General features: G+C 35.1%; 7 protein-coding genes and 1 long non-coding RNA gene across 9 annotated transcripts; 1 reads left to right on the forward strand and 7 right to left on the reverse strand.

Annotated features, from left to right (window-relative positions):
* Positions 1 to 15,354: 15,354 nt before the first annotated feature.
* Positions 15,355 to 20,670, reverse strand: LOC120337609 (fibrinogen-like protein 1). Of its 2 annotated transcripts, XM_078117048.1 has the most exons (5): positions 19,755 to 20,670; positions 19,455 to 19,540; positions 18,748 to 19,026; positions 18,548 to 18,644; positions 15,355 to 16,770 (listed from the first exon to the last, which is right to left on the reverse strand). In XM_078117048.1, exons 3-5 carry the CDS (start codon positions 19,007 to 19,009, stop codon positions 16,407 to 16,409), a joined length of 723 nt encoding a protein of 240 aa, XP_077973174.1. In that variant the 5' UTR covers positions 19,010 to 19,026; positions 19,455 to 19,540; positions 19,755 to 20,670; the 3' UTR covers positions 15,355 to 16,406. The 2 variants fall into 2 exon arrangements, with proteins under 2 accessions (XP_077973174.1, XP_039261391.2); XM_039405457.2 differs by lacking the exon at positions 19,455 to 19,540 and having other exon boundaries at positions 15,356 to 16,770; positions 19,755 to 20,669.
* Positions 20,671 to 26,971: 6,301 nt separating this feature from the next.
* On the forward strand, positions 26,972 to 30,496 carry LOC120337605 (fibrinogen-like protein 1). Its single transcript, XM_039405452.2, has 6 exons — positions 26,972 to 27,329; positions 27,514 to 27,686; positions 27,837 to 28,018; positions 28,141 to 28,237; positions 28,658 to 28,754; positions 29,634 to 30,496. The coding sequence occupies exons 1-6, from the start codon at positions 27,154 to 27,156 to the stop codon at positions 30,004 to 30,006; spliced, it is 1,098 nt and encodes a 365-aa protein (XP_039261386.2). The 5' UTR covers positions 26,972 to 27,153; the 3' UTR covers positions 30,007 to 30,496.
* Positions 30,497 to 51,075: 20,579 nt separating this feature from the next.
* On the reverse strand, positions 51,076 to 52,173 carry LOC144428038 (zinc finger BED domain-containing protein 4-like). Its single transcript, XM_078116683.1, has one exon. It carries the CDS (start codon positions 52,171 to 52,173, stop codon positions 51,076 to 51,078), a length of 1,098 nt encoding a protein of 365 aa, XP_077972809.1.
* An 87-nt stretch (positions 52,174 to 52,260) lies between these two features.
* On the reverse strand, positions 52,261 to 52,965 carry LOC144428039 (zinc finger BED domain-containing protein 4-like). Its single transcript, XM_078116684.1, has one exon. The coding sequence runs from the start codon at positions 52,963 to 52,965 to the stop codon at positions 52,261 to 52,263; it is 705 nt and encodes a 234-aa protein (XP_077972810.1).
* Positions 52,966 to 58,716: 5,751 nt separating this feature from the next.
* On the reverse strand, positions 58,717 to 76,158 carry LOC120337601 (fibronectin-like). The gene is made up of 19 exons (XM_039405448.2): positions 76,024 to 76,158; positions 75,069 to 75,131; positions 73,981 to 74,253; positions 73,369 to 73,644; positions 72,407 to 72,679; positions 71,790 to 72,065; positions 70,788 to 71,045; positions 69,725 to 69,997; positions 68,861 to 69,115; positions 68,137 to 68,412; positions 66,830 to 67,087; positions 65,908 to 66,198; positions 64,754 to 65,011; positions 63,787 to 64,071; positions 63,288 to 63,545; positions 62,749 to 62,988; positions 60,449 to 62,013; positions 59,995 to 60,100; positions 58,717 to 59,234 (listed from the first exon to the last, which is right to left on the reverse strand). Exons 2-19 carry the CDS (start codon positions 75,094 to 75,096, stop codon positions 59,146 to 59,148), a joined length of 5,538 nt encoding a protein of 1,845 aa, XP_039261382.2. The 5' UTR covers positions 75,097 to 75,131; positions 76,024 to 76,158; the 3' UTR covers positions 58,717 to 59,145.
* Positions 76,159 to 76,538: 380 nt separating this feature from the next.
* On the reverse strand, positions 76,539 to 80,930 carry LOC120337604 (tenascin-N-like). Its single transcript, XM_039405451.2, has 6 exons — positions 80,818 to 80,930; positions 80,425 to 80,518; positions 79,962 to 80,140; positions 79,024 to 79,305; positions 78,482 to 78,739; positions 76,539 to 78,001 (listed from the first exon to the last, which is right to left on the reverse strand). Exons 1-6 carry the CDS (start codon positions 80,879 to 80,881, stop codon positions 77,730 to 77,732), a joined length of 1,149 nt encoding a protein of 382 aa, XP_039261385.2. The 5' UTR covers positions 80,882 to 80,930; the 3' UTR covers positions 76,539 to 77,729.
* On the reverse strand, positions 80,925 to 99,029 carry LOC120337602 (uncharacterized). Its single transcript, XM_078116685.1, has 26 exons — positions 99,013 to 99,029; positions 98,033 to 98,115; positions 96,670 to 96,957; positions 96,168 to 96,470; positions 95,588 to 95,623; positions 95,058 to 95,360; positions 94,655 to 94,927; positions 94,005 to 94,313; positions 93,784 to 93,822; positions 93,388 to 93,708; positions 92,110 to 92,400; positions 91,454 to 91,735; positions 91,163 to 91,276; positions 90,724 to 91,044; positions 90,188 to 90,463; positions 89,781 to 90,080; positions 89,023 to 89,313; positions 88,674 to 88,955; positions 88,272 to 88,559; positions 87,645 to 87,932; positions 87,131 to 87,403; positions 86,788 to 87,054; positions 86,445 to 86,714; positions 84,156 to 84,428; positions 83,473 to 83,736; positions 80,925 to 83,236 (listed from the first exon to the last, which is right to left on the reverse strand). The coding sequence occupies exons 1-26, from the start codon at positions 99,027 to 99,029 to the stop codon at positions 82,971 to 82,973; spliced, it is 6,318 nt and encodes a 2,105-aa protein (XP_077972811.1). The 3' UTR covers positions 80,925 to 82,970.
* Positions 99,030 to 99,569: 540 nt separating this feature from the next.
* LOC144428132 (uncharacterized) lies at positions 99,570 to 111,049 on the reverse strand. Its single transcript, XR_013478120.1, has 3 exons — positions 110,952 to 111,049; positions 100,610 to 100,683; positions 99,570 to 99,637 (listed from the first exon to the last, which is right to left on the reverse strand). It is a non-coding gene; the product is annotated as an uncharacterized LOC144428132 (long non-coding RNA).
* Positions 111,050 to 122,215: the final 11,166 nt, after the last annotated feature.

The raw sequence follows: 122,215 nt of genomic DNA on the forward strand, positions 1-122,215 counted from the left end.
TATACACTCTCATTCTCAATTGAGAATAAAAACTGCCGGATATGAAGTCAGATATTATTTACACCCTGTGTTATTGATCATAAGTTTTATCTTCTAGTTTTAAGTATGGCTCGCACCGATGTTTTCTTCAGTGTAACACTCAAAGATATTTAGGTGCTTGATTTCAAAACATTCTTGATGTTAATTCAAACATTTTATTTGTGAATTCTAATATATTTTTTTATATTGAAGATGTTCGTTCTTTTTCTTTGGTGTGGAAATATGAATGCCACTTTTACGTACGCCTCTTACAAGTTATTTTTCTTAAAAATGCATGTCACGATATCAGCAGGTATCATTTGCTGGTGTGGACTGATACATGTCTATTAAACTATACGACGTGTGAGTTAATATGTCTTTTCAAATTCCCACTTGTTGTAAAACATTTACCGCAATGGTGGCAAATGAATGGTTTTTTTCCTGTGTAAATTCTGGTATGCTTCTTCAAATCTCCGGCCCTTGTAAAACATTTCTCACAAGAATTGCATGTATATGGTTTGATTTCTGTGTGTATTCGACAATGAATCTTTAATTGATCCGACGTTTTTGAACACTTTCCACAATGTTTACAGGGGTAAGGTTTTTCTCCAGTGTGAAACTCCAGTTGTTTTAAACTCCCACTCGATGTAAAACATTTCCCGCAATGTTCACAAGTGAATGGTTTTTTCCCGATGTAAATTCGGGTATGTATTTTCAAACATCGCAATTATGTAAAACACTTTCCATAATATTTGCAAGTATATGGTTTCGTACCTGTGTGGATTCAAACATGAACATTCAGTTGATTCGACGTTGTAAAACACTTTCCACAGTGTTTATAATCGTAAGGTTTCTCACCAGTGTGAATATAGTTGTATTGATTTAAACTACCATTTGTTGGGAAACATTTCCCGCAATGTTCACAAGTAAATGGTTTTCCCCGGTGTGAATTCGTGTATGTTTGTCATACCTCCAGCAGACACCATTTTCTACATTGTTTACAAGCGTAAGGTTTTATTTCAGTGTGGATTACAATATGATTTTTCAGAGCCTCTTTCCTTGTGAAATATTTTTTGCAATGTTCACAAGCAAATGGTGTCTCACCGGCGTGGATTCGGGTATGTCGATTTAAATTTCCAGTCGTCGTAAAAGTTTCCCCACAAAATGTACATGGTTTCGTTGGTGTATGGATTCACTCGTGTGCCTCTAAATTTCTTGTCTTTGCAAAACACTTTCCACAAATTCACAAACAAGAAGTACAGGCCAGTAGAAAATATTTGTCAGCGGTTTTCCCGTTCTGTCCATAATTAGCTGCTTAGCTTGGACAAAAAAAAAGGCAACAACATAATATTTTATACATCGCCATACATAGCCAAGGTCGGATTTAAACGACGCGAGGCCCTAGGACAGGGGTGGGCAACCCCCGGCACGCCTGCCAAACTTGGCACGGGAGTATATTTATTCAGCACGCGAGTGAATCATCAGAAACAAGATCATTCTTCTTCAGATAAAAAGTTTCGAGGCTCTGAATTATGTGATGAAACTAGGTGTTCATTTATTCATTTTTGTATGTTACCAATTCGTTATTTATTCTGACCCTTTCTTTCCTTTCATGACATATGGCTACGAAAAAATATATTAAGGCGTAACAAATGAGTGAGCTCTCGAAAAATGTGGTCGAAAATAGCGCATATTAATTTGGCTGCATTCTTACGTAATATAGTTCGTCTGTTCCACCCTTTTCTTCACTTCTGCTTGATTTATGAAGTTGTACAGCTCATGTTGGTTAGTGTTAATTGCTAACTTACTGGTATAAATTGATTTCGAAAAAAATATAAGCGATTAGAGAAGGGTATATGGTACAAGAGAAAATTGCAGAAAACGAACTATTGCTGTATTGCGTGATTGGGAAGCCATTCCCGATAATTTGTCTTGTCCTTACAACTTCGCAATAGCATTTCTCTCCATGTTTTCATCTAAATATGCTTGTGAATATCAGGTATGGACTCGAGTCTCGTAACAGGAGTAGATTGAAAGATGAAACCAGTACTGTAGTTTGTGCATTTTTTTGAAAAAAAATTACAAAATATAAATCCAATGTTAACTATCTATTAGCTGTAATGCAGCAGCAGAAGTCTCACTGATATTTTCCCTAATTATGAATCTGCCTGTACATGTTTAATAAGTTTATTAATGTGTATTTTCGCTTTAAAAGTAGCAAAGCATTGTTTTTAATTTTGGTCGGCACGCGAAAGAATTTTGTCGTTAAATTTAGCTGATTTTGGCACGCGAGCCGAAAAAGGTTGCCCATCCCCGCCCTAGGACCTAGGTTATGCCATTATGAGTTTTTTTTGACATCATGAAGAATCCATAATGACGTGATAATTCACCTCTCGTATAGAAGTATATTGGACTGCAAGTTGAATTTGAAACACTTGAAAAGAAACTGTAATAAAATGTCATGGCACTAGTTAACCAAACTTCATAATACCCGAATGGCGGGCGGGCATGGCCCATTTACTGATAAATAAAATTACTATTATCTTTTTTGAAAAACTTGTCTGCAATAACAAAAATGATTGGAAATACTAGAAAATATGATAATTTTTCGATTCGTTCTTGTTTAGATAAAGTACTATAGCTCTATATCGATATTTTCTTGTCATTTCTAAAAGAATAGACGCACTATTAAGTTAGACACTGTTCAATTTGTTCTAAAAAGGCTCATTTTGTTCTCGCAGTTGAAGGGGCGGCAAGAGCTTTCCAAGACTAAATTTTAATTCATTCACTCGACCTGATTCGATTTTTTCAACTGAAAATATTTCGGACAACAACTAGATTAAAAAACTAAACTAATATCAGCTTTAAGAAATTGTAAACCACTTAAACAAAGCCTTTATAATTTAAAATTATTTTTGAAAAATCATTAATAGTTCAAATTCCAATGTTTTGGAGCCGACCCTAAGCTACGGCCTACCTTGCCTGATATGTACATTGTCAGCCTATATCTCTACCGTTTTTGACCAGACGGCTAATGTTGCAAGGTAGCATTACTACAAGTAGGAACACTATAGTATTCATACCTTGAAGTCTGGTATTGGGGCATGTTGACTAAAGCCTCCCTATATTCCGACTGGAGTTAATTCCTTCTCATTTGAGTACCTATAGTATAAATCGTGTTATTCAATATACTATTATATAATATATGGATTCCAATGATATTTCCAACCGTTTTGTATGCGCTTGATTTCCCGAAAAGAAAAAAAATACAATGCAGAACAAAATAGTAATATTATCTAATAATAACAAGAGTTTGGTCCAGACATGATTTCCTGTACATGGCTGTAAACATGATCGCATCTATACATGATTTCGCACATCGTTTTGGATAAGAAACATGTTCGAACTAAGCTGCGATGTTTTTGTAAAAATAACCTTCAGCATTTTTCGGTTTGAACGAACTCAACAGCATATAATTTTTGCCGATCACGAAGCGAACAAAGCTTACGGCAGGCAGGATATAGCATTTTGAATACAAGCCAGAATTTCATTCACACAGTTATAGCCTTCCGAATTCCAAGTTGTTGCCATAAAGTTATACTTCCATGTAAATCAACTCAAAAACGTGGAAAATTTTCACCGAGCATATTCTGTAATGCAGACAAATTGAATATCAATGCAATGCTTATTTTGGGAATAATCTATTGTTTTGCATGGTTACAAAATTGTGTACAGCAGGGGTGGGGTAAAAGAAGGACTCCACAACTTTTTTGCGCGCGGCAATTGTTTTCAATGAAAAAAAACATTTTCGTGGTGATAAATCGCAATAACTTACTATATAATTCTAATGATAAATTAACATACAACGGTAATAATAGAAGTTGGCAAAATATAATTATTTTACGACAACCACATAGTTCTCGCTGATGGTAGATACTCCGTTTGGGAATCGATGAAGAAGGTCGACTGGTTTTGTTATATTGGCCTAATTTTCTGTAAGCGTGTTTGTTTTTCTGGCAGACACCTCAACATAATTACACAATAAATCTTGCCAATTCCTTTTTTTAGTATTACTTCATGAACCGCTTTGGCCCTTTAATTTTTTTGCATCCTTTTTCGCAGAACTGTGACTTCAGTCAGACGTTAAAAGTAATTGAAGGGATGAAATCAACCCAAATTAATTTGTTTCAATTTGTGTCTTTATTGTAGGCTTTGATTGTCCTTATAACCATCCATACTTATCTCTGCATTTCTGTAACGTTTGCAATATCTTAGCGTCAAGGAAAATCGCTACAGAGTCCCTCGTTGCATATACCAGTATGGGAATATTTTGACTGTACATCCTTAGTGTTGTATTCTCCAATAAAATATTGACAAAATCGGCAATAATATAACTGAACGTGGTCAAAATAATATTTCCCGCTAAAAATATAAGAAATTTTCATACAATATCTTATTACCTGTTCTCGTGTTTAAAAATTACAAAGCGTCTCACGTCATCCGAGTTTGCCGGAGTGTTTTTTTTTCTGATTTAATGATTTTGTTTTGCAAAATGTTGTCTTTTCTTGTTCGGCGCGAGAACCTAGAATGCTTTGTCCTGTAATATAAATTGAATGGGATGATGATTTAACGTTTAACCCATTTATTTTTATTCGTGCATATGTGATTTGACCATGCCACACCCACATTTTGCAGTTAGAAACGTGTGTTGTGACGTCAGGTTTTCTGGTGCCATGATGTTTTATCACAGACTTGAGTTTCTTCCAATTTTAGCGTACTATCCAATCTTCATGATAACGAACTATTTAAGATTGAAGATACAAGAGTGATTTTCATGCATATGGATGTTAAGGGTTTCGAAATAGGCGAAGAGACATCTTCAACGGAAAAAGTTGAGAAGCACTGCATTATAATATACATCAGATTCCAATAATTGTAAAACTGTTGTGATAGCGTTCGATATTTCAGATAAGAATTGAATAGAATGCAGGACTGCTGTTCGAACAAATACTAATATTATTTACCCTGGTCGTAGTAGTGAACAACAGTGCAGTACGAGGCTAATAATACAAACATTTTATTGAGCCAAAATATAATTTTATGTACAAGGTCGTAAGTGCGATTTTGCCTACACATCGTTACGGATAGGATGTCCGGCTGTTATAGCAGTTTTATATATATATTATAAGATTTTTGACTTTAGAAACGTATTTCTAGCAAAAAATATTTATAGTGCTTTCGTGAAAAAGTATGTGAGAGTGTGAGGTAAAACAAAAATGGACATGAATCAATCAGTACTGTGTTTCATCTTTAAAAAATTTGATTTGTCTAGCGCCGTGGTCCAGTTACTTTACAAAACAATTCTGTGGCTTGCTAACTTTACCCTGCATGGGGGATAACTACATGAAGAGCAAAAAAACATATCTGCAAAAATATAAGCTTTCCCCTTATTAATAATAGAATGAAAATTACCACTCAGTAGCAGAAAACACCATCATCATTCATTGTCACTAAAATCAAAATTAACTTATTTATCAATTGGTAATTGGTTTGTGGCCCACATCTTACTGTGGCCCACCGTTGGTCTAGCCCCATAATCAAATGACAGGCAAAAAAACGTATGACAAAAGCTAAAATTGCCGTTTTGAAATTTTGGTGTTTCAATGATATTAATGCATGAATTTTGTCGATGAGAGGCCGAATCAAAGTTGTCCATCAAAACCAAATTTATGGAACAACGAATAAAGGGTTTGGTTGTATCGAGAGCAAGTCTGCACAAACAACTCTCCGATATCACTTTTGCGAAACAAAATATCATGCCATAATATAACGAAACGAAATAAGTGTAGGAATGGACTGTAAGAAATTACGTTCTGTTATTGGCAGCTATTTAAAATCCTTCCTTCGACGTTGTGTCATTTTTTTTGCTGGATTCTTCACTTTACAGTTTGTTAAATAAGCTGTGAATTATCCCTCAACGCACTTTCAATGGGAGCAAGGAATATCCGTCGATAACCAACGAAACCAACAACGTAAATACACCGTTTTTCAAAAACATTCTTACAGTTTCAAGCTACTATTCTGCATGTTTTTATCACGTAATAATAAAATCGATAAACGTAAATTAGAAAAAAATCTAAACTATTATATGCCATATTTTGTGTGCCAAAATCGTAATTAAACAATATTTGAAGCTTTCGTGAAGATAGGAATATTTAGCAATATACATTTGGCTCATTGGCAAAATATGCTGAGATGCACAATGAGTGAAGCGGATTTATTTTCTAACAATACTGATGAGCATTTATATTAATACCACAATTAAGTTCCAAATTATTTTTTTTCCAAAACGTTTTCTATGCGCGGAAATATCAAGTAATTACGGATTTGACTTGATGTTTGTGAGCGTCAAATGTTTGTGTACGGCGTTCATAAAATCATTATCAAGTTAAAGTCATATACTTTTTTCTAATCGTCATCTGCTAATATTAAAAGTGAAAAAAATAGGACAACTATGATATGTTCGATTCAGTAACGTTATTGCTTGTTCTTTTTTCACAGGCGTCATCTAGCTTCTGTTTGTCACTAATCCCTATTATCGAGCATTTTCTGATACAGTTTGAATCAGGGCATAGTAATTCTAATCCCCATACCTGAGTCCAATGTATTGTATTTGACTTGACAATGCCGTAAAAGCTGGCTTGTGCGATGCAAAACCACAAATGTCACAAGATTCATAACCAAAATATTTGTATCTTAAACAATTAGAAAATATATGTTGAATAAAGGTGCGGCCCGCAGTTATACCAAGTTATTTCTAGCTTGTCCTCTTGTGCGAAGAGTTGCACACTCCTAAGGTAAGCCATGGAGCGTACGCGATATTAAAGTTTAGGCGCACGAAATGTCAAGTCTGATATAATTGGCATTGCACCTTCAACTTGTGCAGCCTATATGCGATAAAATGTCCGCATTACATTTTTATTTTAAAATAAATATTATATATTTCAAACGACACTTAATCCCCCCTTTTACTTCAGACCTGTATGGCAAAACATGTTTATGTAACAAGCAACATTTTTTATAGGAATCGGAAACTTTCAGATTTGGTGTTGCCATGGTTACCCCACTCACTCTCTCATAGATGACGCTGTTCGATAACCATCACTGGTTCATCGCGTCTCCCTTCACACTGATTTTATTACTTCACACACATATTTTATTGTGTACCACATGTATACCGAAAAGGATAGATAGTTTGAAGGCGACTGGCACAACATCATTGTTATAAGCGACCAATAGTTTTTAAACTTGCGTTATATTATCCGAATATCTGTCGTCGTTTTGTTAGAAGTGTTTATAATGCACACGAGGGATATTGTTACAGATCTAACTCTGGATTTCAACTAGTTAAGGGATGTAGTGGGATTTAAAGAGATAAAAGTACAGACATATGCGTAATTTAGTAAAAACAGAATAGATTATAGACTCGGTAAAAATGACGTGGACTCGAAATCGAATCCGAGTTCAAAAAATGCCTGGATTCTACTCGAATCCGAGTCCGGATCCGAATCCCGGCCCATCCCTACTAAATACTAGGTTTGTTCGGAGGATATGAGCCATATTGTGCCGAACCAGAAGGTCTGGCTTATACGCTATACCTCATTCAAACGTTATTTCATGTCCCATTGTAGAGGAAGTGCTCCATGAAAGGCGTACATTGCGGTCTCAAAGTAAAGGGATGGATGTGATTGAGTTGGTTATAAAAACCAGGGGTTCCAGGGTAACCCCCCTTCTTTTGAAATGTAAAAAGAGGGAATTTTCTGAATAATATATTGCATACATTCTTGTATCTTGAAATGCTTTTTAGACCCCCAAGACTATTAAAACTCCACATTTTTGACCAAACCTGCTATCTGTGACGGTTAAACTTGGCAATTACAAACTTCAGACCCCCCTTAAAAATGCCTCGCTACTAACCTAGTCAAAGAGGTGATACTAATTTAACCAAAGCGACCAGACTTTCTACAGGCGCCAATTTTTGACGAGGTTTCACATTTTCGGTCATTTAATTAATAATAAACATTCACAGTTAACTAGTAAATAACATTTCATTTCTGAATATTTCAACAGTAGAACGGGAATATTGCTCAAATCTAATTATTATTGACTGTAGATAATATAATGGCCACAAGTGGACAAGCGGAGGTTACACTTTTTAAGCAATTCCCCCTTGAACTCTGCAATTTAAAATTTTTTTAGGACTTTATGGACACCCTATATAGTATCTATCTATAACATAACAAAATCGGGTTCGCCGTATAGCTCGACATTCCAAGAACGAGTACTGAATCCCACCAATGAATATAATGATTAGTTATGCTCATTCAAAAATATTTTGACTGCTTGGCATTTAGATGAGGATGGATGAATATTAAATTGGAGTTTCTGAATTGTAAATTGATCTTAGTTGCTGAAATAGTTTGTCCACGCGCCATGGTTTGTCTCTTCCTACATTATTTAGCCTTTGTTTTATTTTGAGTCAGTGGAAATTGTGATGTAAGAAACAAAATGTTTTATTCATTGTGCGGTCACGAAGTAGAAAACTTGCGAGGTTTTGTGAATAAATGAGGTGTGTTTGTGGATATGCGTGATTGAATTTTGCTTCTCATACAAGTATTTTTTTTTCAAGAAACGTCCCTGCGCAGCAACCTGTAAAAAGGGAAATCGTACAGGGTGATAAAAAAAAACAGTCCATTAAGATCATATTCTTACAAAAACATAACTTTTGTGTAAAGCGTCTTAGAATATTGAAACTTTTGAGTGATTTATCTTCATTCCCGTAGTTCTGTGTTTTGAGTCACCTTGTACTATTAGAACAGCTGCAGGCGATCGGTGAACCAAAAACTATATATTAAATGATTATCCTTGCAATATAGGTCAGTATATAACGGGTGACTCGAAGAAAATCAAGTGACACTGTTTGGGAAACAGCTAAATGAGAAGAAATCTCGCAAACCATTCATCTTCAATGAGGACCCTTTTTTTTTGCGGACAAGAACATCAATACAGAGTCTATAGCAGAGTCCAGAAATATCTGGCAATCATCTCAAGCAGCTACTGCACCTTGCATCCACCACGATTTCGACCCGCTTTGACAAACTTATTAGAAATCAAAGCCAAATTAAATGACTGTTAGTCTAGGGTGGGCAAAATCGAATCTTTTTTCGAATCGAATAATTCGAATACTTTTAACGAATATCGAATAGTCGAATAATGAATATTTTTTATACATAACAGGGATCCAGAACGTCGGAGGTCGATACTCCATTTGAAAATTAATAGAAACATTGAAAAGTCAACAATAAAGCGTTTTATTACTGGTTAATGGTTAATTTCATCATACTCGCTGATTGTCTTTGTCACAGCAATCGTTTCGGCGGCGATGGTGATCGTACATTTGAACCCACGTACATTTGAACCCATGCGTATATCCACGGGTTCAATCTATATGCGGGTGCTAAAACCCATGGGTTAGGGTTAGTATGGGTTTAACTATCCGTGAAACAAAAAAAATTCCATAGGTGCAATAGCATACAGGTGCAATTGTCATGGGTTCAAATGTACGTGGGTTCAAATGTAATGGAACCGGCGGCGATATCCTAAAGTTGGTATTCTATATTCTCGCCCTTTCTCGTTTTTTGCAAGAACAAGGGGTCACCGGATATCGAAGTTTCATATTTCTAGTATACCCTGACGTTTATATCACCGACAGCTGTTATACATTAATTAGGCTTGCACGTAATTGACAAAAATCAATTCCGTAATTACGGCAAAATCAATTACGTAATGACCCCGTAATTGCGATATTTTTCCACGCATTTAAACCTATCGTAACATCCCATTGAATCCACTTTTTTCCGAATGGGACATTGAAGTTGGGTTTTCCTATTCTTGGCAGTAATACACGCCGGCGGCAGATGTTAAAGACAACTATCAAGGAGTGAATTCAAATTAATTTTATTCTGATTTTTATCTTTTGTGTTAGCTTTGGTTTTTCTTTATCACCTTCGCAAATTAACCGTCCCATTTTTATGCGATCAATTTTATTTTATTATTACCGACACTGGTATACGGATATTTATGGAAACGATAGTTTTTTAAAACCACCTTAGTACTGAATAAAAATCACGGGTTTCTAATTTATTAACCAACGACGAGCGTATTCTCTCATTTGATTACACTTGCGATTTCCTCGCGACGAAGACTTGTTTTTGCAGCGTTTTCTGCATTATCCGACATTACTGCCTTGTTAGCATTTTTATAATAATATTCATTGATGTCGACTTATTGACGATATTCCGATTACCATGCTTCATTTTACATTCAATCATTTCGCGGACTGAATGTTTATAACATTATTTGCGATAAATTTAGATCAAATATTATTTATTTGCGTTTAATTTAAATACCGAACTTATATGACATGCCCTCTCCGAAAATACAACGTTATATCGCAAAACAATGCATTTTGTGACATTTATTTTACACTCACAACATTTATTTGCTAACTCAAGTCGGCGATCCGGACTGATATATAACGATAAAACCGTTAACAGAACATCAAGATTTTGTAATAGAAAATGGATCTCGCACAGAATAAACACATAGGCTCATATTTGATTATATATGATAGCAGTTAAATTTTCAACGGTCCGCGAGGAATCCGTCGTTTTGGTTCATTACGCAATCTCTCTTTTGTCGTCATATTGCTATTTGATAAGCGTGACATTAATTATCACGGCGAGGTAATGGCGCGAGTGATCAATCGCTCTTTTCGCTTATTTGGTTCCAATTCGTCGCGAAAGCTCTTCGTTAAATTTCACAAGATCGTCGTGTTGAAAGGTTATGGATATCTGAAATGAAAGCCAAAAACAATATGATATTCCATGTTCATATATCAAATGTTGATATTAACAATAAAGAATGGTTAAGCATTGCTAATCCACACTTGGTGGGGAATTCCCACTATTCAAACGCGTGACTATAAAATAGAATAAAATAGAAACGGAACATATATACCATAAGTCAATGGTCGGCAACCACCGGGTCGCGGCCCATCACCGGTCCGCAGAAAGATTACTACCGGTCCGCAGAAAGGTGACCTAAAAACAGACAAGGCCCTGATAACATATATACAATCGAATATCTACAAACCCCACGACTGAAAGCTGGTGTTCCGTGTTGTTGTCTTCAAATTCTTTTTTATATTTTGGCATATTTTATGTCACAGTTTTCAAGGAGATTTTGTTTCTTGTGATAAATATCTGCACGAAGTTGAAACAATAACTAAACAGCTAAATGTAAACGGAAACGTAACAATTTAAATTTAATTATCGCTCAAACCCCATTTTTAATCATGTTCGGGAACATTGACTCGTTTTCGTAATGTAAATTATAAAAGTTGCTTAAAGCTGGGAAAATTTAAAACCCGACTCGTAGAATACCCTTAAAGAAGCAATAAATTCATTCCATAGTAGAAGTACAAGTAGGATTTTTGACGCCAGAAAGACGACCGACCATTGAAGGAGAACTACGTGTTTGCCTTTCCTAAATTCAGACCAAGATAAACGATGCGTGCTCATTTAAACAAGTTCATATACCATATTAAAATTGCATTGATATTAACGGCTTCGAACAGCCAGTTTTAAATATTTGGTTTAATCTCATTGGTACTTCAGTGTACTTTTGTTCTCTGGAGTAATGAATTTGTTACGTCTTTTTACAACTTGAGTCATTGGTCTAATTGTAATTTCATTCCTACGCAAAACCTGACAGTGATTATTGCTTAATTTGATAGTTTCCACGAAATTTAGAAATTTTCATTTGTTGTTCCGCGAAAAATTCATAATCTAAAAAGTGTTCCGCGGTTCGAAAAAGATAGTAAATATCGATGTTTCATACAATCTCCGGATTGGAAACAATAGCACAAATGCCGATCTCGCAATAAATATCATCACCTTCGTTTTTGTGTATATTGTCAGCATGAATTTTCTAACGCGTTTGAATTCACTACATAAGCATAGTTCGTTTATATAAAGGTGGTCCATCAAAATTTTGACCAGGCTAAACCGGACCGTCACTTAAAAAAGGTTGCCGACCACTGCCATAAGTAACGGAAAACTGGAACAAGTAAATAATAAATAAAAGTAAAATGGATACAAATGTTTAATAGACCATGTTTGATAGATTGATCTCCTGCGTTCATTAGTCATTTCACCCGAAGAAGTTGAAACCGGGCGTGTTAGCGTCCATCGGTCTTAACACAATTCTTCCCCCTATCTACGGTTATTATGTACATTGGCCATGGCCATGCTAGATAAGATGCGAGAGAAATTGAAACCAGGTGTGTTGGCGTCAATCGGTCTCAACGCAATTCTATCCCTTATCTATGGTTAAGTTGCGGGAGAAGTTAAAACCAGGTGTGTTGGCGTCAAACGGCCCTACTCAGTTCTTCCCCCATTAACTACGTTAATAATTTACATTGGCCACGCCAGATAAGTTGATAATAGGTTAGTAAATGGCAACGCGTCATGCGTTCACCTACGTAACAAGAGAGAGAAAAACGGCTGCGAATACCGGAACTCTAACTTCTTCTACTTGTTGAGCTTTCATTTTTCGCAATCGACGAAATTGACTGCTTTGAAGAAAGCTCGTTTCAATGCAATAATTACGACTTTACGTAATTCGTAACTTCCCTTCCGTAACTCCAAATAATTACGTAATTCCGTAAATCCGTAAATTACGTGCAAGCCTAACATTAATAATACTTTCAGTATTTAGACAACTATTGTCGAATCTCACACGTTGGCTGTTAAGTTTGTTATGAATAAGCCGTCACATAGATTTGAAGATGTATTCATGTATCGGTTCGATTGGCGCAAGCACAATAATCTTCATGAAATCCGTCCTTTTCAATCATTAATACTTGCGTTAACAGACATTAACTAGCACGAAATACACCACTATGAAAATACAGTATATAACGTGGTCGGCCTAACCCTAACCTGGTACACATACTACGTACCGGTGTCCGCCATCTTGGTTCACATACTTCGGGAGTACCCAGAAATTTCGATAAAATCTGACCTATTCACGCTTTGAGACTTCAACGACCATTTATTACAGCACAATACACCACTATGAAAATATATAGTTTTAATAGAGGTTTCACATTCTTGGTCGTCCGTAGCGTTGCTCAGTGAGAAGTCGCATTGACTTCTGAGTGGGTGCGCGTGGAATTTCTTTGAGCAAATTCTTCAAAAAAATTCATATTCATTGTTGTACTGTAATTCGTTATAAGTGAATATTTTTTTACAGAAATTCGCTAGCGAACAAATGATGAGAACAGCGAATTCTTCAACTTGATATTAATTTCTAGGACTAATTACTCCCAGTATTCATATTAAAACCTTTTGAATATTTAAGCATCCTTGTCAATGCTATATCTCATTGATTTCTGAGTGGGTGCGCGTGGCCTCACTTTAATGAAAAGAATTAAAGGATATGAGAAATGAAGACTGAAGTTTCCATCTGAGACATTGGAAGACGCTAAAACCTTATAGACTTGATAGTGTGGAAAGCCTTTTCACAATACAATAATAATGTAACATATATTTATAATATCTTTATACAGGGCTTTAAATGGAACTATATGTTTAATTAGAATATCTATCTTTGCTAATAAATGCTGAAAACCATTTATTTCAATCTGCTGAGTGATTAGGGCCAGAAATTTGCTGTAGGGACCATCACCAGGGCTGGATTTACCTAGACAGGCTGAAACCTAGGTCCTCAAAATTCTGTTTCGAAGTTTGCAATTCTTTTGAAAACTTGACAAGTTTATACCCTACGAAAAGTATATATATATATATCAAGCTTTTCAGAGTAGAAAATTTTGTACACAACTGGTTTGAACCACGTTGTAAACAGCATTTATTGCGTCGTTTGCATCATAATAAGGGAAATTATTATGCGCATTCTGCTGGAAGTTTCTATGTAAAAGTATGGCTGTAGCGGTTGTTTGATCAAAGAAATCGAAAGCAAAACTGCCTCAGTAAATTTTTATTCTTTTAATTAAAAATTCGCATCCATGAATAGGGAGAATGAAAAGTTTAATGCACTCGTATTTTCAAATTTCAAGCAATGACATGTGATGTTGTTTCGAGAGAAATTCTGAGCCCAAAAACATGAAGGGGCCTCTCATGATTTAAATCCAGCCCTGAACATCACCAATTTTGGGATATGTGCATGGTGTCAACATATGAACTGAGTTAGGCCGTTGGATTTTGAAAGGTGTACCACAATTGTACATAGTTACATGGAATTCATGAAATATATAACATCCAATAAAAACCAAAATGGGTCTTTCGTTGAATGCCATTTTCGGTACCGGTATTCCAGTATTCTGTTATCACAGCGCATATCATCCCACAGAGCACGGCACGTTGGAAGAATCTCAAGTACGTGAGAAGAAGCTTACGTATAAAATGAAGGATATCTAGAAAATTACAAAAAATGCAAATTTCTGCTCTGGTCACTGCTCTGATCACATTCCCCATAAGAGCTAATGCTAAAATTGTTTTGTTTATATCACTTTTTTTTTTGCGCGTAGGATGTGTTTTTAATGAATAAGGTCTATTAATCACGTTCACTCATATTCTCAAGGCTTCCCCAGTTTATGGATTAACGAAATGAAAGATCGCTCGTTGAAATTAGTATTTACTTCTCGGCACTCCCGTAGTGAACCAAGATGGCGGACACCGGAACGTAATATGTGTACCAGGTTAGGGTAAGGCCATAATATCAGGTACAAATACTACGGGAGTCACTTGGCTAGTCCCAGAACTCGTAATAGAACAAAAATATGGAAAATTGGAATAAAATTATGGCCTGACTCTAACCTGGTACACATAACAAGATCCGGCATCTTGGTTCATATACTACGGAAGTACCATTTTTTCTACTAGTTGTTGTTAACGGTTCCGGCAATTTTAGTGTTGTTAATCTCACTCTGGCCAAAACACTCTACAATCGCAAGAAGTGATATTCATTCTTCTTTGATAAATGGACGAATGCTAAGTAGCCTATGTATGTAGTGTATTTGCATCTTGAACTGATAGAGTAGTTATTGTCCTATTTTATATCGAATATGTTAATTATACCGTGCGCTTTCATTGTTTTGGTTGTCGGGCGCGTATATTTTTTTACGTTCTTAACTTCATTCCATAATATGGTCGACTTCTGAACAAATAACTATGTAGTTTATTTGTTATTGTTATATTGTTTTGTTTTAATGAAAAGAGACCAAAGTAAAATTGATTGATGTATGTGCATTCATTTATATGGATTCCAAAATAGCCAGTTCATTTCTAAATTGTTCTTTAGATCATCAAATATAATGCCGACTATATATATATTTGTCTAGAGACAAATTGCCCAAGGCCACGTATAAAATCTACTAGAACAGTGGTTCTTAAACTTTTCAAGTTGCGCCCCTTTTTAGAATTTGGCAAATCTCGCAAACACCTCAAATAACTAGCTAAAGAATGAGCTATAAATAACAGATAGTGAGGCAAAAGTATGTTTTAATTAGAAGCCACGCTGAAAATACGTGGATGGCGGACAAATGGCCGACAAGATTAAATCTAACGAATATTTAAATTAGCTTTACGCCCACACAAAAAATTATCTACGCCGCATGTGTGGGGCGCGCCCTGCCGTTAAAAACCACTGTACTATGAGCTATACTTTACAGTAGTCAATTACAAAAAATGATCATCTTTACCACGTTCGATTCAAAAAGTTGCATCTTGCTACAGCAAGGAAAGCGTAGACAAATAATTTTAGAATGTAGACCCATTGTGACATGAATTGACGCGACCTCAAGTATTCAAATTTTTAGGCTAAATTTAGACACAAGATGTCTCAATTCAAATTAGGCAAGTTAGTTTATTGTGGGTAAAATGATGTTGGGCGGCTAGGAAATGGCAATAATTATAAGAAAATACACATTTATAACGAAAACATACATGTTTAAATATACCAAAGATATCATAAAACTTATATTCAAATTTGAAACTTGAATTTTGTAAAATATAGATATCGAAGTATGGATTTTAATTATCGTTTCAAGTAATTTGTAAATGATTGGTAGTAGTAGTTTATTGGGATTAAAATGATGGGCGTTCAGGGAATGACAATGGTTGAAAAAATACACTTTTATAACGAAAGCATACATTTAAGTATACCATTTAACTTATTCTTGTTTGAAACCTAAATTTTGTAAAAATATAGATATAGAAATATGGATTTTGACTATTGTAGTAAAGTTAGTTGTAAAGGATTGGTGGATATCGTAGAGACGGCCTTATCGCCATTTTGGTCTGGATGATTTTTATTCCTTTGCAAGCATCCCATGTGATACGGTCTGGACCATCCTCGTCACCGACGTCCTTTATGAACATTGGTACTCCATAGAGTTTTCCATTCAAGTTGAAATCAGTGCAGCGATTAAACCACCAACCACCGTCGTACGATTTTGCGCGATTTTCATCCCTCCACCGGTCGTTGTCACTGTCACGCGCTGTGAACTCCATACCATCATGCATGGCAGCAAAATCAACACTTGTTTGATCAGTAGTTGGCGTAATCCTCAGTTTGAAATTTTCCTTTTCGTCACCGATGGAAAATTGGCTGTGTAATTGTTAATCGAAACATTGAATGACTGCGTCAAGATACCTTAACCGTGGAATACCTATGAACTGATTGTATAATTACATGCTCAACCAAATTGATATACAATATATTGTTTAGTGGCAATGAAACATGACCTCTTTTACAGCGGATGTTGCAATGTCCTTTAGGTCTGTGACAGACCAAAGATCCAAAATAATAGTTTTTTTTAATCAAGATCACTGGTTCTCAATCAGTGGGCAATGATCCACTGCTGGGCCACAGCAACACTTCCAGGTGGGCCACAAACTTATTAGAATTCCTAGAGTTATTGTTAATTTTAGTTTTATTTGTGTCACTACAGTTAAGTTTTATAGTAGTAGCAAGGTATGATGGTGCTGTTTTTTTACTACTGAGGGGGAATTTTTATTTTAACTAGTAAAATGAAAGTGTCTGTTTTGACGGACATAGTTTTTTTTCTTTTTCTGCAGTTCTTGCATAAAAAGCTAATGGTTCATGGAAATTTTGTGCAACGAAAAGGAGCCACGGAAGGAAAAAAAGGTTGATAATCTCTGATCTAGATTTAGTGAGAGCGAATGAGAAATAGGAGGAAATAATATTTTGACAACAATGAAAGTAAATTTGGTTCTACCTCAAGGATCTAGATCAGGCCTGCACAACTCAAATTACCACGAGGGCCGCAAGCATAAATTTGAAGGCTCGGCGGGCCGCAAACTTTGCCACATACATATTTCACAAAATGAACTACAAATCAAAATAATATTGTAAAACAGTTAAACTTAATGAAACACTTTCTTTACTGGGGGGCTTAAAATTATGAAGAATCTTATTTTCTTGAGTAAAAACAAGGTACAGTATTTTTGCATATGAGATGGCAAATATGTATTGAGTGGTTCAACTACCTTGAAAACCCACCCTTCATTTTCAATATTTCTTTTTTATTAGAATTAGGTATTGCGTGTTGCAGTATAAACTGACTGCAGGAAAATATTTTACTCAGGTTCAGTTTTGTAAAATCGTCCCAAATATATGTATGACAATTTATATACTCATATCTAACATTTTTGGATATTTCCATTGTAGGCTGGACAAACAATCCGTTTAGTATCAATAGATTTTCCTCTGTTGTATTTTTTCGACTGTTAAATTACATTTTTCTACAAAATATGCTCCAATTTTTTGAAATTTAACAGTAAATAGCAAAATCTTTTATGCGAGAATTTCTGCACCATTCATAAATGAAGGAATTGTTTTTAAGTTCTAAATTTGAAAAAAAAAACTACAGTTTCATAAACTGCTAGTAAAAAATAGTGAGATTATTAATAGGTAGCTAATATGCACTAATGGGTGTGAGATTGTACCGATATTGTTTTAAGCGTGATTCAGTTTGAACACTGAGATATCTAAATCAGGGTTTTCCAAACTAGGGGCGAGAGGTCGAGCGACGAATTTTAAGGTTCGCGAAGGGCACACCAATTTCACACAAAGTTCGATATTTATTGAAACTAGTGGTAAAAATAAATCTCCCGATTTCGAATATGATCGGCGTAGCGGCTCGCTTGCATAAATAACAATGCCGGCTTTGATTGTTAGACCCGAGAAGTGGCGTGTTTCCAAATCAACCGCGGGCCGCACAGAAGTATCTAGCGGGCCGTATGTTGTGCATGCCTGATCTAGATGGACAATTGAATTGAATAAAAAGATGTTTTTTGCACAAAAAGTCATAAATTACTTCAATGTTCAATTATTTTTGAAAAACTATTTAAGCGTAACTCACTCAAAATAAGTCGTGAATTGTCGCCCATCCACTAATTTTACAGTGATTCTCAGTTCATGTGGAGCAGTACTGGTGAAATGGCGAATTGCTTTCAAACCTAAAAACAAGATGATGATTTAATTACATCAAAGTTGATTTATTGTTCTATACAGAAGAATTATAAACTATTGAACAACATACTTGATAAAATGGATCCTTACCCATCCAATAGTCTGCAGTTTGCATCCCAAATCCATTGATGTAACTTCTCAAATCTCTGTCGAATGCTTGCATGTCCAGGTTATGTCGCTGAATAACCTGATAACCGTCTCCACTTTCTCCATCGCTGCAATTACAATAAAACCACGTTCCCTGTGAATATGATTCACTCGGCTTTTTGTAGTCAAAAAATGCCGTTCTACCGCGTGTTGCCATTCCAATTGGGTCGTTATTGCGATTAGTAGTCTTTGAACAAACGTCCATGCAGTCAAGAGGAGCGACTAAAATTACAAATTTATAATAACTTAGCATAAATGTGCACTATTTGCGACGACCACTGGCTTTCATATAGCAAATTGTGAAAATAAAATTGAAGTGTATCTAGAATCTAGGGGTTCTCAACCTTTTTTCTGTCAAGTGCCCCCCGAGTCACGAAACGATTAACGCGAACCCCCGGTAATCTGACACCGAACAAAGTTGTGTTATATCGACTAACAATTTGTTGAAACAACAATTTATTGATCAGATAAAACTAAATTTAATTTCCCTGCTACTATTCTTGCCCTAGTCCTCCGCCTAACTAATAAATTCTTGAAATCCCTCTCAAGTTTCAATGGGGATATCACTTTCTCCAATGCTCGCAGAATCTTTGCATTTTCCTCCTCGGTTGTTTGGAGGTGCTAGGAAAAAACTGCCGTCGGGATTTTACCTGGTTTGTGGTGTTACATATCCCATTCCATATTGAAGTCACCACCGCATGTTTCACCTTTTTATTTAGCACATCTATTACAACAGCTGAACAAAATCAGACAAAAAAAGCTTACTATTTAGGACAACACATACTTTGCTGAAGTCTAATGTAATGAAAATAAAATAAAAACTGTTTACAATAGCAAATCGGTTTTTGATCAAAATATATTTTCGCTTGTTCTTGTTTATATCGCAAGAAAAAGTTTATTATTCCTATAAGAGTAGAGGTGTAGTATAAATGCGTCAGGAATACACTTACTGACAAATGCCTGGTGCTCCGGTTCCGGGGCAGTTTAGTTTTGGACATTCTCTTTTAACTTTAACTTCTTTTCCCTCAGGATCGAGCACAAGTTGATAACAGGGAAGACAACGCAGCGTGTTTGCTGAGTGAAACAAAGTCAAACCAAGCAATATAGTCACCCCGATAAGGTTCATGATGTACGTATTTTTACACTGTTAAAATAATAATCATGGGTTGCTCAAAACATATGGCACGACAGGCTAAGCAATATTATTCTATAACTTTCTTCCTAAAGTTTCCAACAATCCTGGTGACGCTCGTAATTCATATCATATTAATCTTTGCGTGTGCAATTAATTGTAGCCATAAATCAACTTTTTGTTTTACCAACAACTTTATACAAGGACAGCATAAATTTAGTAACTTGTATATTATATATATAAATATTTTGGTTAGGAATCTTGTGACATTTGTGGTTTTGCATCGCACAAGCTAGCTTTTACGGCATTGTCAAGTCAAATACAATACATTGGACTCATGTATGGGGATTAGAATTACTATGCCCTGATTCAAACTGTATCAGCAAATGCTCGATAATAAGGAATAGTGACAAATAGAAGCTAGATGACGCCTATGAAAAAAGAACAAGCAATAACGTTACTGAATCGAACATATCATAGTTTTCCTATTTTTTTTTTTCACTTTTAATATTAGCAGATGACAATTAGAAAAAAGTATATGACTTTAATTTGATAATGATTCTATGAACGTCGTACACAACGTACACATTTGACGCTCACAAACATCAAGTCAAATCCGTAATTACTTGATATTTCCGCGCATAGAAAACGTTTTGGAAATAAAATAATTTGGAACTTAATTGTGGTATTAATATAAATGCTCATCAGTATTGTTAGAAAATAAATCCGCTTCACTCATTGTGCATCTCAGAGCGATGTTGCAACTGTGATTGAAGCAGTTTAATCCAGTTCATTTATACACAAGATGTGTCTTAATCTCTCTACTCAACATGCTCTTCGTACTCAATTATTACAAAAATAGTTATTACCCGCAAGACATGTTTGCTTCGTTGAACTAAGATGAAATTAGTCGATCGTTTAAAAATGAACTTGATTCAAATTTACATCTCCAGTTTGAAAATTTTGAGAAAACATGTTTCTAATAATAAGTGAATCATAAATAATCGTTTTTATCTTTGAAACTGGAAGCATTCATTGGCTTTTACTTTTAATTCTATTTTTAAATAGGTAAAACATCCGTCTCTTTTTAACATTAACATAACACAATTGAAGCACATTTCATATTCGTATACGACTATACGTGATCAAAATCATGTCAAGATGAATCCTCCATCTGTAACAAGATTGCTTCGAAGATGCATGCGGCTTTTAATTATTGTATGCTAGAATGCCTATGTCGCTTTCAATTATGACCTATTCATGATACAGCACTTAGTCTGCATTTGGTAATATTAAAAATCGTATTTAACATATTTCTCAGCTAATTAACAGTTTGTTGTTTCAGATTTTAATCAATTCTATGAAAATATGGAAGTTATGCTATAAAATATGATTCATTTTTCATGCAGCGAAGATAATGCTGATATTGTTTTGCAACTGTTTACGTGCAATGTTACGAATAATTTATTTCTCCCTAACTACGTCGTATAGTCATCAATATCAGTCCCTTAGGCGTCGTTCAAAATATTTCTTATTATTTGGAACCGGCGGTTATGACGAAGTAAAAAATCTTTAAATCATGATAAAAAGTTTGCATCACGATTTTTTAACGAAAAAATTAAATTATCGACTTAAAATACAATAACTCCATTCCTGAACTAAGTATGATTAACAATTAGGAGTCGTAAAACAGTTGTTTTCGTTTTATTCATAATAGTTTTTATTTGATATTCATAGAAACGAAATCGAAAGATCAATAACTAAGGGAACGATAGTATGACGTATACTGCTATGTCATACTAAAGTATGAAGGTGAATAAAATGAGTTAAAATGAAGTCAATAAGAACATTACGGCTCAACTCAATGGGAGCTAAATTTTCACTCATTTATTGTCTTTCGTTTCGTACTACAGGGATTTCGAAAAGTCCCTTCACAACTTTGTTATGAAGTCAGTTCTCAAAATGTTTTAATCAGGTTTTTGTTTTTAAGTCAGTAATTGTTCAAGTATTTTTACTTCATTTAATGCATCTGTGATGGCCAAAACAATATATGGTATCGATTTTGCAATTAAATTTTCAAGACTTCATCGACACCATAGGCACACTTATAGCTGATCTCATCCTCCTCTATGGCGGGCTCACGACACCAGAATGGAGTAAATGTGGCTTTTATTTCGATTTGTATACCAGGGCAATTATAAAAACACAATTTATCGCCTAACATTCGCGTTTTTGCTCTGCGATTTTCCAAAATACTAAAAACAAAACGCGTTGTGCCTTACAAGTATGTTACCCCTCTTCATAATAAATCAATTCGATTTATTTTTTATCATATCCTTACATTTAATAAGACTTTTCATAGCAATTCCTATTCAGCAATGGAATGCTACCCAAAGCAAGGTCAAACACTCACTTAGAATCAAAGCACCAAAGGAGACTGAACTCTGTTCGTCACATGAAGACACCACACTTTTGCATTTTAAAATCTTTCATGTATGCTCAAATATATACGGGCCGGTTTTAATGTACTTTTTTGCAAAATCATACGCGGATGCCATCGTTGGTTTAATCGCTGCACTGAATCCAACTTGAATGAAATACTATTCGGAATTCAAACTTTATCGACTATCGGAAGAGATCATGAGCGAAGAAGCTGGACCAGACCGTATCACATGGAATTCTTGTCAAAAGTGGGCAATCGTGCAGACCGAAATGGCAATCCGGCAGGTTGTACCAGATCTGCCAATCATCCACAATTACGCAACAGTTACGCAAAATTGAGGTGAACTTTTTCGTTATGGCAACGTTAAAAAAAGAAACTGTTAACAAGCGTCAGTCGTGAAATGTTTAAATGGCATTTCATCTTAACTTCTGTTAATTTTGCGCTCCTCTTTTAACACCATGTATAATATTTTTATTATACTTACCCGAATTGATTTGGTATAATTATTTGAAAACTCAACTCTGAATTGTTTAAGAATGAACCAGGATTTAGTTGAGTTAAATATTGACAAGACAGATGTAAAATGTTGGTAAAAGCTAGATAATTCAAATTTTGTTTAAACGTTCTATTTTAAATTAGTTAGGGACGACATGAAAAGTTCCAGGTTTCCAAAAAGGTGTAGAAAGTTTGCATTCATACGGTTATGCAAAACTTTCAAGGTAAATATGTTCTAACGTGGTTTTACACGTTTTGGAATATAATTCGTGGACAATGCTACTAATTTCTTTTAAACCTCCAGAAGTATGTGCACCGACATGGCGCACAACCCGAACATAGTATGTGTACCATGTTAGGGTTCAGGTTGTGCGCCATCTTGATGCATATACTTTGGGAGCGCCTTTCCTTTTTTACCGCATGCCGTACCGTGAACTTCGTTTGCAAGACTCGATTTTTTAAAAGTCCACCCTGCCATAACCGAAAGCAAATTAGTATATCCCGTTGATGCCGCAGTACTTAGACCTCTTCCGCATAATTTCGCATTAGTTCAAAGGCAATTATAGCGTTTTGTGTACTTATTTCGAACCATTATTATAATTAGCATATATGCGCTTTCACGCACTATAGTGGATGTGTAGTTCCAACTTTCACTACTAAGTTGTTCTGTTTTTTCCCTGAAACTAAAAGAAGACTTCTAATTTGAAGAATCGTTTCAGACTTAAAATTATGTTGAAGTCCATGCAAACTTCTGCCCAAAGCACGAAACAACGATACCTGGAGCAGTTTATCAAATCAAGTTTTTGTTTATTTTCAACATTCTCTGGTTTATGACATTTTAGCGAGCGATCACAAATTTTATCACATTTTATTCATTCATGTCAATAAATGTTTCCTCAAGAATCTCCATTAATTGATGCATCGTGTTATAAATATTGCGGCGCTCCAGAAGAGTGTGTAGCAATGTGGAGGTATCTTATTTTGTTCGTCTACTTTACATCAAGTTGTATAAAGGAACTGAAACCTATGGGCAGGGGGTGTATTCACTTGGCTAACACATCCAGTCCCCGAACTCGTAATAGAAATAAAATATGGAAGACCAGAATAAAATTATGGCCTAACTCTAACCAGGTGCACATACTACGGGAGTACCAATATTGCATTGACCTTAAAAGTTGTGCTTTGTCATTCTACCAGGCATTTTATTCCAAACAAGCCTCTGTATAAATAATGACGCCTAAGGGACTGTGGTAATGATGACTATATGACGTAATCTGAGAGAAATGAATTGTGTGTAACATTGCACGTAAACAGTTGCAAAACAATATCGGCATTATCTTCGTTGAAATATAAATTACATTTTATAGCACATCTCTCACACTTCAATATATTCATTGTATAATGTAAGGTAAAATAAACTGCTTATTATCGGTGAAATATGTTAAATGTGTTTTTTAGGAAAATTAAATGCAGACTAAAATCTGTATCATAATTAGAGCTCGACCGATATATCGGCCAACCGATATATCGGGCCGATATTGCGTGTTTGCCGATATATCATATCGGCCTAACCGGCCGATATATCTGGCCGATATATATCAGCGTTAGTCGCTTTTCCACGTTCTAAAAAATGAGTATTTTTCCCCGGGAAATATCTGCGGCCGAGCGTTTTCTTTTTTTCGCTTCTCTCATTTTGCCTTTCAATGAACAGAGAGTTCTCTTCTATATTTCCCTCTCTCTTTTATCTCTTCGTGCGGCGCAAAATCCTCGCCTTCGAATATCTTGCGTCCCCACTAGGCTTGCACGTAATCGACAAAAATCAATTCCGTATTACGAAAAAATTGATTACGTAATGACCCCGTAATTGCGATATTTTTCACACGATTAAACCTATCATAAAAACCATTTGAATCCACTTCTTTTCCGAATGGGACATCGAAGTTTGGTTTTCATATTACCGACAGTACTACACGCCGGCGACAGATGTTAAAGACAAATACCAAAGAGTGAATTCAAATTAAATTTATACTGATTTTTTTCCTGTTTTATTGTGTTGGCTTTGATTTTCCTTTATCACCTTCGCAAATTAACCGTCCTAATTTTATGCGATCAATTTTATCATTACTGTATTTACCGACACTGGTATACGGATATTTATGAAACGATAGTTGCCTTTTTTAAAATCGACTTTCGTATTGAATAAAAATTTCGGGTTTCTAAGATATTAATCAACGACAAGCGTATTCTCTCGTTTGATTATACCTGCGCTTGCCTCGCGACGAAGACTTGTTATTGCTCCGTTTTTTACATTATCCGACTTTGCTACCTAGTCAGCATTTTATAATAATTATTGATGCTGAATTATTGACGATATTCCGAGTACCAAGCTTTATTTTATATCAAATCGTTACGCGGCCTAAATGTTAATTATTTAGCCGGCGATAAATTCTTACCCGTAACTCGTTGTAAATTAATGCTAATAAATTCTATTTTGTTTTTTAATGCGCTGTGATTTGTATTAATAAAAGTGATTGAGTCGGGAAAAGAAAGTAGCCTAGCCTTCTCTCCTTTTGAGCGCTCATAGCGGCGGTAAAATTCGTCTCATGTCTGTTTCACGGAGAGAAAGAAAAATACGCCTTCCGGAATTACAATCAACTATCACACATTCTTATTTATCATTATCAGCGCCGAATAAAAAAGATAACAAATCGCGAAGACAAAAATGTCTGTCGGTGTTAATTGCGTTACGGTGATAACGCTTATAATAATATCGTTTTGACCGTGAAATCAAACGCTTAAACGGGATGGCAACGCGTCATGCCGGCTCAAAACGGCTGCGAATACCGGAACTCTAACTTCTTCTACTTGTTAAACTTTCATTCTCTACAATCGACGGAATTGACTGCTTGGAAGGAGCACGTTTCAAACGCGAAACAGTTCGACCAATAATTACGACTTTACGTAATTTGTAACTTCCCTTCCGTAACTCGAAATAATTCCGTAAATCCGTAAATTACGTGCAAGCCTACTCCCACCTACTACTGTATGGATCAAAATGGACTTCTATAAGCTTTTTACTGACTGCCTTTTTTCTTTTGTGCATTAATGTGTGTTCTTATTATTTGCTGTGAAACTTTTATTAACGATGCAAGCACTGTGTAGGACTGCTTTATTTTTCAACATAAACTTTTAATTGACTGAAACGGAATGTTTCTTTCTATTTGTATTTACTGTAGGGTTCAGGTTGTAGATATCGGTATGTCGATATCGGTTATCGGTCACTAGTTGGCCGATATATCGTTATTGGTATCGGTGCCAAAAAGTGATATCGGTCGAGCTCTAATCATAATTACACCTGAACGCTACATAAGCATTCCAGCATACGCATGAGTCTCTCATTAATTCTAAATTATTGGAAAGATTATCCGATTTTGGATCCATGTTGAAATTTTGTTTTTGATGCTTTAATTCGTTTATAATTTGATGCAAACGAGTGACAGGCGGAGGATTAATCTTGCCATGATTTTAATCACGTATACAAATATGAAAGCTTTACTTGTGGTATTTTTTAAGTTTAGATTTGACGGGTATCTTACTTACAGAGACAGCTAGCGCAGTTATTTCTATCACGAACACGATGCTTCTAGTTTCCATTCGCAATCGATTTCATTTTATTATTATATTTACTATTTCGTTCACATATTCTTTCAACCATCTTCATATTTTTCGTAGTTGTATTTGTATGACGTAGCTCGAAAGTGAAAAAAAATTCAGTTCACTTATTAATAGAAAAGATTTCTCAAAACTTTCAAACTGGAGATTTAAATTTGAATCAAGTTTATTTTTAAAACATAGGCTAAATGTCAGCTTAGCTCAACGAAACAGACATGACCTGCGGCTAACAAATATTTTGCAATAATTGAGTACGAAGAGCAAGTAGACGAGAGAAATTAATACACTTTTCGTATATAAATGAACGAGATTAAACTGCTTCAATCACAGTTACAACATCGCACTAACACTGTGTTACTAAATTGGTGCTGTCCTTTTATAAAGTTGTTCGTAAAACAAAAGAAACTTGCGCTAGGAAACAGTGACAATGAGTTATGGCTATAATCAATTGCACACGCAAAGGTAGATAGGAAATGAATTACGAGCGTCAACAGGATTGTTAAAAGCAATGACAAAAAAGTTATAGAATAATATTGCTAAGCCTGCCCCGCCACATGTTTTGAGTAACCCTTGATTATTATTTTAACAGTTTAAAAATACAAACATCATGAACATTATCGGAGTGACCATATTGCTTGGTTTGACTTTGTTTCACTCAGCAAACACCCTGACTTGTCTTCCCTGTGAAGAACATCTGCTCAATCCCGAAGGTATTGAAGTTAAAGTCAAAAAAGAATGTCCGAAATTAAATTGCCCCGGAAGCGAAGCACCAGGAATTTGTCCGTAAGTGTATTTCTGACGAATTTATTCTGCATCTCTAATAACAAGATTTTTCGAACTTGGATCCTGCGATATAAACTAGGACAAGCAAAAATACTTATTGTACAAAAACCAATTTGCTATTACATTTCAGCAAAGTACGTGTTCTCCAAAATCATAAACCTATTTTTTGTTTGATTTTGTTCAGCTGCTGCAATAGATGTGCTAAACAAAAAGGTGAAACATGCGGTGGTGACTTCAATATGGAGGGTGATTGTGACAAAAAATTGAGATGCGTGACACCACAATCCAGAGTCAATCCCGACAACAGTGTTTCACTGACATTTATACACAACCGGGGAGGAAAATGCGATGATTCAGGTTAGACGAGATGAAATAATGTTAAAATATTGATATGAACTGAGATACACTACAATTTTTTTTCACAATTTGCCGTATGAAATCCAGTGGTCGTCGTATATAGTGCATATTTATTATTGTTGCCAATTTATTATAAAATTGTAATTATAGTCGCTCCTCTTGATTGCATGGACGTTTGTTCAAAGACGACTAAAGCCAATAACGACCCAATTGGAATGGCAACACGTGGTAGAACGGATTTTTTTGACTACAAAAGGCCGTCTGAAATATCTTCACACGGAACGTGGTTTTATTGTGACTGCAGCGTTGGAGAAAGTGGAAGCGGATGGATGGTATGTCATACTTCTTACAGCTTTTCGCTTTCTCTCCCGTTTCCTTGTTTGTATTTTCTTTATTATTTGCTTTCTTCTTCACATTTTTCACAAGATTCAATTTTTTTATTATTATTTATCAGGTTATGCAGCGCCGATACCTGGACATGGAATCATTCGACAGAGATTTGAGACATTACATTCATGGATTTGGGATGCCAACGGGAGACTATTGGATGGGTAAGGATCCATTTTATATATTGTGCTGTTCATGATTTTACAATTTTTTTGAATAGAACACTGCTTCTCAACCAGTGGGCCATGGCCCACTGCTGGGACACAGCAACACTTCCAGGTGGGCCACAAACCTATTTAAAATTACTAAAGTTGTTGAATTTTTTTTATTTGTTTCACTATAGTTAAGTTCTGATTGTAGTGGCAATAATTAGGGGTTAGTTTTCATTCTAATTATTAAAGTGAGAGTGTCTTGTTTTGCGGAAACAGTTTTTACTTGTCTTGTAGTTTTTCACTTACATGAAAAAATAATTGTGCCACAGAATTTTCTTGCAAAAAAATTGAGCCACGGAAGAAAAAAGTTTGAGTGCCACTAGTATAAAACAATAAATTAACTTTATCGCAATTTCATCATCTTGCTTTTAGGTTTGCAAGCAATTCGCCATTTCACCAGTACTGTTCCACATGAACTGAGAATCACTGTAAAATTAGCAGATGGACGACAATTCACGACTTATTTTGAGTAGGTTTGAGTAATTTAACTTAATCCATGACTTTTTCGGTACTACCGAAGTATGTGAACCAAGTTGGCGGACACCGGAAAGTAGTATGTGTACCAGGTTGGGAATAGGTTTTATTTACAGGTACAAATACTACGGGAGTCACTTGACTAGTCCCCGAGCTCGTAATAGAAAATTGGAATAAAATTATTGCCTAACCCTAACCTGGTACACATACTACGTTGCATTGTCCGCCATCTTGGTTCACATACTTCGGGAGTACCGAAAAAACATCTGTTCATTCAATTCAATCTAGATCAGGGGTGGGCAAGTTATGGCCCGTGGGCCGGATCCGGCCCTCCGAAGTGTTTCATTCGGCTCTCTCATGTCTGCTGAAATAACAACTACAGTTGTTATGGATATAAATTTCGTTGAAAATATCGATGAAAATAAACGTCATAATGGCCCTGATTGTTAAACTATAGAATTAATATTTAATGATGGTTAGCCTAGATGTTGGACTATCTTTTGTAAATAAACTGTTGGTATTCATAGTTTTTATATTGAGTTTTGAGCCTACGCCCAGTAACGAAGTCTATTATCTATAGCTGGCCCACGCGGAACAGTCATTGCTCACCCCTTATTTTAAGGTATTGCATAAGCTACTCTCATGAGTCTCAAATTATTGATATTTTCTCTAACTAAATCCAGTTTATAAGAAGCAATCTGTTCTTTCGGTATTTACCTCTGTCACAGACTTAGAAAACATTGCAACGTTCACTGTATAAAGTGGGTCATGTTTCATTGTCGCTAATTAATATACGTACCGTAATTATACAATTCATTCCTAAGCATTCCATCTAGATGTAATCTTTTAACATTTTGATTACCTTTATTCACAGCCAATTTTCCATCGGTGACGAAAAGGAAAAGTTCAAACTGAGGATAACTCCAACTCCTGAGCAAGCAAGTGTTGATTTTGCTGCCATGCACAATGGCATGGAGTTCACGGCACGTGATAGTGACAACGACCAGTGGAGAGATGGAAATTGCGCAAAATCTTACGGCGGTGGCTGGTGGTTTAATCGCTGCACTGATTTCAACTTGAATGGAAAGTTATATGGCGTCACAATGTTCCCATTGCCGGAAGATGACGTCGTTGACGAAGATGGTCCAGACCGTGTCTCATGGGATGCTTGCAATGGATGGAAAATCGTCCAGACCGAAATGGCGATAAGGCCGTCTCTACAATATCCACCAATCATTTACAACTAACTTTACAACAATAGATAAAATTCATACTTCGATATCTACATTTTAAAAAATTTAAGTTTCAAATTTGAGTGTAAGTTAAAATGATATCTATGGTAGATGTAAAACATGTATGCTTTCGCTATAGAAAAGGTATTTTTCATTGTTATTATCATTCTCTGGGCGCCCATCATCATTTAACGCCAATAGACTAACTTGCCGACTTTAAAATTGAGACACTTTGTGTCTAAATTTAGCTCTAAAATGTGGTCAGTTGAAGTCGTTTGAAATCAGGTTACAATGGGTCCATATTATAAAATGATTTGCGTCCATTTTCTTTGTTGTAGCAATATGTAACTTTTGAATCAAATGTGGTACAAATTATCTTTGTGTGTAATAGGCTATGGTATAGCTTCTAGGTGATTTTAATACTTTAAACTTTCAAACGAATGGCCGTGGCAATTTTTGTTTGGGTGAACGTGTGTATCAATAAACTTGGTTGAAAAAAAAATTATTCACTTTTGTTCTTTTGTCAGTTTCGAGAGTTCTACGTTCAACAACTGACGCCTTTTGACATTATTAAAAAATTACGGCGAAATGCTATTTGAGCGTTCAACTACTGTTGCCTTTTTAACAGTATTGAAGTTACTGTAGAATGATATTTAAACGTACATCAACTGACTTTTTTAACAGTGCCCTATTTACGGTAGCAGTACCCCACTCAGTCACTTTAGCAGCAAAACAGTTTTAAGCTTCATATTAACTTACAACTCCACTTAGCTCTCTTCTATGTGGTTTTGCCTTTTTTGTCATCACTATCCATACTTGTATAGCGGACTCTACGGTGATGAGGTTTCTGGTATTCAAAAATTTTATTAAAATAATTTTGGTACTAGGCTATACTCACGAACTGGACGCAATATAATAGACTTTCTATAAGTGTGGTACTATTCTTTAATTATCGTGAGACGTAGGCTATACAATAAGTCCGACACCTGTGCTCGTCTCTATATTCAAACTAGCAGGCAGAAGTACCGCTACAATGCGTGGCCTAATGATTTTTTGGTTTGTCATTCCTGCTCAATATCTTACAAAGTCATTATGTCTATCCGTCGTCACATTCAGGTAATAGAGCTTGACAAAACTAATTCATATGTGTTCCCCGCCGAGTGACTAATACGCAGAGCTCAAATAAATGTAAAAATCAAGTGCGCGGGGCCTTGATCCTTGAAGGAACAATTTTTGGCGTTCCAGAAAAATGTGTATCAATATGGCGGTTACTAATTTTGTTTGTCTATTTTGCATCAAGTTGTGTAAAGGGACTGAAACCTATGGGCATGGGGTATATTCACTTGACTAACACAGACAGTCCCCGAACTCTCAGAAGAACTAAAATAAGGAAAATGTGTCTATCAACCATTGGAGTTTCAGTTATGCCTATGTGTTAATATTTTATTAAGGAAAAGCTCATACCAGTCTGTATTTATGCAATTTAGCTCCATCAATTGCTTCGATACTGCGGATGATCATCAATGACTTTCTGCAGATGAGAAAGCACCCTTGCTTGTATCATGTAGCCTATGGTAAATAAAAATCTTAAAATCCATCTCAACAACAATAAAACACACTACGTATACTGTTAAACCTGTATGTCATGCAGCTATTGGGTAATCACAATAAGTACAGTAGTTTTCTAAGAAATCGCTGAGCGGATTTGTTTATATTATCCTGCAATGGCTCATTATGGCCAAAATCACTTATTACTCAGTGCGATGAAACACAAAAAGGGACGAGAAACTGGAGAGTCTACGACCTCGCCGCTATACTAAATGCAAGGAAAGAGTTATTTAACTTTCGATTCTTCTTTGCCAGATTTATACTGACCAAAAAAATTTGCTCTTTCTAGTTATATTTGTGGATACTTGTTGATTTTATTTCATTTTGATTACATAAGTTCAGCTGAATAATATATGACTTTCCCACCTAATGCATCTGCATTATTCGTAAAGTGGTCACTAAAATTTATCCGCAATATTCTACAGAAAGAAACATGCAGAAGCTGAGTTTGTGGCAACATGTTTGGGACATGAAGTTTATATTTTCTTACGTAACAATGGCTTATCCAAACAATCTATTTTATGAGGACATAAGGCGTGACAAGCTGGTGCGACCCGCCAGCTTTGGCAGAGTTATTGATGGCCGGACCGAAGGCAAATGCTTTTTGCTTTGTTAGAGAAAGGAAAATCTCGTGTTGAGAACTTGCCCCGTCAGATTACTACTGCAAACCGTTCTAACGCCGGCAGATAGCGTAGAATTGTCATTTTCGACTGTTAACGTAGAATTTGCTATTTAATGAGACGAACATACATAAGTACAAAACTGACACTCGAAAAATCCAGCAACACTCAAGAAGACAGCGAGGCGCATTAAATAGAAGCCACCAAGTGTATTGAGGAATAGCTAATTCTATGCACAGTTTGTCCATGGCAAAGTGGAGTTTGGTTGTGGAAAAGGGAATAAATTAACCTAGTTGTTTCTCGTCGTCGCCTGCAGTCGAGCCAAATATTTAATCATGTTAACTAAAATTCCTAACTCTCCCCCTAGTTCATGGATAACCGAGATGAAATTGGCTGGATGGAAAGAGTATTCACACTTCTGCGTAGGTAGATATCTTGGGATTGAAATTTTCGAGATAATGGCGAAAAACAAGAAATTTCTCAACGATCTGCGCGTTTTTCACTGATGTCATGGAAACAAAATATTAATCCTGACTTCACGTGGAAGGCACACTACTAGGGTCGCCGTCGTTTTGGGTCCAATTTTGCGTGGATGATAACGTGTTGCTGGAGGTCGGGCCACATTTGATATAAGCGGGGATTCTGGGCGTCCACCGACTTGTCCTCGTTTTATCTAATAATTGTTCTTAGCGGTTCTGGCAATTTTAGTGTTGTTCATCTCACTTTGGCCTGAACACTGTACAATCGCGAGAAGTAATTTTTATTCTACTTTGATAAATGCATGGGTGCTAAGTAGCCCACGTATGTAGGGGAAGGTGGGACATGAGGCACAGTGAAAAATACATCTCTCACACTCATGCTATATCAGGTTCGCGTTTCGATATTTGAATCCGCCTTTCGGCAAGTTACAACATCCCTGCAAATTGCCAGCGGCAGTGCATAGCGACGCAAGCAATGAGATGAAACTAGTTTCGGAAGGTTCAAACTAAAATCTTGCCATATCAGTCTTTTTCTTTTTTCTACTCCAGGCTTTCCCAAAGAACAAACCACTGTCTAGTATTTTTTAGTTCTAGTCCATTGGGAAATATTCATAATGTTGGTGAGTACATGCGTTTTCCTGATCTTGACGTGGGATGGTATGAAATAATTTTTTCGCTATGGTGAACAATAAACCGGGGTTCAGTGGGACCTGCTCCACTACATTGCAAAATCTTCGCATACAAATATGGCCCAATATGTTTTCTATACATTGTGCTTTCATTGTTATTGGTTTGTATTATTTTTGTACGTTCTTAACTTCGTTCCCTGATATATGATCGACTTCTGAATAGGGATGTCCAAGCGAACCAAATATTCGAAATGAAATCGAATCGCAAATTATTCAATTTGTTTTTCGGCTAATTTTCGAATCGCTATAATTAATTATGTACATAAAGCGGAGAAGGCTTTAAACCACCTTTGCAGGACGTTTTTCGTCGGGAAAGCGGAGGCGCTTCGAGCTTAGACAACTCTCGCTCCTGGCTCAATTGGTGTCCCGATATTTTTCTCGCCTTTATTTTGCGATAAACATGTCATTCCTAAGGCTTGGTGACAAGTGATTAGACATTTCATGCATGTTCATCATACCTTAAAAGTTATAATCGTTAATGACGTTTTTGAGAGAGAACAAGGAGAAAAGAGCAATTTAGATCTTAGAAAACGATAGTTCTATAAATATAATCGATTTGAAGCTATTGAGTTAGTTATCATAGGAACATGGTACATGCAACTCAAAGCAAAAACAGGTATTGTGGGATCCTTATGATGGCAATACCTTCTTTCAATGGAATTTGTAATTTCTTAGGATGGCAATACTTATGATAATATTCGGTACGATTCGGCAAAAGTATTCGATTCAAATCAAAAAAAAAAAATTCGATTTTGGACAGCCCTACTTATGAATAATAGCTTTGTAGTTTTTTTGGTATTGTTATGTTTTATGTAAAAGCGACCGCAGTAAAATTGATTGATGTATGTGCAATCATTTTTTTTTATTCTAAAATAGCCAGTTAAACCAGTTTTATTTCTCTTTCAAATTGTTCTATTGATAATCAAATATAATGCCGACCATGGTATGTGCTATTATATTCTGAAATCCGTTCAAAAGAAAACTGACCAAAGAACAAAATATAGAATAATATTACCTTTCAACCACGTTTATTGATATACACGATATATAGAAAAAAATTGCCTCCGGGCGATTCGATTGAAAGACTATAAAATCTATTCTATAAAAGCTATACTATAGTCACTTATAAACAAAGATCATCTGTTCCACATTTGATTCAATTGTTGCTTATTGCTACAGCAATGCAAGGACAACGGACGCAAATCATTTCAGAATATATATCCTTAGAGTGGTCAGATTTTTAGGCTAAACTTAGACACATGATGTCTCAATTTGAAAGTAGGCAAGGTAATTTATCGGGGGTAAATAAATGATGATGGGCGGCCAGGAAATGGCGATTATAAAAAAAATGCACAATTACAACAAAAGCATACATGTTTTGAATATACCATTTAACAACATTTAACTTATACTCAAATTTGAATTTTGTAAAATGTAGATATCGAAGTATGGATTTTAATTATCGTTGTAAAGTTAGTTGTATATGATTGGTGGATATTGTTGAGACGGCCTTTATTGCCATTTCGGTCTGGATGATTTTCCTTCTTTTGCAAGCATCCCATGTGATACGGTCTGGACCAGTGGTTCCCAAACTTTTTTAACCATCGCCCCCCTACAGTACTTTATACAACTTCATCGCCCCCCGGCACTACAAAAAAATGTAAAGTTAAAAACGAATATATTAGGGACCGAATAAGAAGACAAATCATAGTTTATATTGTTTTTTAATGATATGGATGAGCTTGGTGTTCTTCAGCGAGTTTTTTATTATATATATCTGAATTACCCAGTTTACTGATGGAAAGGTGATTTCGTTGTTTTAATAACAATAGTAGCACGGCTCAAAACCCATTTTTCACCTAATATAGGTCGGAAATGAAAGAATCCAGGGTTCTACCTCCTCAAAAACCGTCGTGTACTCTTGCCTTATAGCATTTCACTCCCAAAATTTACCTCATTTCACATTAAATTAATGAAATCAAAGTTCATTTTCCCAAAGTTATAATAATGATTTCCGTACATCTCATTCATTCCTACAGCCTGATGACCTGCACCAAAATACTTCGCTAAAATTCATCCCCAATTCCTCATTCTACCACGACCTCAAGTCCAATCACCAGTCCATATAATTTTTCAGCTATTTGTTTTTGGATTCACGGACTCGGATGTGGAAGAAACTGTGACCGACTATCGACTACGGCGCAGGGGTCGGCAAACTTCATGTCGCTCGCGAGACAAAATTTAGGGTTGCTAGTCTTTTGCGGGTCGCATATATTTTTTAAAAGTTAAAAACGGAACAGCGCGCGAAAACTGCGACAATTCGTGAACTCAACTCAGTCGCCTTATTAAAAAATTATTACAATGACATTTAATGTGACACTGTCTTGTTGCTGCATCACGCTTGATAGCTTTACGACGCCAAGATTGGAAGATTTTCTAAATGGGCATCACTAATCCCAATTCTTTGCTTGTTCTTTGTAATGTCTCCATTTTCGAAAAACATTGTTTGCACAAATATGTACTTCCAAACATCTAAGTGAATATTCTCGCATGATTTGTGAAATTTTAATAAAGATTTTCTTCAAGAAGATATATTCTTACAAAAATTACGCACTGATGAATCATTCTCTCGAATAGAATATGAATTTTATTTCCTTATAGCATTGCAATATATTCGAATATTTACTGCATGCGCTATTGAACCCCTGTCCTCAGCATCAACTTTTTTTCTTCGTGTTTCCATTTGTCTAATTATAATTAAATTGTAGGCTCGTTAAAAGAGTAGCTAGCTGTTCAATAGAATTTTTTAGGATATAATAAAATTTAGTCTAAACGTGTCTCACGATAAATTCTGTTACGTAAAAAATGTAGTTTAGTCCTCGAGCGTAGATTATAAATAAAAAAAATAAATTCATCGTCAAAACCGCCGTTCGGATTTTTTCCCGGGTATATACTTCCTTGTTTACATCGTGACATTGGCCAATCAGCAAGATGCAAAAATAAACGTAACAATACCCCCTTTCGCATCCGCTCAGACACACTCAGACAGACTTTCAGGCGTGGTCGTGAACATTCCCCCATTTTCGCGTTTTTGAATTATATTCCTTAGTTTTTAGTTGTTTTTCGGAAATTTGGATATAAGTCAATGATTACTTTGTTTTCCTATGAGTTTCAGTTTAAATACAGTAATCAAAAATTGGTGTGGAAATAGCTGTGATAGACTATAGGCTAAAATTCTTCATCGTTACTTTTAAAAAACAGATTGTTGAATGGTATGAATTAGAATGATGGTTTGAAACAAATACCCTATTTTACAGCCAACAACTAGCGAAACCACTCTTAAAATAAGCACCGAAAATTTTAAAATGATAAAGTATAGGAAGAATTTTCGAGGATAGGTCTATTCAGTGAATCGTCCCGGTCCAGATTTTTTTACTTCGGCCGTATTTTGCCGACCACTGGGTTACGCAAACTACCGTACCTTACTGCAGAGACGAGTCCAGCAATCCTTTCGCGTGTGATAATAGACCACGTGATTCAAGCCTGCGAATGCACACAGAGTACAGAATTAAAGAGCACAATGCGCCGAGCAAAAACAGGTTTCGCGAAATCGCCCCCCTATCGCCCCCTTTGACTTTTTCGCCCCCCTCTGTATCGTTTTCGCCCACCGGGGGGCGATATCGCCCACTTTGGGAATCACTGGTCTGGACCATCCTCGTCACCGACGTTCTTTATGAACATTGTGACTCCATATAACTTTCCATTCAAGTTGACATCAGTGCAGCGATTGAACCACCAGCCACCGCCGTAGGATTTTGCGCAATTTCCATCTCTCCACCGGTCGTTGTCCCTATCACGCGCTGTTACCTCCATGCCATTGTGCATGGCAGCAAAATCAACACTTGTTTGATCAATAGTTGTAGTTATTCTCAGTTTAAAATTTCCCTTTTCGTCACCGATGGAAAATTGACTGTAAATAAAGGTAATGAGAATGTTGAATGACTGCGTCAAGATACCTCAACTATGGAATACATGAACTGATTGTATATTGTTTATCCAAATTGGTATACAATATATTGTTTAGTGGCAATGAAATCTTTTACAGCGGACGTTGCAATGTTTTTTTGCAATAGTTAATATTTTTTTGAAGCAAGATCACTGGTTCTCAACCAATGGGCACTGGTCAACTGCTGGGCCACAGTAACACTTCCAGGGGGGCCACAAACTTATTAGAACTTCTGGAGTTGTTGATACATTCAGTTGTATTTGTGCCACTACAGTTAAGTTTTGATTGTGGTAGCAATGCATGATGGTACGTTTTTTTACTACTGAGGGGTATTATATTTTTATTAGTAAAATAAAAGTGTCTATTTTTGCGAGCATAGTTTTTTGCTTTTTTTGTAGTGCTTGCATAAAAAGTCAATGAATCATGAAATTTTGTGCAACGAAAGGGAGCCACATAAGGAAAAAGGTTGATAATCTCTGATCTAGATTTAGCGGGAGCGAATGATTAGAAATAGAAGGAAATATTAATTTGACATCAATGAGAGTGAATTAGACTTTATATCTAGAATCTAGATGAACAATTCAATAAATCAATCAATCAAATTGTTTTTTTATCAGACATCTCTGCAAAGCATAAAAAATTGAAAACAAGTAAGATTACAAAAATATAAAAATATTTGTATCGAAGCAGTGCTGTTCCGGCACTTTTAGGTTAACGTTTCTGGGAAAAGTTAAAAAATATATATTAGGTTTAGTAATATTACGATACCAAAGAAATACCAGTACTGAAACTGGTAGCTAACGCGAAAAGATATCTTCATGACAGTAAAAATAGCTCAATGAACATGTGAGGTAATTGTATTGTAACATGAAAAAATAGTACAGATCAACAATCATGTCTAGGAAACACTAAACACTAAAATAAAACTATGGTCTTGAAAAATGCAATACACATTCATGAAGAATATAAGGATAGTAAATGGTTGCGCAACTGAGTTTTAAAATTTGGATATGTTGAGTCTTTAATACTAAACGGTAAGTCATTCCAAATTTTTCCCTCGGTATGTCTCAGAGTACTTTGTGTCCGCTTTGATTTACATCTTGGAACAAAAAAAAAACTTGGGCTGATGATCGGGTGTGATGGCTATGTACATAAAACTGTGCCTTGAAATATTTATCAAAAGCTCTTGGTAATAAAATTGATGAGTATTATTGCATTACTTTTGCAACTTCAAAAAGACACAAGTCTTTTGAATTTGAAAATTTCCAATTTAGCAAACAAAGGGGTACAACTGGAACGAGGTGGAGAATTAGATAATATTCTTACAGATTTATTTTGTAGAACTTCTATGCTTTTTACAATTCATTAGTAACTGAGTATCCCCATGCCAACAAACCATAATGAATATGAGATTGAAAGAGGGCAGAGTATATCATACGCAGAACTCGAGAGGGGAGAAGTTTACGAACTCTACTCAAAATTCCTACAGCATGTGATAATTTCCTTAACAAATCTGAAATATGTTTATTCCAGTTTAGGTTTTCATCAATATATATGCCTAGGTATTTATAATATTCTACTCTTTCAAGAAGTTGATTGTCATTTGTGGCCTGGAAAATTGGAGATGTGGATGAATTACTTGAAGCAATTATGAGAAATTTTTTGAGAAAAATGATTTAGCAATGTTGATCGACAATTTATTATTGGCCATCCAATTTTAATCTTTAATGAGTTTATTATTTATATTTGCCTGCAATGATGACATAGATGAGGAGCTCGTGGACAATCCAGTGTCATCCGCAAAGAGTTTTGTGAATAGAATTGAGGCATTGGGGAGGTCATTTACATACAGGAGAAAAAATAATACTCCAAGAATTGAGCCTTGAGGAACTCCACAGGTAATAGGAAGTTGACGATTTCGTGTCATGTGATAGTTGAACAAGTTGTTTTCGATTGGTTAAATACCTAGATAGAGGTTTCAAAGGAATACCTCGCATACCATAATGAGTTGACTTATGCAATAATATTTTGTGGTCGACCGTATCAAATGCTTTTTGTAGATCTATAAAGACACATCATATATTTTGTTTATCATCTAATTGTTTGTGAAAGTAATTAACAAAATCAAGTATGGCATGGGTAGTAGATTGCCCCCTTTAAAATTGGGATTTATTCAGCAAATTATGTTTATCGATAAAATGAATTAGCCTTTTGTATATCAACTTCTCAAATAAGAGGGCGAGACTGGAAAGAATTGAGATGGGTCTATAATTCTCAGTTTTAGTCTTATCACCAGATTTTTTAATAACTGGTGTAACTCGTGCAGATTTTAAGATATCCGGGAATATACCATAATTCATTGCAGCGTTGTATAGGGTTGCCAGTGGGGTACATATAATGTCAGCAATATGTTTAAGGAAGAAATTTGGTATATTATCTGGACCAACAGCTTTTCCATTTTTCAGGTCACTTATTGCATTGAAAACTTCCATTTCTGTTGATGTTTCAAGAAAGAGGGAGTGTTGGACAGGTGAGCGTAAAGATGTTGTGAATGACTCTGATGTTGGTTTAATTGTTGAGGCCAATTTTCTTCCAATATCAGAAAAATATGCATTGAATTTATTTGCAATTTCAGTTTTGCCAGCAATTATTTTACCTTTCATATCAGTCAGTTCATTTATCACTTGACTAATTTTGCTTTTCTTATTTACAATTTGACTTATGGTTTTCCAAGTAGCCTTAACATCTCTTCTATTGTCAGCTAGTAAAAACTGATAGTGAAGTTGTTTGGCTTTTTCTTTTGCCCGGGTGAGGACTCGGCTATACTTTTTGTAGTGAGTTAGTAGGTTTGGAGAAGAATTTCGTTTTGTTCCAGTGAATATCGTATTTTTGTTACTAAATGATATTCTCAGACCCTTGGTTAGCCAGGGTTTGGATTTCAAACGTGCCTCCCTCCTGGAAAGTTTTTTCAATGGGGCATGTTTTTCGATCAGTCCTCTGATCAAATGGACAAAATTATTGAAAATAGGGTTTAGTGTTTCTGAATTTACTCCAAGGATATTAGTATGCCACTGTTTAAATAAAGTGCAAGATTCATTTTTAAAATTGTCTATTGATAAATTTTTCATGCTTTTTTTATAATATGTTTAGTGAGAAAATTGAATTGGTTTTCACTTTTACATATAATAGGTAATGATCCGTAATATCACAATGTACTACATATGTCTTTAAATCTTTTTTAATATATAGGCATACACCACCAGATCTAATGTGTTTTTGAATCGATCTTATTTTAAGGTGGACTAGAAAAAAGTCATTCAATATGAAGGTGAAATTGGAGATCTCAGCATTCGTGATAATTTTGGTGTCATTCAGGAGAAAAAATTCGGACAATTCAGGACCAGGACTTACATTTCAACAAGGAGAGTGTATACTATCACACAATGTCATTTGGCATGTATCGCATAAAAAAGGGTGGATGCAGATCTATCTGTACATACTTATGTATGTGTATATACATAGGTAAGTATGGTCATACAAATTATACAAAATATAAAAGATGTTACTTAATTTTCGAGAGGTCATCCTCAAAATTGATCTGAATTTTTTTTTGTTGTTCTGATATCATTTTTCTTCCTAATTACTTTACCATTGTGGATCCATAGGTGTTTATATCCACACTGATTTTTGATATTACGGGCATTGAAAAGTAGATCTTTATTGTTTTCTGTTATATTTTCGTTAAATCTCACATTTATTGCATTATGGGCGAGGTCTTTGTACAATAGATCCGAAAAAATCACCCTCAGCTCTATCTTCGGACTCTCGCGTATGCAAACCTTTCGAATCAGGGTTCCGTATTTTGAAAAAGTGAAATTCCCGATACGCCAACATTTCGAATAGTGTTCACTTTTATATGTGAAAATCAAAGAAAAATCTGCCTAACTTACAACTCTGGAATCACTATAACACGTCTGCTTGACTGCGCACCGTTTGAGGAGTTTTAAATGGTTTTTTTTACCCTTTTTACTCTACATTTTATATGTAAACCACGGAAATTAAAATTCAGTACTGGGCCAGGTTCACTACAAATATCATTTTATTTACTCTTACCTAAAATACCGGTGTAAACCGTTCGACAGGGATTCTCGATCTAGGTCCTTGGCCTTTGCAGATACTGCAGAATCATTTCCTGCTAAAATTCTGCTGGATTTACTGTGGCCATTTCCAGAGAGGCTCATCCAGACGTGTAGATGACCGTGTATATCAAAAACTCAAATTGAAACTTTTCATACTTTTATATGATGAAATCAAAGCAAAATCCTTCCTAGCTTACAACTCCGGAATCCCTGTTACACACACGCCTGCTTAACTACGTACCGTTTAAAAAGTTTTAAATGTTTTTTTTTTTATCTTAACTCGGTCATTTTATACGTTGGCCCGTCTTTGCAGAAATTACCGAATAATTTTCTGCTAAAATTCCGCTGGATTCAGATAGGTCGTTTTAAAAGAGGCCCATCTTGACGCGTAGATGACCGTGTATGCATCTTGCCGGCCTAACCTGCTCAAAAACTCCAAATAAAACTCTCCATAATCTTATATGAGTAAATACATGCAAGAACCTTCCTAACAATTCTGAAATCACTGTAACACGCCTGATGGACTACGTACACTTGAAAAGTTTCAAATGTTTTTATTTTATCTTAACTCGGCCATTTTATATGTGAGTCACGGCGAATAAAATTCACTACGGGGCCAAGTTTACAACATATATCGTTTGCATCATCTCGCGAACTCTAATTAAAAATATTTTTGTCCCTACTCGGCCATTTTTCATGTAGTCCGCGTGAAATTGAGTACAGGGCAAGTTTACAACAGATATTGTTTTGTTAACTCTCGCATTCGATAATGACTCTCTATCCATCCTGACGTGTAAACGACCGCGTCTCTAACTGTCTTATCCAGTACTCCCGTAGTATGTGTACCAGGTTAGGGCTCGGCCATAATTTTATTTCGATTTTCCTCATTTTAGTTCTATTACAAGTTCGGGGACTGTCTGTGTTAGCCAGGTGAATATCCCCCTTCCCATAGGTTTCAATCCTTTTATACAACGTGATGTAAAATAGGTGAACAAAATTAGTCACCTCCATTTTGGTACACAGACTTCTGGATCGCCCCTAATTTGCTCAAGAACTCAAATTGAAACTCTTCAAATACGAACACACCAAACTACGGTATCTTACCAATTACCGCCAAGTAGAGCCACTTTCATTGTTTACTAAATTCACTAAACCGATGTATATCTTTCTGTCAAGATCTGACAGCGTCTACGTGTTATGCATCAGAATATTTCATTTTACACGATTTTGGTCGGAATTAAGACAGTTTTAAATTAAATATTCAGGAGTATATACTGTTTGTAAAACTGCAAATTAAGTGTAGTTTTTAAAATGTCTCTGGAGCCGCATGCGGCTCTTTGTTCTCGGAGCTCTGGCTTCCGTGAATCAAAGTGGTTACAGTACTTTTTTGTTCGAAGCAGTGGGGATTTAATGAAAGTCGTGGGCATAAAATCTATTACAACTCACTGATACTCCCGAAGTATGTGAACCAAGATGGCGGACACCGGAACGTAATATGTGTACCTGGTTAGGGTTATTTTCAGGTAAAAATACTACGGGAGTCACTTGGCTAGTCCCCGAACTCGTAGGAGAACTAAAAAAAAATTTAAATAAAATTATGGCCTAACCCTAACCTGATACACATACTCCGTTCCGGTGTCCGCCATCTTGATTCAAATATTACGGGTGTACTCTAATTACACATCACAACAAGTATAAGTCGAGAGCGGTAAAAATATATTGCATTAAGGTGATTCAAATCTGACAAAAAGAAATTTTTCTTTCCATTTCCAAGTTTTTTTTATTTTGTAGTGAACTGAATTTTCGCAATATTCGTAATTTATTTGGCTTCTCCTCGGTGATTTTTAAAAACTACTGAAATTAGAGTAGATGTTGCGGCTCCGAGTAGGTTTGAGTTTGACGGATTAAATGCCAAATGGCTCTTTCAATGCTGACGATTGCCGACCCGTGGTCTGAGTTGTAGGATTTTAGTGACAAGGTACTACTAGTCGGAAAATTAAACTTGGAAATTGTATACATAGCTACCAACAAACGATTTTCAGGGAGACTTCATAAACAGAACCCATGCATTTCTCAACTATTCCTATAAAAATGGAGAAAAATTATCTAACACCTGAACTTCTGTTTGTAAATGATTGTACTCGGAAAACTCATTAATCCAGGACAATTTGCACAAAAATTATGTTCTGTCTATGTAAATATATTCCAAATGACCTGGGTTCTCGTGGTCAGCTTGCATGTACAGCAAGTACCAATTCAATTAGGGATTTATAAGGTACGTAAAAGGCCTGTTTGGACACGTGAAGACTAATAATATTGACTATTACTTACGCAGCCCCGCAAATTTGATACCTGACAAACTTGTTGCCACATTTCTACGCTATCGTTGTCAAATTTTATTAATGCGTTATTGCTTCTTTGGACAGTTACAAAATTAATCAAGTCAGTGTTTTATTGAGTAAACCAATAGCTCACGGAGTCAATAGGTTTCTTTCACGGCCCCCCTGAGGATTCGTATGCAGCACTTTAAGAACCTATGGTGTATATTAAAACTTTAGATAATTTCAATATGTCATATGATATAGTTTGCCTGACACAATTACAGTAAAATTCAAACTCCTAGCGACGAATTTTTCAATAGTGCAAAACCCTCCGCGTGTTTTATAAACATTGAAATTGCATCTATTCTTGTTCTAGTCTCTTCATTATAAATGAAGGAGTACAGTTTATTTCGTGATTATTATTAGCCAGGAGTAACTAAAATCAAAACCTTCAAATTCAAATCGAAGAATTTTTCAATAGTACGACCCCCCCGCGTGTTTTCTAAACATTGAAATTGCATCTATTCTTGTCTCAACATTCACTTAATATGGGGAATACAGTTCCTTCCGTGTAGATTATATACAAAAACATGTTTATAACTGCAATATATTAATCAAACAGAAAGTATAGACGCAACGACCCGTAAATCTTGGTTTACATGATTTTGGTTTACATGACTACGCAAATGTCACATTTTAAATAATAATTTACGGTAAGTTATTTACTTGAACCAATAATAGATTTTTTTGTTTGTTTGAATATATATCTTCATTGGACTTCAAAGATGATTTTAATTATTAATGGCTATCTACACCAGACAAAGAAATTTATATTGCAACAGTTTTGTGGAATTTAGTACCTCATAGCTAGCTGCCTTTCTGATCGTGTTGACATGAATTACCTCAAGTCTCGCGTTAATCCGCTTCTGTTATCACACGGTGTACTACTATAATTCTGTGGTGACCGTACATTTGAACCCATGTACATTTGAACTCACGTATATTTGAACTCATGTGTATATCCTCGGGTTCAATCTATATGCGGGTGCTAAAACACATGGGTTCGGAGTTAGTATGGGTTCAAATATCCGTAAAACCAAAAAATTCTCATATGTGTAATAGTATGCAGGTGCAATTGTCGTGGGTTCAAATGTAATGGAACCTAATTCTGTATAATTACAGCAGCTTTTAACATCCCAGTGGCCCCGTACCTTAGCTCAGGGGTGCGCAACCTTCGGACCGCGGGCCAGGTGCGACCCGCAAGAAAATCTTTTGCGGCCCGTGGAGAAGTGCCAATTTCAAATAATTTGGTGGTGATTCCAATACATTTGCGTTGCAAAGCTTATACCTGAGTCCAATTTGGTATCTATGCCGGTGGTTCTCAACCTTTTATGACTCGTGGCCCCCTTCCGACGGCTCTTTGCACTCGTGGCCTCCCTGTTCATCACTCCAAAAAACTAGACGTGTTGGATTGTACTGCGTATTAACGACCTTGCATAGAACGCAAAAACAAACTACAGGCAAGAAAGTCAAAGCTTTTTATTAAACAATCAATGGAAATCTTGCGCTTGGGACTGTCTGACTAGTTTTCTTATATTAGGCACCGTATATAGCCAGACGAATGTCACTGTCAATATCAAGACGGTTTTTAGATTTTATTTTGATGGTAACAAGATCAGAAAATCAGATTTGCACGAATAGGTTGTGGCAAATTGAACTAGTAATTAGGAAGCTTACTAAGTAGTGGGTAAGAATCCCAAAGAGATAAAACTAAAACATCAACCAATCTAATTAAACATCAAAACAATTTCATGCTTTACCTAAATTGTAACAATTTGGAGAGAAAATAGTTTAGTTTTGTTTCTTTCAGTTGTTGCCCGCCAGTAATTTAATTTTTCTTAGATGTGAGTACCGTTCTATTCTGAGTGAGTGCGAGAAGCCTTACACCGAGCAAATTCTTGTAACAACATCAAGAATTGTCATTTCAACGATGGACTTCCCACGCCACTTTCATACATATGCGAGACCCGTGATATTGATTTCAATTTATATTTTCGTTTGAGGAATTATGAAAACTTTACCAGTTTATGAATGAATTTACAATAAAATACGATTGCTAGTTCATATTAACACATTCTAGAGTTTTATGAAATGTTTGCATTTTAACGAGGCATAAATATAATTCAGGCGCAAAGATCTAGTAAATTTGTATTGCCGCTACTTTTTTTCCAAAATCCCAAATTGGTTTCATTAAAGTATCAAATAATTTTAATACTTTTGGAGGAACACGTTACAGTAGAAAATATGGATATCATAACCAAATTTTAAGATATTATGTATCATGACAGACATTACAAAAAAACAGTCTACTAAATTCTCTCATTTTAACTATTTATTTATACCACTCAATTTGGCGCCTTAATTTTATAGTAAACCTAAGGCAAATGTAGATATCACTCAGTAAAAATTTGACACTACTTACATTCACTGCAATATAACAAAAAACAACAATAGAATTTTTTTTAAATTCTCGGAAGTGCCTTCTCAATGAATCACATAAAGCTAATTTAAACCAATTTTTCGACATCACCAGCCGGACGCCTCAATCTAATACTCATTCTCAAACTAAGAACTTCTGGGTGGGTATAATTACGCGGTTTCGCGTGAATAGGGCGGATTTGACTGAGATGCTTGTGCTTGTGCCAATCAAACCGATACATGAATACATTTTGAATTACGTGTGACGACTTATTCATAACAAACTTAACAGCTAACGTGTGAGATTCGACCAAAGTTGTTTTAATTGAATCTGAATCAGTATCCACAAGGGATGGCTTAAATATTCAAAGTTTTATTACGAATTTTTAAAATCTAACGTTTTAATATGAATACTGAAAGTTTTTAGTCTTAGAAATTAGTATTGACTACAGAAAATACGTCTCCGATCCTACTCTTTTGAAATATCTATTTATTGCAAGCTGTCAAATTTGAGGAAAAATGATTTTACTCCTATCACTTCGAACAAGCGCTTTCTCTGATATTTGAATATATGAATAGCGGTACTCTTCTCGGAGAGAGCGGAATCTTTCCGGTTCGTCTTTGCTTACAATTCATTACCTTTGAGTGAGATGGTAGACACATTAACATGGTACTTTTCACCGATTCCACTATTATCGCGCCTAAATTACTAACTTTCTCATGGACAATACCAGTAATCCCATTTAAACCAATTATTTTGAAATTATTGTTACCAATTTTAAACCCTAAACTAAGAACAACTTCTGGGCGGGTATAAAAGGAATTACGCGGTTTCGCGTGAATAAGACGGATTTGATTGAGATTCTTGTGCTTGTGCCAATCGAACCGATACATGAATACATCTTTAATTCTGTGTGACGGCTTGTTCATAACAAACTTAACAGCTAACGTGTGAGATTCGACCAAAGTTGTTTGAAAAGAATCTAATGATAGTATTGACAACGGATGGCTCAAATATTCAAAAGGTTTTAATATCAATATTGAGAATCTTATTCTTAGAAATGAATATCGACTTGAAGAATTTGCTGTTCTCATTATTTGGTCGCTTGCAAATTTCTGTAAGAAAATAGATGAAATGCCGTTGCTTTTAGAAATTTCATTCGCTTAAAAGAAATCACAGTACGACACTGAAAACCGTTTTTTTTAATGCCATTAGCATTTGAAGCTCGACTGATTCCAATGTACCTTTTCCATTGTTATTTAATGGAATATCCCAAACGTGGTTTCAAATTTCTTTCTCACTTCAATCATCACATGTTTGAATACCCAAGCTGACTTCTACTGATTTGTTATTGATTTACAATCTTTTTTTTTATATAAATTAACTGCTGTACTTGCTGAGTGTCCACTAAGTGAAAATCTACAAAAAAACAGTGGTTAGGAGCCCGGTTTTGTATCGTTATAGGTTGGAGATATTCATCTTTGTTTGTATACCGGTACCGTACAACTTATCCTATCTATTGGCAGGCTGGCCAACATATTTGTTCGTAGGCCTATTTACTAAATAATTTAGTTTTCACCTCTTGCAGCCTTGGTACGGTACCGGTAGTTTAAATAACACGTCAGCATGCCTTCAGTAAATGATTGCTAGCTGTACAGGTATAAATGCGTGCAACCAGTAAACGAGAATATCGGTCGGAGACCGAAGACTTATCGATTGGAACTGCGGTTTCGAATCATGTCTCTATAGTGACACCGCTTGTCCCATCACTAATTAATCAATAACTAGCTAATTATACGACATAATTCATCCAAATCAATAGGCTTCTGGTCCGAGATATGATGAATGCACTTGCAAAATTTGGAGCATATTCAACCTCGCCTTCTTGAGATTTCGCGTTCATCTAACAGACAGACAAATACCTATCAACATACTTACCGATCTTAAGATCGATAAGTAACAAACGTAATAGAAATGGTATGAGTTATTATAGATTGTCAATGTTAAACGCTTCCAGTACCGGTACCGTACCCAAAGCGACATTAGCGCATATCCCACAGAGTATGAAGCGTTGGCAGAATGTCATGGTATAGTGAGAACGCCGTCATCGGAAACACCGCGCTCATTAAAATTTTAATGAACGACTATCAAAAATCTTGACCATGTTTATCGTGATAAAAATATCAAAAAAAATGTAAAAAATATTCTATCCCCAAAACTCCCGAGTCTACAATGAAAGATATCTAGAAAATTACAAAAAATGCAAATTTCTGCTCTAGTGATCACATTCCCCATAAAAACTAATGTTAAAATTGTTTTGTTTACATCACTATATTTTTTGCGCGTAGGATGGGTTTTTATTGAATAAGGTCTATTATTAGCCCTCAGTGTTCCCACCGCCCCAGTATACCCATCCACTCAAAACGAACTGGCAGTTTCGACATCCAGGTCATTGCAATATTCTGTCGTTATAAGTACAATTGTGTGTATGGTAACGGTTTACTGAGGTGCCTCATGTCTTAGCGGAGGTCCTAGTCGCCTACACCTACAGGCATGCTTATGTTAAAGCATGACTTACATTCACATGGCCAGGTTTGAATGCGGCGAGAAAAATAAAACTAGGTTAATTGAATCCCTTTTCCACAATCAAACCCCACTTGCCGTGTGCAAACCGTGTATAGAACTAGCTATTTCTTGATACTCTTGGTTGGTGGCTTCTATTATGCGCCTCGCTGTCGTCCGGAGTGTTGCTTGATTTTACGAGTGTCAGGTTCGTACGTATGTCTGTTCGACTCATTAAATACCAGAGTAAATACCGCTAACGGTGGAGAATGAAAATTCTACGTCTATCTGCCGACGTTAGAATGGTTCACAGGCGTGATCTGACGCGGTAAGTTCCCAACACGAGATTGTCCGTTCTCTGGCAAAGTGAAAAGCGTTTGCCTTTGGTCTGGCCATCAATAGCTCTGTCAATGCTGGCGGGTCGCACCAGCTTGTCACGCCTCAGCTAAGTCATCATGAAACTGGTTGTTTCGATAGGTCATTGCTACGAAAGAAACCATCAACTTCATGTACTAAACATGTTCCCACAAACACAGCTTCTGCGTGTTTCTTCTGTCAAATATTGCGGATAAATTTCAGTGTCCACTTTACGGATAATGCAGATGCATTAGGTGGGGAAGTCATATATTATTTAGCTAAACCTATGTAATCAAAAATGAAATGAAATCAACAAGTATTCGTAAACATAACTAGAAAAGGCAAATTTTTCTAGTCATTATAAATCTGGCAAAATGAAAATAGAAAGTTAAATAACTCCCCCCTTGTAATTCGTGGAGCGCGAGGTCGTAGAATTTAGACTATTCAGATTTCAGGTCCCTTTTTGAGTTTTATCTCACTGAATAATAAGTGATCAGCCCATAATGATCCTGCCGCCTTGCAGGATGATATAAACAAATTCGCTCAGCGATTCCGTAGAAGAGGTGTCGGTAAGTCTTCACTACCGTACTTATTGTGATTTTCACATCAAATCCACATGCAGATTTAGGCGCAATAATAGTAGTGGTTTTATTGTTGTTGGTACAAGCAAGGGTGTTTTCTCATCCATAGGAAAGTATGGGAGTTTAGCAGCAGCATTGAAACCCAGCAGCGGCATCGAACCATTGATGATTTGAAATTGCATAAACACAGACTGGTTCAGACCAGCACCCTGGCTACGCCCCTGTTGACATATGAACATTGGTAGCACTCCAATATCAACTTAAAGTATATCAACTTTCTAAGCACGAAAAAGATATAATAGAATTTTATGGGTCACGACTCAAACTAGAAGTCAATATGTAACCGTTTTGTGTGAGTTTAGACATCTCCTTACAAGTTATACTTCATGGATATTTACAAAAGTTTTCTTTGCTTATTGTATATTGGAGGTGACTTACCTAAGAAGTGAGGTTAGTGAATTTGTAATGCATGATTAAAAGGAATTACATGGTAGGTTTTCCATTAAAAATCTTAGGATAGGAAAGTTAAGAGTCAAGATAAATTGAGCCTGTTTCATTTAAGATTGATCAATCGTTTTCCACACAATTTGTTTGTAAATTTCTAAATCAATATGGTTACCTGAGTGAGAATCATTCCACTGGGATCAAGGCCTCGTGCACTTGACTTATAAATTCATTTAGAGCTCTGCGTATTGGTCACTCGACATAATGACTATTTTATAGGGATGGGACAAGATTCGGATCCGGACTCGGATTCGAGTCGAATCCATGCATTTTTGCGACTCGGATTCGATTTCGAGTCCACGCCATTTTTACCGAGTCCCTATTCAATTTTGTTTTACATAATTGACGCCTCCATTATGCGATTTTACCGTTATAAAAGTCAGTATAAGCAATATTTTTACAAAATAATGTGATTCGTCACGTGAGAGATCTCTAAAAACATACGCACATATTGTAACACAGGGGCTTATCAGACATTTCAGTCATTTCGTCGCTAGTGACCATATCCCAATAAAAACATCAAGGCTACTTTTGGTGCGCGAACCAATAAATTACTCTTCGTAAACAAAACAGATAGGAGAGCATCCCCAAGGAAAAATTTATTAACACGTTTTAATTACAGTTTATTGCATGCAATTTGCTTCTTGAAAAATAAGAAAGCAAGAAAAATTTGCTAAAAGCAACGAAATTATGTGTGCTACTTGCGAAATAACAGTTTTATAGCTAATAGCATCTAAAATCATGCAAGCGTATTGTAGTCAAAATTGAGTTTCTTTAGATTGACATGCAAGAATGTTAAAATTTCGACGTTTTTTGGTTTCAGACGGTTACGTAACGGCGACGTTACAACGCCAGCTGTGCTAAAAAGACGCTCAGAATTGACGGAAGTAGGCGGGCATGAAAGCAAGCTTACGGCTAGAGCGAACATCGCCTGGCATTCATTTCTGTATTGTGGCCAAAAAACAAGTGGAGACTTGTGCCTTTTAAGAGTAGGTGCAGCAAGATATTGCCTGACAGCAGTTACAATATCAGCATCCATATCCACCTGTTCCCTGACAAGACCCGCGTTCTCAGGTGCACCGAAGACCACACTATCTTCGGCCTCTTCTGATGATGATGATTGATATAATTCAGTCCCTTCGTAGAGTTCAACACTATCCGTGGCAAACTTCTTCACTTCAGTAACAAGCAGCCGTTCGATTTCTTGCCGATTGATAGTTGAGCACCATGACAACTTTAATCTTGGATCAAGTATTGTAGCCAATAAACAACGGTTATATGAGGCCTGGTTCTGAAAGTATGCGTCTCGGGTCTGAGGTCCATTTCCAGGAACGCTAAATCTCCGTTTTATACCACTTTTGAGGCTATTCAGAAAATTGTCGAGTCCATAAATATCGCTGTCACCAATGAATGCTTCCAATCTTTTCAACAAATTCTCTTTTACTGGTAGAATGCTTGCTATTGTCGCCTCCTCAGTACAAACTTCCTTGGTCGCTATGTCAAATAACTTCAAAACTCGAATTAAAGATGAAGCCATTCTCCACTGGTTAGGTGACAGAGTATTACCAATTCCCCTGAAGGACATATCATTAATAACTTCTCTCTGTTCCACCATTCGCTCCAGCGCGTAGTATGTAGAGTTCCATCTGGTACTCACGTCTTGTTGCAATTTATGTTCTGGTGCATTCAGCCTTTTCTGACATTCCCTGAGAGCACGAGCGTCGCGAGATGAGCGGTTATAGTGGGCAATTATAGAACGGGCATCAGCCACGATATCTTTCACATCAATGTTTGATCTGATAGCGTCGTGAACGATCAAGTTCAAAGTGTGTGCCATACATCGGATATTGAAAATCTCCCCGTCCTTTAATGCCTTTATCACATCCGAGGCATTGTCGGATGTTATTGTAGCAAACGATACGCCTCACTCACTTTCTTGTCTTCGTATTTCTGACAGCAGCAATTCTACGGTTTGCGAGCCCACGAGCTCAGAACAGGAAAGAACGGGCGTAACACGGTGTAAATCACCCTTGTTCCAGATAAGAAAATTGGAGGTTATACTCATGAACGAATCATTTTGAAGACTTGTCCATTCATCTGTTGTAGCCCATATGGGTCCAACGGCACTTTTCAACAATTCCTTGATCTTATTTGTCACTTTATCATGTATTCCTGGAACAACGGTGTTGGAAAAATATTTTCGAGACGGAATAGTGTACCTAGCATTCAGTTCTTTCACAAGCCGCAAAAACCCCACATTTTCCACCATCGAATACGGCATAAAATCTAGAGCAATCATCTCGCCAATTTTGGATGTTAAGCATCGAGAAACGGGGTGTGAATTGTCATACAATTTACGTTTTGACAAGGCTTCGACAATGGTGGGTTGGCGACTGCTGCATTCTGCAGCAGCAGTACTTTCGACGTTGACTCTCTTAGATCCATCTGGTTTTTCGAAAACCTGATGGCAAGTTGACAAGTGCTTAAGCATTGAACTCGTTGTATAAGAAGATTTGCATTTCCCACGACTAATTTTAGTTGCGCAAATGCCACATTCGGCCTTCGAACAGTCATCTTCACAAATTTTAAAATACTGCCACGCAAGTGACTTTGTATTCGGTGATGACATCGCAACAGACAACCAGCAGAAGCGGAAACCTTCTTGAAGTAAAGTTGCCAAAAGCAAGCTAATTCCACCCGTAAATCTTATCAAAAACAATCAACCTTGAGTAGCTTATTATACAATCATCCAAAAGATTCACGCAATTAGTCGGTAACTGAGCTGTACGCGAAGCATGGCAAGAAAACAGTACGTCACCGATCGCGCATTGTTGCGTCACAATTGAAACCGTGTTTTTGCCGTTTTCATTGTGACGTCACGGACTCGGCGGATTCGACTCGAGTCCATGACCTATTACTCGGATTCGCCGAATCTCTGTAATGCCGGACTCGTCCCCAGGGTTGCCAGATCCCAGCGATCAAAAAAAGCCAAATCAAGACACAAAAAAGCCAGAAAAAGCCAACAATTTTACCAAGTACAAAAGCCCCATGATTAGTCAGATTTTCAGCCCTTGGCAACGTACTGATGATGATGATGATGAAGACGTAAAGCCATCATGTCATTCAGTGAGGCACACAAATAGAAAGTAAAGTTCCCATGGACCTTTCCCCGACCTTTGACCCTCGGAAAATTCTCCTTATACTTTACCATTGCAAAATTGTCAACTCTATTTTAAGAATGCTTTTGCGAGTTGGCGTCTGTAAAATGGGGTATGTGTTTCAAACCATCATTATGATTCATCGCATACAACAATCTGTTTTTTAAAAGTACCGGTAAAGAATTTCAGGCTAGACACTAGAATAGACTTGAAAAAAGCCAAAAAAAAACGCCAAAAAGCCAAACGGAAATTCTGACGCCAAACGCGCTTGAAAAAAGCCAAAAAAATTAAAAAAAATGTAAAAAATGTAAAAAAATGTACGGTAAAATTAAATGTACTCGCGGACCGGAAAAATTAAATGTACTCGCGGACCGGAAAAAAATTAAAATGGCCGGAACAGAAAAGAATAACATATATTTGCGTAATATATTGCAATGTCGGGTGCGCAATATGCTTCTAGACAAAAAAAGGCACACTTAAAAACATTTCACACGAAGAAAAACTATCAAATACCGTGCCGACCAAAAGTGGAAATGAGTGAAACATAAAATATTACCATATATTTGTGTAATAAAAAGCAGTGCTGGGCACCCATTATGCGTAAGAAAGGCACGCCTGAAACATCTCACATAAAAAACACGTACATGCCAAATCGTGTACAAACACAATTAACTCTAGTGAGAATTTTGCTGCTGTTTCGTTTCCAATATAGGATTGCAAACGAAGCCACAAAAAAGTTTCTGCAACACGTAGCTCTTCAGCGGCGTTTAGCCGATTTCTTTTCTTCGTTTTAATCAAAGCTAGTGATGAAAATGTTTTTTTTGCATAACCTAGCAACTGGTTGAAAACACGGACAACAGTTTAATTTCTCGATTACTTAGCGATGAGTATTCGTTATAAGAGATATCCAAAATTGCGACAGTAATTATTTTTTTAAATCTGGACTGTTAAGTAGAATCACAATTTTGATCAAGCTTTCTCTTCTTCATCGGGTTTGTCATATTAATTCCTCTGCAGTTGATCGACGCCTCAATTGAAATGAATTTATATTACAATGACAAAGTCGTTGGTAACTTGGCACCAGGCTCAAAATACTGGGAATATATCTCTGCGGCCATGTTTTTTTGCGTGCCTCATGACCACCCGCATGGTCACAACAAGCTCATATCTTACTGGAATATTATACTGTTCTTGACTGTTTCAAACAAAAAAAAATGCACAACGTTTGGATGGTCATGCAGAACTGAAAAAGCACGCGTGCCCATTTTTAGGTTCCTGAATCCTGCGGGATTTGATGGAGCGCATTCGTGATGAATCGGAGGTGAAACAGCGAAAAGTGTGATTGCTTGGCGCCAAGATGTCGCGATTGCGTAATAAACCAACGCAACCTGGTCTTCGGTGAAGCGATTGAGACAGCATATATCAACAAAACAACGAAATTTTACGCGAACCGGAAAAAGCTTCGTGGACCGTCACCGGTAAGCGGACCGGCGGTTGGGAACCAATGGTTAGTACCACCATATAAAAATATTTTTATACCGGCCATATAAAAATTATGGTACAACCGTAGTGTGTGTACCAGGTTAGTGTTGGGCCATAATTTTATTCCAATTTTCTTCATTTTAGTTCTAAAAAAGTTCGGGGACTGTCTGTGTTAGCCAAGTAAATATACCCTCTGCCCTTTGGCTTCAGTCCCTTTGCACGACTTGGCGTAAAATTTGCTAACAAAATTAGTTGCCTCAATATTGGTACACTGCTTGCAGAAATAATGAAATGAAACGATATGATGAAGGTTTCTTGGACACACGTAAATTAAATACAAATGGATTCCATACACAAAACTTATGCTAATCAACTACGACGACGATGCATTTATAAACACTAACAATAAAGCCCATCGACGCCTTAACCGACTTACTTAAGTGTTTCAACCTAAAAAGAACAAAGCATAAAAGCAAAATAAGTCACCAACCTAAAAAAATAAACATGAGTATGGACGACGGTCACTATTCGGGCGTCTCACTTTGCAATCAGGTTGCGCGCAATTTATTCAAAAGCAAAACAGTGAACTGAATAGCCACTGTGCGTTTGATGATTGACGTAAACAAACAATCGGAAAAATTCTGGAATATATGTCGTCATGCCATGCTTATTATAATTAATATAATATTGAATAAACCATCCACACAAATTTGGTGATAACATTTTGCAATGATTTGCTTTAGTTTGCAGGAATCAAATATACTATTGCTCAACTGCACTTTAGGCAAGGGGTGCAAATACTCAAATCTAAACTATATTATGTACTGATTCTGGAAACAGTTTTATTTTGTTTTTGTCAATAATTTTATTGACTTTTATGCTAATTATGGAGTCAAAATAAACTTATACACATAATACTCTTACTGAATGTTGGCTTTTAACTAATTGTAGTGATTGTTAAAATTATTGTTCAAGTTGTATAGAGAACATACATAACAACAAAGATAGCGTTGGTTATTTAATTTGAATTATATAAAAAAAAAAATTCAGCAATGAATGAATACACATTTGATACCCGCAGATGGCTTACAGACTTTCTGTGCCCCAGACGATCCTTCACTGACTTTTCTGACCACAAGGTGGTATGAAAGGTTTTAGTAAGGATTCTGGCTTTCAGCCTTCTAGGGATTGGAGAATCCACAATAACATGTGGATTTGAGTATTCATTTGTATAGATGTTTATTGTTGTCCTAGCAGCATATACTGCACGACAACTTTCGGGTACTGGTACAATCCTAACATCGTTCAATGAATTCACATATACATTATTTTTAAACGATTCCGAGGCAAAAGAAAATCGAAGTCATAACTCGAACCGTCTAGTGGTTTGAAAAGTCTATTGGCCAGAGTGTCTAAGGCGAAAGTCTGTATACCTTAGCAGATTACATGAATGCGTTTCACGTAAAAAGGCTATGGTTAAATAGTTACATAACAGGTCCACCAAGATTCAATTAAGTCACATTTCAGATCAAATTTGAGTAATTGGGTTTTCTTAGATCCAAATTCGAGCGATCCAAACTTTTTAGTAAGTAAGTTTTTATTTCAATTTTTCGTCACAACAAAACAATACATAGCAAAACAAACAGATATACGGAAAATAAGTAAGTGGGCAAAATCGAAAAAAGATTTGAGACGTAAACACGTGCCCACTTACCCCAAACAATCCAATTGATGTAAATTTCAAAAAATACACGAAAGATAATTCGGGCGTAAATACTTGAATGTGGATGTGTAGTTTGAACATAAACTACAGTTTCTACTATATCTGTATTAGAAAATACCGAGAAGTGTAGACTACAACAAACAAACAAGCGGTGCGCAATATGTGATAATTAAAGTGATTGCGAACGCACTCAACTAATACTAGACGACAAACAACAATAATAAAAGCAGCGTAAAAGTAAACAACAACAAATGAAGTAAAAATTAAATGAATTTTGCGAAATCTCGCACTCAAATACTAGGCGTAGATAATGCTTATGCCGTATGTGAGTACAAAATTAACTGACGAATATGAAACAAACATTTTTACATAAAATTCAATTTTTTTAAATTAACTCTCAAATTAAAGTGAGAAAGATGCGCTTATTTGCCATAAACGAGTTTTTTTTTAAATCGTGGCGTGGCATTTCTTATGCAAAACAGCAGCAGCCAAGTTTATACGCTGTGATGCTTCCCACATATACAATCACTATTGAGCAACACTTCAATATAACTATAAAGTAAACGATAAAATTTCCTACAAAATAAAAGCAGCAGTTTTTGTTGAAAACACAAACGAGCCACAACAAATTTCGGGCAACCTACTTTTTGGTCATGACCCATAGATTGGGAAACATTGGTTTAGAGATTACATGGGAAGAGCCTGCGGGCCAAATCCAAATTGAGTTATTCAATCTTGCCCGCCTGATGCTGCCACAACCAAACTTAAATCAAATTTTGATGTTTTAGATAAAAAAAAAAGCTCAGATAATTTGTCTTGATTAGTATTAAATTTAGTTTTGCCACGAGGCTTATTGTTTTTTGCTTTTGTAACTTGTAAATATTGTTCATAAATGAAACTTTTTGCGTCACACTTGCATGGCCCGTCAGTCCAGGCGATCAAAATGTTTGGCCCGTTTCCTGCCCAATCCTGTTTTAGAGTATAACACAACAACTTTGAGTAATTGTTATGCGCTTAATACACTGTTTCACTGAAGAACTGAAGCCATATAATATATTGATTGGGCTGTATTCATTTTAAAATTTCAATTACCCAGTTCTAACCGTTGAATGTAACACTATATGTATAAAATACAATAACTTTATTAGAGCCACTGTCACCTACATGATGAAACAATTTGCAAGCAATCTTGCTCCTTTTCCAAATATGTCCCAATCGCAGGGGTAAGGGGTTCGGCCATATAAAATTATGATACAACCGTAGTATGTGTACCAGGTTAGTGTTGGGACACAACAAAAACGAAAGAAGTAAAATTTAAATGAATTTTTTGAAATTTCACACTCAAATACTAGGCGTACATAACCCCTATGCCTTATGTAGTCACAAAATTAACTGACTAATTCAAAAACCCATTTTTACTTAAAATTCATTTTTTTCAAAAATTAAATCAAAGTGAGAAAGCTGCGCTTATTTGCTTTATCAAGCTTTTTTTTTAAATCGTGGCGTGGCTTTTCTTATGCAAAACAACAGCTGCCAAGTTTTGACGATGTGATACTTCCCACATATACAATCACTATTGAGCAACACTTCAATATAACTATAAAATAAACAATAAAATTTTCTAGAGAATGAAAGCAGTAACTTTCAGGTTTTTGTTGAAAACACAAACGACCCATAAAAATTTCGGGCAACCTAATTTTTAATCATGACCCATAGATTGTGAAACATTGTTCTAGAGATTACATGGGCAGAGCCCGCGGGCCAAATTCGGCCCGTTGAGGTATTCAATCTTGCCCGCCTGATGTTGCCACAACCAAACTTAAACCAAATTTTGATGTTTCAGCTAAAGATAAATAGCTCAAAGAATTTGTTGAGATTGCTATTAAATTTAATTTTGGCCACGAAGCTTATTGTTTTTCACTTTTGCTTTGAACCCTAACCTGGTACTCATACTATGTTCAGGTTGTGCGCCATCTTGGTACAATACTTCGGGAGCACCAAACTTTTTACGTCACACTTACATGGCCCGCCAACCCAGACGGGCAAAATGTTCGGCCCGTTTCCATGCCCAACCGTATTTTAGAGTATATCACACAACTTTTAGTAATAGTTATGCGATTAAAACACTGTGTCACTGAAGAACTGAAAGCATATAATACATCGATTTGAAATTGATAGGCTGCACTCATTCTAAAATTTCAAGTACCCAGCTGTAACCGTAGTTAGTGTGGAGCTGTGGAATAACTAGATGAGATGTGTAAAAAAACTTTTAAACATATAAAAACTCATTTTCCTATTTTTCAATGCCAGAACAGAGAACAAGCTGCTTATGTGGGAAGTACCATGAACTGAAAATTGTTGACGTTTCATAAAGCAATCCAGGTATTTTTCACAAGGATATACTTTAAATATAGCTTAGTGAAAATAGTTTTCGTTCAATCTCCTCCTAATCAGTGCCGATGCCGTCTTCATATTGATTTTGAATATCCGTATTTTCATAATCATTTTGATTGTTCGCAGGAGTCATTGGAGCATCTATTAAAAATGTTTTGTTCCAGTTTAACAAACGGTTCACAATGTCCATTATTCTGACTCAGGCTACCAATAAAGTTTGAACACCAAAACTTGAAATGTGTAAATTTCTTTCATTATCTGTTAATAATGCTTATTTATTTGTCATTATTGGGGAAAAATTTTGCTCAGTATTTGTTGTTGTACAACTATTAAATTCTTTATTATTACTGCTACAATGCTTATATATGCACACATAAAGTAATGAAGCTGTACCAAAGTGTAAATGTGCCCCTCTCACATGATACTAGCTGAGGAACCATTGAAGTTTGAGAGAGGGTTGAAGCGTACGAAAATATGTTATGAAAAAAGTCTAACGAAAAAGGATGGGAACCGCTGAATTAACCTCTTACCTGTCTCCATACTGATCAAGTTTAGTAAAAGGTCAGAGTTAACGGTTCATCATGTGATAAAGGTTTGGTGTATTTGGTTTTCAGAATTAAACTAAACTAAATCAAATGATTAGCGCAATATCAGTTACGCAAAACAGCGCAAAAATATTTCTTTGAGCACTACTAATTGAGTATGATAAATAATCACTAAATGTTTAGGAATTTTATTACCATTTAGTAAGATTTTAATTATTACCAAGATTATTACCAAGATTTTAATGCAACGATCTGACCAAATCGACCTCTACAATCACGCTACAATAACATACATGGGCCTCATAAGTTTAAGAGTTGCCAAATCTTCAAATATGTCAAAAAGGACATAGTGTTACCTGTTTGTGGCATTCGGTTATTCAATTCTTGTCTTGAGTGATATTTGGAGGAATTGCGTTTCAGGAAAAAATTGTCTTTTGAACCTTCACTCGTCACCAGTATTTGCTGAAAAAATCAAACAATTTAATTTCCAAGATTACTAATATGACAGTATACTCAGAGGCTTGAGATGCGTTGTCTATCCTTTTAAATGTAATTTATTTATAATAATGCATCCCTCGAAATCTGATATATATATACCAGACAGACAAATATATCTAATCTTTAGTTAATATTAATAAAACTTAAAATGACTGTAGAATGATGAAAGTAAATCAAAAATATACATGATGTTGATGTCATAATGCTAAGCTGGTAATTTTTCCTTTTCCTGACAATATAACAGAAAATCCGGCAAACTAATGCTTTGAACTAAACTACAGTGGAAGTTATAGCAGAATATTTAACACCTACTTCGCCGTTTGGGTTGTCTCTGATTGCATTGTCTATTGTTAATGTTTTTGTTGCATCATTACAGGTGTACTTCACTTTCACATTGGAGCAGAATTTATTTGGTAGCTGTCTCAAAAACTCAGCTGCTTTATCCACTTCATCAGTTGTGCTTTTGTCCGTAATTTCAATTTTCTTTTTGCACATTTGCAGAAGTTGATCATCGTTAAGTTCATTGCAGATTGAAAACCAGTTCAAAGTTATTTGTGGTTCAATGTGAATTTGTTTCAAGATATTTGCAATATTATCTTTGATGAATTTCTTAATAACCTCCCGTTTATTGGAAACTTCTTTCTCATCAATTACTATTTCAGCTGGTTCGAATATTTGCTTTGCCGTTTTCATTGTTTCTTCTCTTAAAAATCCAGCAATCATTATCCATATGTTTGCAAATGAGCCAAACTTCAAAGATTTTTTTTTCAATCTTTTTTTTAAATCGTCCACTTTGCAAAAAAAGGCAAAATACATGGCAATAGTAAAGAAATTCTGCAAGTTGTCACAGTTGATTGAAGATTTTACATTGACAATGGAGTTTTTTTCATACTCCAAGAATGAGAGACCACCACTGTTTAAGGACGATTCCATGACAGATGTTGCAACTTGTGATTGGCTGCTTGACCTGCGTTCATTTTTTTTTACTTTCTCCGGATTAATATTAGCGGCTTCATTTCTTTTTGGTACATTATTAATTTTCTGACACAAATAATTGATTTTGTCTTTCCTTTGAACCAATGGATATCTGTTCAATTTCTCAAGGAAAAGTTGAACGACTACGGAAGAGAATGAGTCAGGATCTGCATTGATTTTATTATTCTTTATCCAGTACAAAATGCTTTCACAGAATCCTGGGTTTGCACAAAAATATCGGAAAACATTAGAAAGATCAATGATATCGCTTTTCTTTCCCAAAATGTTTTTCATCATATTCATGATTCCAGTATCATCAAATCCCTCAATATTTATAGACAGTGTGGGTTTCAAAAACTGTTTCCTCGGATCATGTGATGTAGAGCAGAATACTTGGGACTTGGAGAATTGTCGATTAGTGACAAAAAAATTATAAAAAATTTCATTCGGTAGTCCCTCAGTTTCATAAAGAAAATACTGGAGCTTGAATTCAGGTGATAAGTGGAAATTGTCAACAATGAATACAACTTGGTTAGAGTTATTCTTTATCCAATGAAAAACAATATCCATTTCCTCTTTGGACAAATCAGTCATGTACACATGCAGTATTGATTTTACATTGAATTTTGTTTTGAGTGTTTCCACTTCTTCGTAATTCAAAAAAATTGTCAGTTTTGTATTGGGTACACATTCCAAGAAATAGCTACAACATGCAGTTTTGCCTGTGAAATTCTCTCCAATAATCATTACTGTATCTCCTTCTTTAATTTGAGTTGCCTGCAATTTAAGGTCTTCAATGACATCACCGCTAGGAACTTTAATGAGCTTTGGTGTAACGAATGTACTTTCATTTAGAAGCTTTTTAGCCATTTGTTTGAACTTTTGTTGCAGAAGAAGGATAACTGTAAAATAGATTAATGTATATATAACATGTGTATATAAAAGATAAATGACTGCAATGACTTATTCATGTATAACACAAAACTAGTTTTTACTAGAAATGAGTCTGGTCTTACAGGGATACATGTAACAGACAGTAAAGTTGCCCAGATATTGAGAGTTCAGAAATAATAGTAATACATGCACAACGGTTATAAAAAAACAAACAATATTCATATCTTTACAGACAAACTATATCAGGTCAAAAGATGGAGATGAAAAGTCTTCGATTAAATTTTATCTATATGGTGATTCGAAATGCTGGTTAAACTGTATGATTCGCTTATCAATAGTTGCACACATATTACCAGAAAGAAGCCTAAAAAATCCCAACCCTATACGAATATTCCACAGAGGAGTATTTTTAAGAGTATTAAAGGCTGAAAATACAGTCTGAGTGCATTAAATAAAAGCGATTTTGAGAAGTGAAAAGGGTTGAGATAAAAACAAATTGGTCAAATACATCTGTGATTTTTATAGTGTCTGTGTTATGAATTGTATTCAAATTGCTCCAAGAAACTATGGCTGGCTTAACTGTTATGTTTAATTTTTTTTAAATTCAAACAGCATTCCAATTTTGGTCTGATATCTAGATTAGGTCATCACATTTTGTATTTTATCGGCTGCTGAAAAAAGAGTTTAACATCATAGAAATAAACATGGTCATGGAAATAAACATTGTACACCAAATAGCTTACCTTGTCTAAACTTCAGCACATCTGATAAATTGCTTTCTCCAGCGGCATTGTAAGACTGCACAGTTACTTCTAAATCAACCAGGTCTTCACATTGCAATGTATACATAGGCATTTTAGTATTATAACTCTTATTGTTGATTTTGAAAATATATCCGTCTGCACCTTCGCAGAATTTGCATGATAAATTGACCTCTTGGGTTGAAAGTATTTGTTGTTGAAGATCAGTTGGAACAGCAGGTACTGAAAAAAGTGATGAAAATGGGTTAAATAAGTTTTTAACATATTGTAAAGTTGTTATTGTCACTATGTTTTTTATTTAGATCCTATTCTATATTAAGTTGTAATTGAACCAGTAAGGTCATATAACAATATTTCAATGCTATAAAATATTACAATATTATTAAAATAATATTCTAAATCATAGAAAGTCAATCCAATAGCAATGTGAATACTATGAATACAAAGTGAATGTTTCAAAAATATAAATATAATATAAAATGAGTTGTTCTTATATTTTTATAATTTAAACTTCTGCCTACCTGTGAAAAACTGTACCATGGGGGACTTTGCGCTCCCACCACTATCATTACTTGCTGTGACGTAGACTTCATATTTTTTCCCAGGTTCCAAGTTTTCCAAAATAAATTCGTCTTGATAAACAATTTCTTGTTTCCAGTCTCTATGATGTTCTATTCTCCAATGGAATTCATATTCTGATACATTGCCTATCTCGTTCCACGTGAATTTTTGTTCTTCATGACTGATGCTCATGGTTTTAACAACCAGCGATTGTGAACCTAGAAAACAGAAACAAGGTTATAGGATAGGAGTTTCATATTTATACCAGGAATGAAAGAAGCTGTTGGGAAAGCTTAATCATATGGCGTACCTCGGATCCTTATCAGATTACCGGTTCCCGCTAATGTATGGAGTTAGTTGGCTATTATTTGTTTCAGATGCAACTCAATGGCCAGGGAATAGTTTGCATCAATACATCATATACTTATATTTGTATTCAAAACTCATAAAATATCTTACGTGTCCAAATCGGATCAGACATTATTTCTTCACTATTAAGTTCTTCATCTGTTTCATGAACTGAAGTCACTCCTACTTTATATTTTGTGCCTTCATGTAGTCCACTCAATTCAATAATATCTCCAGATTCTATAATTTCTTTGACTGTGCCTTCATTTAAGTTGATAAATCTGAGTTTGTATTTTGAGGTCGAAGATGCTTCTGATCCTTCAAGTCTTACAATAAGTTCAGTGGTTGGATTTTTCATGCTGTTCTCCACCTGTACACTTTCCACTGGGTGAAGTGCTGCAATATAAAGATTGTAAATTTGGTATAAATATAACTTTTGAGGTGCAAAAGATAAACAAAAAATCGGAGTCAAACAAATAAAATTATCAGTCACTTTAATAGAAGTAATAAAATCACTCATAAAGTGATGGCTGATGGATACAATTTTAGTGGTTCCTAAAATTGTTAGATCCAGGTGACCGTTGATAGATATTTAAAGCATATTTGGTAAAAACCTAATAGCATCGTGGTATTTGTTCCGATCTGAACATTTATCAAGTACGGAAAAAGGATACTTCTGCAGATTCATAATTTAGGCCTTGAACTATATCGATAATTCAAAGTTTGCGACCACCTCAGAAAATCCATGCTACAGTTAAAAAAAAATCCGTTTCTGCGGATGCTAGGTTGACTATCTCCTAGTTGAAGTGGAAATAAATCCTTATTTAAATTGCAGTCTGACACAATTTTTAAATATGTGTGATGATCAGGTTTAGATTAGTCAGTTTAACACTTTGTAAGTTATTTTCATTATTTTATCTTATCGTGATAGCTGGGCATGTTTGACATTGCTTTAAGTAAAATACGTCTTAAAAATTACCTTGCATTTCCTTTTTCAAGTTGCATAAATAATATTGTTCAAAAGTACATGTGTATACACCTACCTAGGTCCCAAAGCATTGTCAAAATTTTTACTGACCTGTTTTAAATGCGAGTGTGTCTGATTCTTCTCCGACACCGCCAGAATTCAATGCTGTTACTGATACACTGTATTGACAATTGAGTTCTAAATCTTTGAAATGAATGTTATTATCAGTTGTGGATTGTGTGACTGGTGCAATTCCATTTTTCTTCAGCTGTATATTGTATGAAGTTGCTCCTGGAACCTTATTCCATGTAATAATTTGTGAACTTGTTGAATCTTTATGTGCTTGAATTTTGGGTATTTTGCAAGGACCTGAATACAACACAAAAATATATAAAATTTAATTCCGCTTTTAATTTATGTTATCAATTTATCACATACTTTTATGTATTTGTATTTTGAAATCTTATTTTTGGAAAAATAAATTTATTATTTCGAAATCAGTCAATATTAGCATAATCGATCATCATTTTGATAAAATCCTTTGAATTAAGCTATTTAACAACTTTAACTAATTCTAAATCTGAACCATTGAACAAGGGCGAGATTTGTACCCCTTTAACAATGACGTAACCCAAACATTGGTACATCATGTATTTATTCGTGTAAATGAGAATGATTACCTATACCAGGAGACGGCAAAAATTTTTAGTATAAGAGCCGCATGCAGCAAGTCGGAAATATGTGAGAGCCGCATAATTTTTGAAATTAATAATATTAGATTATCGTGAACTGAAATGAAATTTACACAAACGTATAATAACAATTTTGCAAACTATCTTATATATATTCTTCAATCGCTTAATGAATTTGAAAAAAATGTTACGTTCTAGTTTCTCTTAGTCAAATTTGGATAGTATATAATTATTGCCAGTGAAAAGAGCCGCATAAAAACTCCGGCAGACCGCGGTTTGCCCACCGTTGACCTATACCATTTTTGGAAATTATAAGTGTTGATCTCAACTTTTCAATATAATATAAAAATATAGTAACATTTCAAATGCCACGCAAATTTTATATTCTTCCCACTTTGCTGTTGTGCACTTTAAATTAAATAGGTTTTATCAGGTTATGGCCAGTCAACTAAGAGTTTATACAGTATAAAACTGACAGTTTACTTTAATTCTCATTTTTAAAATCATATCACCAATTGTATCTGTTTTAGGTAGATATCTGGTATCTATTTTGTCCTTAAACAACATACTTACATGTCCATATCTTTGTAGAGGAAACTTTTTCACTATTTAGTTTTTCATCTGCCTTATACACAGACCATGCTTGAACAAGATATTGAACACCAGGTGTAAGGCCACATATTGTGGTCATACAAAAATCTGTGTCAATTTTCTGAATTTCACTTCTATGTTGTCGCGAAACTGCAATTGCTCTTGCTTGATAGAATGATGGCTTGTTTTGGGGTTCAATTAATGTGCAGTTAATGGATGTACTCGGCCTGTCCGGATTGTTAGTAACTTCTAAACCTGCAGGAGGCATCATTCCTAAAGAAAAAACGTATTGAGTTTGCTTAAACGGATTTTGCATAATTATTACCTGAATATTCCATATCATCAAATGTCTAATAAAACAGTTTACTCACACAGCCTCTCATCCAGTTACCTATTCGAGTCAAGTAGGCTATTCAGTAGCTCTCCCGATATTAACTTTTCTGTATTCAAACTTCCCCTAATTATTCATGAGTATAGGAAGAAATGAGGGTTGACCCCCTCCCCCCTTTTCAAATGTAAAAAAATGAAAAGGATTTTTTGTATGTATTATACATTGTTTAGACCCTCGGGAATCTTGACCTCCGATTGGGCCCGCTAGCTGTTGCAGCCAAACTGTGTAATTTTAATTTTCAGACCCTTCATTCGAAAATTCGTGTTTACACCCAAGCATATGTAGAAATCTGGGTACTCACTCCTGTTGTATGCGAACCAAGATAGCAGACACCGGATCGTAGTATGTGTACCAAGTTAGGGTTAGTATTTGTACCTGAAATTATGACATGACCTGGTACACATAATACGATTCGGTGTCCGCCATCTTGGTTCACATACTACCGAAGTACGGAAATCTGTAGTTTACAAATGGCTTCATCAACGGAACTCATTAAGAGCAAACATTTCTTACCTGTTTTGAATTCAACAGGTTCTGATTCTTGTCCTGCACCCGCGCCATTGACTGCTGTAACATGGGCAATGTGTAGCATTCCAAGTTGCAAGTTTGGTATAGTTTTATAACATACTGCTGTGTCAATTACAGTAAAATTTCCATCAACTGGTTTATAACTTAACTTGTATGCGATTGCTGATGGTATGAGATTCCATTTCAATGTAAATGTGTCCAAAGTAATGTATGCTGCTTCCAATCCATGAACTTTTGGGCAGTCTGTCATAAATATGTATGATAAATTTTTGGCGGGTCACGTTATTAATTTCCTTACAGTATAGTAACAGAAAACTCAGACAAATGAGTCTGACAGTACATTTGACACGAATTAAATAATGATTGTTATATGCTGTTAAGAATGAGTAGTGTTTAGCTCTCTAAGAAACATCAGTTGACATAATGTCCAAGCTTAGAGAAAACGCCTAACATTGCAAGAGATTTATTATCAAAAAGCAACACTATTATAAACATATTCCAAAAAAAATGTTAACATTAATACCACTGAATGATTATTATTGCTTTGTGCAGGTCGATGTGCAGGACGGATAAAAGTCATCTAGGCTTCCGACCGTTGTGTGCATTTTGTGTATTCAATTATTGGCGCTCCCGTAGTATGTGAAACAAGATGGCGGACACCGGAACGTAGTATGTGTACCAGGTTAGGTCATAAGTTTATTCCAATTTTCCTTATTTTAGTTTATTTACGAGTTCGGTGACTAGCCAAGTGACTCCCGTAGTGTACCTGAAATTAAAGCCTAACACCAACCTGGTACACATACTACATTCCAATGTTTTCCATATTGATTTACATAGCACAGAACTACCCAATCATTATGAGGATGTACAGTTGAAAAGATATAATACAATAGGTACTGCCGTAGTGTGTGTACCAGGTTAGGAATGGCCATAATTTTGTTCCGATTATCTGGTACACATACTTCTGGAGCGCCATAAAACCATCTATTACGTTGTCACTAAGGTTGAAATTTGGGGCCTGAATTTGTATTTTAAAAATCTACTACTCACAATTTTCTAGGACTAGCAAAGTTTTTTAAAAAAAAAAAAGTATTTGAGGAGCTTATTTAGATACAAAGTATTATTAAGTACACACAAACGTTTTATTATAGACGACAAAACAATAGGTAGAACCAATTAAGGTTTGTATAACAATCATTTCAGGAATTAAAACCTGTTTTTATGGCACACTTGTTTATCGAGTAGAAAACTTCTTTTGTCAATCTGCAATGGAATAAATAGAAAGAACTTACAAGTCCATATTTTGTCAGATAGGGTGAGTGTACTATTCCTCTTTTGACTATCGGAGATAGATCTGACAGAAGCTCTGTACTCGCAACTTGGTTTGAGATCATAGAACTCATAAGAACATTTTTTTGTTTTTCCTGGAATGGGATGATTTGTTGCAACTTCTATCAAGTCAATTTCATATTCTATAGCGCCGTCGCATCCTTTCCAAGAGACTAGGATTCCAGATTCTTTATGATGAGGACTGTTGCTAGTTTTCAAATCTTCTGGTGGCGAAAGAGCTAAAAAGAAAATTTCAAATTATGTTAATATACCAAAAACCTCATCATTACTTGATGAAAAAAGCTCAACGTTCTAATAATAATGATGTGCAGGAGGATTAAATGACTCCTTGCCACCAAAAAAATTTCACCTTCACGCTGGCTGGTTACAACTTCCTCCACCAAAAGGTTCATGATTTTCAAACAAATAAATGTCTAACTATTCTCATGGACTGGTAACTGGACAGAAAGCTTTGGTTTGCCATATGAATGAAACTTTTTCCCACAAATTAAATATAAAAATTTTATTCCATCATTAGTTCAATAATGTTTTTAGAATATGGAGTACGGGTGAATTTATTTGTTTCAAAAAATAGCATCACAGCTAATTAATAATTGAACAAATCAAAGAAAATTTAAATCAAACAAAACCAAAGTACATTATCAGCAGAACTAACTTTTGTCATACCTGTCATAAAATGAACTGGCTTGGATATTTTACCCAAACCTCCTACATTGACCGCCATGACTGTAACGGAGCACCTTTTGTTCAGGGTAAGATTTGTCAGAGTAATTTCTGGCACATTTCTCTTGTGTTCGACAGAATTTCCATCTTTTTCCACGAAAATACAATACGACTCTGCTCCTTCCACATCATCCCAGTATACTCTTTCCGAATTCCCTGTAAGGGCTTCACTTTTCACGTTTTTCACAGTTCCAGGTCCTGTTGTGAAAGTATATGTTTCTCTTATGTCACAACTTCTAATTTTGTTCAATACACGATGCATAATTCGGTTACAGCTTTCTTTAACAAATATAGTATTGAATTAGTTTGCTGATGTTATACTTCCAGGCTGACAAATAACCAAGAAACTCATCATATATGTGCTCATTTGTGTTAATCAAGTCCATGCATCTAAAATGAATAGCTGGTTACTCAATTCCATACCATGGACCTGTAACTGAATGTGAAGTCATAGTATGCCAAAAAATCAAGCCGCTCTATTGTCTTTCATCGCCCAGAGACAAAAAGGAAAAGCTTACTGTATGAACATATCCTACTGTGCCATTTTTGGGGCCAAATAACAAAATTTGTAATGAATAAGTTTAAATCAGTGCATATCTAATCCAAAGTACTGATTCAACATTTTTTTTGTGTAAATATACATATGCAGGCAATTTTGGCAAGATTAGAAAAATCTTTATAATGTGAAATTATTTTCCACAGGATGCAAATATTTGAGTGATTAACGGGTAAATGTAGTACATCACTGAAGCTTAGTGATAATTTCTAATGAAAGTGAAGTAAAAGTAGACAAGACAAATAACTTACGTATCCAAATAGGTTCGGCATAAACTTTCTTGCTTTCAACTCCATTCGTTCCAACAGCTTGAACAGAAACTGTGTAACAATGGCCTTCGTGCAGATTTGAGAATAGCGTTTGACATGATTCTTCTTCTTTTGTTTGAGAATCACCAGAGTCTGATTTTGCAGTGATCACATATTTACCAATTTTTTGATCTGAACCAGTGTATTTGACTTCCAAGAAAACATCATTCCCAGTGCAAATTGCACTCCTGTAAATATGTCTGGGAGGCAATAAATCTGGAATGACAAAGATTTTTATAAAAAGAGGAGTATATAAAGATGAGTTCATCAAAAGTGGCAATCTATACTGGTTTATGTCAAGCAGTAACTGACAATTTATCATTCCAGTTGAGCAAATGTAAAAAATGAAGGAATCTTTAACTTCATAAATATGAAGTTCGAATTTACAACCTATAACACAAAGAGCAAACATTTTTTTAATAGATAGGAAAAAAATCGACGTTGTTAGGTCTTGTAAATTTTGTTTTCTAGAGACATTGTATGTGGGAAAAGATTAAATTACAATTTAGCATCTAGTTCTTATATACTCTTTAAAATAATATTTGGCAACTTTGGTTCATGCAAAAGAGAACCACCACAACAAAATGAGTTGTGGGAAAGGAACAGATCAATCGAAATGTTATGTTATAAACGCTACATAACAGCATTGTTGCCAGCAGCAGCAAATCAGTAAACTACATTAGTTTTTTAGATTGAATGAAGGCCAGTCTTATAATAAATTTTTATCAGTGAAAAGTTGGTAAGTTTTTCTGCATTAATATGTGACTTGAAGAAAAACCAACATGGTCACCTTGTGAAGCATGCATTGGTCAGTGGTTCACTATTACTGACCTGATGTGAGGAGTAATTACCAAATGATGGTAGAAACTAATAGCTGCGTCAATACAGCCGAACATTTGTTTAAAATATATGAGTTTCACAGTCCAGAATGGCTGTTATCAGTAATTTGATTTGAGTCGATGTTAGAAAATTACTGATCCTAGCACACTTAAGCCTTTAGACTTACCAGTGGTGAAAATCTCTGGTTCTGATAATTCACTTATCCCTGATGAATTTTCTGCGGCAACACAGACTTTATAAGTTTGACCACCATCTAGATTCGAAAGTGTGAGCTCTGTGTCTAATGTTCGAATTGTTTCATAATTGCCATCACATCTTTTCTTCTTAACTAAGTATGCATTTGCTCCAAATGCAGGCTTCCAGCTGATGATTTGAGATGTGGGTGAAGTTTTGTCAGTTGTAAGACCTTCCACTTTTCCTGGATCTGGATCAAGAAATTATGTGCAAGTTAGAATATTCCACTTGATAAATAATTCACTAGTTAATATTCAGTTTCAGATTTGTATTTTTTGTGTTATAGTGACGGTTATTCACAATTTTATGGGTAATCAAGGCTGTCAAAATGAAAAAATCTGTATAATAAATATTATAACTTGAAAGTTTTTCGAATTATTTCAGCTATTTTACACCTTTGACTCAAATAAGATGCATGTAGCCATTCACATGAATAGCTCCATAAATATATTATACCACTGGAACAATAACAATGATCATGTTCATGAGATTATCTTTAAACTCTTGCTCCCTGGCCTATATCACATTATGGTAACATAATAGATAGAATAGGATTTTAGCATTCATCAAGTGGGAGAGATGAGCCAAACTCTATAACATAGCTTCATATAGCGTGATTGACCATGGTCAGTCCATTCATTCCAAGTATGAGAAATCCAACCAATATTTATTTCTGCTGAATGACCTAAGATGTCATAATGATAAAATGGGATTTTTACATTAAACCCAGAAGAAAGCTGATAGGATTGTTTAATCATAAGGCGTAAACTGTTACCAGTGCGAGTGAAATTGTGTTTTACAATGTGCCAACTACAAGCCTTTAGTAGAGCCATCAGTGGTGTTATGATATATGTGATGTGTTTCCAATGCTTATTACTATGACTCTGGCTGTTTTTTTTTAGAATCCATGGAAAGTCACGCATATATATCTTACATGTTTGCATTGGATCCTTAAGCTTGCAGGATTCACTTTCAACTCCTTCCTTGGAGGCAACAACCCATATATCATAGGTATCACCAGGTGTGAGATGTTCAATTTTTGCAAATCCTAGGTCAGCCTTGACTTTATTTATTTCTCCTGTTGTTAAGCTTCTGTAGAAAACCTCATGTTCAATTCCTGGGAGTTGTTGATAATTAAATTTCACTATGAATGAGGTATCTGATGATTTGCGTCGAGTCTGTACAAAAAGATCAGTAGGCTTCTCCGGACCTGCAAATACAAAACACAATATAAATAATAGGCATTGACTAGAAGTTAAATTTTATACTTTGTAACATGAATGCTGTTGGAGATCTACTACAAACTAGCAATGTTTCACCTCATAAAAACAGCCTTAGATGGACATCTCAAACATGATAAAAGGACAGAAAATTTTTGCGCTCGTCTCACTAATAAATATATGTGGGTTTGCAGGAGCACAGTCAGAAATTAAAGTGCTTCATGTAACCACTTATCAAAGAATACTTTTTTCAACTTTCAAGTTCATGTATATGGAATCTTAACATGTCTAACTTTTCTAGGTAACCAAGATAAAGCACTTGGTTACACACCTGGTTGAAAAGTCAAAACTTCCGAATATCGTCCACATTTTTCAGTATCATCCTCTGTAATGCATGCTGCTACTTGTATGTTATATCTACTGTCAGGACATAGATCATTCATTGTAAACATTGGAACTGGGCATTGTTTTTCAGAAGGTTCCTCGCCATCTATCCACCATCTCACATAGTATTTCTCACAGTCATGATCATCCCATACTATTGTTGCTCTTGTATCTTGTGGTGAATATCCTCTGAGTTCTGGCTTTTCTATTCTGTCAGGATCTGAAACATGATTTTACAGCAATTAGAAGTCTCCATATTTCTAAAGTTTGGGTTTGGCAGTAAATATTGAACTAGTATTGGGAATAAGGATGAAATGCTTTTCATAACAAACTGAATGAGATTTATTTTTCTTTTTGTATACAAATTTCTGTGTGCAAGTGTGGTGTCAAAACCTAATATATGCTCTGTAAAAGAAATAAACTGGAATCCAAATTTGGTCAAATAATGTACCAGATTTGGTCAAATAATGTACAAAATTAGAAACAAATGCAAGTGTTCCAAGTACATGTGGTGCTATAGGTTATAAAAGTGGCGTTTCAGAATGTGTGTACCAATATGGCTCTATAACATAGCTTCATATAGAGTGATTGTCCGTGGTCAGTCCATTCATTCCAAGTATGAGAAATCCAACCATTTATTTATTCCTGCTGAATGACCTAAGATATCATAATGGTAAGATGGGATTTTCATATTAAACCCAGAAGAAAGCTGATAGGATTGTTTAATCATAAGGCGTAACCTGTTACCAGTGCGAGAGAAATTGTGTTTTACAATGTGCCAACTACAAGCCTAAGCCTTTAGTAGAGCCATCAGTGGTGTTATGATATATGTGATGTGTTTCCAATGCTTATTACTATGACTCTGACTGTTTTTTAAAATACATAGAAAGTCACGCATATATATCTTACATGTTTGCATTGGATCCTTAAGTTTGCAGGATTCACTTTGAACTCCTTCCTTGGAGGCAACAACCCATATATCATAGATATCACCAGGAGTGAGATTTTCAATTTTTGCAAATCCTAGGTCAGCCTTGACTTTATTTATTTCTCCTGTTGTTAGGCTTCTGTAGAAAACCTCATGTTCAATTCCTGGGAGTTGTTGATAATTAAATTTCACTATGAATGAAGTATCTGATGATTTGCGTCGAGTCTGTACAAAAAGATCAGTAGGCTTCTCCGGACCTGCAAATACGAAACACAATATAAATAATAGGCATTGACTAGAAGTTAAATTTTATACTTTGTAACATGAATGCTGTTGGAGATTTATTACAATCTAGCAATGTTTCACCTCATAAAAAACAGCCTTAGATGGACATCTCAAACATGATAATAGAAAAGAAAATTTTTGCGCTCGTCTCACTAATATGTGGGTTTGCAGGAGCACAGTCAGAAATTAGAGTGCTTCATGTAACCACTTATCAAAGAATACTTTTTTCAACTTTCAAGTCCATGTCTATGAAATCTTAACTTGTCTAACTTTTCTATGTAACCTAGATAAACCACTTGGTTGCACACCTGATTGAAAAGTCAAAACTTCCGAATATCGTCCACATTTCTCAGTATCATCCTCTGTAATGCATGCTGCTACTTGTATGTTATATCTACTGCCAGAACATAGATCATTCATTGTAAACATTGGAACTGGGCATTGTTCTTTAGAAGGTTCCTTGCCATCTATCCACCATCTCACATAGTATTTCTCACAGTCATAATCGTCCCATACTACTGTTGCTCTTGTATCTTGTGGTGAATATCCTCTGAGTTCTGGCTTTCCTATTCTGTCAGGATCTGAAACATGATTTTACAGTAATTAGAAGTCTCTATATTTCTAAAGTTTGGGTTTGGCAGTAAATATTGAACTTTTATTGGGAATAAGGATGCAATGCTTTTCATAACTAACTGAATGAGATTTATTTTTCTTTTTGTATACAAATGTCTGTGTGCAAATGTGGTGTCAAAACCTAATATATGCTCTTTGAAATAAATAAACTGGAATCCAAATTTGGTCAAATAATGTACCAGATTTGGTCAAATAATGTACAAAATTAGGAAAAAATGCTAGTTTTCCAAGTACATGTAGTGCTATAGGTTATAAAATTGGCGTTTCAGAATGTGTGTACCAATATGGTGGTACCATAACTAATTTTTTTCGCCTACTTTACATCAACTTGTGTAATAGGACTAAAAACTCTGAGCAGAGGGGATATTCACTACTTGGCTCACACAGACAGTCCCTGAACTCGTAATGGAACTGAAATGTGAAAAATCGGAATAAACCTACCGGTAACCCTGACATGGTACACGGTACTACAGGAGTACCATAAAAGTTATTGGTGGGGGGGGGGGGGTAATTACATTTAGACATACAGCATAACAATCAATCGATTTTGCGATTCATCGTCAAATGAGGGATTCAGAATTCTATATATTTTCATTTAATTTCTGAATATGACATTATAGTCTCTGTTTTGGTAGGTTGGTTGAGGCTTAAGCATTAATATTGCATCAATATCTGTAATTAGAATAGTATAGCGATTCAACAGTAGACATTCGTGCAATTTTATTCAGCAATGAAAAATCAAAATATTATCACTTTTACTCACACGTAGCAATGGGTGTTTGTTTGTCCATTTTTCAAGCGATTCCGCTTCTACAAATTCCCAAAACTGTAACAAAGACACATTGTCATTTCGAGCAACACAAAAGTTATATGCAATCGAACCTTGATGTCTGTCATACCAGCCATACTGGCACAAGAATTTTTAATGTTGTAATCTCAAGCTGGTAGTTCATCTTATCTGTTTTCAATTTAAAACCGGTTTGGATCAGCCATGTAAATACAAGTTTTTGCATAGCTTAAAGTTCAAGAATGTCAAAATTGCTTGTTACCAATCCATGGAATCTTTAATTTAACAAATTATATATTTAAAATATATATTATAGGTTCTAAAATTCGGTAACAGAATAGAGTCAAATTTATTTCACCGTTTTGCAAAGGATTGTACACATTTATGTTTGAGATGATATTGGGGCGAAGAAGATATGTACATCAGAGGTGTGCAACCTGTGGCAATGGTCCGAATGCCCACAAGGAAAAATTATGGGACCCGCGGACGATTGTCAATTTGGAATAATGTGTGGCTCGCGAAACTCGCGAAGCTTACAAAGCATTTCATAAGATCAATAACCAAATATTTTGTGCCTGTAACTACTAGAAAGCCTGTTAAATTAACGTGCAGTCGGCGGTTTTATTCTGTTATTTGCACCTGTATTAAAGGTTGCATACCCCTGACGTACATCATTAAAAAAAATTCAAAAATAAGGTCTTTTCACCCAGCATTCAGTTTTTATGCTAATTTTAGCAACAATGGCAAATAATCAGCGTGAAGGCAATGATGGAATAAATACAAGATTGGAGAGGGCTAATTTAGGATGGGGCGGCGGTAGGTACATCTTACTTATCTTATTGGATTCACCATTATCTGATTATCCTTTTAATTCGATGTCAAGCAATTAATCAATATTTATAAAAAAAATTATCAAAATAAAAAACTGTACCTTTTCTAACAAAACCCTTGTCTTTTGAAATACATACAAATGCTTGCAATTCAGAATATGTTGCCACCGTTGTTTACTTGTCAGTATTATTTAGTAAGTAAAAATAGCCCAGTATTGAATACTTTAAGATTAGACATCTGAAAGCAGAAAAAACACAAATTAGCATGACAAACAAATTAATTCTATACATTACCTAAAAACTTGCATAAAAATTGAACAAAAATACATACTGATATAATCAATTGTCACAAATTATTTTTGCAAATCGGACCATTTGACAACTTTTTATATTTATGTTTTGTAAACATTTGAACTTTTAGTATTGCTTATAATTTCTTTTAATTCATTTTCACAGAGAATTGAGAGGTATAGAATGAAAAAAATATTAGCTATTTACATTGCATCTCAAACCCCCCAAACTATTATCGCAATGTATAAATATAAATATAATAGCTTCTTATACAAGAATTAGAAATAAGTGAATAAAATTCTTCAAATATATGCTAATATTACTCATATCCAAATATCTTCCTAGATTCAAAAATAAACTATTTGAACAAATAAGTGCAATTAAAAATCAGTAATTTCCATTTAAAGTATCACTTATATTTGGCCATATTGTTTTGGAAAATTATAATTGTACAAATTTGAATACGACAAATGTTAAAGGTTGATTTTTGAATTGGCATAGTTTCATTGTAACTATAAGATCATTTTCACAGAGAATTTAGTGGTAAAAAAAAAGAAAAAAAAAATATTAGCTATTTACATTGCACCTCAAACCCCCTCAAACTACTATCGCAATGTATAAATCTAAATATAAGAGTTTTTTATACAAGAACTAGAAATAAGTGAATAAAATTCCTCAAATGTATGCTAATATTACTCATATTAATATATCTTGCTAGATTATATAGAGTATTTGAGCAAAAAAGTGCATTTAAAAATCAGTAATTTCCATTTAATGTATCACTTATCTTTGGCCATATTGTTTTGGCAAATTATTATTGTAGACAATTTGAATAAGATAATTGTCAAAGGTTAATTTTTGAATTGGCATATTTTCATTGTAACAATAAGGTGCAAGAATAGCTGTAAAATGGCCCTCTAAAATAGTAGTTTTATTTAAAACTCACAAGGAACATTATTGGAAAAAGTATGATGAAAAAATACATGAAGCTACCAGTATGTGGTTTTTACTGTGATATATAAATTCCCAGGAGTGTAACAAGAAAGAATAATTCACAAACGATCACATATTTATTTATGTATTACACAAATCCACAATTTTAACAAGTCATTTTCTTTTATAAGAAGCTGTTTTTATTTATCATTATTTCAGTCCTATTTTTCATTTTTTAGCATTCTTGCATATTGACCTAGTTATGACTATAATAAGTGGTATAGTTTTGAAATGGTTTATAAAGTTCTTAGTGAGGCATAGATAATCCAATTTATTGTATTATTGAATAGGTGGGACCAGGGGCCATCATCTAATATTTGGCAACAGCTTTTCAAACATGTGACCCATTAAATTTATCCTCCCGGACATGGTTATTCCAGTTTCGCATAATGGTTGGATTATCAAGTAATTTTTAAATACAATAAATAGGGAAGTTTATAGAGGGGTTACTGATATCACAATGGTGGCGGATACATGCATCATAATAAAACTGTTTATGTGAAGGTAGGTTATCAATTCATTTTTAGTTTTTGACAAAGTGAGCTTTTTGACTTTCTAGAGTTCCATAAATAGCAACTACATAAATGTAGTAAGATTGGCCTGGTTGAAGCTCACTCAGCACTGCAGTGTGAGTTTCGGTCTCTATTGTCGCTGCTTCTTTCCCTTTTATATCATTTGCCACAATCCGATATGTCTTTTTAATCACCGTGTCAGGATCATCATACTTCACGATAAAACTCCTTGCTTTAGATTGAGGGTTTGGTGTGACCTTGATGTTGATAGGAGCAGAGGGAACTGAAATAAAATATTCTGAATATTACCATGGCTCACCTAAACTGCATATAGCTATTCCAGATATTGAGGTAACAAAGTATCCTCTTTTAAAGTAAACGCCAAGTAGGCTGTTGGAGATAACTAAACCTAAGCATATTTCAAAATAATTTTTTTATGTCTGTATTTCGCTTGATTCTTTCATTTCATTATTCAAACAATATTTTGAAATCTATTAATCTTTATATGACTGCATATATATTAAACTTGGGTTAGGGTCGTAAGAATCATAAGATAAATATCATTTCCTTTCATCTTCATCTAATTGTCTGTTATAGTTGATGACACGGAACACGAGACTGTGCAGTAAGAGCAATTAGTAAATTATAATATCTGTGATAATCCTGATTCCAAGTTTTTTTTAATAAAATTTGGGTGCTCCCGAAGTATGTGCGCCATCTTGGTGCACATATTTCCGGAGCGCTACAATTTGTATCAAATTACCTGTAACATATTCAATTTCTGCACTTTTCTCACTTTCCCCTGCAGCGTTTAAAGCTGCCACTCTGAACTTGTAAATCGTAGATCTTTTCAATTTGTTGAAGTAGAAATAGTCCTCTTTAGTTTCAATCACTTCCTGCATGTCCCAGTTTGCTGCCCAAAATATTCTGTAATTCTTTGGTCTGATTTCGTTGTGCTTCCATGAAAGTTTCAGCCCATCATAAAATTCTTCTGTTTTTACATCTACCGGAATTTCAGGATCTATTTCGAATAAATGAAAGGTAGTGGTATAATTCTTGCTGTTTTTTATTATAGCGATGCGGTTCTATTGAGCATCTTGAACATGCATGGTATCACATTGCTAAAAGGACGGAAACGAATTACAAAAAAATATTAAATGTGATAATTGCAGAAGTTTTCATCATTAAATAATGGTCCAAGCGAGCTTAATGACTTTTCTTTCAAGTGAGATTAAAAGAAACAACCCATTTAGATCTATAGCCACAAAACTAATTGTCTTTTATTTTTTATGTTATACAACTTACATGTCTGAATCATTCTGGGGAAATTTGCAAAATCGCTCTTGAGATCACCAACTACTGCTGCCACTTGAATGTTATAAAATTGTCCAGGTGTAAGTCCTTCTATCAATGCAAAATTTTGCCCTTTTTTTGTTTCGATGAGTGCTATCTCACTACCACTGATGGGCTGAACCGATACCAGATGGTCTACTTGTCTTGTATTTGCATTATCGAACTGAACCATAAGATGGTCATGAGGTGATGGTTCATAATTCATGACCTGAATATTAACAGGGCACTCTGGTCCTGAAAATGTTAAAAATTTATTTTCATTTAGAAAATTATAATGTACTTCACGTTGTTAGCAATGTTAGATGACCAGTTTAAAGATAAACTGAGCGAGGTGTATTACATAATATATGGTTTAAGTCAGCAACCCTCAAACTTTTTTTCATGCGATGCCAAATTATCGGGGGAAATAACTGGCAAAAAAAATTACTGCCTTTAAATAAAATTCAATTTTGTGATCGTTAATATGTGTTTAATGGCTTTTGAAGTTTGTAAACATGTAGGGCTGCAGCTCACAAAATTAGTAGTATGGCTACTTATACTGTTAGGATTATATAAAGTAAACAACATAAAAATGTGGAATGGATTTATTGATTCATATACACAGCAATATGTTAAATATTTACACCATATATTAGATATGTTTAACACAATTCTGTTAATTTTTGGGGCGCACTTAGCAAATCGCCACGACATACTAGTGCCCCCTTTGAAAACCGTTGTTTTTTCCAATGATAATATTGTTGACAAGTTCTAACAAAGTAATTGGTAATTTATATTTATTAGCATCAGTGTCTTAATAATAAATTTTTATTTAGGTATCAGTTTAACACAATATTAATATTTTTCTCTACTGATCACAAATTAAAATTTACTAAAAATTATTTACTAACCAGTTTCGAATTTGATGATATTGGAAGGAATCGAGCAACCTGCTTTATTAATTAGAATTGCATTGACAAAATACGTGGAACCTTTCTTCAATTTTGTCAGAGGATATTGTCTTCCGTGTGCTTCAAATTCCCGCTTATCGGTTTCATCTGTCCAGCAATATAATTTATACATTTCTTCGCTGTAAAAAATGAAAGCAATTTCTTTATTTACATGTCTGGAAAATTTAGCAGACTTTGTACATAAACGATATTAAATCAAATTAAAGTACATAAAATTTTTGCAAAATTCCTAAACATTAACACTGCATTTTACTGTTCGATTCCAAATTTGTAACCAAAATTTAAAAAAATTATAATCTCAATATTACATTTATCGGAAAGCAGTCTTATGACAAGTTACACGAGGTTCTCATTCATTTTGTTATTTCTAGGAAACATAACAAATTGTAATCATTCATCTTACTCTTGAGATGGAGTTTCTTCCCATGTCACCCAGGCACATAATGGATCATCTTTATCCCATTCTACATTTTCTGCCAGATTCGGAGCAGAAGGATCTAAAATATAAAACCACTGGGCATTAAAAAGTATACATCACCCGGTAAAGCCAATGTAGCTTAATCACATTTTTTAGAAATAGAGTTTTTCGATATGTTGTTATGAACCGGGGGCCATCTTCAAAACTGTACCTGTTTTAATTTTGATTTTAGGTATTGCCATGTGTCTGTGTTTAGTTTTTGCTGTTAAAACCAAACTATTACAAAATTGCGATCTCAATTGCTTAAAATGTTACATAAGCTACCGGTAATTAGATTTTACCTCTCATTAAAAGATTTGTGAATCTTATTTTACTTACGAAGCACACACATTCCTCCATCTGTCATTGGTTGTTTTACACATGCTTCATCCTGCTCGTCCATGCTTGGTTTTATTACTATAAAACTAAATAATTAAATATATCAATCTGAAATTTCAATCAAAAATGAAACACTAATTTTACTTTCAGATTATCATAGTGAGCAAGCTGAATAATACAATCTACAAGTCTGTGAAACAGAATATGAATTTAGCAAACAATGAACATTGACCAGGTTTACGATAGAATCAGTTAACAAATGGAATGACGGAATATACAGGGTGTCTCAAAAGTAAGTATACACTTTTAATTTTGATTTGCTTTTAAGGTACTCATCATAGAGCGTTCATTTCTTCAGAAAACATAGTATGGATAAGTAGTAAAATTTAGGTATTGTTTGCATTTTTCATCAACCCAAGTTAAATATGAGACCAGAGGGAATTACAGAATATATATCAGCTTGGCACAGCTTCAGTATATACCAACCCAGTGTTGACAAAATAAATATTTAAGTTCATTATGCCAAAAAATTACTTTACAAAACAATTTATATTTGAAATTATAGGTATCTTATCCTAAATAATGTGTCAGGCATAAACATAGTTTACAGAAATCTTTAGAAAAAGCAGTGAAATGATGATCTGAAAATGATAAAACATACAGTAACAATGCGATCAACAAATAATATCATTTTCAAAATTAAATATTGAAAAAAGGTAACCAAACATAAGCACTTTTTAATAACAATTCACCTGACAACAGCAAGATATATACCAAAAGTTGAAAGAACTACATGAATGTAATTATTCTATTAAATGAATACACCATATGAACAAGCGGCATTATCAACTTTCCTCTCTCCCAGGATAAATATGTAAATTTTATCCTATCCCATTTGTAATCTACAGTGCTGTGGCTGGGCAAATGCACAGTTGAATCTTAATAAAAATTGCAGATTCACTCAAATTGGAAACTGTACAAACATCCACAAGTAATGTTTTCTACAACAATTTTGGTTAAATTTTAAATTGGCTTTTTTTTATTAAATGTTGGTTTTATTAGAACCCACAAGAAACAAGTACAAAGTCTCAAAAGTCAGTCTTGTCAAAATTGCATTTTTGATTTTTTAATCAGCCTCTTCGCAAATTTATTTGAAACGGTCACAAAATTTTTAGCTAAATAATCCAATTCATTGTACTAACAGGAGTTGGTGATCACAATTTTACACAAACTATTATCACAATGCATGAATCAATAATTTCCATTCATTTTTTATATTTTGGACATATATTCCCGATTATAAGGCTGGATTTTGAATTGGCGTATTTTTATATAGGAATAGCTGTAAATGGTCTTCTGAAATAGTGGTTTTATTTAGAGCTCACAAGGAACATATCATATATAAAGTAGTATATAAAGCTACATAGTTTTCGTTGTGATATACAATATATCCGCTGAACTGCAATTGAAGCGTTTTGCTTCAGTTGTTTCCACAGCACTTTCATTCATGTTTGCAGTTAATTCTACAGTATTATATGTAATTCTGCAATATTTACATACCGGTACAAGTATTCAATGATTACAATTGAATATTTAGAAAAAAAAAGCATAGGCATTATTTGAGCAATGTAAATTAACATAGTACAGATATAAATAAAAAAACTTATCTTAAGCAATATTAAACTGTGATACTGTGGTAAAATACATAAGATACATCTCTGTACTGTTCATGTTGAATGCAATATGTTGTTCCAGTGCATGATTTATGGGGTGATATTATGAAACATAATGCATCCCCTGCACATATTATAAAACTAGAATGAAAATATACATATACATGAATATATGTTATACATATTAGGCTACATAGCGTTAACTTCAAATATTGTTCAGTAGGATTTTAATAGAATGTCCTTATACAGAAATTAATAGATGGTTCACCAGGTGGTGCATTAGAAAAATCATCAGGGTTTAAATATAACTTTGCAACATACACATAAACATGTAAATCAATCAAATTTTCATCAAAATAAATCTTACTTGTATTAACATAAGCAGATAAAAGAATTGTAATTTCAGAGTGAATTTACGGTATATAAAATCCAATCATGCTCATTTTAAGCAATTGAAAATAATACTAAATGTAGATCTTTTTATTGGAAAGCAAATTTACTTTCTTTGCCACAAAACAGAGTTTGGACATTAATTTTATAAGTTTGACCAGCTTTTAGGTCATTGAATATATATGAATATTCTTTAGTTGTTGCAGATCTAACGTCCTTGACCATGGGAGAGGTACAGCTTGCTACTACCTTGTATGATTTCAAAATATCAAAATCGTCGTCAAATTTTGCAATCATGCTTGTTGTTGGATTCTTTTCATTAGGCTTTACTTGAATATTACGAGGTGGAAGTGGATCTGAAATGGGATAATATTGTAGATAATTGTATTTCAGCTGTTGCCATATATATAAATGGAAAACAGGTTCAAGGATGTGTACTAAGATATATTTTACAGAATGAAAATAGGTTATATTTTAACTCATATAAAATAGTGGAAATGAAATTATATATACAAGTCATTTTTAAAATTAGTTCTACACCTTATTTCGCCAAATAAGTGAAATTGTACACAATGCCAAGAATTAACAATACCTGTTATGAATGTTTTCCACTGGCTAAACTTCCCACAACCAGACTCATTTGTAGCAGCAACTCGGATACTGTAACAATGAGCAGGTTTCACAAACCGAATTTTAAATATTGGCTCATGCGTAAAATCCTCTGTTATTGTATCATTTCCCACTCTCCACTGCACTTTGTATTCGTCTGGCTCAATTTTGAGAGCAGCCCACTTGAAAATAACAGCTCCAATTGTTTCATCAAAATCTGATTCCAAGTTTTGGATTTTTTCTGGCACTAAACATCAATTTTTAAAATGGGTGAACAATAATCAAATTACTAGAATAAATACAAAATTAACAATGTTAATCAGTTTTAAGAGTAAATTTTTTAAGTAAATTAATGAGGCCAACTACATTTTCCACTCGAAAAATTAAAAAAATCTATTATTTAAAATGAAGATCGTTAAATGATTTAAATCAATTTGCAAATGTCATAGTAATCAAATGAAGAAATTTTTTATTGACTATTTGCTAATACTCAATACTGTCCGTATTATCAGTTACTCTGACACAATATTATATTGTTTACATCTCAATAGTTACCTGCTATTTTTCAATAGTGATTCTTTAACATTTAGAATATTACTTATCGGGTTCTGAGCAATTTCACATAAAAATAAACAATGAGCAATGATATATAGAAAATGAACTTACAGGTTTTCACATATCCGTCGTTCACTGCTGCCTCACTCTTTGTATCTTCCACTATAGCCGTGACATTTATAGAATAGGATTCTCCAGCAACCAAATCTTTTAACGCTACCTTGTGTTGATTTGTGTCAATGCTTTTCTTTTCCAATGCTTTTTGTAGTGGTTCTGCTGTAACCTCATATTTTTTTTGAAATATAGAGTTGTCTTTGAATTCTACTATGAAGCCATGGATATCACCATTTGGAGTAACCACAATATTAGTGGGCGCTTCTGGTTCTGAGTAAACATAAAAGAATGGGCATTAGGTTTATTTCTGTTTCATTGCTCATTTTGGTCGATAGGGAAGCTTCAACCATATTTGCTTGGTAATGCAATATGATAGCGCTTATTAAAGGTGGGATTCCAAATCTGACAATTGCTAGGGGATTTGTCAGTCATTTCGCGAAAGATTTTCAGCAGATAGATAGCAAATCTAAATCTGAACCTTTTTTAGGCCGCTTCTCTAAAGCCATTTTGCATGGGTATTTTTAAAATAATTTCTTTCGTCAACCATTAAGCCCTAAAGCTTCATTTATGGCTTTTTATAAGCGTGTGCTATAGTTCTATTCGGCGATATATCACACACAGCTCTAATAATATTTTTTTTATGCGATAAAGTTTCAAAAATTTCTAATAAAAAACCTTGGTCTTGGTCTTGAGTGTCCAGTAAAGGGTTAATATTTATTCCTAATTAAATAATTTTTATTTCGCCGTTTTCTTGAAGTTTTTACCAACAGAACAATACCAAAACGACTATTATAACATAAGTGGTTGAAAATGGTTACGCATTTGTATTTACAGAATTTTCAAGTTCAATGCTTCACTTGGCAATTATGATGACGTCACAGCGCGTAGAAAGACGTGAACAATCCAATGAGCGCCGTTACGCGTGAAAATTACCATTACTTTTACGTTTTTTTCACGTTTAAAAAACCTCGATACCTATTCCAAGTATGGTGCAGTCAAAATCATATTTAGCAAAACATCACATCTCATCATGATATGTATGACTGAGAATACATGCTAAACCAATAACGAGAATATCGGTCAGAGACCGAAGACTTATCGATCGAAAGTTAGGGGATCCCCAAAACAGAAACTGCGGTTTCGATTCGAAAAATTCTGCAAACCCGAACTGGATTGTTTTGAATAGTTTTCAGCCAATATCAAAAATGTAGGAAACAATAGCCAACTCCCCATGTCGTCGTCAAAATACTACTCGAAGAAATACTTTTATGAAGAATTCTGCAAATCCGAACTGGATTGTTTGATTAGTTTCCAGCCAATAACCTATTTACCAATCCTAAATTTTGTGTCAAATCCAACGGCGCTAACCCGGGTTGCGACGGTTATTCAAACACAGCCTAGCGATATTTTGGTGAGGAATTCTGCAACCCCGAACCTGATAGAGGGATATGGAAATTGCTTAAACTTTAAAGAGTAATTATAAATAACGAGGTACGATCTCACGGCTTGTATCCTTCGCTCTGACTCAATAGCGCGGAAAATTTCCCGAGGGAAACTTGCGCATCGCGACGACGTCAAAGTTACAAGAGAGATATGGACAATGCTTAAAGATTAATCACGAGATACGATCTAGCGGTGTGTATCCTTCGCTCTGACTCACTAGCATGAAAACTTGGGAATAGGACACGCACACACACATTCAGCGCGTCTCGAAAATCTCTCGCTTTGTAAAAACCCAGATCTCTTCATCACTAATTAATTAATAACTCACTAATTATACGACATAATTCATCCAAAATCAATAGGCTTCTGATCCGAGATATGATGAATGCACATGCAAAATTTGAAGCAGATTCAACCCCGCTTTCGTGAGATATCGAAACAAAATCGTGTATCAAACAGACAAATACCTATCAACATACTTACTGATCTTAAGATCGATAAGTAATAAGTCATTATAAAGGAGTTAAGGTTACTGATTTCCTGTCTGATTCGCGTCAGCAATATTACATATCTGAGTGGCGATTTTGAAATCCACGCTTTTTATACGATTTGCACTGTGCGTCAAAGCTGGATGGTTTTGTTACTTCTCTCATATCGGACGAACACGGAAATAATAGATAAGACCGATATTAACTCGTTTAGTACAAGATTTGAACAGATAGTATCTCAAGCCCATATAGGCAGACCAGCAGGCATAGGCAACAAATTTTATAGTGTTGTATATATGCCACACTCAATCAACTTAAATAAACTAAATGTTTGTAAAAATAAAATAAATCATACTCATAATCATTGTCTCTAGACTGAAGTTCAAGTCATAATGTGAGTCACAGCCACAGTACAATCTGACTGTGTATCTGTTTCCAGGTATGCCACTTCGGTAGGCATAGTTGTCATTTTTAAGTAATATCTCAGAAGAAACACCAGTTAGGTTGTTTTCAATTTGAAGCTTGAAGCAGTTCGCCCCATATGGTTTTTCCCATTTCATATTAGCACATTGAGAAGGATTATTTTCATCTGGCATAATTGTGAAGTAGCTTGGCTTTGACCACACTGTAAAATAATGATGATACCTTTGCATTAATTCTCAGGAAAGTTTCTAAAAAATAGAAATAAAAGAGCTTACTTATTCGATAGTTCTTCGATTTTGAAGTTTTGCCAATTGCTTTTTCTCTAATTGCTGTCACGGTACAGTAGCATAGTGACCCTGGTTTGGCTATTCCTTCAAACCTAAATTCAGTTTTGTCTGTTTCCTCTGTAGCAAGTTTTTCCTGCCCTCCAAACAATTTAACAACATATTTTTCTGGTTTGTGTTTCAGTGGTTCCCACTTGATCTCAACAAATCTCACAGGATCTTGACAATCGTCTTCAAGCAATTTCACGTCACTCGGTGCTAAAAGTTAAAATAAATGTACCTTCTTAAAATAATTAAACTGTATTCTATATTAGATTAGTTCTAGACAACATACCCAAATTAATTTCACATTCATTCGACCAGTCCCCTTTCACTGTTCCACAAATACTCCTGACTGCCACTTTGTATTTGCTTCCGGGGCATTGACATATATACTGGCATAAAGTTGTATCGAATATCAATATGTTTTCTAGTTTATTTTCATCAGCACAGCAGATCCTAAGTTCATATTTTTCACATCTTTCTTGAGCTCGCCTTTCTATTTGAATTTCTGTGCTCGGATTCTCATCATTCAAATTTACAACAGGAACTTTGCCTTTCTCTGGCCCTATAAAAAATAATATGTCAGATGTATTATGCATTGCTATTCAAATAATCTTCAGATTAGCATAATCACAGGCAATTGCAAAAATCCATGATATCTTCACATATGTATACAATCTATTATTCGTTTTCGTACCAGCAAAATAAGTGCAAAGCAATTTTATTATCTATATTGGTAATTAAAATAATTCGTTATGAAGTCAGTAGAATCTTTTCATGAAAATGTTAATGGTTAAGTCACTCACTTGATAATACAGTTTCGGAACGAGAAGCTTTCCCTCTGACTTTTCTCGAATTTTCACCCCACATTATAAAGTGATATTTTTCTGCTGGTACTTTCGGATTGAAATTAACCTCAGCCACTTTTTTATCCGCATTGCCATAAGCTTCGAATGGGCTTCCCTCCAATACTCCATTGCAATATGCCTGTACAAAATAGAAAGGGCAATCCTTCTCAGCAACACTACATTGCACCACAATGCGATTTCCTTCTTCTTCCAAACTTGCAGTGACATTCTCTAGTTTAGTTGGTGCTGCAATAGATAGGTATTATGTCATTAGAAACGTGACATTTGTTCAAGATTTTGGATTATAATATGAATGTTATTGGAATTTGCCAGTAGTCAGTCAGTAGTTTATATCATAACAAACCGAAAGTACATATTGGACAAACATAATTATTAAAGATAAAAAAATGCATTTCAGTGTAAAAAAAGACGCGATAAACCAACGATGGGTATTGAGCAGCTCACCGTGTGCAAAAAATATACAGCCATATATCTATTGTTTTGGGAAGCATTTTTTTATATTTTCTATTGGGTAGTTGGTATTAAAAATTCCTGCTCATAGTCAACTTATTTAAGTATTCTCACCTAATTCGACTATTGCTTGTTTAGACCATTCCCCATAGCATTGCTTATTTTTTGATCTCACTTCAACCACGTATTGTGTTGCTTCATGTAAGCATGGGTAAACCAACTCATTTGTATTTTGCACTATAAGCCGACTTTCTATTACACTATAATGACCACGTTTGATACGGACTTCATGTTCATTGCATTCAGAATCAGGTTTCCATTTTATATTGATTTCTCTTGAACTCGAATTTCCTTCGTTATCAACCGTGCAAACAGCTTCCGTGATTTCTGTTCTTGCAGGGGCTTGTAAACAAAAAAAAAGATCAAATTAACTCTTGTCTGAATTTGTAAAAGAAATCCATGAAGTATAATTACTTTTATTTGATTTTTCAAACCATGTATAATATACCTACCTACCTGTTGTATAGTTATTGGACCAGATTGCATCGCCTTCTCCAGTTGCAAACACGCCATGCACTTTTACTGAATAGGTTGAATTTGAATATAAACCTTCAAAAATATATCCAGATTCAACGGAAACGGGTCCAATGACCTGATATTTTACAGTATCCTGGTGTTTGTACATCACAGCAATGTATTGTTTTGCATTTCCCTCAGCATGTAGAAAGCTCAATATCAGTGAATTTGAAGTTGAGTTATCTTTTACTGAAAGTTGAACACGCTTTGGAGTCCCAAATTCTAAAAAAAATGCTTGAATCAGTAAATCAGCACGAATCAATATGGAAAGACAATGATAATTCCTTACTTGTACTTATTTCATATGGTTCTGAATTTCTTCCATATCCAAGTGAATTACCACCTGCGACTATGCAAGAATAAGTAGTTGCAGGTTCCAGTCCAGTAAGAATCACTTCCTCGGTAGTGACATATACTCCTCTGTAGTTCTTTTCGTCTTTTCTATCTTCTGTAGTAACACAAACCCGGTACTTTGTTGACTCATTTGGTCTTTCTGCATCAACTTTATCCCATTTGATGTGAATCATTGTACTTGGGTTCTCTCCAAGCGTGCCAAACAAGTTTTTCACTTGCGTGGGAGCTGAAATGTAGTGAGTAACAAAGAGTTTAGAAATGTTTTAAACGCTTTGGATTAAATAATAAGAAATGAGAATGACTATGAGGAAGTGATACCAAAATTTATAGGTACCAGTAAGATATAATCACTCTGGTAGCAAATACCAGTTTAGATAAGATATGAAAAACTGATAAGAAGAAAAATTTTCCAAAATAGTAGACACACTTTTTCGTTTTTCAAATTAATTTTTTAAGACAAAATAAATAATAACAATATATCAGTGGATCCAGTTATTTATTTTGAAAGTACTGTCTTTCACGACTTGCCTCAAGGAGGTCCCCATTCCATTTGGCCACCATTCCGTTATTTAATAAAAGGTCTTGGTTCAGTAAAACGTAGCTGTTATTACTGGATATCAGTACAAATTGTAGCCACAGTTAACAATAGCAAAGTAATATGAAGACAGTATATGCAAAGTAATACAGACTCACTTGGATTTGTTTGTATTTTGTTCGATGAACATCCTCCACTGCGAACTTCTATGTTGTTTAACAAATGAACTCCAACAACTTTAAATAGGTAATCTGTGCCGGATTTTAAGCCAGATACCAAGCAAGATAAGCTATAAAATTTGGTATTTCGTTTATTAATCTCTTTGTCATCTAATAAAACTTTGTATGAGTGTGGTGATTGCGTCGGTTGCTCCCATGTTAAAAATACTTGTGTGTTTGGATCTGTAACTTTTTCTTCGTTTATTGTTGCTTTCACGTTTCGTGACACTAGTTCTCCTCCTGAGTAAATAAATGCAAAATTTTTGATTTAGTCACTATTGGCCCCTGGAGTTACTGTTTAAATTACAACCAACCAAACCAAATGCTTGAGACATATATTTGCTTACCGATAGTTTTTGTGGATGTTTCTGATGAATTTGTTTTATTTTCAACTCCAACAGCCATTATTACAGCTTTATAGGAAGTTCCATATCCAAATCTTTCATCAAAATCTCGTCTCCAAGTGATGTTTTTTCCAATGTTATTATGGAAAAGCGGACTTTCTGAGTTGTCTGTATATATATCAACTTCGTAATGTAATGCACCTTGAACATCATTCCATTCCAACCTCAGTTCATTATTTTCATCGTCAATGTTGGAAAATATTTTTGGTTTACAAGGCCCTGAAAAATATACCTTGAATGTTGGTACAACATCCACTATTCATAGAAAGAATAAACAAGCAAATTCCATATACAATTAATCTGTATTAAGCAATAGCGATAAAAGATGTACTATCAAAATGTAGAGGGTTATTGTACGTTGTGTTATTGTACCACTTATGTATGTTAAAGCATAAATTAAATGCTTCAAAACCAAATAAATAATCAACCTTGTACAAACGGAAATTGAAAATGAGCCACAAGGCTGCATTGTAGCTTACTAGCATGAATCAGTTTTTTCACAGCACTGGATATAAAAGTGTAATCCTTGTCAATATCATTATAGAGGGTTGCCACTGATATGTCATAGATGTGACCAAGTTCTAAATCATGAGGCTCTGTAGAGTACTCATGCTGTCCTTTGATAAATGGTACATCGAATTCTTTTTCCTCGTTATTATTTTGTTTTCGTATTTTAACAGTATAGTGCTCTACTTTGTAATCATTTGATTTATTGTCAAATGATGGGATTTTCCAAGTTAATATCAGACTGTCATTGAGCTGGTTAGGTGTAATCTTTTCTTCTAAATCTCTGACTTTGCCTAAAGAAAGTGTATTTTTATGAATATTAGCATTAGTTAAATGGCAGGTTCATCTAGCAATCATATGTTCTATTTTAATTGAAAAAAACAAAAACTTTAAAGAGTTGAAAGGACTTACCGAAATCATCTCCCATGATAACATTCAGATATGTTTTGCAACCAGAAATTGTTGCATTTGTCAAGTCGTACTTTCCTTGAGCACCCTCAAAATTCACCATTGCATCTGAGCTGTCTGAATATTGAGTTTCATTGTTTTATCTACTTTTCACAACTAGAAGTACGATAGCCCAGTCTTATACTTTAACAGTTGGAAATGACAGCTTGTGTTTATTGTTTATATAATTTCTAAAATCAACATAGCAAATAATATAAATCGATTTATTTCAGAATATGTAAAAAATACCTATACCTCCTTCAGTTTTGATTGCATTAGAGGGACTTTCGGCACTCATTTTTTTATTGTGCATCGCAGACACATGAAATATGTACTCCACTCCTTTTCTAAGATATTCGAAAGTTACTGAGTTAGATTTAGAGCTCATCTTTTTGATTTTCCCTTTCTGTGGTTTTGCTTCTATAATATATTGATCTGCCTGGCCTTCATGAGGTGCGTCAAATGTGATATTTATGTAACGTTCTGGATTCTCAGTATTGGTCACTGCTTTTACATTCCTGGGTACAAGATCTCCACCTGAAGACCAACAAATAAAAAAGAGGATTTTAAATAATTGCTAAATATGCCTAAATTAGTATTAGTCATTGAATCTTATTAAGTATACAATATATATTTCAGTGTTTTCTCAAATTAGTGATAGAGAGATCTGTAGACCCATAAAATGCTTAGAAATTTTGTTTTGTTGACAAGCAGTAACAAGCAAAGTGGGTATAAACAGTAACTTTTCTTGTATTTAAGTCAAGAACTCCTTCAAAAAAACACGGACTACAAACAAGAACAGAATGCAATTCAAAGCTACAAATATTGAACAGGGACAATTTTTGAACTGATTATATTTTCTAACTTTTTATTCTGAAAAGGATTTACTAAGGCTACAAAAGTAGTCATACCGATCAAATGAGCTTTCCAGTCGGTTTCTGATGTTAAATTGCTGTCAGTGTAAGTAATTACTTTTGTCATGCACACTCTGCCAATACATAGCTCATTTGTCATTTGAACTTCAACTTGGCATCCATCATCTGCTTCTGTACCCTTGCTGATGTTAGCGCTAATAAGATTTCTCATTAAAAATTCATCTTTTATAATCAACTGATATTTTCTTGCTCCATCGACAGGTTCCCAACTAAAATTGACAACTCCGTTGTCCCAACAACAGTCATGAATTTTGGTTTTTGAAGGATCTTAATAAAAGAAATTATGATGTGAAACTTGAACATCAATAAAGTTTTAAAACACTGTCATTTTAAAATACCCAAGCATTGCTTGGCATGCAAATTCATTATTGTTATTATGGAGTACTTCAAAATGCCATTGATAATTTAGGACTCAGTATTCGTTAAAGTGAGTTAGCTGGTCGATGTAAAATTTTATTCCGACCGTATGCATTTAGCGAGTATTGCACGTACATTCATAAGTTTCTGTGTATCCAGAGAGCAGAGTTTCTCAAACTTTTTGGGCCGCGGACCCCTGCTTTTAATCTTATTTTTGATGGGACCCCAAATCTCGACCTGTAATTTGTCATCATATTGATAAAAGTTGAAAATGCTGCGTCACACTTGTATGTCATTGTTGAAGGCAATTAAATTTTGATCGCCTTTTGACAGCAATGGATATCGGTATCCGTCCACAACCCTCAATCAAAATAACGCAATGGCTTTTTGATTGAAATCAAACAATAATAATCAGACTCCTTTCGTATCGTTGCTGACAGCAGGGCAGTCATCACTCATCACGGACTCAAGTTTGGGAAACCCGGGCCTAGAGCATATTAATGGGTACCCCCGTAGTATGTGAACCAAGATGGTGGACATCAGAATGTAGTATGTGTACCAGGTTAGGTTTAGGCCATAGTTTTATTCCAATTTTCTTTTTTTACTTCCATTACGAGTTCGGGGACTAGCCAATAGCCTCCCGTAGTATTTGTATCTGAAATTATGCCCTAACCCTAACATGGTACACATCACGTCATCGTGGTTCACATACTGCGGGAGTATCTATTTGAGTACAAATCTCTAATTATCATACCATGTATCAATCAAGTAATCATACGGACATATTTAATCTTATGAAGAAAGATGAATTTTCATTTAGTACCCATTTCTATAATTTACCTTAGTATAGTTTCAACCAGATAAATACTTAGTTGTACCTTAAATATATTATCTTACTTGTACTAAATGAATAGTCCTTCTCAGCAAACAATTCTTTTGTCGAATCGAGATCAATATAGGAGGTTTTAAATTTTACGTCATAAGAATATCCCATCTTTATGCCTGGAACCTTAACCTTAGCATGCTTTGATTCCAGATCTCCAGTAAAAATAGTAGAGTCGAAGTAGAGTCGTCGTAGAGTCCCCTTCTGTATAAGCGCTACATGATATGATTTTAATTTATAGTTTTCACTGAGGTCGACACGACTCCAAGACAACTCAACTGAGAGACTATCATGTAAAATATCCATTGTCTCATGACTGAGTTTTTCGGGTTTACCTTTAATGAGAAAATTCAAAAAATATATGTGAGATGTTTGAAATGATTACAAGTTTTCTATTATTAAAAACTCACCAAAATCAGAAGAACGTTCTACTTCTGTATATGTTATTCCTAAAAACAAGTACATATAATAATAATTTCTTTCAAGCATGATATGCATGGAAAAGAACATACAATGTCTTAAATTTGCGAAAAATTACTTTCATATTAAAAATATCACAAAACGCTAATATGTTTGTGCTCGAGTGGTAAGGTTTTCAAAAACTAAAAACTTCCATGAATTTTTCACTTACTTTCGTCAGTTTTAATCTTGTTTGAAACGCTTCCATCTGATGTTTCGATGCCATAGATTGGGGCGACTTCAAAATAATATTCTGTACTTGTTTTTAGTTCAATAATCGTATAGGATGTTTGAGTTTGTTCAATTGCACATATCTCGTTAACCAATATCGGTTTCTCTGGTATATTCTGCTGAACCTTGTGCACTTTAATTTTGTAGCTTTTAGGGGGAGTATTGGGAGGTTGCCATGAAACAATAATATTTCTTCTTGGATTTTGGATATCTTTCTCTGCAACAACATCTTTCACGGCATAGTCCCCACCTGAACAGATTGTACATTTGTTTGGATAGCATATAACACAATAAACGAGGAAATGTGATAAAATGGCTTTGCCCATGTGAACTTGGTCCGAATGCAAAGATCCAACAGTACACATATTTACTGACAAATTAATAATATGAAAACCTACTCTTTTTTTTCGCATATTCAAAAAACCTTTTTACTGAACTGAATTTGAAAAAAAAATTTCTACAGAGCATTGTGTTTGCTTATTTCCTATATCGAAACCCTTGCTAATATTCATTATTATAGTATTAAATGACTTTTCTAACAGTATGGCTAGGGAAGAAAAATTGATATCAGACAAGAATAGTAAAACCAACCTATTAAAACATTTTTTTCATTTTTTTGGGTATTGTTTCCTTCTCCAGTTGCTTCAATAACAAAGTGGAGAGTTTTTCCATAGTAGTCATTCATGTCAAAAGTATAATCATGGGTCGCACGACTCTTATTAGGAGTTAGTTCCTCATTCAGTCTAATATTGCCTCCACACATCACCTTAAGGGCATGTTTTGATGCGCCTTTGCCTCCTTCCCATTTAACTTTTATTTTCTTTTTTTCCCATTTCACATTCAAAATGGATGGTTTGCCAACATCTGTCAACAAATATACATAGAATACCAGATTAAAAATAAACAACACAATCACAAATTTAATATATTTAATCTATGTGAGTAACCATTGTTTCATGTAAAAATAAAACTATTTGAAAGTTTCAAATATTACCTGTAACCAAATCTTGTTTTTTAACAGCTTGTAGTTTGTCAGTAGGATTGTCCAAATCAATGTATGAACACGAAAGATGAAATTCATATAACTTTCCTCTTTGTAAAGGAATAGGCACTGCTTCGGTACGTTTCTCCACTTGCAAAATTTTTTCCTCTTTTCCCCTCAATTTAGCAACGGCCACTATTTCCTCAGGTTTATAGTTATATCTCTCTATTCCAAGATTTGGCAACTTCCATTCAAATCTGCTCATTAACCCATTTGGCTTTTCATCAGCGATGCATTTTTCTATAATAGGTTTTCCTGAAAATAGAAAAATAGTTTTGAATTGGGAAATCATCATTGTTCATTTTCCAAAATTCAGATTAGGTATAACTGACATTTTAGCAAAACCCACGCAATTGAAACAATAGTATTAATAATATTTTATTTCCTATTTACTCAATGAGATACAAAATTAATGCAAACCTTAAAAACAGTTATATACTCAATAATTTAGGGTAACACTATTTAATCAATATCAAACTTGCCTGATTCTTTTATATCAAAACCCTCAATTCGTGGAGCTGCAAATTATAAAAATATATTCATAAAAAACGTATCGTACAATATCAGGTTTGTTCGAAGATATTCAATGAATTTTATTGTTGATGATCACTCTACTTTTAAAATAATATTTTTGCCAGCCTAGTGTAATTTATTGGTGTTTAATTTTGTATTTTTTAAATATTCTCGGTTTTCAATTATCTATGCTTCAAACTGTCATATTCTTGTGATTGTACCACTTGGGCCAATTAGGACAAAACATCCAGGGTTCTAACTCACCGCATCTAATGTGACTCTACACTAAATAATTTATTAAATATAGATAAATTGCCAATTCAATTTAAACTGGAATTAGTTAATTTCAAATTTTGGCATCAGCATTGTATAAGTATTCCTATCTTATGAAAAACATGCATGACAGTATGAAAAATTACCAGCATCACTCATAAAAATATTTTATTTATATTAAAATTTAGAATAGGCTACCATATGAGAGGTGTTATTGATTTATTTTGTGAAGTTTTAATCTAACCAATTTGAAGCAATATTTTGAAAAAATAATACCTAGATCAGTCATGACTTCCTCTGAGGCACTTTCTCTGCTTTTGTGAAGAAACTTTCCGACAGTTGTCACATAAGCCCGATGAGAAGTGTTTGACCTCAAATTTTTGAAATGAGCTTTTGTGTCTGCTGGGTTGATAACTTGTTGTTTTGTTTTTTTGCCATCAGCAGACATCAAAAATACCTCATAGTGTTTAATCTTGAATTTCACATTTGGTTTTATCCATGTTACTTTGATTTGCCTATATGAATTTATAGGATCTTTCTCTGCTTGAACATTTTCAGCTTTGTAGAGTTCAGGTGGTGCTGAAATAAGAGTTAACCATTTTTATTTACAAGAGTGCCAGTGCACAGTTTCAAATCACGACGAAGCATCTACTAAACCAAAATATCACTGATTCATAAGGATCTAGTCGCATTAGACTACTAGTTTCCCTTAATTAACAATCATAGTAAAGAAATTGACACCATGAAAATTCTCATTACTAGAAATGATATGACTTACGAATATCTGTGGTTATAATTTCGGAAGACACTGGTAATCCTTCATGACCATCTGAAAACAGTGCCACCACTGTAAATTTATATTTTGCAGATGGTTGAAGATCAACAGCTGTGTGCTGTATATCTTCAGCATAACTTGATATTCCATCTTCATTTGCATCTACTTCTATGAATGTGATTTTGTATTTTTCAGGATCATTCTTAGGTTTTGTCCAAGTCAGATCAATGGCAGAATAAGGAGCCGTTTCATTAAGTTTCACTTGTAATCCACTGATAACATCGTCGCCTCCTGCAAAATTGGGCAAAAGTAATCAGTTTTCTGCACACAAGCCTCGTGTACATACTATTTATGCATTATAAATTACATTCATTTACATATTGAATCTCAATTTACATGGAGTTCAAAGCGGATATATCATACTAGACATGAATTTCTGACCATTGGGAATAAATTTATGAAACATTTATTTTTATTATTATGCTACTCAACTTACATACAGAAAATTATACTTAATTTATTATTCTTAATCTTAACTTCATAAAATAAGAGTGCAATAGCAAATAAAAAAAAATTTCATTATACTTCATTATATTTCATTATACTTAATTTCAGCATTTAAAAACGGTGTAATGAATAGCAAATAAATAAATAAATAAATTGGCATAAATTAAAACATACTGACCTAATGTAAAACAATGCTTTTGTAAAATAATATAGTGCTGTTCATGCACATCAAAGGGTTGTATAGAAAGAATAATTGTTTATCATATTTTGAGATGATATATATTGTTTTTTAGTTCATATTGCGATTATTTTACAGTATTCATTATAGGCTTATATATTGATGGTTTCATTATCTGAATCACGTATTTGGTAGCATTTGGGAATTCATTTCATTGGAACTTGAGACACTCAACAGTTTCAACAATTTTTTGAGATGGTTCATAATCTTGAATATGATGATGAGTGACTAAATATGAGTGATTAAATGTTGAAATAAAGCAAAAATGGGATTCCTAAAAACAATATAATATAAGAAAAAAACTACATAACATTTTGTACCCCCATGCCTAAACCATCATGTTCCTTTGGCGTATTTGTAACTAGAGTTTCACACAATTCCTAATACAAATTCTTGAACTCTTAAATTTTAGGCATTCGACTATACAAAAAAAATAAAATAAATATGTTTGAATGACAAATTATAGCTACTTCAGGTACCCAGAACGCAGGCAATAGCAAACTATTTTACACTCCATAAATTTGGAGCCCCTTCCTTTCTAAAATGAAAATCTGATAAACATACTGTGCCCAAATCAGCTGGTAGTAATTACTACCTATTAGGTATTGATACATATGGTACCTTTCTGAAAGCCCGTGCCACCAGCGGCATCTGGATTCAAATTTTCATCTGATTGTCCATTTTCTTTCTTCCCATTATCAACGCTGCGAAATAAAGGTTTTTTAAGGTTTGTTTTTGAGATCTGTTTCAAGCATCACAGGGGCGATGAAGCAAATGAATCAACTCTTTTATTTTGACAATGGTGGAAGTATAAAATCATTTGATTTCTTGATCATTTGAAATGAAACCGAAGGAACAGACTAACACTGACATGGGCAAACAACGGCCCGCTGAATAATTCAATCTAGCCCGCTTGATGACGACCCAACCAAATAATTTAGATGTTTTAGCCAAAAGATAGCCGAAGGAATATTTTGAGATTGTGATTAAATTTAGTTTTGGCAGGCGGTTTATTGATTTCCATTTGTAACACTGTAAATATTATTCATAAAATGTAAATGTTTTTCATTCACACTTACATGGCCCGCCAGTCTAGGTGGGCAAAAATTTTGGCACCTAATCCTGAAATCTTGCCCACACTTGGCCGCTAACAGTTAATCTTATCAACATAACATAAATACACATAAACCTGTCAGCTGTCAGCGGAATTCCCAAGATAATAAAATTCTACAATCTGGCGGTGGTGTTGTTATTATTGTTTGTCTGTTAGATGCACGCGATATCTCACAAAAGCGAGGTTGAATCTTTTCCATATTTTGCATGTGCATTCATCATATCTAAGACCAGAAACCTATTGATTTTGGATGAATTATGTCGTATACTTAATAATTAATTAATTAGTGATGGGACACGCGATGTCACTATGGAGTCATGAATCGAAACCGCAGTTTCGTTCAATAAGTCTCCGGTCTCTGACCGATATTCTCCTATTACTTGTTGTTATGAAACATTCGCATCACTCACTTTCTACTTGAATGGCTTGGTGCATCATGATATTCCTCGGTGTCTCTGAAATAAATTTACCAAAATAAAAACATTACATTATGTCAGACTTCATTCTTTTCAAAAAAATTCAGATTTATGGGTAATACATGCCAGAAAATGTAAATTATAATATATTTGACAAAATTTGGATTTACAGGAAATAAAAATTATTATATCTTGCAATTATATCGACCAAATTATAGATTTTTATTAGATCTGTATATTGTGTTGCAAATTTAACATGTTTGAACTTCCTGAAGTAGTAAAGATAGGCAATGAATTTATAGTTTCTCTATTTTTAATTACAAAAACTGAATGAACGTTAATATGAGACTCTATTAATTAAAATGACACAAAATTTTAAATGAAAATATTCTATATGATCAATAAAATCAAAAATATATAATACTGAGCAAAAAAAAAATCACGAATGGATCCTAATATTCGATTCATTTATGGCATCTGTAGCTCATACAAGACACATGGCCAGAAAAGTGAGGTCCAGATGGACAAGGGTGTTCAAGATCATATTTTGGGCGAAAAACGTGATTCTACAGATATTCAACATAATTGTTAATGTTTTTATTTAGTATGAAAACAGGGAGTGGTACCTACCCTTCATGTGTAGGACTGTTGCTTTGATCCTCCCTGGACACTGCTGAATTGTTATGTTCTTTTTCCCTAAAATTAGATATGTTGGTCTCATTTATATGGCCGAGATATACATAGACTTGATTCTCCATTTCTTGTCTGAAAACTTAACTAAAGACTTCAAATTACTCAAGAACTATTCTACTATTACAAACTATTCCAAAAAGCCGAGAGTTTAAAACATTGAGTACACTTAGTTCAAATTGATTTGAATATTCGATTCATTATGGACAAGTGAACAAGCACAACTTGAGTACATTTTGATTTGTCAGATAAAATCACATATAATCTAAATATTCTAAAATGTGTCATGCTCAACATGACAGAATGTGGAAATTCGTGCTTATTTGACTAGTTTGAGTTTAGCAATGTAGTGAGTTTGGACATTGATTGATTTCTCCATTTTTCTATAGTTTCCACTAAGATAATGATATAATTTTTATTTGGATTTATAGAAACTTGTATATTTAATTAACAGTTGGCCAAAAAACGAACACTGCAAATACTAAATACCAACAAATATAATACGACTTTCTATATGCACCTGGCGACTGTATGGTGTCATACTGATGTTTTCATTAGAAATTGTATAAATGTTTTGAGTTAATATTCAGTCCAGCAAGTAATTAAATGAGATCGTACATTTGGATGTTCGGCGCACTGCTTCCGATGTTGAAGACACAATAGCCATCAGAACGTATAAACGTGATTAAATAACATGTGCGAATGTTGTAATTCCTGGCGACGAGATAGGGTAATCAACGTATTTTCAGTTATTGTAAAGAGCTTATTTCGAATGGTGCAGATTTGCCACACGACTAACCCGACTGATAGGATTCCTCCCCAAGAATTAAATATCGTAAATCAATTTTAACTTCAATAACAGGCCCTTTCCTTTGCAAAACCATAGTACAAATTGACATTGAATTTTGTATAAAAATCAATATTGGGGAATTTTATAATGAATACATAAATATGATGATTAAATAAATTATTTATCACCTTATTTCACGTCCGGTTTCCAGGCCATGACTTTTTTCATTTAACAAACTGTTTTCGTTCATATTTCTTCAGTTCTATTCAGCAAAATAAGTAATAAAAAGACTAAAATTAAAAATATGATTTTTAAAATAATATAAATTTCATAATAACGTACAACCCCTCGAAGCCAAGGTTCCTATACCATATTACCGATGTTAACTCAATTGTTCAGTTTCAAATTTAAATTTAGGTTGTCCGAGTGTGGGCACTCCAGTAGTGTGTGTATCAGGTTAGGTTTAGGCCATAATTTTATTCCGATTTTCCTTATTTTAGTTCTGTGACGAGTTCGGCGACTGTCTGTGTTAGCCAAATAAATATAAAATACCAAATGAATACTGATTGTATTCCTACTACTTATATGGTATTACCATAAGTACATATTATATAAGTATAAGTAAATCGGGTCTGACCTGGACACCGTTAAGTAACATACAGATATTTATTAAAGGTATAAGTATAAAACGAAGCCGTTGGTTTCCGTCCCTTCACACAACTTGATGTAGAGTAGGCGAATAAAATTAATTACCACCATATTGGTACACACACTTCTGGCGCGCCTGATTGCGGGCTGAGTTATGGAAGTAAAATTACGAATGTTAATTAAGACCGGATCGAGATAATCCGTGCCCCCTGAGGTCGGACTTCTGTCTATCTTCGCTAAAAGAATTTGAAATTCAATAAATCATTTTGATGACGGCAATATATATCAAACTTTTCTTAAAATATGCACCTCGGAAGTTCTAATGTCGCGTTTTCTCAATTTTCCTACGAACAAGGCTCTGTACTATCACCCGTTGACTGATGAAGGCGGAACTGATTTTACCAGAAATTCGCACTTTTCGGTTCTGCATTGCCAGCCCTATTTATTAAACTGGGGTGAATACAGAGTTTGATCTGGAGGCTTTAGCCTGCCACGCTAGGATAATTAGGCCAAACGCGAGTTTTACGGGAAAACAGACTGATGCACTCTGCGAGTGAAAACGAGAATGGGCAACCTCACTTTGGCGGCAACTTTCAGTTTTTCACATTTGTCGTGCTCAAATGAACTTTCGAATGTAATTGGAAACGGGAGCCCTACATTGTATCCACGGTGAATTGTTCTCTGGTTGAATTGCTTATATTGGTTAACCGCCGCATAATCGGCGAGTTATTTAGGGGTATATATATCCACATGTATACATGATCTCATAAGGACACATTTTGTAAATTACCGACCACCACGGTCTCTCCCGTAGGTTACATTACAGTTGAACCCACGTACATTTGAACCCACGACAATTGCACCTGCATACTATTGCACCTATGGAATTTTTTTTTGTTTTACGTATATTTGAACCCATACTAACACTAACCCATGGATTTTAGCACCCTCATATAGATTGAACCCACGGATATACGAGTGCAAATGTATGGGTTCAGATGTACGTGAGTTCAAATGTACGGTCACCCTCCCGTACGATTGCAATCGTCCATATACAAATATCTTAACCCAGTACAAGTCAAATCAAATTATCGCAAAAAATCACCATGCCTAATTCAGTTGATATCCGAAAAGCAGCTAACAGGACTGTTCTCCGTGACTATTAACTAAATAGTTCTTCAAAAAAGGATGTATGACCTTTAATACAGAAGGGCCGGATATGATTACCTGAATGAATTTGCGGGCCGCACCTTTTTTAACATAGGCTTTAGCAGTTGCAAGCACAAAAATTGCTTCGCACAGGCCTTGCATCGCAAAGGGATTGGAATTACTCGCACGTACCAAATTGAACTAAATTAAAAACTCGTTTCGCTTGATGCACATCATTCAAAATGGGCACTTCACCGCGGGCCGCACAATTTTTCTTTGTGGGCCGCATTTGGCCCGCAGATTGCACACCCCTGCTTTAAAATAGATATTTGAAGTATTATTTACGCGCGTATTTTCTAACAAAACCGGTAATTATTTTTTCTATCCCGTCTGTTTTATCCGCTCAAATAATTTTGCCAAGTCTTTCGTAAAGATAATCCAATTAAATATGGGCAAACGACTATTTAGAAATAAAAAAATCAAATTTAGTTAAGTATATAGTTATAATTCAGAATGAAATTTCAATTATTTAGTGTTTTTAGAAGGTTTCGGAATATCATGGGCTAGTGTTTAAAAGATACCTTAAATATTTTGTATTATCTACGGTATCGCATAGCTGAATTAACGTATACAGCGCCATCTGAGCAAATGCGCCGCGTTCTGTTTATTACAGAACAGCTTCGCTCAATGCACACGTAACACTTTCGGTATCATGACAGCTTGAAAACAAACAAACTAACGGAACACATTAAAATGGATTCCAATTGAGTAGAGCATATATTCTAACTGATATGTAAATTATCTAATCTTCGGCCGGGTGTAACATAGCGTGTGGGTAGCTTGCGTATGTCTTGGTAAAAGTTATGCGGTTTACGATGAATTCACAAATTGACCATGTTTGATAAGTTGATTATCTACATCCCTCAGTTGAACCAGATGTGATGGCGTCAATCGGCCTCAACGTGATATTCTCCATTAAATACGGTTATTATGTACACTGGCCATGTTAGAAAAGTTGATATTTTACTAAATGTCAGACGCTATTCCTTCGCAGTTAAATTCGAATGATTCCATGCATTTGACTAGGTCATACTTTCCCCCACGTTCGTATCAAGAGACGGAGATGAAAGAAAAAACGGCCGCGAATACCTGTACCTCAACTTCTACTATATTTTTCTTTTTTCCTTCTTAAATGGCGTATAGATACATCCGCGACACTGAACGGTATGTACCAAATGACGTACATATACGTCCTTGGCACGGAAAGTGTAAATTTATATCCACCCACTGTGGAGACATCGCCTCACACCCCACAGTTTGTCCTTGAGAATAATATAGAAAAACACTAGTCGGCGTTGGACAAGTAATAATCGGTGAGTGGGCGTTGATAATAAACCGTGGGTATTGTGATACTCATCAATATGAAGAAGTTAAGCAGCATAGAGTGTTGGACATAACTGCGGTTAATCGCAGATTACTGTCTATTATTATTATATTACTGATTGTATTCCTACTACTACATATATTGTATTATTATAGTATTAGTATATATTATATGGGTATAGGTAAATCCGGTCTGGCCGGGACACTGTTAAGCAACATACAGCCCAGTCGTGTGGGGCCCCACACCCACTTTTATAAAGGAAATGCCCATAATATCCATCTGGTAACATTACACGTTTTAGGTTTTCTTGAAATTAAAAAAAATAATAATGCCATGTGATTAAAACTAGAAACGTCATTTGAACAATCAGGTCTCCAATAATTATTGCTGAAATTTTCGGCAACATATTCCAAATAGATAGTCACTGAAAAGTTATCTTGGCTTGGCTTATGATTCTGAAATATGGCACCTTGTCATTCACAAGCCAAATCAGCGGAAGTATTGGGAATTTAAAATGTAAATGCCCATGGCACTGTCAAAGTAAGATTACGTTGTATAATTCAACCAAAGAAAAACAAGTTGTGAGAATGCTTTGTCTATTAGAATATGTTTGGGACTAACAAAATGAAACGCGAAATATGAAATATGACGCCATAGGAAACGCGAAATGAATAGGATAGGAACGAAGGCCGTTCGATGACGCCTCTTCCGTGGTCTGCATTTGAATTTCTACACTATTGCCGCCAAAAAATATAAGACGCGGTTGAAGGCCGATATCTTGCACAATACCGGTTATTGAAAAACAATTTCGTTCGCCAAGGTCGCGAAACAGAAATTTATCTGGAGAATCCTATACAAACGAATAAAACCGCATGCAGTCGATTGCTATAAACTTTTCAAACCACATTAGGTTACTATTTAAACATAGGTAATATAGACATGTTTCATAAACGTCAATTCTCACGAGACGAACCTACGATAAATAGTTGCTCACAACTTCGCCAATTAGAGTTTACGTTACAGTTACACGAAAGAACAGCGATACAAATTCGAATATGTCTGCATTCATTTTTATAGGCACAGTTCTTAGGTATGAACCAATGGTAACTGAGACATTCAAATATGAGATGAAATCTTTGAAGGGCGAAAGTTATACGATGCCATATTATACCTGAATTTGATAACTGCGTCATTCATTCGACTGATTGGATTGTTAAATCAAAAATTATACTGTGAAATAATGCTATGAAAAATTAGGGTTGTTTTATTTAAACTCAGTCTCGAACCAGATGGCCTAGTAACATAGGTCGACCGAATAAACGAAGTTTATTTCGCATGGTACATTCCTGCATTTGCCCTGAAATAAGATGGCCTAATGTCTGAAAGTTAAAGATAACATCCATTGCTACGTGAGCTAAGATATAAACCAAGCTAAGTTAAATTAAATTTACAAGCGGCTCTACAGAAGTCGAATTTGTATATACTAAATTGAAAACTACACTCTAGTATATATATATATTACCGTGCTGGCTTTATGAGTAATCAAGCAACTTCATTCCATCAAATTCAAACCAGCAAAGATTGTGCATCTCCTTGAATCAAAACTGCTGCTAAAACAGTCAATCTTACGAAAACACTTTTCCGCTGAACAAACGATTCTAACTTGAGCAATGATTATCGCCCTTTATTTATAGGCAAATATTTTGCAATTCAACTGCCAGCCCCGGCAAAAACTCCTTACGAACTTTGTGGGAAGTTCCCTACTGAAGCACCCGCAAGTTCTCCTTTTTACCGCATTTGACGATCAGAACAGCCGGATGCAACTCGGCACAAGAATACCTTTTTCCAAACAGAATTGAACGCTTTATAAATGTGATTTGACAAACATGACAGGAAATCAACGTGTTCGGTTAAAATTCTCATTGACATCGCGACTTTAAAATCTTTCTACCTAAAATATAAGTGAATTGTGCGCGAAATTTTTTATAAAGCGCCGTGTTAGATGAACGAGAACAACAACAACAAAATGGCGTCCTTAACCTGAGCGTTGTGTGTTACACATGTAAGCTTTGTTTTTAACAAGTCATAAAACCATGATAAGGATGCGAGCCCATACTAATATGATGCCATTGCTCTCAGGGCTCACCAGAATGGAATATCCATATAATTTAATCAAATCTTTTCATAAACGTTACTAATCTATACTAGCCAAAGCTGTGGTCACGAAAACAATTCTATGAGACGCAAAACATGATAAATATATATACGAAAAACGATGAATGGCCATTCGATATTGAATATTTGAATATTACACCTCTTAAACGCTTAAACGCAAACTATTCTGAATGAAACAAAGCTGAGGCGCAAATTAAACGAAAAAGTTTTATGCACAAAAAATGCAGTAAAGTGATAATTTTAACCATTGTACCTTATAGCCTCCCATGTTAGCGTGTCTAAATTGTACGCATAGAGGGTTGTACTGGAGGCATTCCAATCTGACTAAACTATGTCGGTCTGATTTGGACAATTTCCAAGTTCTTCTATTTTGCTATTGGAAACATGGATGTAAATACAGTCCATACAGGGGCCCATATGAAATTGGGAATAAATATGAACAAGGTTTTCGTTTCTTAAAAGCATAGACGAACAATGAATATGTGACAAGAGCATATTATAAATGTCATTTCATAACAAATTCTTTGTTTGATACGAAAATCGTTTTGTTTGAATCATCATATGAATAGGAAGTTGAAAAATAGAGACAGAACAGGCCCTATAATTATTACAAGTCAATTCGTACGCCATGGCTACAGTAAAGAAGTCACCAGTAGGACGATGTCCGATATTGTACTTGCTTTATAAATGTACGTTTGTGGTTCATTCTTAGCCAGGGTTTCCCAAACTTTTTGGGCCGCAGATCCCTGTTTGTGAATCTTATTTATGACGGACCCCCAAGTCCCCCATCCTGAGTTGTATCAATTTCTGTGCCTGACCAACGAGGAAGGATGGTGTTTCCTTTGAGAAATAAAACTCATGAAAGTCTGAATAAATACATACTAACGTTGAACACTGATAGGCTAACGGCGATTCGAGAAGATTAGGATCTATTTGTATATGTTTGAGACTCTTTTCATATCGTTGCGGACCCCCTGTGCAGTCATCACGACACCAGGGTTCCACGGATCCCAGTTTGAGAAACCCCACTTTAGGCAATTCACGTGTGGGAGTGTCAGAAAATGAAAATTAATAAAGTCACCACGGATGAGCTTGATTTTCAAAATGATCGAATAAACATATTATTCACATCACCAACATAAATATTGAAAAGTAAGGGAAGCGTATACAACTCAGAATTTTGTGAAGAAATAAATAAAGAAAACCGGAATCAAATTGTGCAAATCTTCATTACACGGCAGTCAACATAAACCATTGTCAGAATGTTGAAACTATTCCTTACTGATATGTTGCAAGACATCCAGTTACATCTTGTCGGATACTCCCGTAGTATGTGAACCAAGGTGGCGGACACCGGAAAGTAGTATGTGTACCAGGTTAGGCCATAATTTTATTCCAATTTCCCTTATAGTTATATTACGAGTTAGAGGACTAGCCAAGTGACTGCTGTGATATTTGTACCTGAAATTATGGCCTAACTCTAACATGGTACACATACTACGTTAAAGTGTCCACAATCTTGGTTCACATATTTCAGAAGTAGAAATAAATTTATGAAAACTTTGCTTTGCAAATCAAGAATGCCGGGTTAGACCGCAGAACAGATCAGAATATAAACGACAGGTGTTAGTAAATGCAGAGGTTTCCGGTAACTACGGTCTCTACTATGGGGATTCACCAGGTTTCGGGTCCCGTCCCTGATTTGAAAAATTGGCCCTAATTTGGATTCGCCATGAAATCGGACGTGATCTAAATATGCAATGCAATGTCAAGCATGCCGTGATCAATATTTAATGTTCCCTTGGAATTTTTGAAAATATTATATCAATTTCGCGCGTGCCGTGCCAGTTTTCATTTCTATACATCAAAATCCTCTGAGCGTATAATGTTATCAATTCTTCGGCATTCCACTTAGCTAATAGTTCTGAGCAACGGTAAAATTTCGAGATTGTCGTTATCCAAACCCCCGATGGCTTGTATTCTGTTCATGAAAAGCTGACATGAACAAACTAATGCCCATGGGCAAAATCCGAAATCTATGCTGTTTTTGTTTATAAATATCTCAAGGAGTTTGTTGAGATTGCGATTGAATTTAGGTTTGACGCGAATCTTATTGTTTTCCACTTTTGCTTTTGTAACACTGTAAATATTGTTCATAAATTTAAAAAATTTTCGTCACACTCACATGGCCCGCCAGTTTAGGTGGGCAAAATTTTTGGCCCCTGGTCCAAAAACTTTTTTCACCGCTGATGTAAAGTCTCTAATCCTTGCTCGATTCCGAAATCTGGCGTAACAAAGCCGAAAGAATAGATACATGTTGTGAATGTACCACTACGCGGTAAAACCCGTGTTCACAAATAAAGATTAATCAAAAGTGAGAAATGTATCTATCTAATCGATATATATGTAAGACAGGTTGGACATTGTACAATCGCTCTTTTTTTTGCATACTGTGATATTTATAACATTTGTACGCACAAAGAAAATCAAATATCACAATATTATTACTTATCGATCATGAATCTGCTCCCTACGGGTGCATTCATCATATCTCGGACCAAGAGCTTATTGATTTTGGATGAATTATGTCGTATAATTAGCGAGTTATTAATTATTTAGTGATGGGAAACGTGGTGTCGCCATTGGGTTAAAGCTTAGGATACACGCCGATAGATCGATGAGTCAGCGGTCTTCAATCGCTATCTCGGTTATTTTTTTAAATAGATTTACGTAATGCCGAGGTCCTGATATCTTTGTTGAAAATGTGACGAATACAGCTGGCGAGTCAAGTGCTATTTTGCTGCATATTTTTCCCCACGCACGCTTTTTTGTGATCGCGTAATTTTATTTGTATTAGTTCTCGCCTCGCTTCTTTCTCAGGTTTTTTTAACCTCGTGTACGCACTTTCGTAAGAAGGATTGACCTACCTATTGCGCCAAATTTTTGTTGCACCGTGATAAATCAACTCATAATAGCAAAACCGAAAAAGCGTTTACAAGGGTATAACAAACAATTCTTATCCCACGGACACTTATTTGTTATTGCACAATTTTTCTTGTCATATAGAAGTTTTTTACCTTGTGTATGCACTTTCGTACGGAAGATTATATCCCTGTAATTTACATTTATTTAAATTTTAAAAATCGTATGCTTATGTGTGAATACGTAGAATTCTATAAATGTAATTCTATTTTCGAAACTAGTATAAGCAACTGTATAACATTCATAAATATTCCCATGAGTATCTATCTTCAGGCGAGATAAATTCCCCCTGAAAATGAGCCGAGGAAATAAAAGGTTTAAGCTAACATCGGTAGCCCCGACCACACAAAAATGCGAGTGAGAAGCTTTGGCCGAGCTTAAAGGAGGCATAATTGTTTTTTGATACATTGTGGATTGCTGCCATGGAATTGTGATACTGTGATATTTATAACATTTGTACGGAACCCAACATCACAAAAAGAAACTCAAGCATCACAATATTAGTTATTTTTTTAGATAGGTTTACTTAATACGGAGGTCCCGATATCTTTGTTGAAAATGTGATGAGTGCCACTGGCGGGTCAAGTGCTATTTTGCTGCATATTTTCCCCACGCACTCTTATTTGTGAGCGCGTAATTTTATTTGTATTAGTTCTCGCCTCGCTCTTTCCCGTTTTTTTTTAACCTTGTGTACGCACTTTCGTATGGAAGATTGACCTACCTATTGCTCCAGTTTACCATACCGTCATAAATCAACCCATATAAGTAAAACTGCAAAAAATGGTATACAGCATTGACAAGAGTATAACAAACAGTTCTTTTCCCAACGTTCACATATTTGTGATCGCGCAATTTTTCTTGGCATATAGAGGTTTGCTACCTAGTGTATGCACATACGGAAGATTATATCCTTGCAATTTACATTTACCTAAATTTTAAAAATCATATGCCCATGTGTGAATGCGTAGCATTCTCCAAATGTAAGTCCTATTTTTGAAACCAGTATAAGCAACTGTATAACATTCATAAATATTCCCATGAGTATGTCGCTTTAGGCAAGGTAAATTTCCTCTTGGAATATAACCAATCAAATACACGGTTAGTTATTGTATGGTCACAAAATTAAATTATTAATACAAAACTATCGTTAACATTTATTTTACCAGAGTTTATTTCAAAGTGCCAAAGTCCCGCTTATTTGCTATCAGCGAGTTTTGGATTCGTAGCGTGGCTATATTTGAGCAAAATAAATGCTGCCAAGCTTTTACACTGCGATACTTCCCACATAAAGTATTGTACTACATTTAAATATGAAATGTAAATCAATTAAAAAAAATGCTATAAAATGAACTCAATAAATACAATTATCTGAAAAATAATCGGTACTTCCGTAGTATATGAACCAAGATGGCGGACACAGGAACGTAGTATGTGTACCAGGTTAGAGTTAGGCCATAATTTCAGGTACAAATATTACGGAAGTCACTTGGCTAGTTCCCGAATTTGTAATAGAACTAAAACAAGGTAAATTAGAAGAAAATTATGGCCTTACCCTAAGCTGGTACATATACTACGTTCCGGTGTCCGCCATCTTGGTTCGCACACGACGGGAGTACGAAATAAGCGACCCAAGAAAATTTTCATGCGACCTAGTTTTGTATCGCACCCATTGGTTGTAAAACACTGAGCTATTCTACATAATTATTGAACTCTCTCTATTTCATTTGCACAAATCTTCAGTTTGATTAATTCTAACAAAGTTCACGACAATCGGGACTGGCCTATAGAATGGCGGGAGCCACTCACGTCAATTAACAAATGTAATTCTTGGCTCTGAGTGAAACAATATATATACCAGGGGTTCTCAACTGGGGGCCCATGGCCTTCCAAGCGGGCCACAGAGTAGTTGGAGGGGGGCCACAATTCTATGTGCAATTTTCTCTTTTAAAAAAAATCCGCTCTTCCTAGTTCCATTGCTTGATAAGGGTATTTCACTGTATGTTTTCACATTGTTGAGGTTGAATTGTTCAATGTTAGTAGTATTTGGAATCTACCAATCATAATAACACTAAAATGATAAACACGGGGCCCACGAGTGCTAAAAGCCTCCAGAAGGGGGCCACAAGCCATATACGGTTGGGAACCACTGATATATACAATAAATATAATATACATTTCAAATATAACACTACCTTGATAATGACCTTTTGATGAGTTTATTCAAACGACTCCAAGTTCAGGGCGAATCCGATTTCCCTCTGGTCCTTTGGTCGTGGTATTTAACAGGTCTGAACAAAATAATGGTATAAATATGACGGATTTGATTTTGATGGAAATTTCGACGCTCAAGAAGTATGTGTACCAATATGGAGGTAACTAATTTTGTTCGCCTATATTACATCAAGTTTTGTAAAGGGACTAAAAACCTATGGGCAGGTTGTATAATCACTTGGCTAACACAGACAGTCCGGAACTCGTAATAGAACTAAAATGAGGAAAAATGGAATGAAAGTATGCCCCAACCCTAACCTGGTACACATACTATACGGGAGTACCGAAATTTCATTGGATGATAAAATACAGTTTCTCCAAACTTGACTGCATTAACTGCGACGCGAAAAATTGTTCGAACTAGTGTTCTGCTTCGAGATGTTTTCGCACGTCTTCACTCAGAACAAGGCTCTATAAAAGGGTTCTAGGAAAATTTGCCGCTGGAAATTTCGCCGTAGGAAATCTCGTCGCAGGAAATTTCACCGCATAGGAAAAATCGCCGCATGAAAAATCGTCGCAAGAGCATTTTGTTGTAAAACAAGTAGTTTTGATAAAAACTGTTCGGTTTTTTAAAAACCTTTTAATTTCGAAAAGATTCGTTATTCTTGAGAGCATACCCTAACCCTAACCCTATAAACCTAATCGTTTTATCATAAATACTTTGCAGCAAAATGCTCTTGCGGCGAGTTTTCATGCTATCACAATAACTTGGTTTACAGCAAAATGCTTTTGCGCCGATTTTTCTTACGCGGTGAAATTTTCTGCGGCGAGATTTCCGGACACGCTATAAAAGCACTGACAAGTTGTTGCAAGGTTTGCTAATCAGTCTTAGTTAAGTTCAGCGTAGAATGAATATATCAAGTTCAAGATCTCATTTCCAAAGAACAGTGCTCGCCCGGTTTGCTATGAATTAAGTACTCCCGAAATGAAATAAGTGTACCAGGTTAGAGTAAGGCCATAATTTTATTCCGATTTTTCTTATTTTAATTCTATTACGAGTTCGGGACTGTCTGTGTTAGGCAAGTAAATATACCGCCAATAGGCTTCAGTCACTTTACACAACTTGATGTGAAATAGGCGAACAAAATTAGTTTCATCCATATTGGTACACATACTTCTGGAGCGCCATAAATTGAGTAGAAGCAGGGCCAGAAATGGTCTCTCCATACATAACAGTCACGTTGTGCTAAAATCCTTGTTCGGAAGTGTTGAGCATCTCATTATGCATTATCAGTAATTATCACCCATTGTAAAGACAAATATATGATATTTTGTCTCTTTTCATATTGTGCGATTAATTTTGAGAACGAAAAAAACCTCATGAACCCATTTTATCCACCATTAGCATACAAATTGTTAATTGTGCGTATGGAAACGGCCGCCATAACACTTAGATACAGAAGAGCGTCACTTTCCATTTTTTTTTACAGTTATCGCCAATTTAAATCAGGGTGCACAGCCTCGAAGGTGAAATGTGCGGTCGTGCTGGTGTGTGCGCTTTACTGTAAAATAACGTATGTTTGTGTATTACGTTGGCGCTTGACTGTTACGTTTTTAATGGAAAATAAACTAGACTCGAGATTATAAAAAGAAACAGAAATGTAAACATCGCTTCATATCACTAAGTCGGAAGGAAAATTTGTCAAAATTTCTTACATTTTCACATCATTACAAACCCCAAAAGCGCCGCCAGCCAGAATCGGAATTAAAAATTTCCATACGGAAAGATGATATAGCGATGACGCTACTCGTTGAAAGAGTCAGCTTTTTCAGGGGTAATGATTTTTTACGTTACGCAAAATACTTAATCCACGACCAATGCGAGCATTTAAAATATCTTGCTATATAAATTTAGTTGTGTTCGCCAAACTTGCGATTTTATAAACCTACCTTAAAATAAAAGCATTATTTATTAATATAGCAGGGCATTCAGCGGACATTGGTATACGTGGTAATTTTGCCCAATTACATTTAGTTTTGATTCGTTTACCTGAGATCTTGCAAATTCGTTATCACCGTTAGAAAAATCCAAAGATCTGCGAAAAAATCTCAAAGATTATATTTTAATTTAGTACAAAAAAAATGATCGATCATACTTCACACTGAATAACTTATATATCATCATAATACGATAAAAAAGTAGAGTGCAACGGTGTATGCCGTTCATGTTGTTAATATTTTATACCACAAGTTTAGGGTCCTATTATTCACTCCTTTATTTTCAGTCGAAAATTTTTAGTTGCAGATTCACCATTTTAATTATAAAGAGTCTCTATACCGATGATAAAAAAACGAGTTTTTTTTTACATAATTTACCGCCATAATATCGATGTTAACGGCCTAAATAACCGCGTCAAGCTGACACAGCGACTTAAATAACATTAGCCCTCTGAAAATAGCATGCGTTATTAGCAACTTTTTAGATCTCCCGAAAATGTAAAAAAAGAAGCCGAGGTTTAGGGCTGGTCCTCTCGCTGCGCCAATAACAACAGTGATTAAAATAAGTGTCGGCCAGTTCTCTGGCTTCTCTTCAGACTGTAGATTAAACTATCTGAATATCTTGTATTCATTGAAAATTTTCGATTCGATATAAATATTCGGTCACCCTCAGACACTTTTATTCAGTATATTTGTTTAAATTTAACCATTTCATAAACGTTTTAGACGCACGCTAATGAGATATATCAATAAAAGCCATTTTTTTTTGTGTGTAAATAAATATGACTTATAAGAGACCTCGATTTCACTGGCGGCCGTAGACCATTCATAAAAACGTAATGCTACCGTCTGAAGAAAAAAGGTTTTGCACCCCTGATTTAAATAATAATAATACAATAACTTCACTTTTACTTGGCCTTCAATTTATTTATTCTCGTGTACAACAGCATCTATAATTTGTTTATTTGTAAAGTTGGTGATATGGGGAACCGTTCACAGAAATTCTGTGCAAGTAACTTCTGCGATTAATTAATCACAGCAAAAATACCCAAAATGTGACGTCATATTTCATTTTAGCACACGATAGAAGGATTGCTCAAATTCTATTTCCATTTTCTTAAATTTATTGTGTTTTTTAAGTGGTAATAACTAGAAATTATAGACAAAACTTAGTTCAGAGTTCTTGCACACTCGCAGACACACAACATCTGCTTATGTTAGAACAGGTGTGGGCACGGTTGTTTGATCAGGGGCCAAAAATTTTGCCCACCTAGACTGGCGGGCCATGTAAGTATGACGTGAAGAGTTACATTTTATGAACAATGTTTACAGTGTTACAAAAGCAACAGTGAAAAACAATAAACCTCGTACAAAAACTAAATTTAACCGCAATCTCAACAAATTCCCTGAGCTATTTTTAACTAAAACATCAAAATTTGGTTTCAGTTTGGTTGTGGCAGCATCAAGCGGGCCAAATTGAATTACCTAGCGGACCGGATTTAGCCTGCGGACCGTACTTTGCAGATGTCTGTGTTGCATGCATGGCGAAGCAAAATTTTCGGCTTTGAATTTTTGAAGAGCATAGACTTTGTCGCCAAGGAGGAAATTATGCAGAGCATAAGACAAGCAAAATTTCATACCCTATTTTGATGAAGGCAATGATATGTTAACAACAAAAATGTTGAGATTATACATTTAGTACAGGAGAAGCTATTCGAGTTAATAGTGTAGTTTGTCCGCATTCCGATAATATAGGATATGCTACTATTGTAACTTTTCATAAAGTTTGCAAATAATTCAGGATTCTGCTCAGCCCTAAAATAGTCTTGCTCAGTAAAAACAACATTTGCGCAGTGTGAAATTTTCTTAGAGGGAACACTGTTCGGGAGTACCGTCTGACGTACACAAAAATAGACAGAGCGGCAATATGTTCAAGGTCAAACATATATTCAATCCTATAGCATTGCAATGATATTATATAACGTAAACACGCATTTCAAATTATCAAGTTATAATTAACTTACTTGGTCAATTATCGTTCATGTACATTGCAGCGCACTCTTCGTTTCAGTTTTCAAATTCTTTGCTCGATCAGCGTAATGAGAAACTGACACAGCACATAACTGCCGGAATGAAAATATTCAACCATAATATTGAATCCGGATTCTCACGAGTTGTTCGGCACCGTCACACGATTTTGCGGTACTTTTTCTTGGCAACAACTTGCGAACATTTCTGACGAAAGATATCGCTCAGGTCAAGTGTATCTACTTGGTTTGTATTTAAATTTATATCATTCTATGTAATTATAATAACATAAAAACATTACATATTAGTACCAGCACACTTCAACAGAAAACAAAGGAATGTAAATCAGGTTTGGAGCACTTATGGACATGGGTGGCATGATCAATAAATGGACTACAACAGGGTTGGATCATGGCCTTTAGTTTCCCTAAGCACTCAAGTGTCATATATATATATATATATAAAATAATAGTAATAGGAATGTAACTAGTTTTCCGTGTTATCTGGAATTGAATAATAGGTTTCAGTATATATTTATTACTGGTTTAAGGTCAAATTGTGATTTAATAATTGATAGCACTTTTTACCATAAAATAGAAAAACCATGCGGTTTCTAGCTTAATATTTCAACACTTTCAACTATGTCATCCGATAAGTGTGAAAATGTTTAAATTCTTTACATTCTTATTATCACTAAACCTTCAGTCGTTACTCAATTGTTTGTCAATCATAGCTTGAGATTTCTACCTGTGAAATCACCTTTCTATCAGACATGGGCAAAGTACGGCCCGCGGGATAAATCTGGCATGTTGAGTAATTTAATCTGGCCCGCCTGATGCTGCCACAACCAAACCGAAATCGAATTCTGATGTTTCAGCTAGAAATAGCGCAGGGAATTTGTTGGGATTGCGGTTAAATTTTGTTTTGTCTTGAGGCTTATTGTTTTCCATCTTTGCTTTGTAACTCTGTAAATATCGTTCATAAAATTATACTTTCTACGTCACACTTACATGGCCCGCCATTCTAGGTGGGCAAAATTGCTGGCCCCTGGTCCAAATAATATGCCCACCCCTGCTCTAAATGAGGGGTATGCATGCGGTTCGCGGGACAAATGCTGCCCAAGAGGAAATATTGTGCGGTCCGCGGAGACGAGCCAATTTTGAATTGTGTGCGACCCACGGAACGAGTTTGTAATTCAATTTAATTTGGTACGTGCGAGTAATCTCAATACGTTACAATGCCCTAACAGAAAGCTTTTGCCAAGCGAACAATGCATGTAATAAGAACAATAAACAAGTTTTCCATGCTTACAACTACTTTAAAGCTCATGTTAAATAAAGGTGCGGCCCGCGGTTCCACCCAGTTATTTGTATCTGGCTCTCCGGTATTAAAGGTTGCACACCCCTGCTCTATATTACACATTATTACTGGTTACAATATTTTCGAGATGCGGAGCTCAAAAACAACTTAGTTTTCAGTGGATGTTTTGTCAAATCTCAAACTGTTTCTAGCGTCAACTCCTCTCCAATTATGCAACATTAATTTTGACCTTTAGGCTAGTTGTTGGCTTGCTCGACACCTTCGTTAATGTCATGCCAATTGACATTTATTTATCAATTTTACATTTACATAAATAGTTCATCTGCTCCCAGTTGGTAAAATAAATGTTTTCAACAGCGCTTTGTCTCATCCAAGTGTCGAGCGCAAAATTTGAAAAAATAAACAGGGGTCGTGATCTTGAGTATAGTCAACACGAGAACTAAGTTAGTATCTAGCCTTAGCGAACAACAATTAATCAACTAAATTAACTTGTAAGAATACTGATACAATTTTTCGCGAGTTTTCCTTTGCCGCAAAACAAAGCCAGACAGACGACTGGGCTGGCATGGCCGAAACGAAATTGGAATATAAGAGATAGAACAGCCCATTATCGCTCTCTAGTGGTAGGCGCAAAATTCAAATTTTTCAGAAATTTTTAAAACACAAAACACATCCTTACAACAAGAACAAAGTTACTACACAAATCAAAATCAAATTGTTTTATGAGCCACCCAGACAAATGTGCACAAAAATAAAAACGACAGAAAGGAGAAGGGGAATGCCTTTGCCTGTGATGATAAGAAGACCGCAAACTCACCATAAGATATAATTGTTGCTGGATATCATACAGGAGCTGTATGCATACAGCTTTCTGTAAAATTGTCAAAATTACCTCAGCATTAGTGAATGAGGCAGAACTGCTTTCACATATATGCTTACTAAAATTAGGATTAGGGACCCCTGATACGCTTACGGTGGAATGCTATTTAAACGTTCAACGACTGGCTCCTTTCAAAAGTATTAAAGTTACGATGAAATGATATTTAGGCGTCCATCGACTGACGCTATTAATAGTATTGAAGTTACGGTGAAATGATATTAATCGTTCACCGAATGACGCTTTTTAACAGTATTGAATTTACGGTGAAATGCTATTCAAACTTTCAACGACTGACGCTTTTCAACAGTATTAAAGTTACGGCTAAATGCTATTCAAACGTTTAACGACTGGCGATTTTTAACATTTTTGAAATTATGGTGAAATGCTATTCAAACGTTTAACGACTGGCGCTTTTTAACAGGATTGAAATTAGGTTGTAATGCTATTTAAACGTTTAACGACTGGCGCTTTTCAACAGGATTGAAGTTACGATGGAATGCTATTTTAACGTTAAACGACTGAGGGTTTTTAACAGTATGGAAGTTACGATGAAATGCAACTTTTATCAGGTCCATAGCCAAGTGTAAACCTTGAAGTTGTAAGAAGACATGCAAATAAGACAAGTGAAATAACAACCAAAGAAATCTTAATCATGCAATTTGGAATAACAACAAAACTCAGAAAATCAATTTAATGGGAAACTTGAAAGTGGCTTTGACTTTGAATAGACTTGTGGAAGCGGGGCGCAACCGTGAAGTATGCATGGCGCAAAGGTACTCGGAATGATCTCCAGTTAAACGGTTGCGATATTGGTTCCGATCATTTTGCTAAAAAGCGCTTCACGTGCGTAAGTTGATCCAAAACTAAAGTTTCGTTCTGTGCGTTTGTTATCAGTTTAGGATATTGTGCTGAATCAGTAACCGATTCTTTGTCGCCAAGCTGTGGGATTCCCTCATTCCTCCGAGGAATGTTTTAATGTCTGGAATGAGGCCATAAAATTGTTTGAGGCATGCAATTCGAGCAGAATTTGAAAACCACTGCAATATACATGCCCAAAGACTAAGTTACAAGACTTTCTTGGTGCAAAATGCAATGTCACTGGATTAACAGCATTTTCTTCAAGTTACTTGTTAATGAGCCTTTGTTTTGCCCCGAGCAGGGTCGTGGCAAAATTTTCATCTGCCCGGGGCGACTTTCTTGTAATGATGCTGATGCCCCTTATAATTTATCTACGCTTTTGTTGCTTTTACGAGACAAATAAACATACATACATACGTGGCTATTATTCGAAAATCAGCCGAAAAAGTATTCGAATACTTTGATATATTCGAATTTGATATATATGAATATTCGATTCGTTTTAGGCAACCCTGCTTGTGATTACTGAAAACATAAAGTAATAGGGGAGAAAGCTTTTTCAATCTAAGTGGACAAATAACAATGACAATAGCTGTTCTGTGTTTCGTTCACAGGCAGACAGCTTGTAAGAATACTGATACAATTTTTCGCGAGTTTTCCTTTGCCGCAGAACAAAGCCAGACAGACGACTGGGCTGGCATGGCCGAAACGAAATTGGAATATAAGAGATAGAACAGCCCATTATCGCTCTCTAGTGGTAGGCGCAAAATTCAAATTTTTCAGAAATTTTTAAAACACAAAACACATCCTTACAACAAGAACAAAGTTACAACAAAGTTACTACACAGAGCTTTTAGGCAACCCTGCTTGTGATTACTGAAAACATAAAGTAATAGGGGAGAAAGCTTTTTCAATCTAAGTGGACAAATAACATTGACAATAGCTGTTCTGTGTTTCGTTCACAGGCAGACAGATATAAAATGACAGACTGGAAAACTAAACGGACAGAATAGGATTTTTACTTTTCTCCCGGATAAGAGGAAAGTTGGTAAGACGAATGAATCATATGGCGAGCCACAGTCTATTGTCGGGTATCCCGGTTACAGTTAATGTCGGGTATAGAAATGATTACAGATACAGATACATGGACTTGATAATGGACAAAGCTGTATCCGACCAGCGATTACGTGAACCATAGCAGGGTAATTATTAGGGTGGTAAGGGCACTTGCAAACCTTAGGACTGAACTGCCTCAGGTTCATCTGGAAAAATATATAGCGAACTTGGATATCGTAATAAGAGGTTAATTCGAAGCCTGGGTTAGGAGTGAAATAGCGAATTTGAAGCAAAGCTTAGGTCATCGAAGGTGATGATGTAACTTGGGAATGTGTTCGTTTTTAGCCTATTTTACTACATTTCTCCGTCCTAACTTCTAGTCGATAGAAATCCCAATTACAGCTGCGCTCCCTCAAGGAAATCAAATTTTGACAATAAAAACGTTGACGTATGCAAGTCTTTTTAATAGACTGTCAGAAACGCTCAGTCCAAATTGGATTTTTACGTGTTAACGATGAACTTCTATTTACAACGTTGCTAGTAATATCGATTTTCATATCCATGTGAATCGGCAGGCTTGTCCATCGGAAACGCTCCATGGGATGGGACAGCACACATTTGTATTTCCCATAGAACAGGAAAAACGCATGATTTTCGGGGAAAACATTTCGTTATGGATTTCGTATCCATATATTTGAGCATGGCTCTCTTGTTAGTTATAAAAATCAAAATATATTCAGTAATAAAAATATACTTCGTGAAGGGGCTGATGTGACACATGTATACTAGTTATGAATATAAGGTTAACAAGGTCGTAAACTTTGTTGTTTTGCATGTCTATTCGTACATGTAGTCCTATTTAGTAGACGCTAAATCTAAATTTAACAAATTTTATTGAATTCGATTCTAATGGGAATCCCATGGGATGGGATGGGACAGGCATAATTGCTATGGGATGGGAATGGGACAGAAAAATATGTCCCATGGACAAGCCTTTGAATCGGTCACCTCGTCGGAATAAATATGGAAACGCCGATCCTCATGAGCCGTTTTTTTTAATCCATCTATCATTTTATGTCGATTCTCTGACATAAAGGCAACACTGCGGGTAAATAGACAAACAGAATGCGGATACCTGGGGGGCAAAAATAGAGTGGTCCAAGGTGGCGAAATTGAAGAGCCGCAAAATATTTTGAAAAGGCCTTGGACTCGGCGCCATTTTGAGGTTATTCGGAACGGATGAGGATAATTTCAAGCAAAGCTCTGCAATAGCGTATTTTTTGTCGCAAATTTAGCATCTAGTTAAATTCAAACACGCTCTGATTTTGCATTCATTTATGTACATTTACTGCCGATTTTAGATTTATCCGTAAAACTGAGTTTATAAACTTTATCAGTACGGTATATTATGAATAATGGTCACTTCAAAACAACCCAAGATATTTCAAAGCAGAATAACCAGAAAGCATCTAAAAGCGTTATCTCATAGATTAGTACAAACACCAAAGCGCGCGACATCTGCGAAGATATGAGTTTTCAATAAAACGTACTAGAATCCAAGAACATCGACGGGTCCACTAAAACTTATATTTGCGCAAAGCTTTACACACATCTAAGCTAATTTATTGAATGTTGGACGTGTAAGATTGAATATGTGCGACGAAGAATAGCTATTTTGGTGCTCCTGAAGTTTGCGCACCAAGATGTCGCACAACCTGAACCCTAACCTGGTACACAACCTGAGTTTAGGTTTTGCGCGATCTTGGTGTGCATACTTCAGGAGGTCCGTTGTTTTTGCATAATTAGTATGACGAGGTAATAGAAAAGTTAAAATGATATACAACTGTTTCAGAGGACCTTCGTCGAACCCCTGAAACAGCTCCACCGAACCTCAGGGGTTCGATCAAACCCAGGTTATGAACCAGTTTAGTTTAGATTAGTGGCGTAGACCACCCTGCTTTAAAATGAGGTCAAAATCGAATATATAAGCACCTACCCACCAACAACAAAAAAATGCAATCACCAAAAGGATTGAACATGATTCAAAATTGGGCAATAGTTCAGAAGCAATTTAAAATGAGAAAACACGAAACAATTAAAAATAAAAAACGGGGAAAATATTTACAATCGGAAATATATCGCAGTAACTTGACATCATTTTCGTCATGTTTCACTCCATCTTTTAAGAGGAAAATCTTTGACGTTCAATCGTTAACAAATACTAATAAACTTCGATTCTCATAGGACCTTGCGGTTGCGTTGCATAACGGCTGAGTTCGAGAATACGGCGGATAGGACGCTGGTCGTAAATAATGAAGGTATTTGTGTACATTGCCGTCAAGTAGGTGTAGGACCGATTACGCAACTACGGACTCATCTAGCTGTATTATGATAATCTTCTTGACTCGATGGTGCTCATGAATAATGCTTGAGTATCGACAGTAAATTACCTTTTACGTAATATTTCACCATACCCTTGAAAATAGGTAATTGCCGTTCTCCCGATGGGCAATCGGCGTGACTTGCAGATTTTCAACCCAGTGCCTTTAGTCACGTACGCACAATGACAATACAGTATATTATTATCACGCCAGATTTTTTTGGGCAAAAATGAGTATATAAACTGCTGAAATGTCCGAACTTTCACATTCTTATCAATTTCGCTAATGTTCGGACAAAGAATTGCAGTATATGATGGATATATCCTCGCCCGCACGCGTTTGATTTGAAATGTGCTCGAAACACGTGTTATCGCTGCCGAGTCACTGTTTTTGTTTCGCTTATTATGCCGTTTCAAGTCCTTTGTAAGGCCTCCGTTATATCTTTACTGTGCGGCGGTCGACGGTACCGGTATTATCAAATACTGAAATAACTGTTTGGTCTGTATGTTGGTCGGCAAACTATTATTTTGTGATATTTTCAAGCTCAGTATAGAAATTTGTTAACAGACTGATCGCCATCTGTATTCGACTAGTCTATACAGCTATAAGGCGTTCATTATATAATATTGAAGACCAAAAATTCGAACCAACTTCTGACAGTTTGATGACAGAAAATCAATCAGAACAAATTTCAGAATTTGTCGCATTTTTAAATTCATTTTCT

Source organism: Styela clava, chromosome 10, assembly GCF_964204865.1.
Source record: "Styela clava chromosome 10, kaStyClav1.hap1.2, whole genome shotgun sequence".
Classification (NCBI taxonomy): domain Eukaryota; kingdom Metazoa; phylum Chordata; class Ascidiacea; order Stolidobranchia; family Styelidae; genus Styela; species Styela clava.

What these genes read in the sequence shown, in the direction of transcription:
- LOC120337609 (XM_078117048.1), bottom strand. Translation starts at nt 19,009, where the DNA reads ATGGACGTTTGTTCAAAGACTACTAATCGCAATAACGACCCAATTGGA. An exon ending in AACTGCAGACTATTGGATGG is followed by an intron (nt 18,645 to 18,747) that starts GTAAGGATCCAT and finishes TCTTGTTTTTAG; the next exon opens with GTTTGAAAGCAATTCGCCAT. An exon ending in CAATTCACGACTTATTTTGA is followed by an intron (nt 16,771 to 18,547) that starts GTGAGTTACGCT and finishes ACAATTACACAG; the next exon opens with CCAATTTTCCATCGGTGACG.
- LOC120337605 (XM_039405452.2), top strand. Translation starts at nt 27,154, where the DNA reads ATGAACATTATCGGAGTGACCATATTGCTTGGTTTGACTTTGTTTCAC. An exon ending in GAAGCACCAGGAATTTGTCC is followed by an intron (nt 27,330 to 27,513) that starts GTAAGTGTATTT and finishes GATTTTGTTCAG; the next exon opens with CTGCTGCAATAGATGTGCTA. An exon ending in CAATTCACGACTTATTTTGA is followed by an intron (nt 28,755 to 29,633) that starts GTAGGTTTGAGT and finishes CTTTATTCACAG; the next exon opens with CCAATTTTCCATCGGTGACG.
- LOC144428038 (XM_078116683.1), bottom strand. Translation starts at nt 52,173, where the DNA reads ATGGCACACACTTTGAACTTGATCGTTCACGACGCTATCAGATCAAAC.
- LOC144428039 (XM_078116684.1), bottom strand. Translation starts at nt 52,965, where the DNA reads ATGTCATCACCGAATACAAAGTCACTTGCGTGGCAGTATTTTAAAATT.
- LOC120337601 (XM_039405448.2), bottom strand. Translation starts at nt 75,096, where the DNA reads ATGGACAAACAAACACCCATTGCTACGT. An exon ending in AGTTTTGACTTTTCAACCAG is followed by an intron (nt 72,066 to 72,406) that starts GTGTGTAACCAA and finishes TTGTATTTGCAG; the next exon opens with GTCCGGAGAAGCCTACTGAT. An exon ending in TGTGCTGAAGTTTAGACAAG is followed by an intron (nt 62,014 to 62,748) that starts GTAAGCTATTTG and finishes TCTATTTTACAG; the next exon opens with TTATCCTTCTTCTGCAACAA.
- LOC120337604 (XM_039405451.2), bottom strand. Translation starts at nt 80,881, where the DNA reads ATGGACGAGCAGGATGAAGCATGTGTAAAACAACCAATGACAGATGGA. An exon ending in TGGAGGAATGTGTGTGCTTC is followed by an intron (nt 80,519 to 80,817) that starts GTAAGTAAAATA and finishes TTTATATTTTAG; the next exon opens with ATCCTTCTGCTCCGAATCTG. An exon ending in TATCATCAAATTCGAAACTG is followed by an intron (nt 79,306 to 79,961) that starts GTTAGTAAATAA and finishes TAACATTTTCAG; the next exon opens with GACCAGAGTGCCCTGTTAAT.
- LOC120337602 (XM_078116685.1), bottom strand. An exon ending in TTTTGATATAAAAGAATCAG is followed by an intron (nt 95,361 to 95,587) that starts GCAAGTTTGATA and finishes TTCTATTTTCAG; the next exon opens with GAAAACCTATTATAGAAAAA. An exon ending in GAAAAAACTGATTCATGCTA is followed by an intron (nt 90,464 to 90,723) that starts GTAAGCTACAAT and finishes TATATTTTTCAG; the next exon opens with GGCCTTGTAAACCAAAAATA.